Below are 144,179 nucleotides of genomic sequence, written 5' to 3' on the forward strand. Positions count from 1 at the left end.
GAGCGATAAAATCTGCACCGAAATGAGTCCACGTGATTTATCAGAGAACAGAGGAAGAATTTGTTCCTTCCCCACACCTGGTAGGACATGAAATTTGGATCTCGCAGGGGCAAGGTTCGAACCTGCAGTGTTCAGATCATGAGTATGACGAGTTTTCCAATTACTCCCAATTATACATAAAAGCAAAAGATATTCTTAACATGAGCGTTGGACTATTTCTTCCTCGCTTTGAAGAAACATAAATTGGTTCCCCGTTTCTTCTGCAAGTATAAGTTGTTGATGTTGTCTCTGTTCTGTATTTATATGGCTGCAAAAGGATTAGGTGTTTCACTGGAAGAGGATTCGGTTTGATGAACCTTCACTTGGAAGTTGGTTGGAAAAACTATTTGGTGAAGTTATCGGTTTATTGAAGAATGCAACCTGCAATTTACATTTGTCCCCAAGCTCAGAGAACCATGAATCTTCGATGGGCTCGACTCCTTTGAGTAAGTAGGGGCTCCTCATTCCCGCCTCAAGATCTGCATGGTGCTTTGCTTTGATGGCCCAGACACTGTAAAGGATCTCTAGGGCCTTGTCACTAATGATCTCCTGTCAGGCGCCAGGGTCTCTTTGCCAACGTTGAACCAGCATGTAATCTTCATTGGCCCAATCCATACGACGTTTCTCACTCCCCAAGACATTATTAGGCATTTGGTTTACCCAACTTGTATTCATGTGTAAGAGTCTACTGCGTGAGGATTTCCAGTTTCATGGGATGATCAAAACTTTTGTCCCGAAACCTTACTCCTAAAAACAAAACCATGATTTCAAAGAATCTCTTGGGGAATGGTATGTCCAGCTCGTGACCCATATGGTGACTTGTGCTTTGAAACCTTAGGAACGTGTTTATTGGTATCCAATTCACTCTCTGTGTTTTCATCATTCCTTTTTGCTGCAAATGATTTGTATGGAATTTAATCAGCACACAACGCTGAAGTAGGGTCATCAATAGGAATATGTGAGTCAGAGCAACATTGAAGTTATAATGTGTTGGGGTCGAACTCCTGGAGGTGCGTTAAAAATCTATTGATTACAGTGCTTGGTTCATCTCCTTCTTTGTGTTTTGATTAAAACCTTATCATATGTGTGTTGGTCCATTCATATGCCTCTATTGCTGGTTCAAATGTGAGTATATATGATATTTGCATTATTACTCTCTGCGTTGAAGCTTGTGCCTAATTTTAGCATCGAATATATTGTATGTTAATCGAGCTCACCATGTGTCTTGGTCTATATTTTTGCATTGAAGATGAGCTTAATTATATGGGTAAACTTTGAGCTATATCGTTGCACCAATGTTGTTGTCTTTATGGATAAAATAGACTTGAGAAATCAATAGTATTGTCTGCCTTAAAGGGATATTGCACACTGGTTGTTTACTACACATTTGTAGAGAATATTTTGCAGTGACATTGGTTCATAGTTGTAAACAAATTTTAAAGTGTAAATTTGACATTGGAGAAAATGACCCAAATTGGTGAAGTATTAGAGTTCTTGAAAACTCTGATACAATCTACTTCTAATGACACATTCCAAATCAGCAAAGGTTCTCTCTCAGAAATTCAGACTTGTCTACAATATGCACAAGAACAGATTGATTTTTTACAGCTTGAATCTCAGCTTCAGCAAGAAGAATTAAAATAGAGGAGTCATCATTCTGAACCTGTTTTTGTTCAGAACATTGAAACAGACTCCCATAAGCAGCACGTCAATATTGTTGAAATTGATTCAGATCTAGTGCCCAATAAAGCAGTAAGGTTACACGCGGATGCAGAAGTTTAGTTTGCACTTCCCAAGCTCATCATCAGACCTTGGGAAGAGCTTGTCCACAACAATCACAAAACTGGTCTTGGATATGACAAGGACGTGTCCTTTCACATTCCAGACTACTCAAAGCCCATTCAGTTTCAGAGCGCTGGATTTCTTCATGACAGTTCATCTCTAGCTGTTCCAAATTTTGCCCCTCTTCCACAGCAACAACAACAGATTGTGAAATGCCAACACTGTGACCGAGTTGGCCTTCTGAAAGATCATTGTTTTGATCTTCATCCATGTAAGCACTGCCATAAAACCAATCATTCTTCAAACAGATGCTTCAGAAACAAACCTCCTGCAAGAACAAAGATTCATCTTGGATGGATCGCTTCTTGGAAATGGGCATCAACAGCGAAGAAGATATTTCAGTCACATGTCAGAACTTGTTCAAGAGTATTGAACAATCTTGCAGTTGAGTTTTCTCTATCATCTCACCTTGTATCTGACAGGGGGGAAATGATGATCATCTACAAGCTTCAAAGTCACATCAAGCGAGCCTGAGCCACAACCTGCCACACCAGTTTTTAGTTGTAGCCAGAGAAAAAGATGCCCCTGAGCATGCCTTTAGTTGGTAATTTGGGACACTTCCTCTAGCATAAGACTTCAGCTTCTTGCCAGTTTCGGAAGAGTTCCAGGAATAGAATTGGGGACACTTCCTCTAGAAGAAGACTTCAGCTTCTTGCCGGTTTTGGAAGAGTTCTAGGAATTTCATTAAGCGTTCCAAAGTTGTTGGTCATCCTTAAACCATCACAGGTTGAGACTTCCCTTTTCAGGTTGAAGTTATCCCTTTTATGTGGGGTGAGACCTCCCTTTCATGGTTGAAGGTTTCCCTCTTCAAAACATCAGAAGCACTTCCTCTAGCAGAAGACTTGAGCTTCATGCCAAACTTGGAAGAGTTTTGGGAACTACACTAAGCGTTCCAGTGTTGGTGGTTATCCTTAAACCACCGCCCTTTATACCAACATTTCAGAGAGCACATTCAGCCTAGTGTTGCCATGCATTTTTGCACATTTTATATTACAGCTCTCTTCTTGGACTCATACATAACTCTTCGGATTAGGGGGGGAATGTTGGACACCTAATCCTCTAAGGGTTAGTGTGGAAACCGAATAGACTAAAGGAGTCCAAGAGACCACTTGGAATATGAATCCAAGGGTCACACCATGTACTATAAATGTATATCATTTGTTAATAATAAATGTACTCTCATGTTTATCTTTCCCATGTTGTTGCTACCATGTGTGTGTTTAACAAGTTCTTTCAGTAATTTATGCTCAGTCTTGTATTCTAGACCTGTAGGTTGTATTGACGTCAAATGTTTGACAAAATATCAGTCCTGGTTGGGGATGCTAAGGCCTAGTCTTGAGGTTGATTTTCTTATTTATTAGCATTGTTATCATGTCTTTAATGGATTCTAAAGGTTGTAGTAAGTTTTGGGCAAAGGTCAGGATTATGGGCTAGAAAAGTGGCTCAAATCTCAAGGTCGTTGGCATAGGTCTAGCGAGAAAGTCCACAGTCACTGGCATAGAGGCCTATGAGAGTGACTTTGAGTTGTTGGTCATTGTCTTGCCTATATCATGAGAGCGTCTTTGGGTTAAAAGGCTTAAAACATCAGTGGGACCTAAGAACAAGATGTCTGAGTGGCTAACATGTCTCTTGGGGATGCAATTACCAATGTGGATGGGTTTGTTTGATGATTTCTGTCAATTCCATTTCCTTAAGGTCACGAAGGAGATTGAATCCCTTATAGTAACCTATCTCATCACATTGTCTGGCTGGTTGGCTATTTGGGTGGACCTAGGAGGAGGGGGTGTTACAAATTGGTATCAAAGCGTGGTTATGCTCTCCTTGGGTGAAGGTGTTTGGTCAAACATGCATGCCAGTTGCATGTGTGTCTCTTACACTTGCATTCCATGTGCTTGTTGCATTGCATCATGTTGATCGTGATTGTAGTAAAGTTGTCATGAGAAGATTCATGTGATTTTTTGGGATGCATCATCGGAAGTATACGATTGGTTGCATATGGTTATATGTCGCTTACATGTTGATTATATGTCGCTTGACTACAACCTTGTGTGTCAGGTGCATTCTTGAATGTTTTGATTACATGTATCAGTGTTGTAGGTTGATTACAAGAATTGATCGCTTATGTTTGACTACATGCGTTCATACGTATGTGTAGTTGATTAGGCATTGCTTATGCATGTTGATAGTTGCATGTGGTAATGTGTACAATGGAGTATTGGCTGTTGTCATGCATGAGGTCACAACATACATTGTTGATATGGCCTTACATTGATGACTCAACCCTAGCTAGAATGGTGTTTATGCATTGATACACTTATTTGATAAATGTCTATATGTTGTTATGATTATGTTATACATGTGTCACATTGATTTGATGATCTTGGAGACAAGGTATCCTCCCCGGATTATGCTAAGTACGTTGGTTTATTGTGATTTGGTTTAGCTGACATAGTGTACCTTGCAGGAAAGAGATCAAATGGCTAACAAGGTGGTAGACTACATAGAATGTCCCTATGCATCAGGTGGGAAGCGTGGTGAGGGGCACTCTTCTAACTTGGCAGACACATTGAGAAACCTGAAGGTGGAAATAAGGAGTTGCAAAGCAGGCAATGATAAAATCATGCAGGAACAAGAGAAATAAACAGAGGTGAATACGATACTACTTCATAGTTTGTCAGATTTGCAGCGATAGGGACCACTTTGGTTCAGCCATGGACATGAAGACAAAACTAATGGGGCATATGGAAATAGGTCTCCTAGTAGACACAGGTCGAATAGATCTGACATGATCAAAGATGGCAGGTTTTTGGACACTTCAGATAGGAGAGGTGATCGACATAAGTACTATTCCAATTCTAGTTTTGATAGGCATCATGATCGTCATCATTATCATCCTTTCAGGAAGAGTGATAGGGGATACCTATCAGATGAGTTTAAGAAGGCAAAGCCACCTACCTTTGATGGAGAGATAAAGAAATCACAGGATGCAAAAGCATGGTTGCTTGGTATGAAGAAATTCTTTCGATTGCATGATTATTCAGAAAACATGAAAGCAAAGATAGCCACTTTCAGTCTCAAAGGTAAAGCGAATATTTGGTGGGAAGACATGAAGAATGTTAAAGGTATACATGAGGAGGATTTGACTTAGCATGCATTTGAAAGGCTCTTCAAGAAGAAGTACTTGTCAGAGAGGTACTATGATGATAGAGCTAAGGCATTTTATGAGTTGTGGATGGGTTCTATGACAGATGATGAGTATATTAGCATATTTTTGGAGTTGTTGAGATATGTGCCTTACCTCAGGGAGGAGAAGGCCAAGGTTCAAAGATTCATCAGTGGATTTCCAGTTGCATACAGAGACTGGATTGAGTTCGATGAGCCTAGATCATTGGAGGAGGTCATCCAAAAGTTGAAACATTGTTATGAGCAGTTGAAGCGCAAAGTTGAGCCTAAGCATGACTTGAAAAGAAATGAGAAAGCTAAAGGAAAATGGCCACCAAAGAGAGGAATACCTTAAGATGTAAGTTAGAAATGACATGGAGAGCAACAAGCTAGAGGCAGTATCAAAGTGGTGGTATACCCCAAATCTACAATTCTCAAGAGGCACATACAGTTGGTGATGTTGGTCATAGCATTCCTCGGATCTATGCAGCTGTAAACAACATGCAGGCAGATCATCAGGCATTGATGATTGAGATGGACGATAAGCTTTGTGATCAAGTTGTTTCTATTTTGATTGATCCTGGATCTAACTATAGTTATATTAATCATGACCTGGTGGATAAGTGTGGTTTGAGAAAAGAAGTGCATGCATAATCTTGGTTGGTACAGTTGGCTACAGGTACAAAGAAGCGAGTTCACCATTGGGTAAGAGCTTGTGCATTTGAGTTAAATGGTATGCCTACAACAACACATTTGAATGTATTGCCATTGGGTTCGTATAGTATGATTTTGGGTATGGATTAGCTATACCTTCACAGAACCAAAGTGGATTGCTTCGATAAGGCCATTGAGTGTGTGGATGATAGTGGGGAAAAGAGGACTTTGCAAGGGAAGAAGAAGCCTACATCAGTGAGGATGGTTACCGCTATGCAGGCTAAGCGTAGTTGCAGAAAAGGTTGTGTGATGTTTGTAGTACACATTTCTAGTGACAAGGGTAAGGAGGTTGAGGATGCAGATGTGTTAAGTAGATACCCAGTTTTGCAGCAGTTTCAAGATGTATTTTTTGAGGACATTACAAAGTTTCCACCTCACAACGAGGTAGACTTTTTTATTGAGTTGGTTCCAGGGGTAGCCCCAGCATCAAAGCACCTTACAGGATAAACAAACCTGAGTTGGTTGAGTTAAAGTTGCAGTTGAAAGAAATTTTGGACATGGGATACATTAGGCAGAGGGTATCACCTTTGGGTGCACCAGTGTTGTTCGTGAAGAAGACATATGGTACTCTTAGATTGTGCATTGACTACAAGGACCTAAACAAAGTAACAATCAAGAGCATGTACCCTTTGCCGAGGATTGATGATTTGTTTGATTAGTTGAAGGGAGCAGCAATGTTCTCTAAGATTGACTTGAGATCGTGATACCATCAGGTACGCATCAAGGAAGAGGATATCTTCAAGACTGCGTTCAGGTCCCAGGACCAGGTATGGGAATTATGAGTTTGTTGTTGTTCCATTTAGTTTGACTAATGCTCCAGCTACATTTATGTGTTTGATGAATTGTGTGTTGCGTCCTTGTTATACAAGTTTGTTATTGTCTTCATTGATGACATACTGGTATATTTTAAGAATGAGGAAGAACATGTCGAGAATTTAGCAGCAGTGTTGAGGTTGCTAAGAGAGCATCAGTTGCATGATAAACTTAGCAAGTGCAACTTCTTTCAGACAAAGGTACATTATTTAGGGCATGTTTTCGCCAAGGATGGCATAGTATTGGATCTAGAAAAGATAAGGGCTATTATGTAGTGAGAAGCTCCTAAGAATGTGGATGAGGTGAGATCATTTATGGGATTGGCAAGTTACTATAGGAGGTTCATCAAGAACTTCTCACGCATTGCATATCCTATCACATCATTGTAGTGGAAAGGTAAGAAGTTCGAATGGACAGAAGAATGTGAGGCTAGTTTTGAGCAGCTTAAGTAGTTGTTGACACATGCACCAGTGCTAAAGATTGTGGATCCAGAAAAGGAATTTGTAGTGTGTACAAATGCTTGCAAGAGAGGACTTGGTGGATTTCTCATGCAAAAAGGGAAGGTAGTGTGCTATGAGTCATGAAAATTGAATGAGCACGACCAGAACTATCCAACGCATGATCTTGAGATAGCAACAATTATACATGCATTGAAGATGTGGAGACACTATCTTTTGGGTAGGAGGTTTACATTGATGAGCGATCATAGTGGGTTGAGATATTTGTTTGATCAGTCGAATATGAATGCCAAGCAAGTTAGATGGTTGGCTACCCTTAGTGAGTTCGACTTCGAAATCATATACATCAAAGGGAAGGAGAACCGGGTTGCAGATTCTCTTAGCAGGAAGGTACAGGTAAATCATAGTGCAGTTATGAGCTCTTATGGGACAAAGTTACAGGATAGGATCTTGCAGGCAGGACATCAGGATGAAAAATACATGGAGATTATGCACATGTTATAGCAGAGCACAGGTACAGGTACAGGGGATCAGGATGCCGACTATCGTCTCATGGAAGATGGTTTGGTGAGATTTATAGACAGGATCTATGTGTCGAATTGCAGTGAGATCAAGAAGCTTACCTTGAGAAAATTTCATGCCAAGCCATACTTGAGTGATCGAGGATCTCAGAAGATGTTGACAGTGGTGAAGAAGTTCTACTATTCACCGAATCTGAAGAAGGAAGTGGCAGAGTTCATGGCTAAATGTTTAGACTGTCAGCAGGTCAACGCGAAACGTAAGCATCCAAGTAGTCTACTACAGGCTATAGCGATTCCAGAATGGAAATGGGAGGTCATTTCCATGGATTTCATCACAGGCATTCCGAGGACATTGAGGCAACATGATTCTATTATGGTCATGGTTGACAAGTTGAGCAAGGTTGCTCACTTCATTCCAGTGAAGACTACATACTCATCTAGTGAGGTAGCACAGGTGTTCATGAGAGAGATAGTGAAACTACATGGTGTTCCAACGAAGATTGTGTTAGACAAGGATGCAAAGTTCACTTCCAAGTTCTGGAAGGAGCTATTTGCAGGCTTGGGTACAAATTTAACCTTTAATATAGCTTATCATCCGCAGGCAGATGGACAGACAGAGAGGATCAACAAGATCTTGGAGGATATGTTGAGAATGTACGTGATGCACCAGAAGAAGAAATGGGAAGAGTATCTTCCTTTGGTTGATTTTGCATACAACAATGGTTATCATGATTCATTGAGGATGAGTCCCTTTGAGGCATTGTATGGACGGAATTATAACACTCCCATCAACTGGAGTGATCCAGTGAACGGGGTACTTATTGGACCAGACATGTTGGTAGACATGGAGCAAGAAATGCAGGTTATAAAGAAGAATCTAAAGGTAGCACATGATAGACAGAAGAGTTATGTGGATCAACACAGAGTGTTCAAGGAGTTTTAGGTTGCAAAGCATGTGTATTTGCACATCAAGCCCAAGAAAATCTCTTTGAGGATTGGTTCATGTGCCAAGTTGGCACCATGGTAATGCGGACCTTTAGAGATCCTTGAGAGGATTGGATCAGTGGCACATCAACTTGCACTGCATCCAATAGTGAAATCCCATGATGTTTTCCATATTTCATTGCTTAAGAAGTATATAAAATATGTTGATCATGTTACTGATTGGTCTATATTGTAGGTGGAGCAAGAAGGAGAGTTCTAGTCAGAGCCTTAGTGCATATTGTAGCGGAAACATCTCATGCTCAGGAATAGAGCCATAGAGCAAGTTAAAGTGCAGTGGAAGCACTTTGGGCTTGAAGAAGCTACATGGGAGATGGCGAATCAGATGCAGGCCCTGTATCCTTCATTGTTTGTTAGTTGAGGCAAAGCAATTATGGTTTGATGTTGGTATATGTTTGGCATATGTTTTGTTGATGTTTTGGTCTATGCATGTATATGTATATAGATGTAAATATTGCCATGAGTTAAGTTATAAAGCTCCAATAAGTAGTATGGGTGTCATATTATTATGGTTGTTATATTGTCATGTTGTCATGATGTTTTTCTTTTGAACAGGTCGTTCATTGTAAATACTACAACGAGCTAAGTTATAAAGCTCCATGGGCAGTATGTTTATTTTTCGATGGTCCTGTTGAGGTCATGGTGTGGTTTAACACCGAGTGCGGTGTTCCCTGAGGGGGAGGGTTCTGTAAAAGCCCTGGCGACAATTTCATGTAATAAAAGTTAATAAAGGAAAAATAAGACCATGGTTAAGGGACACTTATTCCAAGCCGAATGTTGGGCAAATATACCTAAGTGGGCATCACTAGATGTGTGTTTTGGCTAAGGAAAATTGGCAAAGTCTTCCAAGGATCAGTGGGCAAGCTTTTGCTAACCTTTTGTCAGTTCAAGTTTTGGAGCTTTCTCATTATTCTCTCTCTCTCTCTCATTCTTGGTCACTTAGAGTTTCTTTGGAGCACTCTAGCTTTGGATCAAGGAAGGAAAAGCAAGCAAAGGGAAAGGAAGGAAAGCAAGGATCAAGGAAGAAGAGCAGGATCAAGTAGTTTCAACAGGAATATTTGCAGGTAACCTTTTCATGTGTGATTTCCTAGATAGTTTGGACATGCACAGCTTTGCATGTTGGTGTATGGTTCTCTTATTGTCGGTGGCATGTTTTTGCCAGTTTATGACAGTGGTTTTTAGCCTAGCCTTCCATTTTTCCAGATGTCATGGTATGTTGGGATTTTTATCTCGATTTTGAGCTTTGTTTTTCCAGATGAATTTCGGAATCCGAGGCGGGGGTGGTCTCAAGGTTCATTCCCAAAGGCCTAGGAATCCCTTGACTGGTTTTGGTGGGATACATAGTAAATCCTGAGGGAGAAGTCTTGGTTTAGGACCTAGTGATCTGGGTTTGGATTGTGGTAAAGCCTGAGAGACTGGTCTCAGTTTAGGGCCTAGTGATCCGAGTTTGGATTGCAGTAAAGCCTGAGAGACAAGGAGACAAAAAATTCCTCAAGGATAGTGATGAATTCCAGATGGCATTCCAAGTTCGGTTTGGTTGTGATCAGAGCACTGATTTTTCTATGATCATGGTTTGGTCAGGGTGGAGGTGTTTTAACCTCCAGATTCCCTTGGTTGTTCTTGGATTGGTTGTTCTATGAGATCCCATATTCATGCTTAGAATATGGCAGGGGGGTGACTGGATGAAAGAGAGATTTGGTTCAGCCATGTCTATGGTCAGGTGGTATGTGGAAGTCCCAAACCTAGTCGAATTTGCTTATGATTAATAAAAGCTAAGTTCTCTTACTTTTGTACTTGTTTATATGTGGATTTAATGGCTGTCATATCTCTGATATTTATATGATTTAATGTTGGTTATAAGCATGGTTATGTGAGGGGTTCGTGTCATGGTTATTTCATGTATTTACTTGTAATTGTTAAATGGATGGATGCAAGACCTAATTAATGATATAATAGTCTAATGGAGAAGGAGGTGATCATTCTGGTTATATTTCATAAGTTCTTTCAGTCATTTATCCTCTGTCTTGTATCCTAGACTTGTAGGTTGCATTGACGCGAAGTGTTTGACATAATGTCAGTCCCGGTTGGGGATGCTCAAGGTTGTAAAAAGTTTTGGGAAGAGGCCAGGATTCTGGGCTAGAAAAGTGGCTCAAATCTCGAGGCTGATAGGACAGGTCTGCTGAGAGAAGTCCACAGTCACTGGGACAAAGGCCTGTGAGAGAGACTTTGAGTTGTTGGTCACTGTCTTACTTATAACATGAGAGAAAGTTTGGATTAAAAGGCTTAAAACATCAGTGGGACCTAGGGACAGGATGTCCAAGTGGCTGACATGTCTCCTGGTGGTGTAATTTCTAATGTGGATGGGTTTTTTTGATGAGTTCTGTCGATTCCATTTCCTTAAGGTCACCAAGGAGATTGAATCCCTTATAGTAACCTCTCTCATCACATGTTTACCTAACAGGTTGGTTGCTTGGGTGGACTTGGGAAGAGGGTGTGTTATATTATATATAGACTTCATGCTCCGCATGGCCTTGCCTCCTAAGAGTTGAGGGCTTCACTTCTTCATGGCTATGGCCCCGGTTCGCTGCATTTCTTAGAATAGTGGCTCGTAGCAGTTCACGAATTCTCAATGGCAAAGAGCAGAATGAGCCATTAATGATAAGAGCTGAGCCATCATATCCTATGGCACTCATTAGCAAACATAACCTGCTTGCCAATGACCCCCAAATTGCCCCTAAATATCTAACCAATTAGGCACAAGCCATTACACACTTTGAAGTTATGCAAAGGATACTTGGGGATACAGTCTGCAATTCATGTAATTACTTGGCATGGTGGTCTGTCAGCAACCCTTGCTTGGTTAGTGACTCATGGCCTCTCCCTGGACCGCAACAAATGCTCCTTCACTAATCGATGGCTTACAATTTATCGCAGGGTTGAGGCCCATGATCCCTCATTGGATGTTGGCTCATGGTCAATCCCAAATCATATTATGGTTTCATATAAGGTCTTTTCTTAATAATGGATAATGCCCACCATTTTTTTTATATTGTTGGCTCTACAGAACGGAGCCAACATTTTTGTCATCCTTGACACAATACCTTTGACACTAGTCAATCATTTATTTTTTATGGATATGCTTGTCAAGAAAAACATTTGTAATTTGAAGCATCTTAATTTTCGTTATTGTGTTGGTTTCCCAACAAGGTGACCCATAACACAAAGTCAAACTCTTTGTACTATTTTGCAATAGTAATATAAAGTAGAGCCTTAAACAAAACAAAAAATATATATGTTTTAAAATATCATGGTTATAAACATAAATTATTATTATTATTATTTAAATTCCTTGATATGTATTATTGTCTAGTCAATTTAACGTCTTAAATTGCTCTACATAAATTATCAATCCGGGTATCGTAAACTGATGAAGTGTGGTGCACCATATGTGCTTAGTTAACCTTTTTCTTACTTCGTTGTTTTATAGTTTTTGTTTTGTTTTGGGGTTTTGTTCTTGTTGATCTCCTAAATTGTCTAATGCAAATGGAAATCCTATTCTAAGGTCTTAAGAATACTTTTAAAGGTCAAGTATGGATGTAGATTTCAAGACAAGGTCTATGTCCCTAATGGTAACTTCCAAAACTTAGCACTTCAAAAGATCTTAAAACATGTTATTGATGGAATTAGTACTTAAACAAAAGTGTAAGTATGCAGCTACTTTAATCAAGCAAAAGATGAAATATTGATCATGAAATCACTGTCTCTGCTGCTTGTCTAAATACGGAAATAAAAGTTAAGCTATTGCACTCAAACAAATCAAAAACTGCAAACCAATAAAAAGTAAAATCAAATCACATCATTCATAGTCTGATTCCTCGCCAGGTAGTCTAAGCTATGGCTTTCGGAGATAATCATCAATAACATGAGCAATCTGATATCTAATTGCAGAAAAGTAAAACTAAAATCAGATCACATCAATTCATAGTCTGACCCCTCGCCAGTTAGTCTCGCTATGGCTTTCGGAGGTAATCATCAACAACTTGAGCAATCTGATATCTAATTGCAGAAAAGTAAACTTAAAATCAAATCACATCAATTCATAGTCTGACCCCTCGCTAGTTAGTCTCGCTATGGCTTTCGGAGGTAATCATCAACAACTTGAGCAATTTGATATCTAAACTAACTAACAAAGCAAATGAATAAGACTGAAATCAAAGCATAACTGAAATTGAAAAGCTAAAAAAAAACAAAGTCAACAGAGAGGTAAATCTCATGTCACTAGTTGATGCAAAAACATATAAAGAAAAATTAATCTACAATCAACCCGTTGAACACACTTACATGAATTAAAATTGCATGAATGGAAAATCTAAACTATCAAACTTGAAAGCAATTAAATGACATAATGAAATCAAAGCAAAATTACAAAATGAAATCTACTCTACCTTACATTCTAATATTCTCCATGACATCTACTTCACATCTCCTTCCATGTTGAGAACATCAAAGCTTTATTCAAATTCTTCAAAATTACAAAGTACAACAAAGATCTCCAAAGCTTTCCAAAGCCATCTCACAAGCTAACAAGCTTAAGAACTAACAAGCTAAAACTTTTGAACTCCCAAGCTAAAAGACTAACAAATAAAGGAGAGAGATCTCCTATTTATACAAAAAGATGAGAAGTCATCTCATTAATGAGAGTCCATGAATCTCTCCCTCTACCTCTAGAGTCCTAATCAAAATAGGAACTAATAAGACACATGTCTTCTTAGAGTTACAATATAATTAGGAGATGTGACACATATCCTCATGATCCCATGATTCTTTCCACTCAAACTCGAATTTGGCCTTAGAGTGCCACATGAGGGTCTTCTAGAAGCCTCCTTTCAACCTACACATGTCAACAATCTCAACTCATTTGTTAGGTATAAGCATATGCACATTATTTTGTAATTTTTAACCACAAATTCACTTAAAAGGCTTGGAATTAATAAAGATTGGAAAAACATAATGTGGCCCAATGATAATGAAAGTGGGATGAATGTGGTGACATAGTAGTGAAATGGAGGTGATATAATGGATATAAGAGTGAAAGTGTAATGGAAATGAATGACATTTTCAAGACTCAACAATTATCATAATCTTTTTCTTTTTTTTTAAAGAAAAACAAATTTACAATACATTAAATATAATTAAGTTATTATTATTACTTTTTATCTTTAATAATTTATTATTTAAGTCGACATTGAATTTTTATTTGTATTTTTAAATTTAATAATTTAACATTAATATTTGTTAGAATGTAAAACTCTTCTTAACATGAGCAAAAAAGTAATTATAAAGCTCTTATTAGTCCGTGCCAAGGCAAGACCCTAGAAATCATCTTTTGACTACTAATTAATTGAGCTTTGCTTTCACCAATATATTTTCTAATGTTTAAGCTTATAAAATATATATTTATTTTTTGACATGATTAAAAAAACCAATTTGTAATTGTCCCATTGGTTCATATTTTGAATGTCTTATTTCCGCCTTCATGACATGTGAAATGGAACATAATGAAATAATCGTTATTTTAGCCCAATTCTATGCCATAGCCGAGATTTGTTCCATTGCATTTTTCCAAGGGTATGGGAACTTCATTAATGTAATTTTTTTTCAGTTCTTGTAACCAAATCTTGGACGTTTCAATATTATTTAATAATCATTTTATTGAAAAATCTTTAACTAGTTACAGTTAGATTACATTTAACTAGTTACACGTCGGGCATCCATAGTAGTAATGTTGCATATAGTCATAGTCTTCGTGGTAAACAAATCAAAATTTAGCATTTGCAAGCATAGGAAAAGCAATTGAGGCTCAAGCTGCAAGCCTACTTTATTCCTTCTACCTTCCAGGACACTAGTTGTAAGACAACCTTGATTTTGTTCAAAATGGCACCGACGTTGAGTTCTGCATTATAGAGGATGGGGATGGGATCGAGGCATTTTTTCTTGAAGGGGCTTAGTCAAGGCTCCAAAAAGATTCTTGATGAGGAGGAAAAAGTGACCGCGAATGTCTATATCAAGAAAATGGAGCAAGAGAAGCTAGACAAACTTGCACGTAAGGGTGTGAAGCCTGAGGAACATAAGATAAGCCCGGGTAGTACACAAGCGGGACAATCTACACATGGAGGACAATCTACAAGCTCAGAAAAGGTATCAACATATTCAACAAAGAATGTTGCAATTCTGGCAGGAGTGGTTGTTGTAGTTGCCGGTGCCTGGTGGTATGTTAAAGCAAGTTCCAAAAAAGTAGAACAACATGACTAAATATTCATTACAAGAATCTTTTTCATCACAAAAAGTGAAGTAAGTTTTTGCAACATCAAAATTTCAATAAATAACCTACAGTATGATTCATAAGACCTTTATTCAATTTGCCATAATTTTGGTTAGTAGATTGTGAAAGATACAATTTAGCATGATCCCTACAGAGTGTTGTGAAATATATTGTGAGATAGGAACATTTTTCTTTTTGAAGTTGAAATACGCAAGCTATTCTTGTATTGGAAAACAAGTGAACATCATCTACCTTGATGTCTGTCACTAGAATTTTTTGTACTCTAGGACTTTTAAGCTTTTGAGAAGCATGGGAAAAGCAGTGGTGGGGGGAATCGAATGAGCAATATGTTGAATTCTTTTTCCATAATGGAATTGTTCAAGATAATGTCCAAGAGGTCGGTTGCCAATGCGGTTGGATAGGAGGAAGGTTGCCGATGCGGTTGGATAGGAGGAAGTTATGCACCGCCTACGTTTGTTGCATAATTATTGGTTGTAGTGACGCTTAATAATGCTCGAGCAGAGGTTATGCATAAACAACATATAACTTTTGCATAGGTTTGCATATTATAATTATGTTGTTTTCATTTTTCCATCTTCAAAACACTAGTTTTTTAGAATTGATTGTACAAATTACTTATTGATAAAGAATCAATATATTATTATCGATGTAAACTATAATTAATTTGTATGAAGTTTAATTTGCAATGTGTATGAAACTTTAATTTTTAATTTTAGATATCGACAATGTATTTTTTTATTTACAATATCTATTTTTGTAAGGATATGAGAATATGAAGTCCCTTTTACTATATTTATTAGTCGTATGAACCTTTTTTCGCTAGTATGAATGATCGTTGTATCAATTTATTTGCCAAGTATCAATTTATTAGTCGTATGAACCTTTTTTCGCTAGTATCAATTTATTAGTCGTATGAACCTTTTTTCTTGTCGTTAACTTTGTTAAATACCAAGATATTAATTATGCAGATTCCACATACTGTATGGTCGAAGAAGGTGGTCAATGTCAGAGTTTGCTAAACACCCTTCAAATTCAAAACTCGATGGCCCTGGAAATGGAGCCAAAGAAGCAGACACTAAGTAAAGGCTTAATTCTCTTGACTTTTTCCGGGGATTAACTGTCATGGTACGACTTCAATTCTCGTTATTCAACCATTTTCTTTCTTTGCAATTACAATGGCTTGCAGTACGGTCCTAATTTGGTCTTTACTAATTTATTTCATTTTGAACTAGGAAAAATTGAGGATGGATTATTGGATCAATAACGAGAAAGATTTAATACAAGTGACAATTGCAAATTGTAGAAGAAACCATATTTACACTATCCTATGATGTTAGATTCATTATATTTACCTTTATCTAGACTAATGGCAAATAAAATTTGTTGAAATTCAATTTTTTTCTCGAGTTTTACACAAGCAGTTTGCCAATACAGTATGTTCATTGAGGCTTGAAACCTCGCCAATCCATAACATAATTCACTTTTCACTACTTGAATTTTGGACTCTGTGAACACGCCACGATCTTCAAATAAATATTTTTGGAGCAAGTAAATTAGAATAGCATAGCCTAAACAGCCCACAAATTAACTTGGAAAATAATGGAAATTCCAGCTAGATTATGACAAAATCTGACTTTTTTTTTTTTTTTTTTTTTTTAATTTGGGTTACAACTATCAAACTTCAGGATTTTGGGTGCCCCAGGTGTTTTTGATGGTGCTAAATCCATTTCCACTATCAAAAGACCATTCAAACACTCCAACATTCTAATTTTTTGAATTTTTTTTTATCGGATTCCAGTAAGAATTCTGTCGTCTGGGTGAATTTGTGGCGTCGATAGATAATGCCAATTAGAATAAGGTGAAGTTGTCAATGTGGTCTAATGATAATTCAGGCAATTGTGATAATAATTACCCAATTCAAAACTAGATGAGAGCCTTTACAGTGATATTGTGGTTTACTAGGGTTACTAGGGCTTTCCCAATTGTATAGGGTTATTTGATATTATAACTAATTGAAAAATAAATAGCAATAATAATTGAAAAATGAAAAGAAATAAAGTTTGTTAAATAATTTGAATTAATTATAATAGGAGAGGGAGAAGGCATATAAGCATTAGAAAATTGAAAGTTAATGAACTTGAAAATTGAAAATGGAATGGAATAGAAAAGAGTTTTTCAAATAATGAAAGTCTGGAATGAAATGGATGTAGGAAGTGAAAATGGAAGCAATTAATGCTATGAAGTCAATTAAATTTCGTTAAAAATCTAATACATGGTAAGTAGATCTCCAAACTACAAGCCCTAGAAAACTGGAAATTTAATCAACTCTCACAATTGTTGCTTGTATGCTACTTCCAGAAACACACGACTAATTTTTTTTTGTCGGTCAAAAGAGCATAATTATATTATCAACAATGAAAACTGGAGTACAAAAATTGATTTCACACCCCCTGGATTAACTTGAGCCACAAATGAGATCACGAGGTGTCGGAGATAGAAAATGATATAACCATACAATCATTATTTTCAATAGGCCTTGTAGCGTTACATAGCAAAAAGACGACAAAAAAGATAGAGAAACTGAGATAATCATGTCATGGAGGGTGGTGAGGAGGAAGTCCAGGAGCAACAACTGGGAATCCGTCTCGCTCATGCATATGAAAGTAGTTGTGATCTACTCGGGCCTCCAAATCACGCAGGCGGTCATTGAGGCATCTCTAGTTCCAGCAAATGCTCTTGAGCAACTCCAAAGTCTCATTAAGGCGTAATTGAATGTTGTTCATGTAGACCACCAATTCATTTCTATAACATCCCCTCCTCAGAGGTCCACCCAAGCAACCAACTAGCCGAGAAACACATGTGATGAGAGAGGTTACTATAATGGAATCAATCTCCTTGGTGACATTAAGGAAATGGAATCGACAGAGCTCATCAAACAAACCCATCCACATCAACAGTTACATCCCCAGGAGACATGTTAGCCACTCAAATATCTTGTCCCTGGGTCCCACTGATGTTTTAAGCCTTTTAACCCAAATTCACTCTCGTGCTATAGGCAAGACAATGACTGACAACTCAAAGTCACTCTCATAAGCCTTTGTGCCAACAACTGTAGACTTTTCTCAACAAACTTGTGCCAACGACCCCGAGATTTGAGCCACTTTTCTAGCCCAGAATCCTGGCCTATGCCCAGAACTTGCTTCAACCTTCAAAATCCATCAAAGACATGATAACAATGTTGATAAATCAAAAATCAACCTCAGGGCTAGGCCTGAGAATCCCCAACTAGGACTGACATTCTGTCAAACACTTGGCATCAATGCAACCTACAGGTCTAGGATACAAGAAAGAGCATCAATGATTGAAAGAACTTATGAAACATAACCAGAAGGATCACCTCCTTATCCATTGGACTATTATATCATCAATTAGGTCTTGCATCCATCCATTTAACAATCACAAGTAAATACGTGAAATAACCGTGACATGAACCGATCCGTATAACCAACATTAAACCATATAAATATCAGAGATATGACAACCATTAAATCCACATATAGACAAGTACAAAAGTAAGAGAAGTTAGCTTTTATTAATCATAGGCAAATCCGACCAGGTTTGGGACTTCCACGTACCACTCGACCATAAACATGGCTAAACCAAATATATCTTTTAGTCAGTCACCCCCATGTCATATTCCAAGCATGAATGTGGGATATCATAAAACAACCAATTCAAGAACAACCAAGGGAATCTATAGGTTAAACCACCTCCACCCTCATCAAACCGTGATCACACCAAAACCGGTGCTTTGATTACAAGTGAAATGAACTTGGAATGCCATCCAGAATCCATCAATATCCTTGAGGAATTTTCCGTCTCCTTTTCTCTCAGGCTTTACTACAATCCAATCCCAGATCACTAGGCCTTAAACTGAGACCAATCTCTCAGGCTTTACCACAATCCAAACTCATATCACTAGGCCCTAAACCGAGACTTCTCCCTCAAGCTTTACCACGCATCCCACCAAAACTGGGCAAGGGATTCCTAGGCCTTTGGGAATGAACCTTGAGACCACCTCCGCCCTGGATTCCAAAATCCATACGGCATACCAAAGCTAAAAACTGAGATAAACGTCCCAACATACCATGGTGTCTAGAAAAATCCAAGGCTAGACTAAAAACCATTTTCATAACCCAGAAAAACCATGCCACCGATAGAAAGAGAACCATACACCAACATGAAAAGCCATGCATGTCCAAACCAGCTAGGAAATCACAAATGAAAAAGGTTAACTGCAAGTATTCCTACTGCAGCTGCTTGATCCCGCTCTTCATTCCTTGATCCTTGCTTTCCTTCATTTTCCTTTGCTTTCTTTTCCTTCCTTGATCCAAAGCTAGAGTGCACCAAGAAACTCTAAGTGGCCAAGAGTGAGAGAGAGAGAGAATAATGAGAGAGCTCCAAAACTTGAACTGATAAAAGGTTAGCAAATCTTTCCCACTGATGCTCATAAGAATTTTTATTAATGAGGCCTCTATTTTCCCCATTTTCCATTATTTTCCTTCAATTTCCTCTTCACATGGAACCTGTGACCTTTTACCTTCCTTTTCTCCTAGTTTCCTTTATTTTCATTAATAAATTTGCCAAAAATGTATTTTTCCCTTTGCCTTTGCTAATTTTCCTTAGCCAACACACACATCTAGTGATGCCCACTAGGATATATTTGCCCAACATTCAACTTGGAATAAGTGTCCCTTAGCCGTGGTCTTATTTTCATTAATAAATTTGCCAAAAATGTCTTTTTTCCTTTTCCTTTGCCAATTTTCCTTAGCCAAAACACACATCTAGTGATGCCCACTAGGATATCTTTGCCCAACATTCAGCTTGGAATAAGTGTCCCTTATTCGAGGTCTTATTTTTCCTTTATTAACTTTTATTACATGAAATTTTCACTAGGGATGCTATAAAACCCTCCCCCTTGGGGAACATGTCGTCGGTGTTAAACCACACCATGACCTCAGGAAAAATGCTAAAAAGAAAACATACTGCCCATGGAGCTTTAAAACTTAGCTCATTGCAGTATTTACAATGAAATACCTACTCAAAAGAAAAACATCATGACAACACAAAAATATAACAACCATAATAACATGACACCCATACTGCTTATTAGAGCTTTATAACTTAGCTCGTGGGGGTGTTTACATCCATATACACATGCATACATATTCCAAAACATCAGCAAAACATATGTGAATCATATACCAACATCAAACCAAAACTACTTTGCCTCAACCAACAAACAATGAAGGATACAGGGCCCACATCTGATCCGCCATCTCCCATGTAGCTTCTTCAGGCCCAAAGTGCTTCCACTGCACTTTAACTTGCTCTATGGATTTGTTCCTGAGCATGAGATTTTTCCGCTGCAATATGCACTGAGGCTTCAACTAGAACTCTCCTTCTTGCTCCACGTGCAATACAAACCAAGCAATAACATGATCAACATCCATTATATACTTATTAAGCAAGAAATATGAAAAACATCATGGACTTTCACTGTTGGAGGCAGTGCAAGTCGATATGCCATTGGTCCAATCCTCTCAAGGATCTCAAAAGGCTTGCAATACCGTGGTGCCAACTTGGCACATGAACCAATCCTCAAAGATATTTTCTTGGGCTTGATGCACAAATACACATGCTCCCCAACCTGAAACTCCTTGAACACCTTGTGCTGATCCGCATAACTCTTCTATCTATCCCATGTTGCCTTTATATTATTCTTTATAACCTGCATTTTCTGCTCCATGTCTGCTAACATGTCTAGTCCAATAAGTACCTTGTTCACCGAATCACTCCATCTAATGGGAATGTTACAACTCCGTCCATACAATGCCTCGAAAGGACTCATCCTCAATGACTCTTGATAACCATTATTGTATGCGAACTCAACCAATTGAAGATACTCCTCTCATTTCTTATATTGGTGCATCACATGCATCCTCAACATATCCTCTAATATCCTGTTGACCCTCTTTGTCTATCCATGTATCTATGAATGATAAGCTGTGCTGAAGGCCAACTCCGTGTTCAAGCCTGCAAATAGCTCCTTCCAAAACTTGGAGGTGAACTTTGCATCCATGTTCGACACAATCTTCTTTGGAATACCATGCAATATCACTATCTCTATGATGAACACTTGTGCTACCTCATTGGCTAAATATGTAGTCTTTATTGGAATGAAGTGAGCTACCTTGCTTAATCTGTCAACCACGACCATATTAGAATCATTCTCTTTTACTGTCCTCAGAAGATCGGTAATGAAATCCATGGAAATTATCTCCCATTTCCATTCTGGAATCACTATAGGTTGTAGTAAACCACCTGGATGCTTACATTCTGCCTTGACCTGTTGACAATTTAAACATCTAGCCACGAACGTTGCCACTTCCTTCTTCAAATTCGGCCAATAGTAGAATTTCTTCACCGCCGTCAACATCTTCTAATATCCTAGATGACCCGAGTATGGCTTGGCATGAAATTCCCTCAAGATAAGCTTCTTAAGCTCACTGTAATTCAACACATAGATCTTGTCTCTAAATCTCACCAAACCATTTGTCGTGAGACGATAGTCTGCATCCTCATCACCTGTACCTGCACCTGCACCTGTACCTGTACCTATGCGCTGCTATAACCTGTGCATAATCTCCATGTATTTTACATCCCACTGTCCTGCATACAAGATACTATCATGTAACTCTGTCCCATAAGAGCTCATAGATGCTATAAGATTTACCTATACCTTCCTGCTAAGAGCATCCGCAACCCGATTCTCCTTCCCTTTGATGTATCTGATCTCGAAGTCGAACTCACTAAGGGCAGTCAACCATCTAGCTTGCTTGGCACTCAGATTCGGTTGATCAAACAAATATCTCAACCCACTCTGATCACTCATCAATGTAAACTTCCTGCTAAGAAGATAGTGCTTCCACATATTTAATGCGTGTATAATCACTGCTAGCTCAAGATTGTGCATTGGATAATTCTGCTCGTGCTCATTCAATTTTTGTGACTCATAGCACACTACCTGCCCTTCTTGCATGATAACTCCACCAAGTCCTCTCTTGCAAGCATTTGTACACACTACAAACTCCTTGTCCTTATCCACAATCTTTATCACGAGTGCATGTGTCAGGAACTGCTTAAGCTGCTCAAAACTAGCCTCCCATTCTTTTGTCCATTCGAACTTTTTACCTTTCCGTTGTAATGATCTCACCTCATCCACGTTCTGAGAAGCTACCCACTACATAATAGCCCTTATCTTTTTTGGATCTACTGCTATGCCATCCTTGGAGACAACATGCCCCAAATAATGTACCTCCGTCTGAAAGAAGTTGTACTTGCTAAGTTTAGCATACAACTGATGCTCTCTTAGCAACCTCAACACCGCTGCTAAATGTTTGACATGTTCTTCCTCATTCTTAAAATATACCAATATGTCATCAATGAATACAATAACAAACTTGTCCAGATAAGGACGCAACACACTATGCATCAAACACATAAATGTAGATGGAGCATTAGTCAAACCAAATGGAACAACAAAAAACTCATAATGCCCATTCCTGGTCTTGAACGCAGTCTTGAAGATATCCTCTTCCTTGATGCGTACCTGATGGTAACCCAATATCAAGTCAATCTTAGAGAACATTGTTACTCCCTTCAATTGATCAAACAAATCATCAATTTTCAACAAAGGGTACTTGTTCTTGATCGTTACTTTGTTCAGGTGCCTGTAGTCAATGTACAATCTAAGAGTACCATCTTTCTTCTTCACGAACAACACTGGTGCACCCCAAGGTGATACACTCGACCTAATGTATCCCTTGTCCAACATTTCCTTCAACTGCAACTTTAACTCAACCAACTCAAGTGTGCTCATCCTGTAAGGTGCTTTTGATGCTGGGGCTGCCCTTGGCACCAAATCAATAGAAAATTCTACCTCCTTATGAGGTGGACACTCTGTAATGTCCTTAGGAAATAAATATTGAAACTGCTACAAAACAGGGTATCTTCTTAATACATATGCATCCTCAACCTCCTTACCCTTGTCACTAAAAATGTGTACTACAAACATCACACAACCTTTTCTGCAACTATACTTAGCCTGCATAGCGGTAACCATCCTCACTGATGTAGGCTTCTTATTCCCTTGCAAAGTCCTCTTATCTCCACTATCATCTAAACAATCAATGGCCTTGTCGAAGAATCCACTTTGGTTCTGTGAAGGTATATCCAATCCATACCCAAAATCATACTATACGAACCCAATGGCAATACATTCAAATGTGCTACTATAGGCATACCATTTAACTCAAATGCACAAGCTCTTACCCAATGGTGAACTCGCTTCTTTGTACTTGTAGCCAACTATACCAATCAATATTCCGCATGCACTTCTTTTCTCAAACCACACTTATCCACCTCGCCAGGATTAATATAACTATAGTTAGATTCATGATCAATCAAAATAGAAACAACTTGCTCACAAAGCTTACCATCCATCTCAATGATTGATGCTTGATGATTTGACTGCCTGTTGTCCACAACTGCATAGATCTGAAGAATGCTATGACCAACATCACCAACTATATGCACCTCCTGAGCACTGTAGATTCGGGGTCTACCACTACTTTGATACTACGTACAATCCCTCTTATGGTGATCCTTACCACATATCCAACACTGCAATGATTCCCTACCACCGCCTTTGATACCAATTTGTAACACCCCCTCCTCCCAGGTCCACCCAAGCAGCTAAGCAGCTGTGTAAACATGTGATGAGAGAGGTTACTATAAGGGATTCGATCCCCTTGGTGACCTTAAGGAAATGGAAATGACGGAACTCATCAAACAAACCCATCCACATCAGCAATTACAACCCCAAGGGACATGTCATCCACTCAGACATCCTGTCCCTGGGTCTCGCTGATGTTTTAAGCCTTTTAACCAAAAGTCACTCTCATGCTATAGGAAAGACAATGCCCAAACAATCAAAGTCGCTCTCATAGGCCTCTGTGCCAGCAATTGTGGACTTTTCTCAACATACCTGTGCCAATGACCTTGAGATTTGAGCCACTTTTCTAGCCCAGAATCCCGGCCTCTACCTAGAACTTGCTACAACATTCAGAATCCATCAAAGACATGATAACATTGATGATAAATCAAAATTCAACCTTAGGACTAGGCTTGAGCATCCCCCACCGAGACTGACATTTTGTCAAACACTTGGCATCAATGCAACCTACAAGTCTAGGATACAAGACAAAGCATAAATGACTAAAAGAACTTACGAAACATAACCAAAAGGATCACCTCCTTCTCTATTGGACTATTATATCATCTTTTAGGTCTTGTCTCCATCCATTTATCAATTGCAAGTAAATACGTGAAATAATTGTGACATGAACCAGTCACATAACCATGCTTATAACCAACATTAAACCATATAAATGTCAGAGATATGAAAACCATTAAATCCACATATAAACAAGTACAAAAGTAAGAGAACTTAGCTTTTATTAATCATAGGAAAATCCAACCAGGTTTGGGACTTCCACGTACCACCTGACCATAAACAAGGCTGAACCAAATCTTTCTTTTTAGCCAGTCACCCACGTGCCATATTCCAAGCATGAATGTGGGATCTCATGGAACAAACAATCCAAGAAAAACCAAGGGAATCCCGAGGTTAAACCACCTCCACCCTCATCAAACAGTGATCACACCAAAATCAGTGCTCCGATCACAACCAAATCGAACTTGGAATTCCATTCAGAATCCATCACTATGCTTGAGGAATTTTCCATCTCCCTGTCTCTCAGGCTTTACCACAATCCAATCCCAGATCACTAGGCCCTAAACCAAGACCAATCTCTCAGGCTTTACTACAATCCAAGCCCGGATCACTGGGCCATAAATTGAGACTTCTTCCTCAGGCTTTACCGCCAAAACCGGTCAAGGGATTCCTAGTCCTTTGGGAATGAAACTTGAGACCACCTCTGCCCTGGATTCCGAAATCCATCAGGAAAACCAAAACTCAAAACCAAGATAAACAACTCAACATACCATGGCATCCGTAAAAAGGCAAAGCTAGGCTGAAAACTACTGCCATAACCCGGCAAAACCATGCCATCGACAACAAGAGAACCATACACCAACATGTAAAGCAATGCATGTCCAAACTAGCTAGGAAATCACACATGCAAAAGATTACCTACAAGTATTCGTGCTAAAGTTGCTTGATCCTCCTCTTGCTTGCTTGATCCTTACTTTCCTTCCTTTCCCTTTGCTCACTTTTCCTTCCTTGATCCAAAGCTAGAGTGCTCCAAGAAAACTCTAAGTGACCAAGACTGAGAGAGAGAGAGAGAATAATGAAAGAGCTCCAAAACTTGAACTGACAAAAGGTTAGCAAAATCTTGCCCACTAATCCTCAGAAACCTTTTTATTAATGAGGCCTCTAATTTCTTTATTTTCCATTATTTTCTTTCAATTTTCTCTTCACATGCAACCTGTGACCTTTTACCTTACTTTTCTCCTATTTTTCTTTATTTTCATTAATAAATATGCCAGAAATGCCTTTTTCCCTTTTAATGCCTTTGTCAATTTTCCTTAGTCAAAACACACATGTAGTGATTCCCACTAAGATATATTTGCCCATCATTCAACTTGGAATAAGTGTCCCTTAACCATGGCCTTATTTTGCTTTTATTAACTTTTATTACATGAAATTTTCACCAAGGTTGTTACAATTTCGATATTCATAACGATGCTCCCTCATGATGTTCAGGTTGGCTTGGATGCCTCTCAATTGATCAACGATAGTTTCAATGTGGATGGAGCCTCCACTCTTCCTGGAGAACACTCACAAGCGTAAGTGACCTCACCCGCCTATTCACTGATGACTGCATCCTCTAAAGCCAAGCTCGAGTCATTAACTTGATGCCCAACATGGCCATGATGCCCACCTCGGTGTGGGGGTCACCCATGCTAGTGTGACGTATTTGGTAGCACCCAAAGACCACTTACTAGGATGACCAAATGTGGTGCTACCTCTCAGGAGGAATCAACCACCTGCACACGCCCAAGCAGACACGAGCACTGCCACAATTTCCACTCTATGGCTTCACAGTTATGTCCAATTCAAATCTCCCAATGAGTCTACATGACTGACACTAATCCAAATCCTCTAAACAACCTTATTCCTCCAACAGTTCACAACCATATCTGGGGAGGGCTAACAACAATGCTCAACACAAAAGCATACAACAACACACCCAACAACTTATCCAATATCACAACAAACAGAACTAGGAAACAACTAACAAGGGATTCGAAGGCTGCCTCACGACCAGTTACATCCTCACCCTATTGAATTTTCAAAGGGACACAATAGATTCAAGTGCCACCTCAAACCCTGAATACCCTAAAGATAATTTTCTTCAGTATGAGGGTGATTCCATAGACTAAGCCACACCCTCCACAAGACAAGCGACAAGGACTCCTTGCCAGCCACCACCAGAATCAACAACTCAGAGAAAGACCAGAGTCAAATACATTTTATTTCCTAGAGACCATTGAGTACCCACTAATCTAGAGCATCCCTCCTTCGGTGACACCTGGGGTTCCACCTCACATTATCAGCCTTATCGCATTAGAGAGGAGAGATACCCCTAAATGAACCAGGATCCCATTTAAAAGCACAAAAGCCCATCAAAGCAACCATAATGCCAATATCCGAGAAGTCTACAACAATCCAACTACCCCATGGCCCTGGCAAGCTCGAATGGCCTTCAATGCTCTCATCCACCAGCTTGTACTTTGAGTTCATCGCCCAAGATACTCTTGTCATTACACTATCACTGCTGCATAATATAACTACCAGAGGTGGGTTTGGAGAGTTTGACCACTCGCCAACTTGTCGCATCACATTATACGCCATCATTCCTTCACCTACTGCGTGCCTTAAGGGGCAAACTCCGAGATTGTCTGGCCAAGTGTTTGGTCACCTCCATTAGGCAACGACTAATAGAAAATATGAGCAACTAATTGATATTGTATTTTTTACTATTTACAATATCTATTTTGGTATGGATATGAACTCTCTTTCACTACATTTATTAGCCGTATAAACTCCCTTTCGTTGGTATGAACGACAATTGTATCAATTTATTAACTAGTTTTCTCTTTGTTAAATTTGTTATGAGGGATTATATTTTAATATTTGAAATAATTTTTAAAATATAAGTGTTTTTAAAATTAACTTGATATGTATCTCTAGATTATTGTTATTTATATTTTATCAATAAATTTGTTAGAAAAGTATATGATTTTTCTTTTTTTCACTTACAACATTTGTTGCATAAAATTATTAGCCATTTTTTTCTTTTCTTTTAACTAAATCTGTTTAATTTATATAGCAAAGATTGTATTCCAATAACTAATATCAATTCTAAAAATGATATTTGTTTTAGTCGCTAGTAAAAATTATAACATTAGTTGTATATATTTACTAGCCAAATTTATTTTCAATAAGTCTATTAAATTTATTAGCAAAGATTGTATTCAAATATCTAACATTAAATTTAAATATAATATTTGCCATTTAAAATTTATTCATATGTGTATTTAAATTGTAAATTATAATAAAAATTATATATGTAATATTGATAGTTTTATGTTATTGAGCAAGCTCAATTGGCAATCGTTGTATTATGAAGTATTATGTAAACCATAAAAGCCAAGATTCAAATTATATATATAACTATAAGATTATATATAACCATCAATATTTTTATAGAGTATAAAAACTATATATCATTTAACTATTCAAACTGAAATCAAGTAATAATATTTAAAAAATTACTTGTAATTAAATATTTATAATATTTTCTAGTATAAATATTTAACATATCTTTACATTTTAATTTTTTAATTAAAATGTAAATATTTTATATTATTTCTTTAGCTAAACAACATTTTTTCAACGAAACAACACGTACAATGCTTAAATATAACTCTTTTATTTCATATAAAATATTGTGTATACATATTGTGTATACTTTTAATACTGTGTAGTTAAGTTATATATATATATATATATTTCTTTTAACTTTTTATAAGATTGTTGAATCTAATTATTACAATTATATTTGAGTAAATAATAAAGCTCGACTTTTGAATTCATTTGTGAGGGAATGTCTACATTTTGCTAAGTGGGATTCAAACTTTTAATATTAATATAAAGTTTTTGAATAATGTATATTGTTAGATTATTGAATTAAATGTTTTTGTAATTATTTGGTTTAGACTAATAATTAAGTAATAATTTTTGCAAATTTGTGTACCAAGGACTATGCTCCCATGCAACACTTATTAACATAAGCAATAAACTTATTTTTAAAAAAGGATAAATTATTTACAAACTCATGCTTTAATTTATTTTCACCCATTATTAATCTGATTCCTTTGATAGATAATTTTTGTTTAAATTATGTATGCTAAATTGTAACTGTTCTTAACACAAGCAAATAAATCACTGTGAAGCTCTTCTTTCCACAAGCAATAAACTATATATATATATATATATATATATATATATATATATATATATATATATCATTATGAGTCTTTTATTACATAATTTTTTTAAAGATGGTTCATAAAGGCTGAGTGACCGTTACATCCACGGGAAAATCCAGGTAGATCACCCGAAGGGATCTACCCATTGGCCAAACTAGCAAGGCCTAACCACAAAGGTGTTGAGGAGATTTGACCCTGTGACCTCCTGATAAGCAAAGTACTTAGCAATAGGAAGTCGACCAACTAAATTATCCCTTGGGGCTTGAGTCTTTTATTACATAATGTTTGTTTAGATTATATATATAGATATGGCGTAGAATAGACAATTATGGGTTGTACTCTTAAGTCAGTTTGTGATGTGAAAGTCACTAGTTTGAAACTACGTGGGCAAAAATCTAACCATGTTAAGGGAAGGTGTGGCCCGGGCTAGGTGCGATCCCCAAGTAATTTTGATAGCTTAGATGCCCCTGGGTCACCATTTCTCAAGTCACAGGTCAAGTCTGAAGTAATCTCTAGAAAATTCAAACAACTTTATCAACAAACAAACAAAAAAAACTTATTGTTAAAAAAATAACACATAAGCCCTTTTACCATTTCAAAATGAAAAATACATCTTTGAAAAAACACACACACATTCTTTCATTAATATCATTAATATGAAAAACAATGCATTAACTTTAGGTTTTTTTCATCCCTTAACATCCCTTATCATCTTTCCCACAAAAATACAGGACTTTTGCCCTTCGTATAACCTCCATCTATACTATTTTTCTTCTCTTGGGATCTTAGTATATTGACTTCCAGATAGTTGGATGTACTCTTGGTGTTATAGTGGCAACTACAAGGATTGATCCTAAATCTCCCATAGATTAGGACTAGCAGTTACTTGAAAAATCTTCCTGATTTCCTTCCGTATAATCTGCAGAGTAACAAGATAAGCAATTGATATGGTCTCCTCAGAGTTGCTGTGCGGGAGGCTCCTTGATCATTCTTTACTATTCTGGCTTGAGTAAGCTTCATCTTAGCTATGAGAGATTCTGCTGGATTGTCTTTCTTTGCCTTGGTCATCCATTTATCATTCACTTCCAACTCTGGCTGTGGCAAGTGGTATCTCTTCTTGATCCCATCATATTGATATGAAGCCATGGGCCTTCTTTGATGGTTGAGGATGAGTCTTTTATCTGTATCTGCTGCCTTTATGAGCTGGGAGATTATCTCTTACCATGGTAGGACAGCTGGGTGAGCATATGGTTAAAAAAAAATTCACCATCCCTTAACATCTTGTATCATCTTTCCCACAAAAATACAAAGCTTTTTCCCTTTGTATAACCTCCATCTATACTATTGTTCTCCTTTTAATCACCATCCTATAACGTAGATATCTACTCTATAATCTCAAATGTCCAGCTCTTCAAATGTTTAACCACTAAAAAGTACCACAACCCTTCTGGAATTAGCAAAAGTTCTCAAAGAGAACCAAATCCTTCCTTAAACAAGAAAGTATTAGTTTCATCATATCCCTTTATAAAAACGTTTGCAAAACTAAGTTAAAATATTAAACGCAGGTAAAAAGTTACAAAGCATTTAATCTTTGCTCGGAAAACGTTGATAAAATTAGTATTCAAAGATGAATATTTTAAATTTAATAATACTTAAAACTAATTTAAAATTTTTATAATATTTTTCTTGTTTAAGTATTTGTAAATTAATTCGTACTTAAAAAAAAAAAATTTGTCAATTAATTATATATTTTGAGATAGTTAAAAGGCTATGGTTTTAACCAAACTTTTAATTTGGGTGTTAAAATGCAAATGGATGTTAAGTCTCCGTATAAATGTATCAAATTTTTGATACCACATTTTTGGTGATTTTTTTAACCCATAAAAAGTCTTTTTTAACCTGCATACCAGTTCTTTCTTACCCTTCACCGCAAAGTCTTCAGATTGCTTCATGTAGATCTCTTCTTCCAGATCCCCGTGGACAAATGTTTTCTTCACATCCATCTGTTCTACTTCAAAATCAAAAGCAACAACAACATATAAAAGCAATCTAATAGAAGCTACCTTGGCAGCAAGAGAAAAAATATCACCAAAATCAATTCCTGACACTTGGGAATAACTTTTTGCTACCAATTGAGCTTTGTATTTCTCCACCTTGCCTTATGCATTCATCTTCTTCTTAAACACCCATTTGCTTCCAATGAGTTTCCTTCCAGTCGACAACTCCATTAGATCCCAAGCTTCATTTTTGTCCAAAGATGTCATTTCATCAACCATGGCCTCTTTCCAGAGTTTTCCATCCTTTGAATCCACTGCCTCTTTAACAATTCTGGGATCATCATCAGTAATAAATAAAGAAAAATTTGAATAAAAAGCATATGGACTATACCTTTCTGGCTGCTTTCTTTCTCAAATTGATCTTCTCACAACTAGATTGTGTGGCTCTTCATCTTTTGATTCCTCTTCTGTTGTAGAGTCTTGTATATTTTTACTTTTAAATTCAACAACTTATGCGATATGCTAAAACATAAGCCAATAATCTACTCTACACTTCAGCGAAAACCAAAATTGGTTGATGAAAAAAAAAAGCAGAAAAAGAAGAATATCAATCGCACATAACACAATATTTCTCTAGCGAAAGCAACTTATAAAAACCACAACTATCTATAATGCATTAACCAAAAGATATGAGAATAAAATACAATGCTTGTTCAACCGGAACAAATCTTGCACTAGTACAATCTATCTCTCTGCTTCCTAGGCTGACTCTAGCCAACACTTAACCAATTTACTAGCCTTCCAAGCCCCTACTTCCTTGCGCAATTCCCAAGAGAATTCACCCGAAATTAATGTGGAAAATCCCTCACTGTAACTAACAATCGATACATAGGCCCTCAACTGATTTCATGCACCATCTGTACAACTCAGAAAATTATACAACTGATAGTACATTGTCCTTGAAATCTAATCTCAACTGGATCTTCCTATGAATTGACATGTATGAGTTATTTATGAGCGAATCTTCAGTTAATTGGTGTAATAGTGAAGATGCATTGATCCCTGTGCCCACTACTAAACCTCCTACCAGTTCCTCCAACTGTTTGAACTAGTTTAACTGACTTTAACTTAGTTAGACTAAGTTAATTAATTACAACTCAAAAGAACTCAATCTGGACCCTTAACATTTAGGGATCACTCTACATGAATCTAGATAGAATTCCAACTCGAATTTCCTATGTCAATTAAGTCAATTTAACTTAATTAACTATTACAAGTTGTTATGAGAATAGAATTTTGATTTAATTATCTTTTAATTCAAGGACAAATTAAATTAGAATTTCTAGATGTTATTTTCAACAAGTCTGATTCTTTCTCCTTTAGCTCAAACTCTATCTTCTCAGGTTCCTTTGGTAGGAATTCATGTTTAATAACATTTTTCGCCTCTCTAAACACCACATCTTGGTTATACAAAACCTTTCTTGTTTCCAGGTTCCAAAGCTTATAACCTTTTAAACCATCCTTATACCAAATAAATATGCACCTTTCAGATTTACTATCCAACTTGGTTCTTTTATCCTTTGGAACATGTACATATGCATCACAACCAAATACCCTCAGATGTGAAAGAGAAGGTTTCTTACTAGTCCATACCTCATGTGGAGACTTATACTCCAACGCTGATGAAGGTGATCTATTAACCAGGTAATAAGCAGTCTCCACCACCTCTACCCAGAATTCTTGTCCTAACCCGACACCAATAAACATGCTGTTTGCCTTTTCCATCAACGTCATTTTCATTCTTTCTGCAACTCCATTTTTATGAGGTGTGTATGGAGTATTCTTTTGTCGTGTTATACCACACTTCTTACAAAACTCTTCAAATTCCTTATTGCAGAACTCTCCACCATTGTCTATCTTCAACACCTTTATCTTCCTCTCTGTGCGGTTTTCCACCAGAGCCTTAAATTCTTTAAACCTGTCAAAGACTTAAAATTTCTTTCTAAGGAAATATATCCATGTATTCCTTGAGAATTCATCTATAAATGATCCATGATACGCAGACTTACCCAGTGATGGAACCGACACAGGTCGAAACACATCACTGTGCACAAGCTCTAATATCTCTGTCGCTTTCTTTGCACCAGAGGGGAAATTCACCTGATTTTACTTCCCATATACAAAGTGTTCATAGAAATCCAAATCCATAGAGAAATTAGACATACCTTCTACCATACCATTACCATGAAGTATTCGAAGGCCATTCTCTCCAATATGTCCAAGCCTTTGATGTCATAGCATGGTCTTTTCTCCATAGACCATTAGATTTTCTGCTTCACTTTCAGGAACCACAAAATTGTTTCACCCATCAATAAAAGTGCTACCCAGAAGCTTATACAGAGTTCTAATCCAAACTCCTCGCATCAATACCAGTGCTCCTAGAACCATCTTGCAAGTATCCTTCTTAAGCACTGTTTTTACACCTACAACATCCATCTTGCTTATAGAAATCAGATTTTTGGCCAATGCATAATATGCAAAACATCGAAAAATGTTCTAATCCTTCCACCTTGCAACTTCAACTTGACTTTTCTGCGTCTGATGATTCTAGCCTTCCTATCATCCCCTATGAAGACATCACCACCATCATATTTCTTATGCTCATAAAACCACTCTCTATGGGGAGTGAAGTGAAAGGATGCACCTGAGTCAATCAACCATGCCTCATGATTTGCATGTGTACTTGAAGAAGAAGCCAAGTACACATCCCCACCTTCATCTCAGGTGGTTTTCACCTCTGTAGAAGGAGTATCATCAAATCCCTTTCCTTTCTCAGGAGCTTTAGATCTAGAATCCTTTTTGAAGTGCCCTTCCTTTATGCATTTCCAACACACCCTTACAAGTTTTCTTGGAGATTTAGATATCCCTCTAGATTTAGATCTCCCACTCGAGGACTTATCTTTGTTTATATTCTGGGACTGTCATCATATGATCCAGGTGGATATTGGTGGCCACCTGCCAAGTCCACCTGGACCCCCACCATTGTCTTTCTCAGCATTGTTTCTTTGTTGAATATTGCTGCAAAATTTGAAACTGAAACATGCATCAAACCCTCGTTCCCATGGAATCATAACCTGCTCCGATACCAGCAGATCATTGATGCGGATCCCAGCGCCACTGTTGCTACCGTAAAGATCCAGAAAAATGAACCCGAAGATCCAGAGGAGGAGGAGCGTCTCTTCCACTCCCAGATGTGGGTAAAGGGCTCCTCGATACAGTTCATTGTTGATAGCGGGAGTCAAAAGAACCTCATTTCGGCAGAGGTCGTGAAGCGGTTGGGCTTACCGACCACAGCACATCCACAACCATACACCATTGGGTGGCTTCACCAAGGGCGAGATCTTCGCGTGAGCCAGCAGTGTCGCCTTCCATACAACATCAAGCCCTTCACGGATGAGGTATTGTGTGACATTGCTCCCCTTGAAGTTTGTGATGTATTACTAGGACAACCATACTTGTGGAAGCGACATGCTGTGTATGAATCAAGGCCTCGTGCTGTTATTATTACATTGGGAAATAAGTTGTTCAGGATACCAGAGGTAGCACCACCTACCGCCATCTCTTTGATTACTGCAAAACAATGCAGTAAGATCATTTCCAAAACCAGGAAATTTGTTTTCCTAATGATACGCCCTCAAGGGAAGAAGAAGACAGTGGCCGCGGCCTCCAAACGGGGTCCCTCTGCACGACAGCTACAGATGGACAAGATTGTGGAGGAGTACGAAGACATCTTCACCTCCCCGGCAGGGGTTCCTCTGCACTGTCAAGTCAAGCACTCCATCGATCTGACCCCAGGTGCGCCGCTACCCAATGGACCAATTTATCGGCGCTCCATTCTGGAGAACAATGAAATCAAGAGGCAGATTCAGGAGCTCCTGCAGAAAGGTCACATCCGTCCGAGTTCATCGCCTTGTGGGAGCCCGATCGTGTTGGTACAGAAGAAGGATGGGACGTGGAGACTCTGTATTGTCTATCGGGCGCTGAACAAGATCACTGTCCGTAATAGGTACCTGATCCCGCGGATTGATGACCTCCTAGACCAACTAAAGGGCTCGAAATATTTCAGCAAGATCGATCTGAAGTCAGGATATCACCAGGTACCAATCGAACCCTCAGATGTGTGGAAGATTGCCTTCAAATCCAAGGAGGGCCTCTTCGAATGGTTGGTCATGCCTTTCGGATTGATGAATGCTCCTGCAACCTTTATGAGGCTAATGGATGACATCTTGCGGCCATTCACCAACTCCTTTGTAGTAGTATACTTGGATGACATTCTGATCTTCAGCCAGAGTTGGGAAGAGCACCTCCACCACATCCGACAGGTTCTCCAAACACTGCGGCAACACAAGCTATGTGCCAATTTGGAGAAATGCACTTTTGGCATGACCGAGGTTCAGTATCTGGGATACATCATTGATGAACAGGGGGTGCATGTCGATCCAGCCAAGGTCCAAGTCATTCGGGATTGGCCCTCTCCAACCACTCTAACAGAGCTCCGCAACTTTCTAGGTCTTGCCATCTTCTACCGCAGGTTTGAGCTGGGGTTTTCTCATATTTCTTGGCCCTTGAGTCAAGTCACCAAGGGAGGGGCGAAAGCAAAATTCTTTTGGTCTGAATCTCAACAGAAGGCATTCAGGGAGTTGAAGGATCGCCTCTGCACGGCACCAGTGCTCGCGTTACCAGATTTACAACAACCATTTGAGGTCGAGACAGATGCCTCTGACTATGCTATTGGGGCAGTCCTTACTCAACATGGACATCCAGTGGCATATCACAACGAAACGCTTTCAGACACAGTCCAGAAGTACCCCACTTATGCTAAAGAGATGTATTCCATTGTACAGGCCTGCCGACAATGGAAGCATTACATTTTGGGGAAGGAAACGGTCATCCACACAGACCACCGACCCCTGCAGTTGATACAGACCCAAGGTAAATTGCAGAATGATCGCCATCAGAAATGGTCTACATACCTGCAACAGTTTCACTTGAATATCAAGTATAAAAAGGGCAGCACCAATAATGTTGCAGATTGCCTCAGTCGACCACCGATCATGGCGCTGACCACCGTGCTCAACTCTTGTGGGCACGAGACTTCTGATTGGACACTTCTCTACAAAAGCGACCCAGAATTCGGCCACACATACCAGACACTCTTGGAGGGTCGGCATGTTGCAGATTTTCACCTCCAGAATGCCCTATTATGCCACCTCGGTCACCTTTGTGTTCCTTCAAGCGAGCGTGCCAAGATGATATGGGAAGCACACTATAGTCGGGCTGCTGGGCATTTCGGGGTCGAGAAAATAGTGGCAGTACTGCAAAATTATTTCTATTGGCCGAATCTTCGACAGGATGTTGGGAAGTACATCCGATCATGTACTGCCTGTGCCATTGCCAAACCGACCATTAAGAAGCAAGGCCTCTATACCCCGTTGCCGACCCCTAGTCGACCTTGGGAATCCATCTCCATGGATTACATGTCAGGCCTTCCTTCCACTAAGCATGGAAATGACTGTGTTTTTGTGGTCGTCGACAGGTTCTCGAAGATGGCCATTATGGTGGCCTGCAAGAAGAATATCACAGCAGAAGCCACTGCTAAACACTTTTTTGAACGAGTGTGGGTGCACTTTGGGATCCCACAGTCTATCATCTCAGATCGGGACAATCGGTTTCTCAGCACATTTTGGTTCAGTCTCTGGTCAATGCTAGACACCAAACTCACGAAGTCCACAACCTTCCATCCTCAAACTGATGGCTAGACAGAGGTTGTCAATAGGATGATTGTGCACATTCTGCGCATGTATAACTCAAAGCATCCACGCACATGGGATGAGAGCCTCCCCTATGTTCAGCACAGCTACAACCGAGCTCTTCACAGCTCCACTGGCCATAGCCCTTTTCAGGTGGGTTTGGGATTCCAGCCACTATGCCCCATTGATGTGGCCATGCCACTTGCAGCTACTCACATTAATTCAGCTCATGTCCAGTCCGAAACCGATAAGGCCACCAGCTTCATTGAGCGCATCCAACATATTCGCCAGCAGGTCCATGACATTCTTGAGAAATCAAATGCCAAGTACAAGCAGCGACATGATCAACATCGGGTGCCACACAAGTTTCAGGTGGGCGACAAAGTCTGGTTGCATTTGCAAAAGGAACGCCTTACCGGAGCCTATCGGAAATTGAGACCACTCTGATATGGCCCTTACACCATTACTAAGGCTATGGGAGACAATGCATTTGAGCTCAGCATTCCCCCATTCCTTGGCCTGCACCCAGTGTTCAATGTGGACCGCCTTCGGCCATACTTTCCACCATTGCTAGACACATCCGACATTGCAGAACAGCTCAAACCCACAGAATTCAATCCAGATTGCATGGAACAAGCTGCAACTGATCGAATCATGGACACACAGATCAAGAACACTCGCCAACAGAATATCCAACTGTATCGAGTTGTCAAAGCAGGCCAACTCCTTCAGCAGGGCAAGTGGCTCACCAGGGAACAAGTTCAGCAGAAGTTTCCTCATCTCATGGAGGAGCTCAACGCAATGGGGACCATTGCTTCCTAAGGGGGCAGGAATGATCCAGGTGGATATTGGTGGCCACGTGCCAAGTCCACCTGGACCCCCACCATTGTCTTTCTCAGCATTTTCAGTTTCCTTAATTGTAGCACAACTTACTATTTTTAGCAGTTTTTCGGGTCCTGAACTTCCGGAGCCGTTTTGAGGCCCTAAACGACGTTTTTTGGGGAATCCGGGGGCAACATCATATGCCAAAGTTACGACCCCGGGAAGTTGATGTACCAATTTACCCCAAACGGGGCCCACAGTTTGGCGTTTCATCTCCTAGGGTTAGGTTTTGGAATGTTAAGGGTTTTTCCATTGTTTCTCAACAATAAATAGGCCTTCGAACCTCATTGTAACACAGTTCAGAGGCATGTAGCCATCACATCTCTTCTCAGAGATAAGCTACCATCGCCCTAGCTGGTTTATTTCCATTTCTAGTTGTAAGCATATTTCAGTATTTTCCATTAATGAAATGAAGTATTATTTCCGCTGCATCTTTGTGTATATGGTTATCTCTGTAATTTGTTGCGTTCCTGTTTAAATCCGGATCATCATACAAACAAGGCATCACCATTCTGGCTCTCCATATTTTTCTGTCTCATCTCCTCTGACAACAAGGATGGCACTATTTCATCAAACTGCAAGGTAGTTGTATTGCTACCTATTGCAACAACCAGACTATCCCATAAATATGGTAGAGAACACAACAAATTGATGCACTTATCTTCATCTAAAATTTTAATATCAATAGATAATAATTGGCTTACCACAATATTAAAGGCTTTCAGATGTTCTGTTACAGAGTCTCCATCCTTCATCCTCAGGTTATACAGCTTTTTCCATAAGAACAATTTATTCACCAAACTTAGATTGGTACAAAGTCCCTAACTTGTCCCACAAAGCCTTCGCCGAAGCTTCCCCTGATACATTCAACAATACTGAATCTGAGATGCACAACCATATTGTGCTCTTTGCTTTCTGATCCAATTTCTTCCAGTTTTCATCAGACATTGTCGTTGGTTTAGTACCCGGATCTACGACGATCCACCGATCTTTATCCACCAACAAATCCTCCATCTTAAGTTTCCACAACCCAAAACTTTGACCATTAAATTTCTTGATCTCTATCTTTCCACTGCTCACCATCTTCTTTCACCGTAAGAATCGATCCCGCATATCTCCCACTGAACAAGGTCTACCACAAGCTCGAGCAAAACCCCTCAGTAGCAAAGGCATCCCCTTGAAGCCGAAACAACTCTAATACCAAATGTAGGTTTTAACCCTGTACATAAATTACCTGGAAACGAATTCTTAAAAACTAAAAATATACAATGGTGAGGGCATAAAACATAAAATAGATAAACACAGAGATTTCCCCCTGGATCCCAAAACCGGGACTACCAAATTGATTTTTCATTATTTCCTTTCAATGTCACAATACATATATATACATGCCAAAGCATTCATAAACCCCAATCCATTAACCCTAAATTATAACATAACCGTAGCTCCCTTGACCGGATCTACAAAATACCATGGTTAGAAAACCATCATGCCCAAAACCATGTGTGAAATCCATGCACAAAACCATAGGTAGGTCCGCCCACCTAATATAGGGTCCAAAAAAATTTCTCGAGGCGTTGCCCCAGACTCCATGCAAGGGGCTATCACCCCCTTGTGAACCCCCCAATATGGGGGGCTACTGCGCCCGGCGCAACAAAGGGAACACTATCTACCCCCGCCTCACACCTAGAGCTAGTTTTGGAAATATTATAACACACACACAATAACCTGGATGTAGTAAGCGACAAGAAGGAAAACACTTCCAAATCAGGTAAGACATATCAATCTCTCTCTAAATAAAATGTTTTTTTTTTTTTTTTAGGAAGAAGATTTGAGATTCAAATCCTTTGGGTCCTACGAAGGATATTCTAAGACCCGGATGTTAGAGTACTCTCGATTTTCTAGGTAATGTGGTATAGGGTTTGGCTTCTTTGAAAAGAAAGGTCCAAAATCTACACGTGCATGTCCAAAAAGTAAGCTTTTAAAAAAATCTAATGTGGGAAATAGTTCCCCTCTTTGGGGCTCTTAGAGCAAATGCCCCTTTTGAGGGTACAAAATGAATTTTTTGATCCTAAATTATAAAGGTCTAGCCATCCCCTCAAAGAATATGTCCTTAAAGAGTTTAGTTAAAAATATGAAATCTTCAATTATCTTATTATAATATATCATGATGGAGGGGGAGAGAACTACTCGAATTATCAAGTTGTTTAGTAATTGGAGCCATTGGGAGATTGTGTAATGTCCCTTTCCGAATTATCACTTCTAGAGAATGACTTGATAGCCTATTTGATTCTGTGGGCTATAGTCGGTAAAAAGAGGATCAATTAATTTAATTATTTAAATTTCATTAGTGGATATCGGTGGCCGACCACCTATTCCACTGGCTCACAACACAATTTTCTATTTTAGTGATTTATTTCTACAGTTTTTAGGTCATGAACTTATTGAGACGTTTTGAGGCCCTAAACAACTTGTTTTGGGGAAACAATCACTTAACAATGTTATTGTTGAAAGTGTACTTCTCGGTTAGTCCTTTCGACCAAGCTATTATGTGTGCCAACCATAGATCATATGCCTAAGTTATGACCTTGGGAAGTTGATGTTCCAACTTACCCCATAGGGGCCCACAAGCCTTTGGCGCTTCATCTCCTAGGGTTAGGTTTTTGGATGTTTAGGATTTTTTTATTACTTCTTTATAATAAAAAGGCCTTCTAGCCTCATTATAAGATAGCTTGACGAAGGCGCGTAACCATCACATTTCTTTTCAGATATAAGCTACCACCATTCAAGCTAGTTTATTTTCATTTGACATTTAATATAATGTTTCAACATTTTTCATTTATTAATAGAAGTCAAGTTTTACTGTATATCTGGGATTTGGTTATAAATTTGTATATCGTTTCATTCCCTTCATAAATTTGGATCATTGAGTGAAAAAAATACATGTGAAGGTGACATTGATGTAAACAACGTAAACTTTGAAACAGGAACTGACACTATTACCCGTTTCGTAGAGATAGCAAAAAATTGACCCGATTTTGAGGGGCGACGCAGAACACATATATTTCTTTTAGAGTATAGTTTTTAGCACTTTAAATAACCGATATGATTACTCGTTTCATAGGGGTAGTAAAAACGTGAACTGATTTTCAAAAGTGGTTAAGCACAATACACTTCTTTTTGTTAGGAGCATATTTTTGACATTTTAAATTTTCTTATGTATCAAATATATATATTTGTTTTTAAATATTAGTGATTTTAATGCTGATTTTGAAATGTGTAGATGCAATGTGTTGATGCAGCTTACCTTTTTTTTTGAGGACTTATTTTTCACACTTTAAAATTTATTATGTCCATTTATTTTTTTAATTTTTTTAAATTATGATTACTTAACGAATTTTCAAATTGTTTTATTTTTCTTTTTTTTTTAAATGTTGATTAGTTAAAAAAAACAAATATAAAAATATATATTAAAAAAGACAAAAAAAAATGTTAAAAAAAAATATCTCATAAACCATAAAAGAATTTGGAATATATATATATATATATATCAAGTTAAGTAACTAAAAATAGAAAATTAAAAAAAAAAACATTAAAAAAAATTAAGCAATTTAAAAAAAAAAAAAACAAACTAGATTAAACAAAAATAGACAATTAACCCCCAAAAAATTTAAAAACTAGTAAAATTAATACTAAAAACATTTAAAAAAAACAAAAATAAACTGAAATTATTTAAAAAAAATATATGAAAATTTTAAAAATATGTCTTTAAAAAAAATAAAATTAAAAAAACACTTTAAACGTATAAAAAAATGTGTTTTTGATTAAAAAAATATTGTTTTTTATAAAATTTTCATTGTTAATTTAAAAATTAACACATAAAAACATTTAAAATTTATTTTTATTTTTTTATAAACAATTTTTTGTGTTTTTTATTTAACAAAAAAAAATTATTAAAATTTTTTCTTTCTTTTTCTTTTCTTTTGTTTTCTTCTTTTTCTTTTTTTTTTTGTTCTTAAAAAAAAAAAATAAAAAAAAAAAATTAACGTCTCCGCCAAGCAGTGGGCTGGAATCGGCCTGCCGCCCGCCCACCGCCTGTCGGGGGCGCGACGTGCAGTGCCTCCACTCACAGCCGCGCCCCGGCCACCCGATGTGGGCGTTAAATTTTATTTTATTTATTTTTTTATTTTTTAAATAAAAAATAAATAAATAAAAATTTTTAGTAATTTTTTGTGTTAAATAAAAAACACAAAAGTTTGTTAAAATAAACAAATAAATAAATTTTAAATGTTTTTATGTGTTTGCTTTTAAATTAAAAATGAAAATTTTATAAAAAACAATATTTAAAAAAATTAATCAAAAACACATTTTTTTTTATACGTTTAAAGTGTTTTATTATTATTATTTTTTGTTTTTAATTTAAAAAAACATATATTTTTAAAAATTTTGATATATATATATATTTTATATTTATTTAAATAATTTAAGTTTTTTTTTTTTTTAAATGTTTTTAGTATTAATTTTACTAGTTTTTAATTTTTTTTGGTTAATTCTATGTTTTTGTTTAATCTAGTTTGTTTTTAATTATTATTATTATTATTATTTTCAATGTTTTTTTTAATTTTTCTATTTTTAGTTACTTAACTTGATATATATATATATTTTTATTTATTTATTTTTTTCCAATTTTTTTATGGTTTTTTTTTAACTATTTATTTGTTTATAATTTGTATTTTTTTTAGTTTTTTAATTCTTATCTTTTATAGGTTAATTTTGTTTTGTTTGTTTTTTTTTTTTTCACATTTTTATGATTGATTTTTTTTTGTTTTTTATTTTTATTTTATGTTTTGTTTTTAGTATATATTTTAATTTATGTTTTGCTATTTTTTTTCATTGTTTTAATTTTAATTTTATTTTTTATTTTTATGTTATGTTTTCATTATTCTTTTGAAATTTTAATGTTTTTCGAGATCATGATAAAATATTTTACGCCATTATTTCAAAATGTTGAAATTTTACCCTTGAATTTTTTTTTGTTATCCCGGCGTCAACATTTTTCGTTTTGAGGGTGTTTTTTGCACCAAATTTACCATTGAAAAAAAAAATGTTATTCGAACGCTAACACTTCGTTTTGAGGGTGTTTTTTGGACAATTTTTGCACAAAAAATTGGTTTTCACCGCCATTTTTAAAACACGTTGAAAATTTACCCTAGGAAAAAAAGGTGTTATTCCAGTGCCAACACTTTTCGTTTTTAGCACTGTTTTTGATGTTTTTACGGGGTTTTTTTGCCAGAGTTCCCATTTTGAGTTTATAGTTCCCGTTTCAAAGTTTACATTGTTTGTAGTTAAAAAGGTAAAAAGAAATAAAAAAGAGACCCATGGTATTCTGATGATAAAAGAGATATTGGAGCTCACTCTTTCATTATGCATGATTATTTTCTCAAGTGAATTCAGAGAGCTCTTGTAGCTTTTGTGTGTAGGGGGCTAAAACCCTTTAGAGAATCAATTTCAGTGGTGAAACAAATTTACCCTACCTAAGCGTAAGGAAGAATCACTCAAATTCAACCAAAATTCAAAGGATTTGTCTGGGTCCATTTAGCCATTAGCATTTTGTTGAAATTAAGGGAGGTTGAATCTGTCAAACTATCAACAAAATTTTGGGGGTTTTGGTGGGTGGTACCGCCCTAAGTTTTATTGCTCAAGCCCAACAATATTTCTCCTAGAAAATTGAACTAATAATTGCTAAGTCGTGACATCAATAAGGGAGGTTGAATCAACTCAATAATTTTGTTTTCGCAAAGTCATCATCAACAATTTGTAAGGGATATTTAAATGTCATCATCTTCATCTTTTGTTCCCAGCAAACTTGTGTCAGGTTCCCAAAAATTGATTTGTATCTTAAAGGGGTGCTTAGTGTGAAAATTCTATTGCATTTATTAGTTATTAATATTGTATCTTTGCAAATTCTTTGTCTTCTGTAAACTTAATTCACAACATATACTGAAAATAACACAACTGCAATTTCACAAATAAATAATCGTAGGCACTGCGAAAATAACACGTGCACACAAAAATTAACATCAGTATTTTTGGACAAATTGTCCTTGGAAAAACCCCAAAGGGAAAACTATTCCTGCAGATGAGAGATTTTTATAATTCTTCAACAATTGAGAATTACATAGATTTTTTGTTGTTTATTGGCAAAGCTCTGAAAAATTTATTCTTTCACTTCTGCAAACTGACTCAAACCCCTGGAAAATTTGGCCTCTCTTTGTGACCCTAAATTGATCCAACTAATGTGTTATGACAAAATAACTCGACCTTTCTAGAAACCTGCACCCACTGCGAAAATAACTCACCCTCCATTGGAATTTCGGCCTTCTCTAGCAAACTCGATTTCTCCTGTGCAAATCGAACCTCCTAGAAAATTCACACTTGCCCCAACAACTCGACCCCCTTGAAACAATTCACACTGGTTGGAGGAAATTGACCTCTGCTGGTAAATTGATCTACCTCTGTCACCGAGAATTTGGAAATCATTGTGAAGGATCTCTCCGAACAATTTGATCTCAATCTTGGTTGATCCCTAATGCTGGTTTCTTGCACGTTGTCATTGCGCCCTTGCTATCACTGCAAATCTGTTCTCTTGAGCTCTTCAAATGTTCTCTAATGGTCCCATCGATCTCCGCTTATAATATCTCATTGACGAATCAACGACCGGAAACTAACTTCAATTGATGGCTAAGATCATATCGACTTCTAAAAATCACTTTTCTAGAAGTCTTTAGAGAAAAATCGATTTGTCTCAATTAATCTTGATTAATTAACCCATTTACCTAAATTAGACTTACGAAAATAATTTAAAGTGACTAATTAATTTAATAAGGCAATTTCAATAGGAAACTTTTTCTAGGTATTTGAGATAATTAATCCACTTGTGTTCCTTAATCCCATAGACACCATTTGAGACTAGAACATCTATCCGAGCTACAAATACTAACACTTAGCATATAGTTTCATGGCCCGATTAATAAATAGACATGTTTTATTTAGCCTAATTTGTTGTTGTAATATTTTATTGTGAAATATTTGTTGTGTTGTTATTGTGTCAAACGGTTTTTTACAGTTACTGTGGCATTTTTGCCTATGGAATATTTGTTGTGTTGTTGTTATGTTAGCAGTGCTTCATATTTATTACATGCAAAGTGTTTGATGAAATGTTTGCAAGATGAAAATCAAGGAATCACAAGTTTAATTAGTATACTTCCTTAAGGGATATTTCAAATTAGGAGGTAACATAACTAGGTGGAAGAAATGTTCCTATACCATCACTAATTCTTGGGATTTTCTTATAGAATTACGGACCTCCATTTTCTCTTTAAATTTGGAAAAATATACCACATTGCTAAATGTTTATTGTCTTTAAATGAACAAGGTGGAATGATGCATAAATTTTTCAATGTGGTTTGTCTTCAAAAATGGATTAGTGTTGGTAAGAGGGACCCTTGAATTTCACTCTAGAAGCAATTACAAAATTAGATTGTCTTTCTATAGTTCTTATTTAATATGAAAATGAATTGGATAATTTCATGGTTGAAGAATTGTATTAAAAATAACTAAATTTATCCATTTATTAACTCACTCCAAATAAATATTTATTTAGACAACAAAATGAATAGAAATGTGAAAAATAAATACAACAAATTATATTAAAACAATTCTTTCGATAAAAGAAATAATATTTGATCAATGGTATGAAATTATTTAATAATTTTTGACAAAAGAATCCATCTTTTAAAATAAGAATTAGGTATTTAGATTTATTAAATTTTAATATGAACTTAAACAATAAATAAACTAATAATTAAAAATATATAAATAAACTTTGCGCTTGGCTTTTTTTTAGGGTTTTGTCTTTGAGGGGGTCCAACGGTTTCCTTGCCGATGCAACCCCCTTTACCTCTCTGCAGCCTACGTTTTAGTTTGATGGCACATCTCTAGGGGCCATCATTTGCATGTGCTTATTATTATTGTCAGTGGGTCGTCACCCAACAAGTACTTTGTTGTTGCTATCAGGTGTGGCTATGACATGGGGGATTTATGGCTTGTCTGCGCTTGGATGCATGTGGAGTTGAGGGAGTGGGCTCTTTGTGGCGACCTCATGTCGCTTGCGTCCTTGTTTTGTGCCTCATACATGCTCTTCAGATATCATGCATGTTTGTCGTCGTCTCCTCTGGAGCTGTGACCTATCTAGTTTTTTTGCAGTGGAGTTCTTTGTTGGATGTCTGCTCGTTTTTCTTCTAACGACCTGCATTTTAGGCCTATTTTAGATGGGGTTTTCTGGACAACATGTGCCCAGGTATTTTACCTTTAGGTTTTTCTGTGCATAATGTTTTGTTCCCTGTTGTTGGGCTTTGTCTATGGCCCCTTTGGGGCTTTTTTGGAAGGGACGACTTTCCCTATTTTGCCACATGTAAGATATGGGCAGATCCTAGAGAATGCACAATAAATATATATGCAAAATGTATTTTTTTCTCATAATTTTGAATAAAAATATGAATTTTTTTTCCAAGAAAAATAAATATATATATATATACATATATATATATAAAACAAAGTACATCCATATATGTTCATATATATATATATAAAACAAAGTACATTCATATATGTTCAAATTTGGCATATAAGTATGGAAATTGTTTTATAACAATTTCTTTCATTTTTAATATGCAACAAATACACGATATTTCCAAATTCAATTTTAAAAAACTTCCATAATAAAAGTTAAAGTAAGTTACCATATTAATAAGAAATATAAAATCTATTCATAACTCTTAACTTACTAATCGACAATTTATCAATTATTAATTTAAAAACAACTATATGTTATTTTATTTATTTTAAAATAAAATTGGAAAAATTTATTATTATTAAATTTAAATTAATTTTATAAAATTTGAAAGAATTATAATTCAATGATATAACTTAAATCTATTTTTTAATTTAAATAAAAATTATAAAAAAAAATTAAAAAAATCATCTAATTAAACCACATATTAAATACGCAATAGTTATATATAAATATATTATATTACATTTACATCATTTATAGTCATTTCTCATACCTCTATGTGTAAATCATAAGTACAACAATACATATAAAGTATTTGCCTGCAGACTTATACATTTACACCTTTTTATTCTTATAATACATTTGCTATACTTCTGTATACCTCTTTAAGAAAATGAGAATCATAATTTTAATTTATCAATTTAAATTCATATTTGTTTTAAAACCTTAATTTAAGTAAGCATTCTAATTGGAGCAAAAATCTTATTATCAAATTCCAAAAAGGTCACCTTTAAACTACACCTATAAAAAACAATATATATTATAATATATTTATTTTTTAATAATTTTATATAAACAAAATATATGAGTATTAATGTTTTATAACCATTTCTTTTATAAATAATGAGAAAAAGTTCAGGGGATTCCAAATTCAATTTTAAGAAACTTGCACGGTAAGAGTTAAGGTAATTTTACAACCATTTCTTTTATAAATAATAAAAAAGTTCAGGGGATTCTAAATTCAATTTTAAAAAACTTGCACGGTAAGAGTTAAGGTAGGTTACCATGTTAATAAAAAATAAAAAATCTGTTTATAGTTCTTAACGGGTTAATCAACAACATATTAATTAAATAAAGGTTTTTTTAATAAAAACTGAGGAAAATTTATTATTATTATTATTTCTAATTAAAAAATTATAATTTCATTGTATAATTTAATTTTTTATTTATTTACAAATATAATTTAAATAAATATGATAATTAGATAAAAAATTATTAACAAATTTTAAAAAAATTATCTAATTAAATTACATATATTAAAAACATAATAATTGCGTATAAATATATTATAACATATTTATATCTTATTTATTTATTTCCCATACCTTTATATACATGAGAGGCACAATCATACATATAAAACAATATGTATAAAATATTTGCATGCAGATCATGTTTTAATACATTTACACTCAAAAAAAATAAGAAAAAATCACAATTTTAATTTATTAAAATGTACCATTTCAAATCATTTTTATTTTAAAAATAATTTAAATAAGCATTATAACTGGTGCAACAATCTTAATATCAAATTCCAAAAAAACTACTTTTAAAGTACACTTGAAAAACACAATATAGTCAAAAGAACAACAATACATATAACTGCATTTGCCTGTCTACATCAAAAGCACACCAATACATATAATTGTATTTGCCTGCAGATTTATTGCAATACATTTACACCCTTCTTATCCATTTCCTATACCAACCATGCATACAATTGGGTACTTGTATTGCAGTTATGGCGAGAAGAATTTTGGTGGGAAATTTACTGATTTGAAACGTGGTATTATATTTAAGATTTATTTATTCAGCTTTAGATGTGGGGAGAGATGGCAGATTTATTAGTTTTTGGATGTCTTAGCTCCTGAATCTGAGCTAAAGTTAAATGTTGATTTACTTCAAGCATTGTATTTTTTATAAGCGGCTGTTTAGTTCTCCCTTTATATATATATATAAGTGTACTGAAAAATCCCTTGATCATTAATTTTAAGAACTACATTCCAATATATATCCAAAAGAAATTAAATAAAATAACAATTCCCAGCAACTTTTTCACACAGAACTTGCAGATCTAGTTAACATCCCAGAACTCTTATTTTTCCAATTCTTTCAACCACAACTTACACTCTTCTTGCAACAGCTCCAAGCTTCGACAAAAGACTCTGAGCTCCTCCACCCGATGGTTGTGCCATTTCCGTTGCAATGTTGGGGTCTCTGCCTCGTCCAACTAGGGGAACACCTTCACAGAGCGCACACCCTCCCTCAACTCTTTCATTTTTACAAACAAGGTTGAGCACAGGCAGCTCCGCTGATGCACCGAAAAACGTTATTGATTAGGGTTTCTATCTTCGAATGAACTTCCTTCATCATGTTATCAACAACTGGGGCCCTGCTCTCGTTAGGTTTATGGTCCTCATCCCTAATAAAATAATCCCCATTATTCTGGTCTGTGTTATGGAGATCCTCTTCCTTATGGTTTCCTTCTTTCACATTAAATCCCCAAATCTGCCTCCGCAGCTTGAACTAAGCAGCCTTGTGCGGGCTCCTGTAGGAAAAATGGTCGTCTAGAACATTTCCCTCGCTGATCTTGGAGCATATGCTCCAGAATCTGGACCTCATGCGCCTCATTTTGTCCTAGTGTTGGGTGTTGCTAATACCGAATCCAAGGGCCTCCTTCACTTTTTCATAAAATGCAGGCATGTTCACTTGCCCTCCTCCTCCTGCACAGACGAGGAGCGCATTAGCCAAGTTCGTCTTGTCTCCGGCGGACCAAGTTTGGGGAAACTTCTTCTGCTCGCCAGATTTTTCTGCTTTCTTTTCTTCTTGTTCTTGGATTTTGATCTGCGGATGTCATCGTCGTGGTGCTTCTGGTGGAGAATTGAGATTTGCGCCAGGAGTTCCTACCGATCACTTTGAGATTTTTACCCGTTGCCCTCAGAAGGGTTCGTCCTTTTGGCGGCCAAAGGGGTCAGATGATCCTTATCCCAATCTCCCCTGTTTCGTTTGGCCTCCACTCCATTATTCTTATTGCTTGAAGAGGATAAATTGGGATTATCAGAGATTTTGTTCGGGTCCTCAGAAGGGTCATTCGAATGCCTGTACGCGCTTATGGCTTCTACAGGTGGGGATTAGGAAAGCGGGCAGTGGAGAGACACTATAGAGGAAATTTTGTGTGTGGAGATCTGAAAGGGAGGTGGGTAAGCAGAAGGGATCTTGTCGGGGCGTGAAACGTGGGAATTCAAGCAAGCGAATGGAATGAGTGAACGACTGACGGGTGTGATAACGGGTCAACAACGCCCGCCAGGCCACCAGAAGTGGGCGGAACGCAACCCGAGTGACCTGATAGTTAAAAATCCCCGATGGTTAAAAATTCATCTCCCATTGACGCGGAGGAATTGTTTGGACGGTCAAAAGTGATCGGAATTTGGGCAAAAAATTTCCAAAAATATTGTAGAGGCGGTGTTTGAATCATGTTTTTGATGGTGGAAATGCATTCAGCATCATCAAAAACGTATAAGACACTTAAATTTTGAAGTTTAACAAGTATTTACAAAAATTCTTGCCGAATTTTCTCTAAATATAACCCGAATTTCCATAACTTTTCAAACAACTGCTCCGCCTTCTTAAACAACATGACGTTGTTGAATTGTTTCCATTATTGATTTCATTTATTTCAAAAAATTGACTTTCTTTTTCCGATCCTCCCTCATCCATCACTATGGCACTTGGAATCTGAAGTCCGGGGGGCTTACGTCCTCTTGGAAGTGAGTTATGCACATTTTGACTTTTTTCTAGCCTTCTTTCCCTTAATTCATATGTTGTTCCACCAATGTTTTTGTTGTGGTTGGTTTTTACTCTTTTCAATCCAAACATTTTATTTTACATTTGTATCATAGACTTATTTTACATTTGTATCATAGACTTGTTTCGCTCAGCAATTTTTGAATCTATTTTTTAAGAGGATGGCTCCCTTATTATAGAGACATTTTGTACATTAGGGTGAACGCCATGGAAAATTATCTTTTGACAATTGTATTTTGTGCATTTTGGATCTGTGGTGGTTGTATCATTTCTAAAATTTTCAAATAAGACATTTCTCTCTTAACTTTCCCCAAAATTATTTCTGGATCAACATTACTCTCCAAAATGTCTTCTTCTATCTCTTAAGCGTTTCTCATAGCTTCTTGTAGAGTATCAATGCGTGCAGATTTTAATGCATAATCATGGTCTTCTGAGTAATACATGGCATGCATCCATCTCTACTACATCACATAAGACATTTTCATTGAAGCTTCCAATCTAAAAATTTAACAAGCACTAATATATCACGGTCACTTTCTATCCTAATTGTAACCATGAAACCTAATATGGATTGGGATGGGGAACATATTTTAACTTTTCCATAAATTTTATGGTTACCAATTTTATACTACATCCAACATCTATGACCATAATACAACATTTTCCCTAAACCTTATATCTAGTCTTAAAAACCTTCTTTCTCTATTCAAGTTTAAGCACCGTCCTTTAGAACATTAAATTCTCACCTTGTTCTTTTTGAAGGACCATTATGTTTACACCAATAATGGTTGCCTCACTTGCCTATATTTGGGCTTCATTTCTTCTTCCTACATTGTGTTTTTTCTAAACTATTGGATGCCTTATACCCCTCTATTCCACATCTGCAACAAGTGATAATGTACCTACCTTTTCCTCTTCAAAATCCTCTACCATTTATAATACAATTTCCTCCTTTATTTCCTTGGCCACTGATGGATTCATTTCACTTTTCATTGCCTCTAATAGTACTTGTTCTACTTCCCTCTGGGTCGTTTTCCTTAAGATTTCTATTGTGCTTTTCTACCAATATTCTCTTCTATCTTCAAGGCAACTTGATAAGTTTCATCCATAATTCAAAAGAAATGTATGCTCAACTCATCTATACAATTGATTTACTATCAGAGAGGCATTGTTTATTGATTTCAATGGGATTTTGATATATTCTTCTACAAAATTTGGTTCAATATATTTATGAACTAAGATTTGATTTTATACTCCATCCTTACATATTAATCTCTAGAAAATTATGCTAAGAAGAAACTTCTAAAAATGGAATATGTTTTTTAAGTCCCTATCTCACCAATTCCTTCATCTTTGTTATTGTTTTCCATTTTGTATAGAGAAATATCTTCTTTCTCCCTATTCCTTAACCATAGAAATCTAAATTTCTTCCTCTTCCTCTTTGATCGAAATACATTTTAGAATATATGTTAGAGTATGCTAATACAAAGAGATTGCCTACCCGGTAGAATTGATAGGAACTAGTCTTCCACCTTTGGATAGTCATTTATTACACTAATAATTTATCCTTTTCTCCACCTTTGTTACCAACCATTTATAAAAAAAATTTCCATTGTTATTTGGTTTATAAAATATCCTAAATATTTGAATCCTTCTTGGAGCTTAGAGAAATTATAAAAGAAAATCTAAAAAATGAATTTGATGTGTTTCCTCTAAACCATTAAATTGTATATAAGATTTTTTTTCAAATTGACTATCTTACTTGTAGAATTGCAAATAGAGATATAGTGTTTCCTTTAGCTTAATAACATCTATTCTTGCCCCATTCTTGCCCCATTCCCAAAAGTAGAACATCATTAGCAAAAATAGGTTGAGTTAGTTAAAGAGTTATGTTAATTTCAATGCATCTTAGGGTCCCTTTTTTCCCTAAAAATAACAACATTTTGATGAAATTCGTCTGGATTAATCATAATGAAGAGTTTATGTGCATAGTACATAATATATATATATATTTAATTTGCATAGTACATAATATATATATATATATATATATTTAATTTGTATACACAATATTATAAAATTATTATTATAATATTTTTATTATTTTTATATTTTGTCTAATTTTACTTTATGGCCCCTCTTTATTTAGCTTTTTATTATTGTGTTAAATTTTTTTCCTACAATCTTGTATTAAATATTATATATCGTATTATTTTTTTGTCAAGTTGTCTGTGATTCTCCTAGTTTGACCTGTAGCTTGAGGAGCTGCGACCTAGGGGCATCTAAGTTGTCAAAGTCACTCGGGGATCACACCCGACCTGGGCCACACCAACACTTAGCTGATTGGATTTTTTAGCATGTCTCCTCCCCCTAGCAGAGGGCAGAACCACCCCCATGAGGTTTGATCTTGGGCTGCCTTGCTGACCAGGCCCATCCTCAACTGGTTGTGCTAGTGGGACTTGACATTATATATATATATATATATATATATATAATTTATTAAATTTTAGCTATATGTGTGTGTATTTTAACAACTTTATAAATATTGAATTTATATTATAAATCTATAGAGACTTTTTTAGTTCTCATGTATTAATATTATAAATTATATTAATACCTATATAATCTATTTTTCATCAAATCTGTAATTATTGATCAATTCTATATATATTTATTATAATATTACTACATATTAAGTTTTAATAACTATTTACAAGTTATGGCCTAGTCTAATATTTTAGGGTTGATTTATTAATGTTGTTATATATTATGTTATTATATTGTTTGGTTATAATGTTTTTTGACCTTTGACTTTCTCTGACCTTCAGTTTAGGTTTTTGACCATTGTAGGTTTATCTTTGGTTTTTTGTGTGTCTTTCTCTTACACTTCTGCATTATTTATTCCCTTGGATAGATCGAATTTCTCATCAGTGTCTTGATGATGAACCGCGTTGGTTGGTCTGAAACGTCAACCCAAAAATTGTTCATTGTGATTAATCAAGAATAATTTCATCAAAACATTATGAATAACAGAAGCCTAAACTTAGAAATTATAACATTGTTGAGTCCTTGTACTAATGATTGGGATGTAATGGAGCTAAGGAAAGCCTTCACTCGAACCCCTACAAAGTATTGAAAAAGTCTAATCCTACTCAATGTAAATGAATACGTGAATCCTACTCAAATGTAAATAACTACATTATGCTAAGCAAACCATGTAATCAAGACTCTAATCCAACATAATCAATAAATTAATTTATGATAAACTAATAATAAATTTATATCAATAAAATCATCACACAAACAACTCAAACATTCAATAACATTTGTGACAAAGTGTTGTAGTGGTTGCAACACCCTCCAAAATTTTGGCTTACATCCAAATTTTAGAGCCTTCCTTGGTTTTTCCTTTGATGGTTGCAAACACTCGAGCTCACCCCATGAGCTCTTGTGAAGTCTTTTCACCCTTTTGCTTGTTTGACCAGCAGTCATCTTTTGGCATATTGATTGCTTTGTCATGCTTGCGATCTTGTTATGGTGAGTTTGAAGGTTTGTCTTTGTGTGTTTGGGTTGTCTTCGCTATGTAAACATCTGTCGTACTCACACACAAATTTGTAAGCATTTTTGCGCAAGTGTCATCATGATCGTATGAAGGTGTATCTCAAGTATCGCGCTTGTCGCTTTCAGCTCTAAGGAAGTCTCATCGAGGGCATGTTTTGTCTTGTTATACTGGTGGTCTGTGTTGTCTCGTTGTCGAATTATGCTATGTGTATGATCGCCATGTCAATTCTGCACAAGTTCACTTGCTTTCAACACTTAGCCATTTTCCTGAAAATCTGTTCGACTTGACAACCCTTTTCGACTGAATACCAACAGAGTTGCACTGCGCAGTCTCAGCCCTTAGTGACCTTGCTCTATTTCCCAAAACTGTGCAGTGTTTGAGGTTGTTCTCCAGGTCAGTTGCACTGCGCAATCCCAGAGGTGAGCAGCCTGTCTGCCTTCTAGAACTGCACAGAAATTGCCTTCATGTCCAAACTGAAGTGTGCATTTCTCAAGCACAGTCATCAAGCCTCACTCTAGTCTACCAGAACCTTGCACTACACCGAGACTTGGGTATGTACAGCTCTCCAAAACTGCGTAGACATGCCCAACTGACCCCTCTACTGCATGTCCTGCACTGTTCTCCAAAATTGTGTAGTCATGTGTAGCAGCCCCCTTGCTTTCTGTCCTGCACTATTCTCCAAAACTGCACAATCATGTCTAGCAGGGCCTCTGGTGCTTATCATGCATTGTTCTCCAAAATTGTGCAGTCATGCTCACTAAGTCCCATGCAACCCTGTCATGCCTTGCTCTTGAAAACTGTGCAGAACTACCCAACACATCCACTGCAACCCTGTCATGCCTTGCTCTTGAAAACTGTGCAGAACTACCCAACACATCCACTGCAACCCTGTCTTGCCTTCCCTCTAGGAACTGTGAAAAGAGCCCCTCATGGTCCCACCTTACAGCCGCCACTGATGTACTTCACTGCGCAATTTTGCCTCCCAGTGGTCACTGCATAGTTTTTCCCGACAGTGCAATCCTCCTGGAGTTCCTCATTCGAGCCTGAGTTGTGCATTGCGCTGTCTTAGTGAGTTGTCCTCCTTCCCTATCACTCGAAACACGAGAACAACACATCATGCTAGACTAGGAGGTTTTGGATTTGATGTCGTCATGTCATGAGTGAATTGCAGGAACCATACACTGATAGATCATGGCGAGATGACGAATGGGATGAAGAAGGAGCACACATGCTAGAAGACTTGCTTGCAGCTGGACGAACGTACCAAGCACATCAAGCAACAAGTGAAAGTAACATATGCAATGAACCATCATGCAAGACCAAGACCATCGAAGACCCCACAACACTATGTCATGTGAAGGAGAAGACAAAGCACACCGAGAGTACATCCATCACTCAACAGTGCAACAACTTGACATGGACACCGCAGTCAACCAATACATGTCAGTAGTGTCATGTCGAGTTGTGCCATGAGTTGTCTTGGCCACGTCACCACTATGGGTCATATCTGTTAAAAATCAATGTAATGTAAAGCGAAGTCCATTGGACGCACACAAGAATTTGAAGAGTCATGTCAGTTGAAAAGTCATTGGAACTTGAATGGTCATGAGGGTAGTCTAAGAGTCACAAGAGTCAAGCATCACCCTTGGCTATATATACTCCTCCCATTGTATGAGAAAGGACTTTTGACCTTGGATCCTCCCACATATCCTTGAGAGTTTGTAGTATGTTCTTTGAGGAGCGAGGAGTGGCTCCAATGTCCCACTATTGGGACTAGTGATGTATGGTGTACAGATGTGTCTTGGGACTTTTTCTTAATTCAGAATCCTGTTAAGGCTAACACATTTTCACGCATGTTTTGTAGGTGTTTGTAAGACTACTCTCTAAACATTTGTAATGCATGGTTTCTTAACCTGTACTAAGATAGTTGAACTACTTTGGTTATTTTAGTACTTATATTGTTGAAGATGTGTTGTATTTATTATCACCGTTGTCTCATCCCTATGGACTACTCCGTGGGATACTAGACAAACCACCTTTGTGTATTGGCTGTCACCGCTGTCACATCCTTATGGACTACTCTGCAGGATGCTCAACAGACCATACTTTTTTTCTAGTTATAACGACTGTCACATCCATGTGGACTACTCCGTTGGCTGGTGTATGTATTGTCCCCTTCAACTCAGTTTTAACGATTGTCGCATCCGCTGTGGACTATTCCTCTAGGTGTTCGACAAAACTTTCTGGTTCGCGTGTGTCTCTTCCTTGGTGGTACTACTACCTCTCACTTAGAGGCTCACTTTACTCTCCCCCTTTCTAGTAAGAGAACCTCGACACAATTACATTACGCACTCACTAAGCACACATACCTTGTTGTTTGAAGATACCAACGTAACACTCTCATGTGCTGACAACTAGAGCCAAGGCAGAGCTCTAAGTATATGGAAACTGGGCCTTCATACCAAATGGGACTCCTACTCCAAACGGTGTGAGGTGTAGTTGGGACTTCACATCAAGGAGATCACCTTGGTTGACGAATTTCCAGCACCGTCAACAAAATGGCGCTAGAAGGAGGGCTAGATGATAGGTTGTGCCCACAGAGTTTGGTTGAATATCTATTTAAAATAGCTCCTCCTAAAATCATAATCCCGAGATGTTTTTCCAAAGATCTTAATTGTACCATCCCCGTAGAACTCATTCATGACCTGTCCGAACTTAAGTTCGATGGTGAGGGTGAATCAACTTTTCGTAAACATCTCTTTCAAGTTATCCGTCCCTGTTTGTGTAACAGATTAGAGTCCGAAGATGTCATGGCTAGATTACTCACCCTCACATTTGAAGGTCGTGTTAAGAAATTGTGTCATACATTACCTGTTGCTTCTATCCATTCGATCGCTCAGCTTGCCAAGATGTTGTGTAAAGCTTTCGATAAGTACAACCACCAAGATGTCTGTAAAAAAAATCTGTCATTTAAGAATGAAGCTTGATGAACCAGTTTAGGACTTTACTAATCGGTTCCTTCACCTTTGTTGTGAAATTCCTGAAAAAAATTGAACTCAGATTTCTTGGGACAAGAGTTTAAACACCTGGTTCATGTTTCCCAATGAGAAAGCAGGTAGGTGTGCATGATTGGGTAATGCGAGGCGAGCTGCCCATATTTAGCGGTGAACCTCTTGATTTCCCTTCTTCCCCAACTCTTGCAGATCATGAGGCACCTCAGATTGCAGAGGAGGAGCCCAACACCCCATTTGTTCCTTGTCCTCCTCCTTTTCCATTCCCAATGTGGGTGTCCCCTTGTTGTGATTGAAAAGCCGAGAAATCTGCGCAACATGTCCCTAGCCCATCTTCTCATTCGTCTCCCGCTTCTATGGAGGAAGTTCATGAATGGCTTAGGAAGCCTATAACGAAGACTCAATCCTCCATTCCGCAAGAGGACGTCACCATTCATAACTCAGGTCTCGAATCTAATTTGCATCTCTTCCATCCTCCATCATCTACAATCCATGACGCCTTCTACCATGACTCGCTTAATCAATCCACTTCACCAGCCAGTTGTTCGCATTCTCTTAATTCTCAAGCTGCTGGGTCAAATTGCAATCAGGCGCAAGACAATCACATTACACAGGCAGAGGAGCAAAAAGGTGAGGACACTAACAATATTCCCTCTCTGATTCAAAATTGTGCACATAAAAACAATGAGCTTCCATTCTTGAAAGATTCTCAATCTGCTAATCTCGGTGGAACATGTTGTATAATTAATTCTTTTGATCAAACCCTAGTCTTGGGAAGTCATCACTCTCATGCTTCTATATGATATGACGAACACCCAAGCACATCATGTGATCTTCCATTTTCTCATGAAGACTCTAACTCAAATCCAGAATGTGCTCTGGTCAAAGAAGACATTCATATCAAAACTTTCTCTTCACCTCACTTGCCAGTTTGTCCTACCATTCAAAGCATCCACATGCGTCAGAGATACTCTACGTCCTCTTTTTTCTTTATCTGATGAGTTATCTCCTCAATTGACACAAGGCAGTGAGGTTGCCCATGATGAAGTTGAAAACAATCTAATCACAATGCGTACTTCCCATTCCTTGTCATCTCTTCTCTGGCATGAAGACAACTCTTCAAGTCAACTTGCTGAAGCTGAAAAATCTAGTACAACATGTGACAGAGATGGCTTCCATCTTGAAATCAACAACAACAACCACCTTCAAGCCATGCATGGTCCGGTTCATCCTTCAAAATGTGATTCTGTAAGTCTGGAAAGTTCTAGGACGTGCCAGGGAGTCAAGGAATTTCAACGTATGTTGATGATTATGTAAGGGCTTCGCAACTCTAGTAAGCTCCTAGAACTAAATCAAATATGGTTTCTCACACACAATCTATTTATCTGCATGGTTGCACTCGATGTGAATTCACGTGTAAATAATGTTTGGTATTCCAGATGTGATCTCTCAAATTTTCAAAATCTCACTTATGACCAAATTCATGAATCTGTCACAACGCATCTGTATTCATGCAAATATCTCATGTCAAAATCGGGTTGGGAATGTTCATCTATCATGAAATCATGGGATTGTGAAGTTAATCATCTCAAAGAAAAAGCACACCAAGAGTACATCCATCACTCATCAATGCAACAACTTGACATAGACACCACAGTTAGTCAATACATGTCAGTAGTGTCCTGTTGAGTTGTGTCATGAGTTGTCTTGGCCACATCACCACTATGGGCCATATCCATTGTAACTCAATGTAATGTAAAGTGAAGTCTAATGGACACACACAAGAAGTTTAAGAGTCACGTTAGTTGAAAAGTAATTGGAAGTTGAACGATCATGAGGGTAGTCCAAGAGTCATAAGGGTCAAGCATCACCCTTGGCTATATATACCCCTCCCATTGTATGAGCAAGGACATTTCACCTTGGCTCCTCCCACATAGCCTTGAGAGTCTGTAGTCTGTTCTTTGAGGAGCAAGGAGTGGCTCCAATGTCCCATTACTGGGACTAGTGATGTATGGTGTACATATGTGTCTTGGGACTTTTGCTTAATTCAGAAGCTTATTAAGGCCAACACGTTTTCACACATGTTTTGTAGATGTTTGTAAGATTACTCTTTAAACATTTGTAATGCATGTTTTCTTAACCTGTACTAAGATAGTTGAACTACTTTGGTTATTTTAGTACTTACATTGTTGAAGATGTGTTTTATTTCTTATCATCGTTGTCTCATCCCTGTGGACTACTCCGCGGGATACTAGACATACCACCTTTGTGTATTGGCTATCACCACTATCACATCCTTGTGGACTACTCCACGGGATACTCAATAGACCATCTTTGTTTTCTAGTTATAACGACTGTCACATCCATGTGGACTACTCCGCTAGGTGGTGTACGTGTTGTCCCCTTCACCTCAGTTTTAATGACCACTACATCCGGTGTGGACTATTTCGTTGGGTGCTAGACAAACCTTTCTGGTTCGCGACTTGGTGGTACTACTACATCTCACTTAGAGGTTCACTTTACTCTACCCATTTGTAGTAAGAGAACCTTGACACAATTACATTACGCACTCACCAGGCACACGTACCTTGTTGTTTGAAGAGACCAACATAATACTCTTATGTGCTCACAACTAGAGCCAAGGGAGATCTCTAAGTATATGGCGATCGTGCCTTCCTACCGAATGGAACTCCGACACCAAACGGTGTGAGGTCTAGTTGGGACTTCAATTCGGGGAGATCCCCTTGGTTGACAGATTTCCAGCACCGTAAACACAAAGATAACCATGCAAACTTAAAACTATAAATACATCTTTGTTTTAATTCAATACATAGATCATATAGATCATCCTTCAATTGATTATCATCTCCAACTACACATTTCCACAACTCACTGAACTGATAAATTAAATCTACGAAAACATAAATATATACTCGAATGTATTTGGCTTTATATTCATTACTCGATAAAATGACTAAACAACAAAAAAAATCTTAAGAACAACCCACACCATATCATAATAATATTCTGTAACTACCCCATCCCACATTTACTCGCTTTTACAAGCTCTCCAGGGTAAACATGACCTAAGTGCTACTATGACATTATCTCGATCTCCAAGTTCCAAGTATGGAAATGGGGCCTACAAACTGGAACACATACTACCAATCATTAAGGACACTAGATCACTTAGCAGCCTAACAAATACCCTTGATGGTCAATCCCTGAGGTGGAACTCAATTGTTTACAAGCTTTACACCCTAAACACACCCATAACACATTGTGCATGTAGTTATGAGGCTTCAACCACACCCATAAGTTTGTCTACATGTGGTTATGACCCAAATATTCTAGTTCTCTGCATGTGATGGTGAGATGTATGCCACTTTCTTAGGGTTAGCCTTCATACCACTGCCCATAAGTGCTTATAACTTTTCATAATGCAATCAATGATGATAATAATTCTAAACCATCAATACGCAAGAAAGATCTTGACCAAGACATGCCTAATACATGATACACATTTCGTCAAACATATAATAAACATAGAAGCTACGTGCCATAAATGCATATCTGATCATAAACTTCTGAACCACATTAGAGAATGTTGGGTCCCTATAATACTAGTGATTACCCCATTACTATTGTAGTTATACCCCTTATTTATATTGTTGTGCCCCTATTACCCCCATATTGTTATTTCTGTGCCCCATAGAATCCCTCTATTGTTATTTTTGTGGCTTTATATTATTATTGTTAGGTTGGCTGGATTATATTGTGACTCCTTAGACTCCTATATATAGAAAGGAGGTTTTGTCATTTGTATCATCCAAGAATTGTTAATTTATGTAATGTAAAGGAGGTTGCCCCCTCGAAGAGGCTGAATTCTAAGGCGTGGATCTCTCTTTTCTATCTTTTTGTGAGCTGGTTTCATAACATTTGGTATCAGAGCTTTGGATTCTAGGGTTTCGCTGCTCCAAACAGGTCATCGTGGAATTTTCGCTATAACATTTTTTCTGTGACGTTTCAGAAGTCGCAAAAAAAACCCATTTGAGAAGAAATCGCGCTAAACCTTGGGTCCGAATTTCAGAGCTTTTTGCGCGATATTTGCGGAGATATGATCTGAGGAAGTTGGTCTTTTTGCAGACTCTTGAATTACATTCAAAACAGATTCAAAGGTTGAAACAGTGACTCGTGGCACGTCGTACAAGTTCGCTCTACTGAACCAGTCTAAAAGCAAGTCGCTGTGGGAGATTTCACATAACTCTTCCTTGGAAAATCCAATTTGGCTCAGACTTGTGGCATTGTAAAGAGGACGTAGAAGGCTACTACAGGTAGCAATTTCAGAACTGGATGATCCAAAATTACAGAGATACATCAGATTCAATATGAGGCTTCTATAAAGTGAAAAAAGGTGTGTAGTTTCTTTTTTTTAAAATTTTTGTGTAAGCTTGGTTTAACGGAATTCAAAGGGCATAGTAAAGCATTATTATCGGTAACTGATGCCCCGAGGAAAGAAAATGCAAACACCTAGTAAGGAACCTGAAAGCTCTAGCATGACTCATGAAGAAGAGGAAGAAATGCTACATGATATATCAAAATTACAAGAACAAGTGCAACAAATGTCACGCTTACAAAAGCTAACAGAAGCTAAGATAAGTGGCGTGGAATCTAAGATAAATGGCGTGGAATCTAAGATAAAGGGCATGGAAGCTAAGATGGAGGATTCGATGGCAGATTTGAAGATAGATTTGAAGACAGACATGGAAGAATTGAAGAAGTTGCTACAAGAAAGGGTCACTAATGGTGAAAAGGTAGTAAAGGAAACTCATGATGAGAACAAAAGAAATGTTAATCATGATTCCATAGACGCTAATGTTGGATCAAAGAATCACCATATTCCAAAAATCGATATGAGGAAGTTTGATGGCAAGGATCCCGCCACATGGATATTACAGATGGAGCAATTCTTCGATCTCAATAATGTGCAAAACGCACAAAAGGTACGTATGGCAACTGTATATTTGGAACCAAATCAGTTTGTATGGTATCAATGGCTTTGCTCTCGTAAACAATTTATCACTTGGGCAATTTTTACGGAAGAATTGATAGCACATTATGAAGATACAAAAAGCAACACTTTTTTTAGCCAATTGATAAGTCTCAAACAAAAGGGTTCAGTAATGGAGCACATTGAGGAGTTCCAAAAATTGAACATAAGGGTAAAAGATATTCCAGAGGAGCATAGGATTGATGTGTTCATAGGGTCTTTAAAGGATAATATCCAACATGATGTTCGCCTTTGGGAACCTGATTCATTAGAGAAGGCATTCAGGTTAGCAAGAAAAATGGAAAGCAAAATTATGGCAACCAGGAAGCATACCACTCACAACTATAAAGACAGAAGTGTTGTTGCCCCTAGTCTTCCACAACCTATAAGGTTGACACCACAACAATTGGAAGAAAAAAGAGCAAAAGGGCTTTGTTACAGTTGTGATAGCAAATACACTAAAGGTCATAAGTGTGCTGAGAAGAAATTATTCTACATAGATTGTGAAGAGGAAGAAGAAAAGGAGCAAGAAAGGTCAAAAGAAGAAGATATACTCCAGGAACAAAGCCTAGATGAAGAACAAATAAATTCGACCATATCTTGTAATGCATTGGCGGGAATTACCACTCCTCAAACCATCAAGATAGAAGGACAAATCAAGAAGAAAAAGGTAATAGTGTTGATTGATTCAGGAAGCACCCACAATTTTATTCATTGTAGGGTAGCAAAAGAATTGAATTGCTTCCTATATCCAGCACCAGAGTGTCAAGTGATGATTGCAAATGGAGGAACAATAAATTGCTCTGGAAAGTGCCATAATATCAAGCTATCCATGGGAGAATATGTATTGACTAGCCCAATGCTTTCCATTCCAATGGGAGGTGCTGATGTTGTACTAGGAGTCCAATGGCTACAATCCTTGGGTACAATAGCTTTTAATTTTCAAGAACTTTTCATCAAATTTTCTACAGAAGGAAAGGAAGTTGAATTAAGGGGTATTGCAGGGAAACCAGGAAAGATAATCAGCTCTAATGGCATGACAAAGCTTCTAAAAAGGAGCAAAGAGGTGTAATTGCACAATTATGTTCGCTAGATGTTTCCACATTGGAATCATCTATTTCTCCAGATCTCCAAAAAGTCCTGGACAATCATTCCAAGGTATTTGAGACTCCCAAAGGTCTCCCACCTATGCGTGATCATGATCATGCTATTCATCTGATTCCAGGAAGTGTTCCTCCAAACATCAGGCCGTACAGATATCCCTATGCCCAAAAAAGTGAAATTGAACGTATGGTTGCAGAAATGCTAGAGGCTGGTATAATTCAACCAAGTCAAAGTTCTTTCTCAGCTCCAGTAGTATTGGTGCACAAGAAGGATGGATCATGGCGCATGTGTCCGGATTATAGGGAGCTCAACAAGCTCACTATTAAAGATAAGTTCCCCATTCCTGTTATTGATGAATTACTGGATGAATTGCATGGATCAATTTACTTCACCAAGTTGGATCTTCGTTCGGGATATCATCAAATCAGAATGAAGATTGAAGACATTCCGAAAACGGCATTTAGAACTCATGAGGGTCATTATGAATTTTTGGTCATGCCTTTTGGCCTTACCAATGCACCTTCAACATTTCAAGGTTTGATGAATTCAATTTTCAAACCATTCCTTAGAAAATTTGTGTTAGTATTTTTTGATGATATACTAATCTACAACAAGTCTTGGAAGGATCATGTTGAACATGTTGACAGGGTGCTACAACTATTGGAGGAGAAACAATTATATGCAAAAAGATCCAAATGTTTCTTTGGAGTCCAGGAGGTGGAATATTTGGGTCATATTGTATCTCATGAAGGAGTTAAGGTAGACCCTAGCAAAATTAAAGCCATTAAGGAATGGAAAATCCCCACATCCATAAAGCATCTGCGAGGATTTCTTGGGTTGACAGGGTATTATCGCAAGTTTGTTAAGAATTATGGGAGAATAGCAGCACCTCTAACAACATTATTGAAGAAAGATTCATTTTCATGGACTCTGGAAGCAACAAAGGCCTTTGAACATCTTAAAGAGGCAATGTGCCAAGCACCGGTCTTAGCTACACCGGACTTCACAAAAACCTTTATTGTGGAATGTGATGCTTCAGGAAATGGAATTGGTGTTGTTCTAATGCAAGATGAAAGACCCATTGCTTTTGAAAGTCGTCCAATCAAGGGAAAGTTTTTAAGCAAAGCTATTTATGAGAAGGAAATGTTGGCAATACTCCATGCACTTAAGAAATGGCGACCCTACCTAATGGGAAGACACTTCAAGGTAAAAACGGATCATGATAGCCTTAAATACTTTTTAGAACAAAGATTATCCTCTGAAGAGCAACAAAAGTGGGTCACAAAGATGTTGGGTTATGACTTTGAAATCATCTACAAAAAAGGGAAGCAAAATGTGGTGGCAGATGCACTCTCAAGAAAGGATGAGGATGTGGAAGCATTGTTGTGTGCCATTTCTATTATCCAACCAGATTGGATAAACGAAGCAAGGGAGGAATGGAAGAATGATGAAGAAGTGTGGGCACTTATTCGAAAGCTACAACAAGATTCCAGTACTTCTGATACATTTAGCTGGAAAAATGATTCGTTATGGTACAAAGATCGCTTATACCTCTGTAAGAATTCCCAGCTAAAACAAAAGATTCTTATGGAATTGCACACTTCTCCCTTAGGAGGGCACTCAGGATTTTTAAAAACTTACCACAGGGTTAAGAAGGAATTTTTTTGGGATGGCCTTAAATCAGATATTCAAAAGTTTGTGGCGGAATGTTTGGTTTGCCAGCAAAATAAAGTTGAAACAATTAAGACACCGGGTCTATTACAACCTTTATCCATTCCAAGCCAACGTTGGGAGGAGGTTTCAATGGATTTTATCACAGGTTTACCCAAGTCTGAGGGAAAGAGTGTCATCATGGTGGTAGTTGACAGACTTACCAAGTATGCACACTTTTGTGCATTATCACATCCATTTAAAGCCAGTACAGTTTCTACTGCATTTATGGAAACAGTTCAAAAGCTACATGGAAACCCAAAGATTATTGTAAGTGACAGAGATCCCATTTTCACTGGAAATTTTTGGACAGAATTATTTTCTTGTCTTGGTACTCAGTTAGCTCATAGCTCATCTTATCATCCTCAATCTGATGGGCAAACTGAGATAGTAAACAAATGTTTGGAAGGATATCTTCGTTGCTTTGTATCTGATAAACAGACACAATGGGTCAAATGGTTGCCTCTGGCTGAATGGTGGTATAACACTTCCTTCCATACAGCAACAAAAATGACCCCATTTATGGCACTTTATGGGTATCAACCACCATCCATCACATCATATTTAAGAGAAAATTCTAAGGTTCAGGCAGTGGAACATCACATCGAACATCAACAACAAGTCCTCCAACTCTTAAAGGATAACCTCGTGTTGGCACAAAATAGAATGAAACAACAGGCAGATCAACATCGCAGTGAAAGAAGTTTTGATGTAGGTGATTGGGTATTCCTACGGCTACAACCATATAAGCAAATGTCCCTAAAGCAAGCTAAGAAGGATAATAAATTATCACCAAAGTATTATGGTCCGTACAAGGTGTTGCAAAAGATTGGTACTATGGCATACAAATTGGAGCTTCCTGCAGCTTCTCGATTGCACCCAGTTTTCCATGTTTCATGTTTAAAGAAGGTTATAGGTGACAAGCTCCCAATTCAAACAATATTTCCAGAACTTGACGAGGAAGGAAAAATTATATTGGAACCGGAAGCAGTCACAGAAACAAGAACTCGACAGCTACGAAATCGATCAATTTCAGAGTATCTTATCAAGTGGAAGAACTTATCCGCTGAAGATTCCACATGGGAGGATGAGAATTTTATGCAGAAGTATCCAGAACTACTCAAGCGTTGAGGACAACACTTTTTTGAAGGAGAGGGGCATGTTGGGTCCCTATAATACTAGTGATTACCCCATTACTATTGTAGTTATACCCCTTATTTATATTGTTGTGCCCCTATTACCCCCATATTGTTATTTCTGGGCCCCATAGAATCCCTCTATTGTTATTTTTGTGGCTTTATATTATTATTGTTAGGTCGGCTGGATTATATTGTGACTCCTTAGACTCCTATATATAGAAAGGAGGTTTTGTCAATTGTATCATCCAAGAATTGTTCACTTATGTAATGTAAAGGAGGTTGCCCCCTCGAAGAGGCTGAATTCTAAGGCGTGGATCTCTCTTTTCTATCTTTTTGTGAGCTGGTTTCATAACAGAGAATTATCAAGAAAGTCCAATGCCCACTCAAGGTAGCTGCAACAACACTTGTTAGTCTATGAATTCTTCAACCATTCAATCACTTATCAAATCATGAATAAGATCCATAACAAGAGCACATCATATAATCATGCATATAACCAACATAGAATCCATAAGAAATTAGTCACAATATAAACATAATAACTAGTACAATTTCTCATCAATCACAATAAGAAAATAACTTATATTAACATATTGAAAATCCAACCAAGTCAGGGACTTCCACATACCACCCGACCATAGAATGGGCTAAACCAAATCCCTCTTTCAATCAATCACCCCCATGCCATATTCTAAGCATGAATGTGGGATCATATGGGTTCAAAACAAAGAACCAACAAGGGCTTCTAGAGGCCAAACCACCTCAACTCTCAACCATAGTGATTTCGCCTAACCAATCCATAAATCACTAACACCAAAACAAGCATGGATGCCTCCGATTTCCTTCCTAGCTCCAAAGGAATTTTTCCTGTCTCCGCTCATCCATCAAGAGTTCCAAAAGAAATCCCATCTCTATCCTTGACCCTTGGGAATTTTCCCAAGATCACCTCAACAAGATCTAAGTCTACCAACCATCCAAAGCTAAATCAAATAAAGGACCCATTACATCATGGCTATCTAGGAAATGGAAAGGCAATGTTAAAACCACTATAAAACGAGGAAAATCCCATGCCAATGACAACAAAATAACCAAAGAACCACATGCATGTACCATGCATCTAAATCTCAACAAGGAAATTACACATGCAACCTATTACCTACAATGAACTCTAGTTGTAGTTGTTGATCCAACCTTCTTTTCCGCTGTCCTCCAATTCCTTGATTGTTCTTTGATTGCATCTCTACAAGTCCAACTAATGCTAGGATGCTCCAATAATATTTTAGTTATGAAAGAGTGTGAGAGTATGGAAGAAGAGAACCAAAAGATAAATTGACAAAAGTTGTAATGACCAAAAGATGTGAACTATTTCTTTGATGCCTTCATATCATTGATGTCTAGTCTCTTCCTTTACTTTTTCCGTTTTCTTCATTTTCCTCTAATTTCTCTCTAATTTCCTTTGCATGCATATTTGTCTCCCATCTCACTTTTCTCCTATTTTCCTTTATTTCTTTAATTAAATGTTATTTATTGCCTTTTTTCCTTTGCCAATTTCCATAGCCGTTATTAAACCACAAGTGATGCCCACTATAATGTTTTCCCACCATTCAACTTGGAATACATGTCCCATGACATCGGTCTTATTTTTATTTACAAAGAAAATCAACCAAGGGTTGTTACAGACCCCTCCCCCTTGGGGGAACACCATCCTTGGTATTCAGTGACACTTATGACCAAAAAAACATACTACCCATGGAGCTTTATAACATAGCTCATTGGTATTTACAATAAACAAATGATGAGAAACATGACCAACATGACAAACATACGGCTTATTGGAGCTTTATAACACAACTTGATGTGGTATTTACAATGACATACATATATTTATACCAAAAACCCATATGCTCAACTAGTAAACAAGGAAGGATACAAAGCCCACATCTGATCATCCATCTCCCATGTAGCTTGATTGGGCCCACAATGCTTCCATTGCACTTTAACCTGCTTTATTGCTCGGTTCTGGAGCATGAGTTGTTTCCATTGTAATATGCATTATGGATATGGATGGAACTATACCTCTGGTTCCACCTACAATACAAACCGATCAATCACATGATCAACATCCTGTATATATGTCTTAAGCAATGTGTTGGACACCTAATCCTCTAAGGGTTGGTGTGGAAGTTGAACAGTCAAAGGGAGTCCAAGAGACCACTTGGAATATGAAACCAAGGGTCACTCCAATGTATTGTAAATATGTGCCATTGTGAATAATATATGCAATTCAAGATTTATCATTCAGATTCTTGTCTTCACCATGGCTATGTTTAACATGGTATCAGAGCGGGTAACTTCCTAACCTGCTCAATCTTGTGAAATGCACTAATTTTGTGGCATTTGTGTGCATTGCAGCTCTTCCATCTATTATTTTGCTGCCATTCACAACTTGGCGTGTAAAACACTTTGAAATGTACTTTAAAACCTTAGCACCCCTCAGAACTATATTTTTAGTATATTATTCCTTTGCATGCACTACTGCTTCCTGTCAAAGCTCTAAGGTTTGTTTCCCTTTTGTATTATTTTGAGCCAAGCTAATAATACCTCTACCATAGTGAGGTTGTTAGAGCTAAATTTAGATGCCTTTGACAATGTAACACCTCTCCTAAATAAAAGCATTCCCTGTCCTTCACCTATCAGTTCTGACTTTGTCTTCTCATCAACAGTTTCGACAAGGTTACTTATGAACAAAAAAAATCCTAGAAGTTATACGTTGGGTGGCATAATTTTGCAGAGATTCTAAGAAACTGATACTAAATTCCCCTTCTCACTAGAGGTCATGGCCGTCCACTACAACTGTTGTAATGAATTTATAGATAATAATTCCCACCTTTGACATCTATATATACAAATGAAGGGAAGCATCAAAATCGTTCCTTTTGCCTAAAATATGTTGCAGGAATTTGGTAAATTCAAGAATGCTTTTCTGACTAGCCTGTCAACTATGACATAACATATCTTTATCACCTCTCTTTGCAATTTTATTGTGGCATTTCATTTTCCTCCTTTGTCAATTCAAAAGGAAATAGTAAAAATATTACCTATCCTCGAATCAATGAGGATCAAAATTGATTGGTGATGGTGCTGCTATCAAAAAACTCAATGTATTGAATGAAGGGAGTCACCACACAACATGAATTGATGGCTAAGTTTAGATCTTCGTGGGCATTTCCCAGGAATGCATTTTATAAATGTCAAGAGCAATAAAAATGTTGCCAACATCATCCACATTTGGCTACATATTGGTATATGGATTTTGATTATTACTGTGCCCAGGATTCCGCTACCTAAGCAGTTAATTACTTGCCCTGAATTTCTGAGCTCTTGCAAGTTGTTTTAAATGTATAAATCCATTACATCATGTGATTCATTATATTTCATGATCCTTGTATAGATCTTCTAGGTGGCATGTAAGAAGGAATACAAAGAGTTGTCCATGGGCGCTCATGGGAAATAAGAGCACAATTATATGTTTATTCTTCCATCTGCATCTATTGTCAAGACACTGAAGTTGAAACGTTCTTGGGCAAATAATTCAAGCTATGAAACACTTGGATCCATAGAACATGAGCAGCCTTGACTATTCAATGTAGTGTTGACACTGCCTTGATTCTTGACATAGGCATTGTGTATCATTCTCAAGGATTTGAAGAGTCGACACCAATGAGTTTTAGTCAAAAAAATCTTTTTAGCTTGCTCTGTTGACTAGAGCAGAATCATATCGACACCCTTGCTCTCATTTTTGAATGAGGAGGAGGACAAGGTCCGAGAGAATTTTCTCTAACAAGTGAGAGAATGTGTCAAGCTCTTCCTGCACGTTGAGGGCCTGGTGCACTCCAGGATTAGCAGACATAAAAGACTGGTATTGTGGTATTCAACGCCATTTTTAACATGTAGGTCTCAACGTTGAATAGTGTGAATGGTGCGTGGGCTTTGATGAAGTGGTTGGAATGGTGTTTGTAGTGAACTAGTACATTACAAAGTCCATTGTTGAATGTTGCTCGTACCTTGGTCTAGGATTCATGAGAACTGTGTGTTGATTAAACTCGTGTATGCATATGGTGTTAATTCTACCTGCATATAAGGCGTTCTTGTGGATGATTCTTTGCAACAGAAAATGTATCCATTCAAGTATTGATAATATTCATTCAAGTTAATGCGTTGAAACATTGATCGCCGAAATAAATTATATGTCAAGTTGAAAATGATAGGCGGCCTGTCTTGGAATAAAGGATACCAATGGGTTTTTTATTATTCTCCACTCTGCTCTAATCATCCATATAAAAGCTTGAAATTTAGATAAATAGTCAGCGATTGGCTTCTCATCTGTGCGCTTATAAGACAAGGAATGCTAGCTGTAAGTGCATTCATAGTCGATTTCAGTCTTGCATTAAATCATGATAAATCAATGCTAAGAGAGAAGTATATGTATGCAAAAAGTAAAGTTGTATTGAATTGGAAATTTAAAGTATTCTTTAGATATTTTTATAGCCTGCCTTAAGAACTACTGCACATTGATTATTGATTCGATGCACTTGTTATGGCTCAAATTGACAAATTATTAACTTTATTGAGAAATCTAATTGTGTCTACTACTGAAAGAACGATGATAGTTAGCAAGAACACTCTCTGTGATATTAAAACATGTCTGCAGAATACAATGGATAAAATAGAATTTTTGGAGCTTGAATCTCAACTTCAGTGAGATGAGTTACAACAGAAAAAGCATCCTTCTGAACCTATTGTTGTTCAGAACATTAAGACAATCTCCCATCAACAACAAGAATTTGCAGATGTAGTACCCATTTCATGAGTAGATGTGCAAAAACATGCATAGGTTCAGTCTGCACTTCCCAAGCCAATTATTAGACCTTGGGAAGAGCTTGTCCATAACAATCAAAAAACTGGTCTTGGATATGAAAAGGATATGTCCTTTCATATTCTGGACCATTCCAATCCCATTAAATTTTAAAGTGCTAGGTTTCTTCATGGTTGTTCACCTTCACCTGTTTTAGATTCTGCTCTTCCACATTCGCAGCCAAAAGTTGTTAAATGTCAACATTGTGACTGAGTTGGCCGTATGAAAGATCATTGTTTTGATCTTCGTCCATGCAAGCATTGTGGTTAGCGTACTCATTATTCACACAGATGCTTCAAAAACAAGCCTCCTACAAGAACAAATATTCATCTTGGATGGATCGCTTCTTGGCAATGGGCTTCAACATCCAAGAAGATATTTCACTCATACAATAGGGTTTGTTCTCGAATATTGAAAAGTCTTGCAGTTGAGATATCTTCATCTTCTCACCTTGTATCTGACAGGGGGATAAGTGATGGTAATCTACAAGTTTCAGAGCCACATCAAGCGAGCCTGAGCCACAACCTGCCATACCAGGTTCAGAGTTGTAGGCAGAGACAGAGATGCCCCTGAACATGCCTTTGGTTGGTGGTCAGCCTTAAACCATCTATGCTAGGTTCAGACCTCCCTTTTCAGGTTGAGCTTCTCCCTCTTCAAAGAATTGGGGACACTTCCTTTAGCATAAGACTTCATTTCCTTGCTAGTTTTGGAAGAGTTCCAAGAATTGCATTAGGCATTCCAGAGTTGGTGGTCATCCTTAATCCACAACAGCTTATAGACCTCCCTTTTTGAGGTTGAAGGTCTCCCTCTCCAAATCATTAGGGACACTTCCTCTAGCAGAAGATTTCAACTTCTTGCAATATTTGCAAGAGTTCCGAAAAGTACACTAAGCATTCCAGTGTTGGTGGTAATCTTTAAACCACCCCCTCATACCAACATTTCAGAGAGCACATTCAGCCTAGTGTTGCAATGCATTTTTGCACATTTTGTATTACAACTCTCTTCTTGGACTCACACATACCCCTTTGGATTATGGGAGGGAGTGTTGGACATCTAATCCTCTAAGGGTTGGTGTGGAAGTTGAACATTCAAAGGGATTCCAAGAGACCACTTGGAATATGAAACCAAGGGTCACTCCAATGTATTATAAATATGTATAATTGTGAATAATATATGCAATTAAAGATTTATCATTCAAATTCTTGTCTTCACCATGGCTATGTTTAAAACAATGAAACATGGAAAACATCATGGAATTTCACTATTGGAGGTAGTGCAAGTTAGTAGACCAGTGGTCTAATCCTCTCAAGGATCTCAAAAGGCCCACAATATTGAGGTGCCAACTTGGCACATGACCCAATCCTCAAGGAGATCCTCTTGGGCTTGATGCGCACATACACATGCTCCCCAACCTAAAGCTCCTTGAATTATCTAAGTTGATCTGCATAACTTTTCTTCCTATCTCGTGCTACCTTCAAATTCCTTCTAATAACTTTTATATCCTACTCCATCTCAACTAACATATGCATTCCAATCAACACCTTGTTCACTAGATCACTCTAGCTGATAGGAGTATTACAACTCCACCCATAAAGAGCCTCAAATGGACTCATCTTCAAGGACTCCTAATAGCCATTGTTATATGCAAACTCTACCAGTGGAAGATACTCTTCCCAATTCCTCTATTGATGCATGACATACATCCTCAACATATCCTCAAAAATCCTATTAACCCTTTTTTTCTGTCCATCTATTTGCAGATGATAAGTTTTATTGAAAGCTATCCTTTTCCGCAAGCCTACAAACAAATCCTTCAAAAATTTGGAAGTGAACTTGGCATCTCTGCCTGATACAATCTTCTTGGGAACCCCATGCAATCTAACTATATCCCTGATGAAGATCTGAGCTACCTCACTAGCTGAATTAGTAGACTTCACTATAATGAAGTGAGCTACCTTGCTTAACATGTCCACCACAACCATGATGGAATCATGTTGCTTCAATGTCCTTGAAAATCCTATAATGAAGTCCATGGAGATGACCTCCCATTTCCATTTTGGAATCAATGATCCAGGTCCGGGTGTGAAGAAGGACCTTCCCAAGACCTTTTATTTCGTGATGTGTTAAAATTGCTTTTAAAGGAACATTAAGGAATCCATCTGGATACTGTAAAGAAGAGGAACATAACAATCATCAACACATGAAAACAAAAGCCATTGATAACAGAGTTCGTCCAGGAGGGACTACGTCTCCGGGCCCCGGTGTCAAGATGGTGTAGGTCGCTGCATTATGTGTTGTCAATAAAGATGATGTACACATAGATGATGTCTCGATCATACAAGGAAGAATGCCCTCACGTAGGAGTGGCCCTAAGAGATGTTCCACATCTAAAACTCTCATTCAAAGACTCCTATCAATATGACACAAAACAAGCATGGTGCGCATCCCGCCAACATGGCACAAAAGGGATGTCAAAACAAAACACATGCATGATGACAACCAGAGTATCCCAACAACATGCAACAAGGGATCTCAAAGCATAACACAAATAGTTATGACAGAAAATACATCATATGAAAGATTCCGCATAACATGAAGCGAGGAATCGTAACAACATGAAATAACAAGATCCTGCATCAATCATCAATCATGGATCTATACAACATAATGCAGAAAGAAGAAGTACATGAACATATCATATACCTCACCACCAAGGGCCACTTGAAGCAAAGGTTGTCAAAGTGTTGAAGCTTGCTGAAACATCGATCTCACATCATCAATCTCAAGAAGAAGACTGTTCGCACATGAAGATGGACATCTGCACTGGCACTGAAAAAAGTGACTGAAAGAAGAAATGAGAGAAAGACAAATTTGAATACACCATCAGATTTTTGGTGTTGAGTAGCACTGAAATGACTGTCCAAAATCTGAATTCTGAGAATTTGAAAATTCGAAGCTCAAGGAATCTTTTAGATTCCATTGGGATTCTTCAAAGATTCTGTTTCAGGGATGAACCAAAAAATCCGTTGCTCAGATGTCAAATCTGATTTAACCATTAAGATCCCTGCGGAAAACCATGAAAAACAAGTATAAACTTGACCATATTCTGACAAAGTGAAATTTTACCTCTGTGGGAAAATTTCATGGCTCATGGTTCCGCTCCCTGTTTTTGCTGAAATCATGGTTCCGCGTGCATTCTGGAAATGACTAGAAGATGCAGACCTCTGATGAAGAAACGAATAGCACCATTGTGTTCGTGGCGACAAGAAGTGTGAAAACCATATAAAATTTGTCAATTTTTGAAAAGTTGAAAATTTTGGAGTTGTCTATAATGCGACTTTTTGGAGATTCCGGTGACGGAATCCGGCGGAAGAAATTGAGGTTAAATCTTGATTTGTTGCAGTTAAAATGGCTTTTTAACTGCATATTTGGATTCAGCACCCTCGAAAACCCCTGGGACGCTTTCATTGTGCAGAAACTAGCTATCAAACTTGCGATTCCAATAAATTCCTGCCGGATTTCGACAGGAAAAACCCGCCAAAAAGGCTTTCAAAAACTCGCGTTATAAACTATTTCGAAAATTTTACCCTCTGCAAAATTCATGATTTTTACATTAAAAAAATTAATTTACAGTCTCGAAAAACGTGCCAGCAGTGTTCTGCCTCGAAATCCGTGCAGTCCTTCCCCTCTCTTGGCCCTGGTAAAAAAGTGAGTTTATATAAAATTTAGGCGGATCAAATCATAATATGGTTATGGGTTATTTTTACCAAAACCCACTTTTAAAATAACCATATTCCAAACTTTACCAAACCGTATTCCATACATGTATATAAAAAATTATATTTGGTTTTAATTGGCTGTACTTGAGGCTGTACGTGGAGGATTTTCGGCTGTCACCATATCTCCTTGTATCCCGTGTGACCATATCCGTGAACCATGGCATACGAGGGTTTTGAAGTTGACTTATATGGTGGTTGGGTCAGTGCCCCAAGGGCCGGCTCACCATCCACGACTCACACTCACCATTATTTCGTTGATTTCTTTTAACGGCCATCCCACCCTGTGTTTTGGTTATAATATAGTTTTGTTATATCCACGTGAATGGGGTGGATTAATATATATGTTATGGATTTGGTTATAACCATATTTCCATTAATGACCTTGCCACGTATTTGTGTGCAACCATATTGTTATATGGTTTTTATGTATCTTTGGGTTTGAATTTTTTTGATCATATAGTTATTTAATAACCCAAAAATGATTTTTGTTCTCTTGTGCAGGTCTAGAAGGCCACTTGAGAGATGCCAAGTGTCAAGCTGCCATTTGGATCCCACGTGTTGATTGGTATATCATGTGGCGCACCGTGGGCCCCGTTTTTCCCCTTGTCATACCAATATTTGAGGGGCTCTATCTTTTGCATACGAGCTCGGTTTGACGAATCGTTCACAACTCCGCGATCAGGATGACAAGATCTATTTTCTGGTCTTGGGTCAAAGTCATTCTGATGACTTCGATTTTTGAGCATTCATAAGCCCTCTTTGTCCTGTGTGTGTTCCCAAAGATCCACATGGATCAATCAAAATAGGTTGCAATATACCAACTGGGTGCTTACACTCAAATTTCAGTCGCTGACAGTCCAAGTATCTTGCAACAAACTTAGCCACCTTTTTCTTCAAGTTCAACCAATGACAAAACTTTTTAACATTTGTCAAAGTCTTATGGTATCCTGGGTGGCCTGAATATGGCTTAACATGAAACTCCCTTAAGATAAGCTTCTTGAGCTCACTGCTATCTAGCACATAAATCATGTTCCTGAATTTGACTAAGCCATTTGTTGTGTGGTGATACTCCTCATCTCTATCATTTTCACCTTGTTGTTGCAATCTCTACTTCAGCTGCTGGTACTTCTCATCCTGCGCTGCATGCAAGATCCGCTCCTACAAATATATCCCATAAGATCAAAACTGAGATATGGTTCACTTGCACTCTCCTACTGAGAGCATATGCAAACTTGTTCTCCTTGCCCTTAATGTACCCGATCTCAAAGTTAAACTCATTGAGGGTAGCCAACCATCTCGCTTTCTTGGAATTTAGATTGGGTTGGCCAAACAAGTACCTCAGTGCACTATGATCACTCGTTACAAAAAACCTCTTTCCAAGGAGATAATGTCTCCACACCTTCAATGCATGAATGATAGTTTCCAAATAAAGATCATGAGTCACATAGTTCTTCTCATGCTCATTCAACTTCCTTGACTCACAAAATACCATTTTTCCTTCCTGCATTGAGACCCCACCTAGTCCTTCCTTGTAAGCATCTGTACAAACAACAAACTCCTTATCAGGATATGAAATCTTCAAAATTGGAGCATTAGTAAGCAAATGATTCAGCTGCTCAAAACTAGCTACACACTCCTCAGTCCATTCAAACTTCTTCTGTTTCCTCTGCAAGGATGTAATAAGATAACCAATCTTTGAGAAGTTTCTGATGAACCTTTTGTAATAACCTGGTAGTCCCATGAATGATTTGACCTTGTCCGCATTCCTAAGAGTTGGTCACTCCATGATAGATTTATTCTTTTCCAATTCCACTTCTATCCCTTCTTTGAAAACAACATATTCCAAGTAATGAATCTGAGTGTGAAAGAAACTAAACTTGCTAAGATTGGCATACAACAAATGATCTCTCAACAATCTCAACACTACTGCCAAGTGCTCTACAATCTCTTCCTCATTCTTGGAGTATACCAATATGTTAAAAGACTATCACAAACTTATTTAGATAAGGGTGCAACACATTGTTAATCAAACACATGAAGGTGGCTAGAGCATTGGTAAGACCAAAAGGAACCACCAAAAACTCATAGTCCATACCTCATAAAAAATGTAGTCTTATATATGTCTTCTTCTTGGATGTGCACCTGATGATATCCTGATCCCAAATCAACTTCGAAAACACTACATCTCCCTTCAACTGATCAAACAAGTCATCAATCCACGACAATGGATACCTGTTCTTAATGGTCACTTTGTTCAACTTCCTGTAGTCAATGCACAATCTAAGAGTACCATCCTTATTCCATACAAACAACATTGGTGTAACCTAAGGAGATACGCTTGGCCTAATGTATCCCTTATCAAGCATTTCCTTAAGTTGCAACTTTAGTTCCACTAATTTTGAAGGACTCATCCTATGCCTTGCCTTATATACTACTGATGCTTCTGGCATCAACTCAATAGAAAAGTCCACCTCTCTATGAGGAGTAAACTATGGAATCTCTACAGGAAACACATCCCGAAACTGCTGCAAAATAGGATACCTCTTCAGGACTTCATCATCCTCATCCTCTTCCCCCTTCTCACTAGAAATATGAATTACAAACAATACACATCCCTTCCTGCGACTACGCTTTGCCTGCATAGTTGTAACCATTCTCACTAATATAGGCTTCTTATTTCCTTGCAAGATTCTCCTTTCCTTATCAGCATCTAGGCACTCAATAGCCTTGTCATAATAATATACCTTGTTCCTATGAATGAACATCCAATCCATGCTCAAAAGCATGTTATATGATCCCAAAGCACATTTAGATGTGCTAATGTAGGCATACCATTAAGCTCAAAAGCACAAGATCTTACCCAATGATGAACTCTTATCTTGGACCCTATAGCCAACCGTACCAACCAAGATTATGCATTCACTTCTTTATTCAAGGAACACTTATCCACCAGCTCGACACTAATATAACTATAATTTTATACGAGATCAATCAATATAGAAACAACTTGATCACAAATCTTACCTTCCATCTCAATAATGGATGCGTGAAGATATGTCTATCTATTATCTAATGCTACGTAAATCCAAGGAATACTTTGACCAACATCTTCAACAGTTTGTGCCTCTTAAGCATTATCAATCTAAGGCATATCGCCCTGATGTTTAGACAATCTCTCCTGTGATACTCTCCACCAAAAGTCCAACACCTCAAAGTTTTTTTGCCATTGCCTTTATTTTGTTGCTCCTCAGGTTGAGACGCATGTCCTCTCTCAATTGAATTGAACTTCTTATGAGGTCCCACATTCTCCTTGTCACATGCATCTTGATATATTCCTCGCTTCTTAGGCCATTTTCCTTTCGTATTTTCATTACCTTTCTAGTCATGCTTAAAATTAGGTTTCTCATAACAATTGTTCAACTTCCTAATGAATTCCTCCAATGATCGTGTAACCACCCCTCACACATTTACCCAATTTTACCTGTCTTCAAGGGTAAACATGAGAGGAAGAGCTACTATTACATGAATTGACTTCCTATGTCCCATTAAGGAAGTGGGGCCAACTACTGGTGACAAACTGACATCTCAAAACATCCTACAGGGAATACAAGACACTCTGAGGTTGAGAAACCATACCAGATGGCCAAACTCTAAGCTGGACTCCTCCTTCTCTACCCTAGGTCCTCAACCGCACCCACAACAAGGCATCAGTCAGTTAATGCATGCATGCATGCAACTAGTGTTCTCCAAATAACTGAATATTCTCTCATAAATAACTCATGCATGTCAGTTCAGATAGAGACCCAGTTGAGATTAAAGGAAGGGACAGTGTACTATCAGTTGGAGGAATTTTCTTATAAAGGAAACTCATCCATGCAGATCGAATTAACTCCTTCAGGATTCTGCAGTTAATTCATAGGTTAGTGTTGTGTGTGAGGTGAGAAGCACACAGGTTGCAGCTGGAGAACCCAGGAGAAACTGCGCAAGGAAATAGGAGGCTTGGAGGACTGAAGGAATGCACAGGTGTTGTCTATTCTGTCTATGAGCAGCAGTGAGGGATTGTACTAAGAGTTGGATAGCTTGTGAGCTAAAGCTTTGTGTAATCCTGAGATATTTCCACTTGTATGATAATACAGATATCAGGATTTTTAGCTGAGGCTTTCCCCAGAGTATTCTTCTGTGTTTCATGTGTGATTGAATCTTCTTCTCTTTTATATGTGTTCTGGTTGATCTTGCTCAAAATTGATTAAGCTTCTGCAAGTTTGATTGTAGAAGTAGATTAAGTATTTTTCTTTAGTACGTTGCATAATCAATTTAATCTACAGTTTCTCTACAAGATGTGTAGAGAGAAGAATTTCTACACACCAAACACATGAAAGTAGTTGGAGCATTCGTCAAACCAAAGGAACCACAACAAACTCATAATGCCCATACCTGGTCCAAAAAGAAATCTTGTAGATGTCCTCTTCTTTGATGTGTACCCGATGATATCTTGATCTCAAATAAATATTCGAGAACATTGTTTCTCCCTTCAACTAATTAAACAAGCCATCGATCCTTGATAATGGGTACCTATTCTTGATCATCACCTTGATCAACTGTTTGTAGTTAATACACAACCTGAGAGTACCATCCTTCTTCTTTAGAAAGAACACCAGTGCATCCCAAAGTGACATACTTGGCCTAATGTATCCATTGTCAAGCATTTCCTTCAACTGCAACTTCGATTCCACTAGCTCTGGAGTGCTCATCTTGTAAGGTTCCTTTGATGCTGATGCTGCTCTTGGTACAAACTCACTAGAAAATTCCACTTCCCTGTGAGGCAAAAAAATCTGAAATCTCTGCTGGAAATACATCCTAAAACTACTGTAAAACTGAATACCTCTTCAAGACTTCCACATCCTTAACATCCTTATCTTTATCACTGGAAACATGCACTATGAACAATACACACCCTTTCTTGCAACTACGCTTAACCCGCATAGCTGTAACCATTCTCACTGATGTAGGATTCTTCTTACTCGACAAGATTCTCTTCTCTCCATCATCATCCAAACACTCAATAGCCTTCTCATAGCAATCCACCTTATCCTGTGAAGGTACAAAAAATCCATATCCAGAAGCATACTGTATGATCCCAATGGAAGCACATTCAGATGCATTGATGTAGGCATACTATTCGACTCAAATGCACAATCTCTTACCCAATGATGAACTCTTTTCTTAGTACTTGTAGGCAACTGCACCAACCAATACTTTACAAGCACTTCTTTTCTCAAACCAGACTTATCCACTAGGCCAGGATTAACAAAAATATAATTAGTTCCAGGGTCAATCAAAATGGAAACAACTCGATCACAGAGCTTACCTTCCATACCAATAATAGATACTTGGTGATCCACCTTCTTGTTATCAAATGTTGCATAGATATGAGGAATGCTTTGTCTAGCATCCCTAGTTGTCTACACCTCCTGAGCACTGTAGATCTAAGGCATGCCACCCTGCTACAACGAACAATACTTCTTGATATGATCCTTGCAACATGTCCAACACTGCAACTATCTCCTACCATCCCCTCTATTCTGCTATTGTCCAGGCTGAGGTCCATGCCCCTTCTCTACTGCATTAAACTTCTTGTAAGGAGAAATTTTTTATTTCTTGCCTGTATCTTGAGGTATTTCCTACTTCGGTGGACATTTACCTTTAGTCTATTCCCTTTCAAACCCTGCTTAGATTCAATCTTATGATTCGATTGCTCATAATAGTGTTTCAACTTCCCAATGACTTCTTCCATCGATCTAGGCTCATCATACTCAATCTGATCCTTAAATCCTAATACCAGTCCACTAATGAATATCTAAACTTTTGTCTTCTCATCCTTAAGATACAACACATACCTCAACAACTTCAAGAACTTAGTCGTGTACACCTCATATATCATAGATCCCATCTTCAGCTCTTAGAACTCCTTGGCCTTTTTGTTATAGTGCCTCTCTGACAAGTACTTCTTCTGAAAGAGTCTCTTGAATTCATGGCAACTCAACTCCTTTATCTTGATTTATCTGACACGCTTCACATCTTCCAACCAGATGTCTACTTCCCTTTGAGGTTGAAAATTGCTATCTTGGCCTTCATGTTCTCTGTATAGTCATGCAGCTCAAATAACTTGTCCATTCCAAGTAACCATGCCTTTGCATATTTCAACTTCTTCAACTCTCCATCGAATGTAGGTGGATTGGCTTTATTGAACTGATTCGAAAAATATCCCCCATCGCTCCTCCTATAAGGATGATAGCGATGATGACCATGATACATGTCTAAAGCAGAACTAGAGTAGAACCCATATTCATTGCCTATCCTATTAGGTGTATCCAAGAACTTGCCATCTCTGTCTAACCTATGCCCACCATGATACCTGCTACCATATGCCCCATTAAGCATGTCCTCCTATCCATAACTAACTCGTGCTTGTCCCTGTCTCTGCAAGTCTGAAAAACTATGAAGGATAATTGCATTGACCTCTACTTATTTCTCCTATGCCTTGGAGAGTATTTATTGTGACTAAATGATCACGTCATTATCTACTTTGCAACTTTTGATCTATGCCTTTAAGTTTCTCAAAGTGTCTTCTATGTCAGGAGAGTACCCCTCCGTCTCATTTTTCTAAGCATAGTTGATCTTCTTCTTCCTACAAACATACCATGTTAGATAACCAAATATAAACATAACCAACATACCTCAGTGAAGTTTAGGGGAGGTTATCTCATCTGCAAAATCAGTCCAGATTAGCACGATACCTGTATATACATAATGATATCAATATACCAACATCCTGCATGGTAATACCAATTGCGTACCATGACCTCATGCATGAAAACCATCACCATGACAATGCATGCATAACAACCATATAGACACTGAAAAGCATGTATGACAAGCACATTCTGCCCATCCATTCCAAGTATTGAAACATGCTATGATACCAACTTGGTATCAGATAACAACCAAAGAGAACAGAAACCCACTCTAATACAAACCTATAACCACCCCTCCCACATTTTCCCAATTTCAACAGTCTACCAGGGTGAACATGAGAGGAAGAGCAACTATGACATGACCCGACCTCCTAGGTTCCATTAAGGAAGTGGGGCCAACTACTAGCGAGAAACTGACATCTCACAACATCCTATAGGGGCTACAAGACACTCTGAGGATGAGAAACCATCCCAAGTGGCCAAACCCCAAACTAGACCCATCCTTCTCTTCCCAAGGCTCTCAATCGCACCCACAACAATCCCTCCATGTGGTTGGGAGCCTCCAACCACATGCACAAGCTTACATCCATGTAGTTGCAACCCAATTTTTCCAGTTAGGAGCATGCAGTCTCGAGATTTGAGCCTCAATTCCAGGTCAGCCTCCTGACCATTGCCCAAAACTTCCTGTAACTTCTCAGGATCAATAATGACATGACAATTATGCTAGACATACAAATTTGAATGCAGAACTTGACCTAGACTGCTTAGAACATAACATGAATTTCACCAAACATATTGAGAACATCTAATCTATAGGTCATGAATGCATATATGGACATACGGGTCTGATACTTATCTGAGAATCATCAAGAAGATCTAATGTCATCTTATAATAACTACAATAACATATGTTAGCTCATGCATTCATTAATCATTCATCAACTAATGAAAACATATCAAGATCCATAGCTAGAACCTATTACGAAACCATGATTATAACCAACATATAACTAGAATAATAACCATGATAGAACAACCATCAAAGCCACATAATAACAAGTACAAGTACTCATGAAATTCAAGAGTAAAAGAGCTCTTATTAACATATGCAAAAGCCAACCAAGTCAGGGACTTTCATGTACCACCCGACCATAGATTGGGTTGAACCAAATCTTTCTTTCAACCAATCACCCCTGTGCCATATTCCAAGCATGAATGTGGGACTCAAGACAAAAACAACTAGGGCTTCCCAGAGATTAAACCACCTCCACCCTCATGCTCTCGCGATCTCTACAAAACTAGTCAAGGGATCACATAAGCAAACCAATACATAAACGACTAGGGCTTCTTGGAGAGTAAACCATCTCCACCCTCAGGATTTACCGCAACCTTGCCAAAACTAGTCAAGGGATTATTAGGCTCAAAACAAGCTTGGATGCCTAAAAAATTCTTCACCAATACCTTGAGGAATTTTCCTGTCTCCACCCTTAGGGTTTACCGCAATCCTGCAAAAATCGGTAAAGGGATTTTTAGGCGCTATGGGAATTTTCCTGAGACCACCTCACATGGTTCCAAAACCATCTGATAATTCAAATCTTAGCCAGATAAAAAATTCCATCACACCATGGCTATCTAGAAATGGCAAGGCAAGGTTGAATCCACTGTCACACCTGGAAAAACCCATGCTAATGACAACAAGAGAACCAAATACACACATGCATGTACCATGCATTCACAAACCACCTAGGAAATCACACATGCAACCTGTTACCTGCAAGTATTCCTGCTAAAGTTGCTTAATCTAACTTTTCCTTGCTTGTCCCTTGCTTTCCTTTGGTTTATTGCCCTTCCTTTGCTTGCTTGTTTCCTCCTCTTGGTGCTCTTGTCTCTCTGAAACCAATTCCAAAGCCAAATTAACAAAAATCTAAACCAGAAAAAGCTCAACTGACAAAAGATGTGAACTGATCGTCAAAATACTTTTCTATTATTGAGGCCTCTATTTTCTTCAATTTCGTCTAATTTTCCTTTAATTTCTCTCTCATGCAAACCTATGACCTTTCATCTCCCTTTTCTCCTATTTTCCTTTATTTTCTTAAGTAAAATACCAATTAATGTCTCTTTACCTCTCCAAAGTCTTTGCCAATGCCTTTGCCAATTTATTTAACCATAATAAACCAAAATGAACACCTACTAAGATGTTTTTCCCAACATTCAGCTTGGAATACATGTCCCATGACCTTGGTCTTATTTTTCCTTCATTAACTTTATTACATGAACTTTTAATCCGAGGTTGTTATATACTGAGGCTCATCATACTTGATCTAATCTTTAAATGCTAAAGGCAATCCATATATGAACCTTTGGATCCTTTTTTTCTCATCCTTGAGGTAGGGCACATACCTCAACAACTCTAGAAACGTGGTCGTGTACTCTTCATCTGTCATGGAACCTATCTTAAGCTCATAAAATTCTTGGCCTTCCCATCATAATACCTCTCAAACAAGTATTTATTCCTGAATATCTGTTAAACTCATGCCAACTCAACTCCTCTTCCTTGATGCCTCTAACATGCCTAACATCTTCCCACCAAATATTTTCTTTTCCTTTGAGACTGAATATAACGATATTGGTTTTCATGTTTTCTGAATAATCACACGATTTGAAGAACTTCCTCATCCCAAGAAGCCATGCTTTTGCATCTTCTGACTTTGTCACTTCCCCATAAAAATTAGGAGGCTTGGATTTCCTAAACCCATCTGGAAAGTACCCCCTCCCACTCCTCCTGTAAGGATGATGGCAGTAATGACGACGATGTCTCTCAGAATCGGAGTTGGAACTAAATCCATGAGTGTTAGATCGCTTGTTAGGTGTCTGCAAAGATCTTCCACCCTAGACTATATCATATATGTCCATCATGTATCTCCTTTGAGACATGCTACCATATGCCCCACTGGTCTTCTCCCCCTGCCTATCTCCATGATTGTTCCCTAGTTATCCCTGCTTATGCAAACCTGTAAGGCTGTGAAGAATTACTGCATTGACTTCAACTTGCTTTTCTTAAGCTCTAGCAAGTATTCCTTATGCATCAATCAACTTGTTATTATCTACCTTGCAACTTTGAATCTATACCCTTAGACTCCTCGGTGTATCTACCAGATCAGGATAATACTCTTCTCCTTGTTGCTAAACCACCCTTTCCCATTCCACTAATTTCACATCAGGCCTGTAAGGGGAGTCATGTGAATTGTAGTCCACCACTTTGCTCTTCATCTCTGATCTTCTATTTCCTGCAAACATACCATGTTGGATAAACCAAATAGAAGACATAATCAAAATCATACCTCAGTGTATCTTAGGGGAGGCTATTGCATCTGCAAAAGCCAATACATATTAGCACGATACAATATCACAATCATATTAATTCTTACATAAATATCATAACCATAACCATAACAATGCATGAATAAAAAACACATATACAACTGACATGCATGCATAACAATCACATTTACCCCGATGTTCGGTGCGAAAACCTCGCTTTGATACTAACCTATAACATTGGTATCAAAGGAAAGGTTGCAAAGAACCAAACTGCTTTAATACGAATCTGTAACCACTCCATCCCACATTTACCCACTTTTAAAAGATATATAGGGTAAACATGAGTTGAGTGCTACTATGACGTGACCCGACCTCCAAATTCCAGTTATGGAAGTGGGACCTACAAACTGGAACACATACTACCAACCCTCAGGGACACTAGATCACTCAACAACCCGAGAAACACCCCTGGTGATCAATCCTTGAGATGGAACTCATTTTTACAATCTTGACACCCCAACCACGCACATAACACACCGTGCATGTGGTTATGAGGCTCCAACCGCACCCATAAGCTTGCCTGCATGTGGTTATGACCCAAATCTTTCAGTTTTGTGCATGTAGTGGCGAGATCTATACCACTTTTTCAGGGCTAGCCTTCATACTACTGCCCAGAAGTGATAAGAAATTTCGAGAATGAAATTAATGATGATAACAAGTCTAAACCATCAATACTCAAGCAAGATCTTGACCAAGACATGCCTAATACATGATTCACATTTCATCAAATAGATATTAAACATAGAAGCTACTAGTCATGAATGCATATTTGATCATAAAATTCTGAACTACATCAAAGAATGATCAAGAGGGTCCAATGCCCTCTTAAGGTAGTTGCAACAACACTTGTTAGCCCATGAATTCATCAATCATTCAATCACTTGTAAAATCATGAACAAGATCCATAGAAAGAGCACATCATATAATCATGCATATAACCATCATATAATCCATAACAAATCAGCCACAAGATCAACATAATAACTAGTACAAGTTCTCATCAATCATAATAAGAAAATAACTTATATTAACATATGCAAAAGCCAACCAAGTCAAGGACTTCCATGTACCACCCAACCATAGATTGGGCTGAACCAAATATCTCTTTCAACCAATCACCCCCATGCCATATTCCAAGCATGACTGTGGGATCATACGAGTTAAACCAAATTGAACCAACTAGGGCTTCCAAAGGCAAAACCACCTCAACCCTCAACCACAGTTATTTCACCTAACCAATCTAGAAACCACTAACACCAAAGCAAGAATGGATGCCTCCGACTTCCTTCCCAACTCTAGATGATTTTTTCCTGTCTCCACCCATTCATCAAGAGTTCTAGGAGAAAGCCCATCTCCACCCTTAACCCTTGGGAATTTTTCTGAGACCACTTCAACCAAGATCCAAATCTGTCGGTCATCCAAAGCTAAATCAAATAAATAACCCACTACATCTTGGATATCCAGGAAATGGCAAGGAAAGGTCGAAACCACTGTCAATCCAGGCAAATCCCACGCCAATGACAACAAAATAATTAAGGAACCACATGCATGTACCACACATCCAAATCTTAGCAATGATATTACACATGCAACCTGTTACCTGCAATGAACTCCAACTGTAGTGTTTGATCCAACCTTATTTTCTGTTGTCCTCCAATTCCTTGCTTATTCTTTACTTACTTCTCTCCAAGTCCAAGTAATGCTAGGATGTTCCAAGAATGCTCTAAGTGTGCAAGAGTGTGAGAGTATGGAAGAAGAGAGCCAAAAGCTAAAATGACAAATGACCAAAAGTTGTGAACTATTTCTATGATGCCTTTTTGTCATTTATGTCTAGTCTTTTCCTTTCCTTTTTCTTTTTTCTTCATTTTCGTCTAATTTCTCTCTAATTTTCGTTGCATGCATATTTGTGTCTCTATATTTTTCTTTTCTCCTATATTCCTTTAATTCCTTAATTAAATTTTATTTATTGCCTCTTTGCCTTTGTCAATTTCCATAGCCATTATTAAACCACAAGTGATGCCCACTATAATATTTGTCCACCATTCAACTTAGAATACATGTCCTATGCATAACCTTGGTCTTATTTTCATTTACATGGAAAATCAACAAAAAATTATTACATATTTAAATGATAATGTAAGCATCTAATTTATGGGTTCAAATAATACCTTATGAAAAAATAAACCAATTAATATTATTAAAAAAATGCCTTTAAAATTTAATATTACACTCTATAAATCTTGATTTGTTTGTTATAAATCTCTAAACAAAATACAACTGCTTTTCACACAAAATATAAATATGATATCAACTCTCATAAAGAAATGAAAATCTAGATAAAAGAAATAAATAATCATTTAATATAATATAACATTTAATTAATTAATTTTATAAATATATTTTTCTAAATTCAAAATAATAATTATATAGCAATTATATACATTTAATCTTTCCACATACATACAATCATTTCCTTTGGATGATGTATTGGAATTACATACACCTTACTAATAATTTATTATTGGCATATCAAAACTCTTACTAAATCCTTTTCGGAATATATGGCATCCATCTCATATATTACTGAGGGAGCCACAACAACCACTTATTCATCTAAAAACAACGTGAAACTTATTTTCATCTTGCACCCCACATGAACACATAGAGGCACATCAACGTTTCTTTTCCCAAGTAACTTTTTATGTTTGTATGGTGGATACCTTGCATCTATTCATGGTTTTATAAAATGTAATGTTGTTAGCCATGAATCAAGGTTGGCTTCATCTCAAGACTCATGATTTTCAATCACATCTTAACAACCATTTATTATTATTATAATAATTTATACATGGGTCCTTCCCACATTAAATCATTTATCATCCTTCAAATGAAAGCATCATCATTGTTATTAACACTTCTTTCCTTCAAATGCCTAGCATGGTAAATTTCCATATCACCATAGGTTAGTGCCTATACCATCATGATCTATGTGCTTAGCATATCTTTGTACTCATTATTTAATAATTTCTAATACCATGTCATCATTTTCCAATGGTAACATGATCGTTATTATTGACCCCCCTTTCCTCTTCAAATATAGTTGCTACCTAGGATGGTAAACTTGCAAGAGTAAAGGGCATCATACCATAGGTAAGTGCCCACACCATCATCACCTATAGGTTTTAATTCTTTATTATTTATTATATTCTACAACCCTTCTCAATCAAAGAGGTTTTAGTTTTAGTTCTCTTGCACTTTTTTCCTATCACACTATAATTGCATTGTCGTGCAAGGTTGTCAGTGTCTTAGTTTATAAGTATTGTCATACAAGGTTGTCAGTGTCTTAGTTTATAAGTATTGTCATGCAGGTTGTAGTGTCTCTTTTTGGCATTGTTATTATTTATATAAATAATATGCCCCTATGGAATATTTAATTCTGAAACATTAAATACATTTAATTCCACGTTAGAGTTGGTCTGAAATGCACGTCTCCTCTCAATCACATTAGAGTCCCTCCACGTTTTGGCAGTATCAACAGCAGCATCATGCACGTTGCAGCGGTGTAATTTAATTATTTTAGATTTTTATTTTATTTTTTATCAATTTTTTTTAAATGGGTTAAAACTAGCATTTGCACCAGATGCTGCAAAGGAAACGCCGTAAGTATTTCCAATGACATTTGCATATTTGTTAGGATTTTACACAAGTTTGTGCCAAAGCAGTTTCCAAGGCTTATGACAACCGTTTTGTATCTTACTAATACACTTGGATTTCAATTCATAAAAATCTAACTTCTTGATTTGAGATAATCATCAGAACTTAGTTGGTTTGCATGAAATCTAGTCTTCTACCAAATACAGATATTGGTAGATAAGAGGGCATATGACCTATCCTTGTTAATGGGAGGATACTCAAATATACAGCCATGTCCGTTGTGACCCTTATGGATCTTTCTTTTGTTTTCCTCTGTGTATATTGTCTTCAGCAAATACAGATATTGGTAGATAAGAGGGCATATGACCTATCCTTGTTAATGGTAGGATACTCAAATATACAACCATGTCCGTTGTGACCCTTATGAATCTTTCTTTTGTTTTATTCTGTGTATATAGTCTTCAGAAAACACAGATATTGGTAGATAAGAGGGCATATGACCTATCCTTGTTAATGGGAGGATACTCAAATATTCAGCGATGTCCATTGTGACCCTTATGGATCTTTCTTTTGTTTTCTTCTGTGTATATAATCGACACTCTCATGGAGCATGAGCATTTTGAATTGTATTGAGTAAACATTTTAAGGTGCACTTATTTCAAGACCTGGGAGATGATGGGGAGTTTTGAACTCGATATGGTCATCATTAGGCCCTCTCTACATGTTCTCCTCTGTGACAACTTTTTCAATCAATTGAAACCAAGCAAAATAGATTGCAAGCCAGAAGCATCTTTAATCCTATCTTGTAGTCTGAAATACGTTATAGAATGTGTTCCCCTTTGCCATTCATTTATCTCAATATTTAAATTACACATCATGATTTATCAAATTGAAAATCATGCTGAACAATGCAAGCTGTAAAATTCATCCCATTCATATGTAGTACATAACAAAATCACCTCTGGAAGCAAGATAATTACAACTTGATGCCACATCATATTCTTCAAGACCTATTTTTCGTGTACAGGAAGTGGATCATTAATCCAGATAATTAAACCCTGCCTGAGGCACCTTACTAAACATATATCATATCTATAGTGGGCACACTGCGCCAACGTCCAACTTCTGACTATGGGACATCTTATTGTATCACATTCAAACATTACTTCTTTGTCTGGATTACAATAATATATACCCATGATATGTATCTCTATACTGCAGAATCCAGATAAAGGTGTCGATCAAGATATACCGTGGTGTTTGGAGCTTTGTGAGACTCTAGAACACTTGGGCCCTTGCTCTGTTTTGGTTGTTATCTCAGAAGTCATGTTTCCCACATATCGACAAATAGAAATTAGACAAAAGTTGATAACAAGCATTGAGGACCAGAGCATGCTCTTCATCTGAATTTATGGATAACTAGTACCTGTATTCTTTCAGATGTTGCCTTAGACCAATTTTTCGCTGGGTGCCCTCCTCTGCATCCTGGCGAGTTACTTGTGATTCAACTATCGCAGTGTCCAGTGAAGGCTACCTGATTAACCAAAGGTAAGACGAATATCAAAGTCATCCATATGAGAAGCAAATTTTAGGAAACAAAAAGGCCCTTCCGTAATCATTGAAGGACTACAAAATATCTACCATCAATGAAAGACAGGGCAAGTTTTTGCAATTCAACCAAATGCCCACAAATCTCAGTTTCAGGACCGTTATTCTCAAACGGAAGGTCCGTTTAGGGACCATGTAAAGAGAAGGCAGTTTAAAAGTTTACGAGAAAGCTATATTGGTATCTTTCATCTCCCTTGATGATCTTCGGGTCTTCTATGAATGAGTCTGATCTGTGAGATCCTCTGCCAGAAAGTGTGCTTGAGCCTTTACTGGAACTAATGCCATGATCTGATGTTTCTCTGCTAGTAGAGATGCCATTGTATAACCTTCTGAGTTTGTTGGTCTCTTTTAACCCTTTGGATGGAGGTTTCATGGAATTACTTTTGGGTTGCTGATTCTTTAAAGACTTGATCTTTCTGGGGTTGCATTTGGTTCGAGTTCCACCACTTTCCTCTTGATTTGATCTCTCACATAAATATGACTTTGAGCTTCTGTAGACAGCAACAAAATCTTCAAAACTCCATAACTATTAATAATAGTTTAGAGAGGCCTTTGTAGCCTTCTCATTGCTTCGTTTAAGCCATTTGATAGTAGCTTCATTTGTGATTCTGCAAATCACCTAAATTTAATGAGTCGCTCAATGTTTATTAATTTTCCTGGAAAGGCATTTGGAACCTAAACAAAGTAATATATGTGATTTTGGAAGCTTTATGGTTGGCAAACCAAATTGGCCAATTGGACTTCCTACTTCTACTAATTTTTTCAGCTAGAATACATGCCCGATAATCCACGCTTTGTTTATCCCTCAGCATCTGCAACTACTGTTGGTTATAGAACGATGGTCTGAGTATTATGAAATATATGAGAAAATAAATTGCACTGAATAATGAATTTGGTTTTACAGGGCAATTAAATACTCATTCTATCCATAATAAAATGGGCCTCAGTTAAAATCTTAGCAAATGACTCATACAGAGGACTCTGAGTCCTCATCACAGCCCACCTCTCCATGAAATCCATGGACTATTCACAGTTTCGCATAAGAAAAACCCCTGCATTGATTCCCAACTAACTCCTTTTCTTATAAACATTTTGCTCCCATCCATGGACTATTAAATTGTAGTCCTTGTACTTGTCCAATGGGAGCTCAAATTCCATGTCCGTGATCACAGCATTTGAGTCCATCCACCATATCCACTCAGCTTCAGGGTGAGCCACCATGGCTGCCCTAATCAAAGGAATTTTGGCCCAGAACGTGAACATTTTCTGATTAAGGAGGATTTGGTTTTACAGGGCGATTAAATACTCATTCTATCCATGATAAACTGGGCCTCTCTCTAGTATCTTTATGGAGTTATTTATGCTAAATAGTAGCTAAAATCTAATCTAAAATGAATAGATGCCATCGTTTACTACTACAAAGAGAAATTTTATGAATCAAAATGAATTGGACTATAAATCTATTAATCGAATTGAATTGGACTAACAGCTACAGATTGATGCTGAGGCCTCCGAAATCCGTAAATCCTGACCACCTGATCATCAGCAAAATCCAGAGATCTCTCCATACCATTCCAACAATCTTATGCCTTGTATATGGGGTTATGGTTCCCACTGCAGGGTTGACACCCAGTGAAGTGAGTCACAAATGGCCTCCTCTCTAAAAGCCCAGCCCAAATTTCCTTCAAATAATTCTCTTGCTTCTTTGCATACAGTCTGGCACTTTTCTCAGCATATCTGCGCCTCAGCTCTGTATGTTTGGCATCCATGGCATCATATATCTTACATTCTCAAAATTCCCAACAATGTCCAACCAATAAAACTGAAAAAAATAGTCATTCTCAATATAAATCATGCTAGTCTATTTCTTCTTCTCTTTGATCATAAGATAAATGCTGGTCATCTCTTCTTCTCTTTGATCATAAGATAAATACGTGCAAACTAGTTATCAGATTTATTTAGAGCTCTTTCAGGTAGCACATTAGTTAAAATCTTAGCAAAGGACTCATACAGAGGACTCTGAGGTCCCATCACAGCCCACCTCTCCATGAAATCCATGGACCATTCACAGTTTCGCATAATAAAAACCCCTGCATTGATATCCAACCAACTCCTTTTCTTATAAACATTTTGCTCCCATCCATGGACTATTAAATTGTAGTCCTTGTACTTGTCCAATGGGTGCTCAAATTCCATGTCTGTGATCACAGCATGCTAAAAAGTAGCTAAAATCTAATCTAAAATGAATAGATGCCATAGTTTACTACTACAGAGAGGAATTTTATGAATCGAAATGAATTGGACTATAAATCTATTAATCGAATTGAATCGGACTAACAGCTACAAATTGATGTTGAGGCCTCCGAAATCCATAAATCCTGAGCACCTTATCAACTGCAAAATCTAGAGACCTCTCCATACCATTCCAACAATCTTCTGCCTTGTATATGGGGTTATGGTTCCCACTATAGGGCTGACACCTAGTGAAGTGAGTCACAAATGGCCTCCTCTCTAAAAGCCCAGCCCAAATTTCCTTCAAATAACGCACTCGCTTCTCTGCATACAGTCTGGCACTTTTCTCAGCATATCTATGCCTCAGCTCTAGATGTTTGGCATCCATGGCATCATATATCTTACATTCTCGAAATTCCCAACAATGTCCAACCAATAAAACTGAAAAAAATAGTCATTCTCAATATAAATCATGCTGGTCCATTTCTTCTTCTCTTTGATCATAAGATAAATGCTGGTCCATTTTTCTTCTCTTTGATCATAAGATAAATAAGTGCAGACCTGTCATCAGATTTAGTTAGAGCTCTGTCAGGCAGCACATCAGTTAAAATCTTAGCAAAGGACTCATACAGAGGACTCTGAGGCCCCATCACAGCCCACCTCTCCATGAAATCCATGGACCATTCACAGTTTCACATAAGAAAAACCCCTGCATTGATATCCAACCAGCTCCTTTTCTTATAAACATTTTGCTCCCATCCATGGACTATTAAATTGTAGTCCTTGTACTTGTCCAATGGGTGCTCAAATTCCATGTCTGTGATCACAGCATCGGAGTCCATCCACCATATCCACTCATCTTCAAGGTGAGCCACCATGGCTGCCCTAATCAAAGGAATTTTGCCCCAGAACGTGAACATTTTCTGTTTAACGAGGATTTGGTTTTACAGGGCGATTAAATACTCATTCTATCCATAATAAAATGGGCCTCTCTCTAGTATCTTTATGGAGTTCTTTATGCTAAAAAGTAGCTAAAATCTAATCTAAAATGCACCCTGGAGAGTTACTTGTGATTCAACTGTCGCAGTGTCTAGTGAAGGCTACCTGATTAACCAAAGGTAAAACGATTATCAAAGTCATCCATATGAGAAGAAAATTTTAGGAAACAAAAAGGCCCTTCCGTAATCATTGAAGGACCACAAAATATCTACCATCAATGAAAAACAGGGCAAGTTTTTGCAATTCAACCAAATGCCCACAAATCTCAGTTTCAAGACCGTTATTCTCAAACGGAAGGTCCTTTTAGGGACCATGTAAAGAGAAGGCAGTGTAAAAGTTTACGAGAAAGCTATATTGGTATCTTTCATCTCCCTTGATGATCTTCAGGTCTTCTCTGAATGAGTCTGATCTGTGAGATCCTCTGCCAGAAAGTGTGCTTGAGCCTTTACTGGAACTAATGCCATGATCTGATGTTTCTCTGCTAGTAGAGATGCCATTGTATAACCTTCTGAGTTTGCTGGTCTCTTTTAACCCTTTGGATGGAGGTTTCATGGAATTATTTTTGGGTTGTTGCTTCTTTAAAGACTTGATCTTTCTGGGGTTGCATTTGGTTCGAGTTCCACCACTTTCCTCTTGATTTGATCTCTCACATAAATATGACTTTGAGCTTCTGTAGACAGCAACAAAATCTTCAAAACTCCATAACTATTAATAATAGTTTAGAGAGGCCTTTGTAGCCTTCTCATTGCTTCGTTTAAGCCATTTGATAGTAGCTTCATTTGTGCTTCTGCAAATCACCTAAATTTAATGACTCGCTCAATGTTTATTAATTTTCCTGGAAAGGTATTTGGAACCTAAACAAAGTAATACATGTGGAAGCCCCAAGGGTTAGCTCAATCGATCAAGTCGGGGCCTCGCCAATGGGAGGTCACAGGGTCGAAACCTGAAAGCTCTTGGGGTTAGGTCTGTGGTGACCGAGGGGTGGACCCCCTTCGGGTGGGGTCCACCCAGATTTCTCGAACCTGGAGTAGCGGATCAACTGACCAGGGTCCGTGAACCAGCTGGGAAAAAAAAAAAAAAGTAATACATGTGATTTTGGAAGCTTTATGGTTGGCAAACCAAATTGGCCAATTGGACTTCCTACTTCTATTAATTTTTTCAGCTAGAATACATGCCCGATAATCCACGCTTTGTTTATCCCTCAGCATCTGCAACTACTATTGGTTACAGAACGACGGTCTGAGTATTATGAAATATATGAGAAAATAAATTGCACTGAATAATGAATTTGGTTTTACAGGGCGATTAAATACTCATTCTATCCATAACAAAATGGGCCTCAGTTAAAATCTTAGCAAATGACTCATACAGAGGACTCTGAGTCCCCATCACAGCCCACCTCTCCATGAAATCCATGGACCATTCACAGTTTCGCACAAGAAAAACCCCTGCATTGATTCCCAACTAACTCCTTTTCTTATAAACATTTTGCTCCCATCCATGGACTATTAAATTGTAATCCTTGTACTTGTCCAATGGGTGCTCAAATTCCATGTCCATGATCACAGCATCTGAGTCCATCCGCCATATCCACTCAGCTTCAGGGTGAGCCACCATGGCTTCCCTAATCAAAGGAATTTTGGCCCAGAACGTGAACACTTTCTGATTAAGGAGGATTTGGGTTTACAGGGCGATTAAATACTCATTCTATCCATGATAAACTGGGCCTCTCTCTAGTATCTTTATGGAGTTATTTATGCTAAATAGTAGCTAAAATCTAATCTAAAATGAATAGATGCCATCATTTACTACTACAGAGAGAAATTTTATGAATCGAAATGGATTGGACTATAAATCTATTAATCAAATTGAATTGGACTAACAGCTACAGATTGATGCTGAGGCCTCCGAAATACATAAATCCTGACCACCTGATCATCTGCAAAATCCAGAGATCTCTCCACACCATTCCAACAATCTTATGCCTTGTATATGGGGTTATGGTTCCCACTGCAGGGTTGACACCCAGTGAAGTGAGTCACAAATGGCCTCCTCTCTAAAAGCCCAACCCAAATTTCCTTCAAATAATGCTCTCGCTTCTCTGCATACAGTCTGGCACTTTTCTCAGCATATTTGCGCCTCAGCTCTGTATGTTTGGCATCCATGGCATCATATATCTTACATTCTCAAAATTCCCAACAATGTCCAACCAATAAAACTGAAAAAAATAGTCATTCTCAATATAAATCATGCTGGTCCATTTCTTCTTCTCTTTGATCATAAGATAAATGCTGGTCATTTCTTCTTCTCTTTGATCATAAGATAAATAAGTGCAGACTAGTCATCAGATTTAGTTAGAGCTCCGTCAGGCAGCACATCAATTAAAATCTTAGCAAAGGACTCATACAAAGGACTCTGAGGTCCCATCACAGCCCACCTCTCCATGAAATCCATGGACCATTCACAGTTTCGCATAATAAAAACCCCTGCATTGATATCCAACCAGCTCCTTTTCTTATAAACATTTTGCTCCCATCCATGGACTATTAAATTGTAGTCCTTGTACTTGTCCAATGGGTGCTCAAATTCCATGTCTGTGATCACAGCATGCTAAAAAGTAGCTAAAATCTAATCTAAAATGAATAGATGCCATACTTTACTACTACAGAGAGAAATTTTATGAATCGAAATGAATTGGACTATAAATCTATTAATCGAATTGAATCAGACTAACAGCTACAGATTGATGTTGAGGCCTCCGAAATCCATAAATCCTGAGCGCCTTATCAACTGCAAAATCTAGAGACCTCTCCATACCATTCCAACAATCTTCTGCCTTGTATATGTGGTTATGGTTCCCACTGTAGGGCTGACACCCAGTGAAGTAAGTCATAAATGGCCTCCTCTCTAAAAGCCCAGCCCAAATTTCCTTCAAATAACGCACTCACTTCTCTGCATACAGTCTGGCATTTTTCTCAGCATATCTACACCTCAGCTCTAGATGTTTGGCATCCATGGCATCATATATCTTACATTCTCGAAATTCCCAACAATGTCCAACCAATAAAACTAAAAAAAATAGTCATTATCAATATAAATCATGCTGGTCCATTTCTTCTTCTCTTAGATCATAAGATAAATGCTGGTCCATTTCTTCTTCTCTTTGATCATAAGATAAATAAGTGCAGACCTGTCATCAGATTTAGTTAGAGCTCTGTCAGGCAACACATCAGTTAAAATCTTAGCAAAGGACTCATACAGAGCACTCTGAGGCCCCATCACAGCCCACCTCTCCATGAAATCCATGGACCATTCACAGTTTCGCATAAGAAAAACCCCTGCATTGATATCCAACCAGCTCCTTTTCTTATAAACATTTTGTTCCCATCCATGGACTATTAAATTGTAGTCCTTGTACTTGTCCAATGGGTGCTCAATTTCCATGTCTGTGATCACAGCATCGGAGTCCATCCACCATATCCACTCAGCTTCAGGGTGAGCCACCATGGCTGCCCTAATCAAAGGAATTTTGGCCCAGAACATGAACATTTTCTGATTAATGAGGATTTGGTTTTGCAGGGCGATTAAATACTCATTCTATCCATAATAAAATGGGCCTCTCTCTAGTAACTTTATGGAGTTATTTATGCTAAAAAGTAGCTAAAATCTAATCTAAAATGAATAGATGCCATAGTTTACTACTACAGAGAGGAATTTTATGAATCGAAATGAATTGGACTATAAATCTATTAATCGAATTGAATCGGACTAACAGCTACAGATTGATGTTGAGGCCTCCGAAATCCATAAATCCTGAGCACCTTATCAACTGCAAAATCTAGAGATCTCTCCATACCATTCCAACAATCTTCTGCCTTGTATATGGGGTTATGGTTCCCACTGTAGGGCCGACACCCAGTGAAGTGAGTCACAAATGGCCTCCTCTCTAAAAGCCCAGCCCAAATTTCCTTCAAATAACGCACTCGCTTCTCTGCATACAGTCTGGCACTTTTCTCAGCATATCTACGCCTCAGCTCTAGATGTTTGGCATCCATGGCATCATATATCTTACATTCTCAAAATTCCCAACAATGTCCAACCAATAAAACTGAAAAAAATAGTCATTCTCAATATAAATCATGCTGGTCCATTTCTTCTTCTCTTTGATCATAAGATAAATGCTGTTCCATTTCTTCTTCTCTTTGATCATTAGATAAATGCTGGTCCATTTCTTCTTCTCTTTGATCATAAGATACATAAGTGCAGACCTGTCATCAGATTTAGTTAGAGCTCTGTCAGGCAGCACATCAGTTAAAATCTTAGCAAAGGACTCATACAGAGGACTCTGAGGCCCCATCACAGCCCACCTCTCCATGAAATCCATGGACCATTCACAGTTTCGCATAAGAAAAACCCCTGCATTGATATCCAACCAGCTCATTTTCTTATAAACATTTTGCTCCCATCCATGGACTATTAAATTGTAGTCCTTGTACTTGTCCAATGGGTGCTCAAATTCCATGTCTGTGATCACAACATTGGAGTCCATCCACCATATCCACTCAGCTTCAGGGTGAGCCACCATGGCTGCCCTAATCAAAGGAATTTTGGCCCAGAACGTGAACATTTTCTGATTAATGAGGATTTGGTTTTGCAGGGCGATTAAATACTCATTCTATCCATAATAAAATGGGCCTCTCTCTAGTATCTTTATGGAGTTATTTATGCTAAAAAGTAGCTAAAATCTAATCTAAAATGAATAGATGCCATAGTTTACTACTACAGAGAGGAATTTTATGAATCGAAATGAATTGGACTATAAATCTATTAATCGAATTGAATCGGACTAACAGCTACAGATTGATGTTAAGGCCTCCGAAATCCATAAATGCTGAGCACCTTATCAACTGCAAACCCTTACCATTCCAACAATATTCTGCCTTGCATATGGGGTTATGGTTCCCACTGTAGGGCTGACACCCAGTGAAGTGAGTCAGAAATGGCCTCCTCTCTAAAAGCCCAGCCCAAATTTCCTTCAAATAATGCTCTCGCTTCTCTGCATACATATTACAGTCTGGCACTTTTCTCAGCATATCTGCGCCTCAGCTCTGGATGTTTGGCATGCATGGCATCATATATCTTACTTACATTCTCAAAATTCCCAACAATGTCCAACCAATAATACTGAAAAAAATAGCCAGTCTCAATATAAATCATGCTGGTCCATTTCTTTTTCTCTTTGATCATAAGATAAATAAGTGCAGACTAGCCATCAGATTCAGTTAGAGCTCTGTCAGGCAGCACATTAGTTAAAATCTTAGCAGAGGACTCTGATCACAGCCCACCTCTCCATGAAATCCATGGACCATTCACAGTTTCGCTTAAGAAAAACCCCTGCATTGATTCCCAACTAGCTCCTCTTCTTATAAACATTTTTCTCCCATCCATGGACTATTAAATTGTAGTCCTTGTACTTGTCCAATGGGTGCACAAATTCCATGTCTGTGCTCACAGCATCTGAGTCCATCCACCATATCCACTCAGCTTCAGGGTGAGCCACCATGGCTGCCCTAATCAAAGGAATTTTGGCCCAGAAAGTGAACATTTTCTGATTAAGGAGGATTGTGTTGTAAAACATGTCCAAGCCATGGATTCTGCAGTAATCCTGCTTTTTCTTGAATCACCTCAGAAGCAGATGATCCCCAATTGGGTTCTTGCAGGGATAAGGCTGTGAGCCTGTCAATACCAAGATACGAGGCCTCCCTCCTTCTGTATAGTTCTTTATATGAGGACGGGCCTGCAACCATTTTTGTCTCTTGAGGTCCCAGTTTTTTACTGTGCTCCCCACAGTGTAACTAAAGTCAAAATCAGCATAGAAATTATCAGAACTTTCCTCCCACTCATCCATTGACGAATACAAGGATTCCTGTTCATTCTCATTTATTTCATGTTCATTGCTCTGAAACACCGCGCAAAAACTACTCTGGTGGCTCAGCAAAATAAGAGAACCTAGGTTGCACTGTTGAAGGGAGGAGCGAAACAGAGGGAACTTGACCGATACAAGGATTCCTGTTCATTCTCGTTTATTTCATGTTCATTGCTCTGAAACACCGCGCAAAAACTACTCCGGTGGCTCAGCAATTTGCCTTTGTTTGAGGTTGTGCACAAAGTGTTTGACGAAATACCTATACTATAATTTGGGCTAAGGCACTGCAATGCATCAAATATCGCTTTTCCCGTTTTAAATCACCACTGTACACAACAGAATTTTGTGTTGCATCTGCCGCGCATACATTTCTATAATACCCAATCCCAGATGGGTAAACAATTACCTATTTTCACAAAAGAAAAAACAGGCTATCTTTCATTATAATAAGAAAAAATAGTTACAATATTCACCCTTCTGAAATCCAAAATGACACAGTACTACAACTGCTGCTCTATGGATAGAGCTCTAATCTGCTTAAGGCTGGGCTTACATGATAAATTTGGGTTTACATTAGCAAAATCTCAATTTTGATAAAAGAAAGACAGAATTACAAAACCTCTCAACTCAATAAAAAACCCGATGAACATCTTTCCTTGTTTATTTCAGCGATGATGATACTCTGTCTCTGCTTTAGAAGGGCAGACAGACAATGCAGTGTATACCATTATATTTGAAACATCCAGAGCTACAAATGGATCCATTAACAAAATAATTGTAGCTTATTTCGCTAGCATGATAGATCTGCCACGTTTCGATAGTAGATCAGCCACCATATTCTGCTCTAAAAAACCTGATGAACATCTTTCCAAGTTTATTTCAGCGATGATGATACTCTGTCTTTGCTTTAGAAGGGCAGACAGACAATGCAGTGTATACCATTATATTTGAAACATCCAGAGCTACAAATGGATCCATTAACAAAATAATTGTAGCTTATTTCGCCAGCATGATAGATCTGCCACGTTTCGATAGTAGATCAGCCACCATATTCTGCTCTCTGTAAATGTGGGAGAATGTGATGTGCTTGAAGGACTTCGCCAGATCTCTAATATAGCACATCCAATGGGTAAAAAATCACTTACTCTTTCCCAATGGAAGTATATCGTTTTAGAAATGAGTTAGACTTATCAGAACTTTCCTCCTACTCATCCATTGACGAATACAAGGATTCCTGTTCATTCTCATTTATTTCATGTTCATTGCTCTGAAACACCGCGCAAAAACTACTCCGGTGGCTCAGCAAAATAAGAGAACCTAGGTCGCACTGTTGAAGAGAGGAGCGAAACAGAGGGAACTTGACCGATACAAGGATTCCTGTTCATTCTCATTTATTTCATGTTCATTGCTCTGAAACACCGCGCAAAAACTACTCCGGTGGCTCAGCAAAATAAGAGAACCTAGGTCGCACTGTTGAAGGGAGGAGCGAAACAGAGGGCAACTACGGTTCAACCCCCAGCCCCTCCGCTTCGCTAACCCTTGGAATAGCCAGCGACATATATTAAGTTTCGAGGGTTTGCTGCAACTGTTATTTTTTAAGTTATAACTTCATTTTTGATCGACGGTCTCAAATAGTTTAATCGTCTAACATCAGATTGGATGGATGATAGCAAGACAGGTCCCAATGGAAGTATATCGTTTTAGAAATGAGTTAGACTTATCAGAACTTTCCTCCCACTCATCCATTGACGAATACAAGGATTCCTGTTCATTCTCATTTATTTCATGTTCATTGCTCTGAAACACCGCGCAAAAACTACTCCGGTGGCTCAGCAAAATAAGAGAACCTAGGTCGCACTGTTGAAGAGAGGAGCGAAACAGAGGGAACTTGACCGATACAAGGATTCCTGTTCATTCTCATTTATTTCATGTTCATTGCTCTGAAACACCGCGCAAAAACTACTCCGGTGGCTCAGCAAAATAAGAGAACCTAGGTCGCACTGTTGAAGGGAGGAGCGAAACAGAGGGCAACTACGGTTCAACCCCCAGCCCCTCCGCTTCGCTAACCCTTGGAATAGCCAGCGACATATATTAAGTTTCGAGGGTTCGCTGCAACTGTTATTTTTTAAGTTATAACTTCATTTTTGATCGACGGCAATTGATTTCAGAGGGAACGCCTTACGGCGTAATTACAAAATTGTGTAGTTTACGCATTTAAAAAAAATATAGGATGTTAATTTTATTTATATATTAAAAATATATTTTAAATAATAAAAATTATAATTTTATAAAAAAATATATATTATCAAATTTAGATGAAAATATAAAATAAAAAAGATATGGTTTTAGAATAGAATTTCTAGAATTTTAATTAATTTACTGATAATCATTAAGTGGATGATAAAGATTTAAATTCCATGAAATATTTTAAAATATTGCATACACATATCAAAAGTTGAGATTATTTCCAAAGTGAATATGTCTTTATTTCCTTTTTAATTAAATTAATTAATTAAAAAATATCATATGAACAAGTGCCATATAAAGTGAGTTATGGTTTGTTGGACATGTAGTATTGATAAGCCATGGTATTGTAACAAAGCCTATTTATAGATTAAGAGTCTTGATAGTAAAATGATGGTAAATCTCTCTCCCGGATTAAGAATCTTGTTTATCAGTAGCCAAGGGAAGACTCTCACAATGGATTTGCATGTTGACCACTGTTAATTAAGCACTGAACAATGCATCTTATAATGTTTAACTTCGATAAATAAATAAATTATTTTTCAAACATTTGATTGGACCATAACTTGAAGGTTTTATTGCACTCTTATTGCAACATTTACACAATATAATGTTATGTGGATAATTGCCTCACATATTTTATGTCATAATTTATTGATATGGTTGCTATATTCATGCATGATATTTAGATATTTGTGTAGAGATTTTTTTATTCCTAAGCTTTGCAGGAAAACCATCCAAAAATAAAACCAGTGGTCTTTAAGTGTGACTTTTAAAAAAGTTTTCTGGTTTACTTTTTGGTCTAATTTGTTTAGAATCTGATAGGTCATTGAAATAACAAATTTGATGGGTAACCATTTCACAATTGAAGTGCCCCACGGGTTTTTGAGGGTGTTGAATCCATATATGCAGGGAAATTATTAAGGAATTTAGACTTCTGTGATCCATAACATTGTTTAGTAATCTTCGGCAAAATCACATAATCAATATTAAGTCGACGCGTTTCGAACCAACCAGTGTGGTTCATCGTCAGGACAAGATGAAGAACTAATCTGGTTTAGCTTGATTAAATAGAGCGTGCAGAGACTCCAACGACTATATTGCAATGGCTAATTTGACCTGAGGACCAAAGTCAAACTAATAATTTTATTGTTAATAGAGACATATTATTATTAGTTAATTGAATAATACACTAAATTTATTGTTTTAAATATAATGGTCATTATATTTAATAAAAACCTATATTTATTATTATTCGTAAATAATTTATTTACAGATAAATAATATTAAATTAATATCTGTGTATTTATTTAATCATAATTGTTTATATCTAGGGATCCAAAGGTAAACTAGAGGTAATGGTCAGCCTCCCCCTTCCCCTGTGTTAAGTCTTAGGGTTTCTGTCTTCCCTCTCCTCTAGTTCCGGTTTTGGCGGGTTTATCGTATTATTATGAGGTATTAATATAATTTCCATTAGATTTAATTTACCATTATTAATGTACCATAATTTATTAATGACCATTACCTCTAGTTTACCTTTGGATCCCTAGATATAAACAATTATGATTAAATAAATACACAGATATTAATTTAATACTATTTATCTGTAAATAAATTATTTACGAATAATAATAAATATAGGTTTTTAATAAATATAATGACCATTATATTTAAAACAATAAATTTAGTGTATTATTCAATTAACTAATAATAATATGTCTCTATTAACAATAAAATTATTAGTTTGACTTTGGTCCTCAGGTCAAATTAGCCGTTGCAATATAGCCGTTGGAGTCTCTGCACGCTCTATTTAATCAAGCTAAACCAGATTAGTTCTTCATCTTGTCCTGACGATGAACCACACTGGTTGGTTCGAAACGCGTCGACTTAATATTGATTATGTGATTTTGCCGAAGATTACTAAACAATCCATATATGCAGTCAAAAACTCCAAAAAGTCACACTTAAAGACTACAACAAATAAAATCCTTGAAAATAAGGCATACTCAGGTAAATAACACATTTACCATATGTTACTTCCCCCATAATTTAAGCAAGTCTTTGCATTAAAAATTAATAGGAACCATTATTTATGTTTTCCTCAAATCTTATGTAGGAGTAAACTTATTACTACCCACCAAAATTAATGCAAGTGAGTAAATAATTGATTTATCCATGTTACATATCAATTATTAGTTTGTGCCAAAGCAAGTCTATAGGATTTGATTTTCCTATCAACCATTATTAATTTAACATTGATCAATAAAAATTATATTTTTTTATGCAATTTTTCCATGAGCATAATTTCTAACTTGACTACCCTAAAATACTTGTTTTAAAAGTATATATATATATAATTAATTTAAAATAAAATTATAATTTTATTAATTTTTATAATATATAATGAAATAAATGTTGTGATATTTGTTATACCTTGATATTTATGTAATTAAACTAATTTAATGTATATTAAGAATATAAATGATAATGAGCTTTTATATCACTATAAATAATCCTCTCAAAGTTTTCAAATATCTCTATCTTATAATGGAATCATTTTACAATATATCCACACTAATTTGCAATTTGAGCTTGATATAATTTTATGAAATTTGTTTCAGGTAAAAGTCAAATTTTTATATAATAGCATTTTTTGGTGAAGACAATTTTTATTATACACTTTTATATAGTGTGTTAAATTTGTTAATTAATGGTTTATAATATATGTTTTGTTAGCTAAATAATATTTAATAAGACTCAACCACCATGTGGTAGGGAGGGACGAACAACCCAATTTAGTAGTTAGCAGTGATTGGAGGTTGGAAGAGGATGGAGCGCGCGCGTACGGGTTTAGGCTGAAGAACTATTCGCTGTCAACTGCAGAGCATCGCGGCTAGGGTTATTCGAACGGTTCTATCGCCGCGGTCACAGCGCTGGGACAATACAACAACAGCTCCATCGGATACTCCACCAGTCTTTTTCGGTCGCCGTTACTAGGGACAGTTATGGCTGACATGGAGCTTGAGGCGGTGGATTATTCGGAAGATCCTTCGCCGGAAAAGTCCATTTTCAGAAACCCTAGCATAGCCTCCCGATCTCGATTTGCGCCGTCTTCGTCTTCTACTGCTCCGGAATTGCAGCAGCTCCCGCTCCCCATCTCGACTGCTGCGCATCGAACCTCTCAGATCTCTGCCGGTTCTTACCCTATTGAATCTCCGCCATTTGAGGTCCCCCCTCTCTCGCCGGGCTCTCTGCAATTCTTGGCTACTCATACGCCTCCTTCGCCCTCCTTCGATCCGCTGGCCCCTCCACTCCTTACGGTGCCCTCCCCCCCCCGTCGGTTCCCCCTGCATCACTCCCCCCTGTTTCGGGAGCTCGCCCCTCCGGATGCTTTGAAACACCTGCTGTCATCATTCGGCCCGCAAAACCCCCATCCCTGGATGGTATCACTAATCCCCTGGTCGACCATCCGTCGGCTCCCCGCACCTCCAAAAAGAAGATTAAGTGTGTTAGGGCTACAGCCAAGGATATCTCTATCAAATTCGACGAATCGAAGCCTCTCGGTGAATATATGGACATTGAAAATACTGTGTTGGTTGGGCACGTCAGGGGAAGAACCTACTCGGTGAAGAGGCTCAAACAGTGGGTACAGGAGATCTGGGGTGGAGTTCTCTCTGATCTTCCGGCGGTACATGTCCTCCCCAGAGGATGGTTTTCCCTTCATTTCTCCAAGGAAGGCCACACAAATTTGGTCTTGGGCAGGTACTGGCATATTGAAATGGCTCCAGTCCTCCTAAAGCGATGGAATCCCCTCTTCGACCCAGAAAAGGAACAGCTCGGAGCCGGACCAATTTGGGTGCGCCTACCAGGACTACCATTGCCGTTTTGGGCTGAAGAAGTTTTCATTAGGGTTGGAAATGCCCTGGGGACGTATCTGGATTATGATCGCACATATGTTGAATCGGGGAGCCGGACCCTAGCACGGGTTCTGGTCCATCTAGACACCCGGGAAGGACTTGAGGAACAAATCACCCTACAATGGGGAAGGTGTATCAGAGTGCAGCTATTGGACTATGAAGGAGTCCCCTTCCGTTGCAGACGATGCCACAAAGTAGGACACCTTGCGAAGGACTGCCCACTCAACAAGAAAACTGAAGACTCTCCGAAAGGGACCCCAGCTCCAACCAGGACGGCATCTCCCATTACCTCTCGTCCTTCCTCTTCGGGACCGCCTCCTCCGTCAGCATCTCCTGTGGTCGATCCGGGACTTCGGCAGCCCTCGCCTCCAAAGACCAGGGCACGCACAGCAGCAGAAGCGGGTACGGTCTCGGTTTCTCCTTACCATCCCTTGCTTTCTTCTTTTGATGTTATGCATAATTATGGATCCTCCCCTCAGACTTCCATGATACACTGTGCTCTATCATCTTCTCCACATATCTGCACCACTGATCCTATCATATCCACCTCTTCCCCCGTGGCTAGCTCCCACCTGCCCCCCTCGGAGCCCTCCCCACCTCACTCATATTTTCTCAGGTCTCGAACTCTAGCAAAAGAGCCTTCTGTCAGCCATTCGGGATTGGGCATAGTGATACCTGAGGGGGGTTCCTTGAGCTCCAGAGGGAGAAAATCCCACCTCTCAAAGGCTATTAAACAAGCCGGGGCAGAGGTTGTATCTGGTCGACAATCGACCATTGACGGGGTCCTTAGAGCAGGACACACCCCGAGAGGTGTTCCCCCATGAAGTGCCTATCTTTTAACTGCAGAGGACTGGCTAGTTCCTCCAAGAAACTAGCCATGAAGAGGCTCATTGAATCTGAACCAATCGACATCATCATGCTCCAAGAGACTCTCTGTACTGCTGATCAGTTAACTCGGTCCATGCAAGCCTTGACCCCTGGCTGGAACTTCTCTGCCATTGATGCCGTGGGCCGATCTGGAGGTCTGGCCATAGGCATCAACCCTCGCTCCATCAAGGTGGACTCGACTTGGGGAGGAGCGGGGTTTTTAGGGATGGACATTTTCTCCGCTGATCTTGGTATGAACCTCAGAATGGTCAATGTTTATGCCCCCTGCTCCCAGAGAGAATCATTCTGGCAGCATCTACTACATCTCTCTATGATGAATGAAGACCGGGTTGTTATTGGAGGAGATCTAAATTTCTCTCTGGGATACAGGGAGTCATGGGGTTCGGCAGCACAAATTGACCCCATTACTGACTATATGACCAATCTGCTTGAGCAAACAAATTTTATGGATATTCCCATGCAGCGACTTCTCCCCACATGGAGGAATCGGAGGGTTGGGGATGCTGCACTTGCTCGCAGACTTGACAGATTTCTTATGAAGGGGACCCTCCAACAACGCTTGCATCTCTACAGACAATGGGTTGGCTCGGGGGGATTGTCGGATCACAATCCAATATTTTTGGAGATACAGGGTCCTTTTAAGAAACCCAAGGCACCCTTCAAATTCAACCATACCTGGCTGAAGGATCCATCATATGTCAAGATGGTATCGGATTACTGGTCCTCACACCCTATCAATGACACAGATTCTCTCGCCAAAGGGTTTTGCAGGAATCTCTCTGAAATTAAACATTTATCAATTCTGTGGGCAAAGGAGAAACAGGACCGAGACTCGGCTCAACTTACCCATATTGAAGCTGAATTAAGCACGCTCACAGACGAAAGAGGGCTGGGATTCATATCTGCTGCTGATAAATGCAGGCTTATTGACTTGGAGAATCAAAAAGCAAAGATCCTCAAAGAGAGAGAAGAATCCATCAGACTGAGAAGTAGGGCATTATGGATTCAAGCAGGGGATGAAAACTCAAAGTTCTTTCATAGCTATGCAAAGAGCAGGAAAATAGCAAATACTATCTGGAAGCTCCCTACCCCGGACGGTGACATCGCTGATACTTTTAACAAGCTTGCCCATCTGGGCACTACACACTTCAGGAATCTTTATAAGTGCCCTCGGGAAGTTAATTTACCTGATATCATCAATGTGGCAAACCACTTCCCGAGATTTGTGGAGGACGAAGATGTGGAGGCACTTACTGACCCGGTCTCGGCTGAGGAACTGGAAGGAGTGCTGAAATGGTTCAAAAAGGACAAGAGTCCTGGTCCGGATGGGTGGACCATCGAATTCTACTTGGCTTTCTTTGACGTTCTGGGACAGGATCTGCTGGGGGTGGTTGAGGAGAGCAGGACTACGGGTTCTATCTATCATGCAATCAATTCTACTTTCATAGCACTTATCCCAAAATCTGACTCCCCGGAATCTTTCGACGATTACAGGCCTATCTCCTTATGCAACTGCCTCTATAAAATCATTTCTAAGACCATTGCAAATCGCATTAGACCTATCCTCTCCCGATCCATTGCCCCGCAACAATTTGCTTTCCTTGAATCAAGGCAGATACACGAGGCCATTGGTCTTGCCCAAGAAGCCATTCACTCCATCTGGACCAGGCATCTAAAAGCCATTCTCCTCAAAATTGACCTCTCAAAAGCTTTCGACCGGGTCAGCTGGCTATACTTAAAAATGATCCTCATCCATCTGGGGTTCCCTCATGCCTTCATCTCTTGGATTATGGCCTGTATATCCTCCCCAACCTTCAGTATCCTCATTAATGGCTCGGCCTCCCCTTTTTTCCACTCGGAAAGGGGATTGAGACAGGGCTGCCCCCTATCACCCCTTCTCTTCCTCTTGGTCATGGAAGGTCTCAGTCGCCTCATGGACTCAGCAAAAAGGACTGGAGATGTTGGGGGCCTCCGCATATCCGACCTTTGCACCCTTACTCATCTGCTCTTTGTGGACGATGTTCTAATCCTACTTGATGGCAGCATACGAGACTCCAGGACCTTCTCAAAGATCCTGCAACTTTTCTCTGCCGCTACAGGTATGCTGCCAAATCAGTTGAAATCCACCATCACTTGCACCCGTACTTCTGTACAGGAATCCCGGCTTGCCCTTCAGGTATTTCCCTACATCATACACCCTCTGGATAGAGGCCTTAAATACCTGGGATTCAAACTGAAGCCTACTTGCCAAAGGATTGCAGATTGGGTCTGGTTAGTTGCCAAACTGGAGAAAAGACTCACTGGCTGGAGCTACAAATATCTCTTTAGGGCAGACCGATTGGTTCTCATTAAATCTGTGTTAGAGGCCACCCCGGTATTCTGGATGGCTCTCGCATGGATTCTGAGGAACATTCTAGGGCGTCTACAGCAGCTGTGCAATCGATACCTCTGGAATGGGAGTCAGGATAAAAGAATCTTTGCCTGGATTAGCTGGAAGAAAATATCTCTACCCAAAAAATGGGGGGGATGGGGCCTCAAAGATCTAACTGATTTCGCTATGGCACTTGCTGCCAAGATGGGTTGGACCTTATTAACCAACCAAAGCCTATGGGCACATGTATCCTATCATAAATACATATGGCCCTAGAATATCATGGACTGGGCTAGATTACCATCTTGGTCGGCAAAGGGTTGCTCATCAACCTGGAAGGCATTGATCCATTCCCTCCCCCTCATTCGTGACCACCTAGTTTGGAGAATTAATGATGGATTGTCAGGCAGGATTGGTCTTGATCCGTGGATCAACAGTGGGGGCAGACACATCCTCAATAATGAGCTCATCACTCATCTACACAACCGCGACATTCGAAATTTCGCTCATATCGCCGACCAGCTTCGCACAGACATTTTTTCCCAAGCATGGAAATCGGCCCAGCAACTGGACCTCCCCCTGCAGTGGCATCAGGAATGGAATAATTATATCTCTGCATTATCTGAATCACATATTCGCATCAAGCAAGGTCCAGACGAGCTCATATGGAGTATAGTGGATCATGGTCTATACACTCCAAAATTTGGTTACAGAGCCCTCATATCTCACAAAATTCCTGATCCAATTCTTTCTTGGTGGCATCTCATTTGGAAGCTTAAGGCTCCACCTCGCACCAGATTATTTTTCTTGTGTGCCCTCAAAGGCATCGTCCCCACGGGCGAATATCTTTCCCGCAGATCCATTTATGGACCCTCCTGGTGTATCTTTTGCAAGGCTGCTTCAGAATCCTCGGATCACATTTTCCTAAATTGTCCTGCTATACAATCCCTTTGGACCAACATTTGCACACAATTGGGCATTGCAGGAATTTGGAGTGGGGATGAATTGTTGGGTGCATGGACTGCTTGGACGAACAGTCACCCGGGCTCCAAACTATTATATCTCCCCCCCGTGGCAACATGGTATACCTGGCTTGCGCGAAACCGTGCTGTCTTCGAAGATCAACCCATATCATGGACCCGAGTTGAAGCCACCATTATCGCTGCATACCAAGAATTTCCAGACCCTCCTCCGCCTCAAGCCAGGACGATATAAGACATGCCATATATTGACAAATCGACCCCGTGGGCTTTATTCGACGGGGCTGCAAGCCAAACGGGATGTGGAGGTGGTTTCGTGCTGCACATAAATGAACATCACAGATACTTTGTCAAAATGGGATTTGGAAGAGGATCTAATAACTATGCTGAGCTTTCTGCCATCCGGAACCTATTGCACTTTGCACTAACACATCAACTCTCTAAACTCAACATATTTGGTGACTCAATGATGGTCGTTAACTGGATCAATAATGTCACTATATGTCATACACACACACTCAACAATCTATTACATGATGCACTCACTCTCAAAGCAGCATTTAATCATTTCTCTTGTTTACATATTTACAGAGAGCATAACGGCGAGGCTGACAAATTATCCAAAGAGGCCTCGATACTTCCCAGAGGCGATTGGAAAATTGTGGAGCAGAATGGAGCTGAAGAACATAGATTCTACCACAGGCCATACATAGACCTGAGAGAATAGAGGGACAATAGTCCCGATCACTGACAGTTTTGGAAATATATTTTGACTGAATGGAACTGTAATTAACTATGTTTATGTTGTTTATAAATGGATATTTGTGAACTCGAATAGGCAGAACAGCCATACATATGCATATTACGAGCACAATTTTGTAATACTCGCTGATACAACACCCTGTGAGGTGATTTTGTACGAACAATACAGCAATGCCAATGGCATCTACCATATGTAATTTTCAAATTATTAATGGAAATTACTGATTTTTCCAGTGGAAAAAAAATATTTAATAAAAAATATTTATTTTTAAGTAGTTTAGATTTATTTTAATTTTTGATATATTAAGTTTTGAGAGAAATTAAATCTCTAATTTTTTTTTAAATATTTACATTTCTAGAGATTTGATATTTTTCACCTTTTTTCACTCTTGATATATTTTAAGCTAACATGAATCTAGACTAGCTTAATTATTATGTAATTTGATTAAGCTAACATAATATAACATAGCATAAAATTACATTACATTAGCTCTTTCATCTTATATTAAAGAGTGACAGTGTAAATTTTTAAGAAATTATATATTATTGATAATAATTTAATTAAAAATATATGTATTATTTTTTTAATATATATTATTTAAAAAAATAAAAATAAATAATTTTTAACCTAAAAAATATTTTAGATAATTTAATAACCTATTTTTTTAATTAATATATAATATATTATTAATTTTTAATGGCCCACCGAGTGTAGAATAAAAAGTGATGGGGTGTACTGTTAAGTCACTCTATGATTGAAGTCATGGGTTTGAAACTCCACGGGAAAAAATCTAGTCATGTTAAGGGTTGGTGTGGCCTAGGCCGAGTGCGATCCCTAAGTGATTTTGACGACTTAGATGCCCTTGGGTCACAGTGTCTCAAGCCACAGGGCAAGCCTAATGGAATCTTTGATAAATTGAGACCACTTGACAAAAATAATAACTTATTTTTAATAATAAATTAAACGAAAGGTACACATACTCTAAATGATAAATCTAATCAAATTTTCACAAACCCACGTATATACAAAATTTGAAAAACTATCATGGACATTTTAAATTTTATTTTATCAAAGAAACTATTACCCATGTTATTTAGAGTTCATATGTTAGGAAGTTGTCATATAAACATAACTTACCTATGAAATTTATAAATTTTATAACTTGGTATGAAATTAAAATTGAAGGTTTCATGTAAAGTTTTTGATACTAGTTTATGTCTTATGGGCAATGGTGGATAATGAAAAACACACAAATTAAGTAAAATTTTGCAGATTTTAACTATGAAAAATAGACAAGCAGCATCACAGAACAACAATTTGATGACGAAGTTCATCCCTTCTAGGCTACATCTCATGGTCGAAATTCCAATGTGGCCCTTTAAATTATATTCTCAAATGTGAAATTACATCAACATACAATGCTCAAATTGCAAAAATAACACCGTCATTGTGTTTAGAACACCCAAAAACACTAGTGTAGGCTCTTCTTGGGTGCAAAAAGGCTGAAAATTGGCCAAGTTATGCCTCCTTCATTTCTCTACTAATTGTTTTACAAATTTGTCCCTCTGTTAAAACCGGCAACGAAATTCGGTTTTGGTGCATTCCAAAGTGATAATTTAGTAAATCTAGCTGGCACGTTCAACCACAAAACTCTCTGATTTTGGTGCAATCCGTCGAACCGTTAGGTGGACACCGCACCCCTATTTCTTCGCCCCTGGGTTGGTCGTATGGAAGTCATATGATCGTGGGGCGCGTGGCCCATCACCGGCCTCATACCTAGTCACGTTGCAGTTATGGAACCGTGGGTTGGGTCCAGGCAAGGTGCCACATGCCCGCTCCTTCGATTCATCAGTGATCAGTTGTGTGATATCAAATATAATAAGAAACAAAGTGATGCGTTGGTAGAACTATTGGTTGATAATTCAGAGCTCATGGGGTGGAACCCACAAGGTGTTAATCGATAGACTTAACAAATTTTGGTCCAATCCGGGGTGCCACGCAGCGTCCTGTGATTGGGCCATATGTCAACCACTCATTGGCCCAAGTTTCCAACCCTCATTTGTTGCCTCTATCCAATCTCTGAATGCCATGTGTTAGCTCGAGATAAAATCGTCTGACCACTATACTTCCCAGTCATCCTGCTGATGCCAGCATGAAATCATCATAGAGACTACCGTTGGCAGTTGTACACTATGCAATCAACCCTGCAAGTTAGCTTTTTGGTTGTTTGCCAAAAACTTTAGAACACGATAACTTCTTCATACGATGTCAGATTGAGGTGATTTAAGCTTCATTGGAATCAAAATGACAAGATTTATGATTTGAAACTAGTTTCAAGAGAATTTGAGCACTTTTATTTTTGAGCATATTTTTGATCCCCTAGATCATTCCTCCCCACTAGAAGATTTTGGACCACCAAATTTTTGCTTTTACTTAGAAGGTAAGTGAGGAGACAACTCCCTCACTTTACCGATCTCAATCAACCTTGATGTACTTGGATTGGTTCCTTTGATCCCCACTCAAAGATACTCCATATTGCCTCTGCATGAAGTCCTTATCCTCCTATCAAGAATTGAGTCTTCTTGCAACTCATTCAAATATTCAGGAGAAAAATCTTCAATAGATGGAATTTGAACATTCTCTTCTTGATCATAAATCATCGAGGCTCACAAAATTTCAAGTTTTCCACATTTAAAACATAATAAATTTGCATGTAAGGTGGAAAATCTAATTAGAAAGTGTTATTACCAATCTTCTCCAAGATTTTGAAAGAACCATATCTAATTAGCTTGAGATTTTTACCTTCACCTTGTAGTCTTTCCTTGCTGATGTAAAACCAAACTTGACCTCCCACTTAGCAATCATGATCAACCCAATGCTTGTTTTGTCTTGCTTTGTACATGGTTTTGCTTTTCTCTAGCTGTTCTTGTACCCTTTGATGCACTAATTGTTCAATGAAATACTTGGCTTTGTCCACATCACTATGTCCATCTACTGCAATATCTTTACCAAAGATGAAATCCAAAGGAGACTTTGGCAAATAACCCAAACAAGATTCAAATGGATATACTTGTGTAGATGAATGCTTCGCACTATTATAGACATGCTATATGCAATGCAAATGCTCATCCCAAAGTTTAGGATGCTTACCACAATATCCTCAAGGAGATGCATTACTATTTTGTTCACTACTTTTGTCTAGTTGTCAGTTTGTGGATGAAACATGATGCTCTTCTTTAACTTTGTGTCCATGAGCTCCCATAAAGTTGACCAAAACTTACTGACAAATCGAGAATCTCGATCAGAAATAATAGAAGTGGGTAACCCAAAATGAACCCATACATTTTGGAAGAACATCTTTGCGGTCTATTCAACTGCAACATGTTTCTTACATGAAAACAACGCACACATTCTGCTGAACAATCCACAACAACATATAGATAATCATGACCTCTCCTAGACATCGGTATTTCTCCAAAAAAATCCATTGAAATACTTTCCCAAAGACGAGAAGGAATATGAAGTGAAGTGTACAAACCTAATTTCCTATTTCTTTCCTTGCTAGTAGCACACATGGAACATCCTTTCACATATCTTGAAACACTTTCATTCGTGCGAGGGCAATAACAATACCTCTGATGAGCAATTATTTTTCCTACACCAAAGTGGCCAACAATAAAAGAAGCGTGGGCCTCCCTTATGACATTGACTCTTTCACTTGGAACACACAACTTGCCAAGATGATACACCAACTTATCATGAATATGATAATCCAACTCTTCAACGTGATTTCCTTAACTCAAAGTTGCATAAACAACTTTAAAATCTTCATCTTGAGCATATTGTTCAATATAATTTTCATGCATGATTGAGTTATGCTTAAGAAAGACAAACACATTAACAAAGGCCTTGATAACATATCTGCAACTTTGTTGTATATACCTTTCTTATACCTGATTACCAAATGAAATTGTTGTAGGAATCCCATTCGCCTAAAATGTCTAGCTTGTTGTAGCTTGGTTTGTGATTGTAAATATTACAAAGGTTGATGGTTAGTATGAATAATCGTTTCTTTACCCGTCAAATAATGCTTCCATTTCGTCACGTTTTGTACCAAAGCATACAAGTCTTTATCATAAGTTGGATATTTAATTATTGCATTGGTAAAGGTTTCATAATGATAACATATTGGCTTACCATGCTGCATCAAAACTACTCCCATTACATAATCACTTGCCTCGGTTTGAATTTCAAATGTCTACTTAAGATCTAGAAGTGCTAGAACTGGTGTTGTACTGATTTTCTCTTTCAAAGTATCGAATGCTTGCTGCTGCTTTCCTCCCAAAAATCTCCTAACTTTTGTTACATTGTTGGGTTTAGGCCAATTCACAATAACATCAACTTTTGAGGGATCAATATTCAATTCACCCCGTCCTACAATATGACCCAAATAAACCAAAGAAGTTTTCCCAAATTCACATTTAGACATCTTCAAATACAACTTCTCTTTTTTCAAGACATCTAAGACTTGTTTCACATGCTCTTCACTAGTCTTATTGAAAGTCAAAATATCATCTAAGTCGACTATGACAAAATCATCAAGGAATGATCACAACACATCATTCATAACCATCATGAATGTTGTAGGTGCATTGCAAAGCCCAAACGACATAATTAACCATTCAAACAAACCTTGTTTGGTCTTGAAAGAAGTTTTCCAAATATCATCTTCTGCACTCCTTATATGATGATAACCACTTCTCAAATATAACTTAGAAAAGTAAACAAATTCATTTAACTGGTCTAGCAAATCATCAATGCGATGAAGATGATAACGATTATTTACCGCGATCTTGTTCGAAGCTCGGAAATCCACACACATGCGCCATGTACCATCTTTCTTTGGAACCAAAACAATAGGAGACCCACAAGGAGATGTGCTAGGCCTGATGACCCCTTTTTCAAGCAACTCTTGAATTTGCTTCTTGATTTATGCATTCTCCAAAACTGACATTCTATACATGTCAATATTTAGAAGTGGCACATCCTACTATAGGTGAATCTCATGTTGGATTCCTATCCTAGGATGCAACCATACAGGTTCCTGAAACATCTTGTCATAAGTGTTAACAACTTCAACCAATTCATGCTTGAGTTTAGAATCACATCTTGTGAAAGCTTCAGATTCAATAGTATCTTTAGCTTTAATTATCAACAACACAAAATTCGTACTAGCATTTACAAGCCTTTTCATCTGACCTACACTAATAAGAGATAAGTTCATCTTCTTGTGATGTGCTCTAACAATATATTAAACTCCATCTTTAAAAACATAACATTTTTTCTCATGATGATAGAATATTGATTTCCAGTCATACAAGTATGGAATCCCTAAAACAATTCCGAAAATATCAAGTGGTACAACATCGAGCTCTACCTCATCTACAATGTTGATATAAAGATGATCTGAGGTTGTCATTGATGTCAACCCAAGCAGCACCAAGGATGACCATGAACTTCCATGGCACATTTGGCATCATCATTCATGGTTTCTCATCTCATAACCATTATAGGAATACTCTACTCAAAAATATCTTTCTATCGGTATATAGCTCTCCTCGTAATTCCTCACGGTTTGTAAGTTATTCAAGATTGAAGTTAGTAACCCAAATTAATGAGCTAAAACCCCATGGGGTTGTGGCATGGAATTTATCATTGATTTTGGTCATTGAATAGTCAATAATTAATAATTTTTTAAGCTCCTAAAATCCCTCCAACATTCGAAGGGTTTTTCGATGCTTGACCTCCCGTGCGACCGCTGACTGGTCTCTGCGCCCTCCCGGCCCCTGCCTGGCAGCCCCGCTGCTAGGTCTTCTCTGCGCCCCCCCTGGGCTTCCCTCCGCCTGCCGCTTTCCCTCGGGCCTCCTGCCCGGCCCCAGCTCTGGGGTCCATCCCTGCAGCTCTCGTTCTCTTCCCGGATCGACTGCGCTCTGGCTCTTCTCCGCTCCAATGGCTGGGACTGATCCATCGTCCCCAGAACTGGAAGACTATGAGAAACTGTTCGCATCTCTTATCCCTGAGAATGCATCAACAAGAATCCGTCCATCTGCGACAAAGTTCGTCAAGAAACTTGATGAAATCCCTGAAGTATCTCTTCCCCCCACCCTCCCGAGGAAGGCAACAATCGCTTTAGCTGAAAGAGGCCTCGTAGGCCAGTTCACCGGCCTCTGGCCTTCACCCAGAGCAGTCCAAAAATGGGTGGAATGCAACTGGAATGTGATAATACAAGGAAAAATAGCCATCAGATTCTGTGGAAGGGGCTTCTACACCTTTCTGTTTGAATCAAAAGAGGACAGGAACCTTATCTTTAGAAACGGGCCCTATTTCATGGACTCTCGAGGCCTCTACCTGAACAGTTGATCTCCCAACTTTGATTCAGAAATGGACATTCCAAATGATGTCCCGGTTTGGGTCTGCCTACCCCATCTACCGCTCCACTGCTGGGGAGACAAATCAGTAAAGGCTATTGGGAATGCAGCTGGTAAATACATTGATAGATCTGAGCCAAAGGAGAACATGCACGCCGGCGCAAGGATTTGCGTTGAAGTCGACCTTGGGAAAGGCCTGCCGGAAGCCATCAAGATCAAAGTAGATCAATGGACACACATCCAACAGCTAGACTACGAGCAGCTGCCCTTCAAATGCAAGGTATGTCACGAATATGGACATTTCGCAAATAGGTGTAGCAAGTTAAAATTAAATGAGTCTAATGGAAATGCTGAAACCTCTGAAGGCTCTTGGGAGCAAGTAAAAAAGAAAAAATCTACCCCCTCTCAAGGTCCTAGCACCAAGCCTCCTCCGGAATCCCCTATTGCTCCTCCTCCCCCCCCCTCCAGTTCAGCCCCTCCCTTCCCCTCATCCTCCAACCCTTTCGAATCCCTGTCAGTGGAAGATCCCATATCTCCCCCCTCATCTCCCCGAGACACTTCCCTTGCAGTCATCCCCTCCCCCTCGCTGCCCCCGTCCTCTCCCCCCCCAACCACTGAGCGAATCCTCACCAGAAACAAACTGAAAGAAGCTAGCCTCTCCTCTGACCCTCCGAGAAAAGCAGGCAGGAAGTCAAACAAGGAAATCATAGATGAAACAACAGCGAAAGAAATGCCCACTGGAACTCAGCAACCAATGGACACATACCTAGACAAACAAAAAGGAAATGGGGAAAAGACAAAGGAGAGGAGCGGGACTCACTCAAAAATTGGTAAATGATGATATTGGTCTCTTGGAATTTCAGGGGGATGGGCTCCTCCCTAAAAGCAAATGCAGTCCGGGATATAATCAACCAAGAGAAACCAGACCTCCTCCTTATCCAGGAGACCAAAATATCTGAACAAGACTTCCAAAAACATATCAAAAGATACAAAAGCGTTAAAGGTACAGCAATAGGCGCAACAGGTGCCTCAGGAGGTATATGAACTTTATGGAACAAGAACAAATGGGACCTCACCAATCAACATTCTTGCAATTGATGGGTAAGAACAGACCTTAAAAAAAAAGTCTCAAAAGAAGAATACATTGTCTATAGCATCTATGCCCCGAACCACTACAGGGACAAAGCTCTTTGCTGGGATTCAATAACTTCAGATTTGCAGGCCGCTCAAGATAGGAACATTTTCTTGGGTGGAGATCTGAATCTAATAAGGAATGTTGAGGAAAAACTAGGTGGGAACTTCCTCGCGGACCCTTCAAGAGACTCGTTGGAAGCAATAATCCAAACTCACAACCTTATCGACATCCCTCCTCATAATGGGAAATTTACTTGGAGCAACAAACGAATTGGCATCCACAACATTAAAGAGAGACTTGATAGAATCCTTGTACATGAAAGAATTGTAGCAGGCTTTTCCTCAATCAAAAAAAAAATCATCCACGCCTCTGCCTCAGACCATAAGCCCGTGGTCATGACTTTGGACAAGGGAAGAAATCTGGGGCCCCTCCCCTTCAAATACAACAAAGTCTGGGACTCCAAAGATGACTTCCGCACACTTATAAAAGATCAGTGGGCTAAGGAAGTCACTGGCTCGCCCCACTACATTTGGGAAACAAAATTAAAGTCTCTAAGAACAACTATAAAACAGTGGGCAAGAACAAACGCAGCAATGGAAAACAAAAATAGAGCAGATCTTCATAAGCAGTTGGACCAGTGGAACCAGGACAAAGAGAACATCCAATACACAAAGGAAGACCAAATCCAAGAAAACGAAATGTACAAGGAACTTTACAGGCAAAATAGAATAGAGGAAGAAGAACAACGACAGAAATCAAGGTGTCTCTGGCTTAGAGCTGGAGATAAAAACACTTCCTTCTTCCACAACAGCATAAAGCTCAGACGGGCCGGAAACCAAATCGACAAAATTTTGGCAGAGGGGAATGAGATCAGCGACCAAGAAGGAATCAAAGAGGCAGCGCACAGACATTTTAAAGCTCTATTATCAGCAGTTCCTCAGTCCTCGGACAACACGGATTTCCTTAGACCTGTCGAGAGTAAAATCTCTGATTTGCAAAATAGAGAACTGGACCTCGATGTCTCAGAGGAGGAGATCAGGTTGGTGGTCTTCAGCATGCAGCTGGACAAGGCCCCGGGACCCGATGGTTTCACTGTCGCCTTCTTCAGAAATCACTGGGACACAATAAAAAAAGACTTCGTAAGGATGGTAAAAAATGTTTTCAAAAAATTCAAAATGGGGGAAAATACTAAATCCTCACACCTTGCCCTCATCCCCAAGGACCTTAATCCCCTTTCCTTCGACCGTTTTAGGCCTATTTCTCTATGCAATGTCTCTTACAAGATAGTCACTAAAATCCTAGCCAACAGGCTTAAAAAGCTTCTTCCCTATCTCATTTCAGAGAATCAAGGCGGATTTGTCCCTCACAGACAAATCACGGACAACGTCATTTTGATACAAGAAGCAATTCACAGTAGCATCAACAGAAAAGAAAGAGGCATGATCATCAAATTAGACATGGCAAATGCCTTTGACAGGGTTGACCATCACTTCCTGACAGAAGTCCTCAAAAAATTCGGGATCTCCAACAAATTCATAAGCATCATCATGGAGTGCATCTCTAACCCCTGGACTGCCCCCCTGATCAATGGTCGACCAAGCAGCTACTTTAGAAGCTCTAGGGGTCTGAGGCAAGGCTGCCCCCTCTCACCATTTTTGTTCATCATAATGGCGGAAACCTTGAGCATCCACTTGGAAAAACTTTGCAAGCAAAAGGAGATCACAGGGATCAGTATAGAAAGAGGGACCAAAGAAATCAATCATTCGCTCTTTGTAGATGACACCCTTCTAATCGGGGGAGCCTCAAGTCTGATGGCAAAAAGATTCAAGAAAATTCTGGACTCATTCCTGGCAGCCTCAGGGGGAAAGCTAAACAATAAAAAATGCAAGATATACACCTGGAATGTCTCTTCTCAAATCATGCAAAGAATCTCCTCGATCCTGGACATTCCAGTGCAAAGAAATTGGAGCTATTTCTCATATTTGGGTCTGCCCTTAGCAAAAGAAACAATCAAGTCCGAAATTTGGGTAAAGCACATAGAAAAAACGAGAGGACTTCTCCAAAGCTGGGGGTTGTCTTGGCTAATTTTGGCTGGCAGAACTACCCTCATCAAGGCTATCCTTTCCGCCCTCCCCATCTATCAATATGCAGTAACCTCGGCTCCCGCCAGCACCTACAAGCATATGGAACTAATTATGAGAAGCTTCCTCTGGCAGGGAGGGAAGCAAGATTCAAAAAAATTCAGCCTTGTCAGACGGGACCAAGTTATTATTCCATTCGAAAAAGGGGGCCTAGCCATCAAAATCCTAAGTCTCTCCAATAGAGCTATGGGATTCAAACTGATCTGGAGAATGCTTATAGGAAAAGGCTCCTGGTGGGTGGAGGTTTTGAAAAGAAAGTATCTCAACGGTCCAAATTCTAATGTCCTCTCTGAATCAATTGCTGAAAGACCGTGCACTCCTGTATGGAAGCTCATCAAAAAAGTCCTCCCTCAATTCAGAAACCACATATCAAAAGTGCCTGGCAATGGTAAGGAAACAAATATCTGGTCAGACAGAATCATGGGAGCAAAACCAAGAAACCTACTCCAGAACTTCAGACCCCTGCAAACTTGGATGGAAGCAAAAAATTTGATATCTCTATATGACATCTCCCTTTGGGATCATAATAGTTGGCTTGATTGGAAGGGCCTCCCTCTCCCAAATGATCTCAGGGATCTTTGGACCGACCTTAAGACCTCTCTCTCAGGATCTGCCCCCACAAACAAAGTGGCTGATGACAGGTACATATGGGACCCCAGCGGAGGAAACTTCACAGTTAAAGAGGGGTACAAACTTCTACAGGCAACCACAGCAACAGGTAAATGGAACCTCTGTACAGCAGTGTGGAAATCAGAGTGCTTGCCAAAGATCAAGTTCTTTAACTGGACCCTTCTCAAAGGCAAGATTCTCAGAGCTGAGAACCTTAAAAAAAGAGGTATACTTGGCCCTTCAATCTGCTGCCTTTGCTGTGCAGAGGAGGAAAGTAGCCAACACCTCTTTTTCGACTGTACCTATGCCCAAAGCTGCTGGAATCAGCTAATCAGTCCTCTGTAAATAGGAGAGACCTTTGACCAGCTTCCCTCTCTATACAAAAATTGGGAGAAATGCTACCCCTATCCTAAGAAAAACAAGGCCCCTATCCTTCGCCTGTGGAAATGCATCCCCTCAACGATCAGTTGGCAAATATGGCTCACCCGGAACCATTGTATCTTCAACAACCAGAAGCCAAACCCAGCCCGAACCTTGGAAAAAACTATGGCTCTTGTCTCTGATACAATAAGCGCCAACTCTGTCTCTCAACCAGATCGATCCAGTTGGCACAAAGATGAGAACAACTGGTTCAACAAATTCTATCTCAGCTACGACAAGAACAAGCAATCCCACTCCAAAGCAGACAAGAGAAGGAACAACTGGAAACTTAGAGGTACCAAGGAGGACATAAGTCAATGGATTCTAACTCAAAATCGAATCACTCTCCAGTTTGATGGAGCCTCCAAAAATAATCTGGGGAAAGCTGGCATAGGGGGAGTTATAAAGGATCAGTATGGCAAAGCTCTTTTAACATATGAATGGGGTCTGGGTCAAATGTCAAACAACATGGCCGAGGCTTACAGCCTCCTCTTAGGCACAACCATTCTGAAACAGATGAGAATCCAGAACCCAATCATCCTGGGAGACTCGGCAATAGTAATCGCAGCTATGGCTACAGGGGGAGAATTCAAAAAAGCGGCTCTCAGCAATCTAAAACTAAGGATCATGGACAACATCAGTCAATTGGGGGACACCACCTTCAAGCACGTCTTGAGGGACAATAATACAGAAGCTGATACATTCGCCACCAGGGCAACCAACAGACCCATCGGTCAAGTCAGAGAAAATGACACCATCTATGACAAGCCAATCCCGTAGCCCGATCCTCCATTCTCCAAACTCTCTGAATATTGGTCACCTCGGTAATCATTCTACTCCTCCTGCTCTCTACCCGAAGCTTGTCAAGCCGCCCGCAGCCTTCATCCTCCCTGACACCGACCCCCTCCTCACCTTGAATGATGCAAATGAAATCTCTGTTGCCAATATGAACAGGTACGGGCTCAAGATATCTCAGAACCCCCGTGACATTCCCAAGCAGGAGTTAGGCGCTTGTCGCATCAAAATATTCATTGACTGCAACAAAAATCCAAGGCTTGTTCCCAAGACCAGCCAAATCCCTGCGTATCAATCAACAGACCCGGTCGATCAGCCTCTCCTTCCGCTTTATATGCACCAGAGAACCTCTCTCTTCGCACAGCTTAGAGCTTCAGCTCCTCTAGTGCAAAAGCGCAAAGGCTCGACTTATCTCAGAAAGTTTCCGGAGCTCTTCAATTTCAGAGGTTGCATCACGATCAGCGTCGACAGGAGGCTGCCTTCATCCGTTTACAGTGGTAAATATTGTGTTCTTAAGTTCTTGTTATATTTTCATTCTAACCAGAGCTCCGTTTGCTTGAACCAGCGCCCTCTCCCTTCAGTGTTCTCCTGCCTTCTGGTCTCATCCGCCCCGCTGCTCTTCATTCCTCCTTCCTTCCCCCTCATCGCTGCTCTCGATCCTCCTCAGACCTGCATCCTCTGCCTGTTCTCTCCTTCATCTTTTCCCCTTCCCCCATCTTCCTTCTGCTCCCCCTGTTTCTTCCCTCTGTATCATCTTGTCCAAATTTCCGGGCCTCAACAGAGGCTCTGAAATGGCCGAGAATCCAGCAGATTGTGAGCCAGCTGAGAACCCCCTGGAGCGTCTAATCACCAACAGTAGCTGCACTTTATGCAAAGCTCACTGTTTCATGATAGCAGGATTTGTAAAGCACTTCAACGATCTCAAGGAGGAATTCCAAGCGGATAGAAAATCAAAAAGAAAAAAGCTGGAGAAGCAGAAAGCGGAAATCAAAAGTCTCAAGGAAAAATGCAACCATATGGAAGAAGCCATCGCTCACATCAAAGCAATAACCCAAAGCATGCAACTAGAGGCCTCGACAAGGGCCAGCGCAAAAAAGGAGCCACAACCCGATGAATCTGTCAACCAGTAGCTGTAAATTGATATATGTCTTGTAAATTTTGTTTTCTAGCAGGCTTGTTTGTACGGCAATATAGCCGTTATCTTTTTCAAACTACATTCCACAAGTCCACCAACAAGGATCAAGGGCCCGCGTGCCCATTTTGGATCCTCCCCTCTCTGCTCCCGCTACCATATGTAACAGGACTTATTCCTTGAAGTTTTTATAATACATAAGTAACCGATCGTGTTAAAAAAAAAATCCCTCCAACATTCTCTATAGAAGCCCCTCTCAACTCTATAAAAAGAAATCTCATATATCCTCCAAAAGTAGTGATCGTGGAATTTTTGCTATAACTTTATTTATGTGAAGTCTTAGATTTCGATGAATTTCATGACCAAATTTCAGATCTTGGTTCGCTATACTTTCGTAGATATGATTTGTGGAAGTTAGGGTTTTTGTAGGATCCTAAATTTTACCTCAAAGAGATGACCGTCGGAAAATCGTCATAACTCTCTCTCTGAGAAGCGGATTGGAATTCTATAAAAAGTGGCAGATAGTGCATGGATTGTAGTTCTTTATATCAATTTCAGAGCTGAAGGAGGAAATAGTGACATATGGCACGAAGTACAAGTTCGCTCTACTGAACTAGTCCATAATTAGGTCATTGTGAGAGATTGGGCATAACTTTGCCTTGAAGAATCCAAATCGGGTCAGACCTATGGCATTGGAAAGAAGACTCAGAGGGATACTACAGGACCAAAGATCACATATTGGGGATCTGAAATCACAGAGATACATTAGATTCAATATCGTGCTCTTAGAAGGCAAGAAAAAAAACTAGATCAAGTGTTGTCAAGGGGTGCAAAGGACCAGACTTTCTACGACAGCAAAGAGCAAGGGGCATCAAAATGATGCAGCAGAAGTAAGATCCAGGTAAGTATCTTCTGTATATGCATGTTCATCTCTTAATTGCATTAGGTTCTTTGTATTCTAATCTTTTGTTTTTGTTTAGCATTGACATATGCTCTGCAGGATGAGGTATGTTTTTCTATTATCATGTCATGGGTATTTCCTTGAAGACTTTTTGCATGTATTATATATTCATCAAGAGAAGACTCAATGAATAATCTAATGTTCTAAAGAGTGAGAAAGGGTAGCATGACAAGAGAAGCAATCAAGGTACAGAAAAACAACAAGAAGTTCACCACATGAAGTCTTCAAGTGGGCAGCACTGCATATAGTCATTGTAAAAGTATCATTGTACAGAGTCATTGTAAAAGTTGTACAAGTGTCTATCTACCAAGAGTTGAAGAGGCAGTGTTGGGAGGTCTAGGATCATCATTAGGTGGTTGTGTCATAGTTTGGGTTATGGTCTAGTGTGTCTTCTTCTTCTACATCATTCTATATCATTGTAAAGTGGACCATTTTCCCTGGTATGAGAGTCCATTCTTCTTTTATTCTTTTATAGGGTGGTAGGGTGGTGCTAGGCTGGTGCATGAAGTCACCAATAGGTTCAAGCCTGTGAAAACTTTAGGGTGGTAGGGTGGTGCTAGGGTGAGTTGTAGGTCATTGGGCGTTGGGGCATTCGTTCATTTGACTACTGAAGAATCTCAAGCATTGGAGTGTCCATCCAGTGGGAGATGGAGAAGAATGCTTTTCTAGATTCTAGGAAGTTGGAGCTTTCTTTTCAATTGGAGTTGAAGATTAAATAATTATTAGAAAAGTGTTCAGGTGGTTTTTGTCTCGAAGGGGGTTTCCACCTTAAAAACTGTGTGCATTTGTGTTCCTTTTGTTTACTGCTATCATTGTACAAACACTGATAATAATTGAAGATTAACTAATGCTCTGAAAGATTAATAATAATACTAATTGAAAGGAATACTGATTCACCCCCCTCTCAGTATTTCCAACAATTGGTATCAGAGCTTGGTTCCTTCAATAGTAGTTTAACAACTGGAAGGAGATCATGGAGCATACCAAGAATGGTGTACCTCTGTTCAATGAAAATAATTATGCACTCTGGAAAGGAAGAATGGAGGTCTATCTCTTGGCGCAAGGTTATGAAGTATGGGACATTGTTCAAAATGGCTTTACACTAACCGTGGATGCACAAGGTAAGAAGAATTTGGTAAATGATGCAAAAGAAAAGAATATTATTATCATTGGACTTATTGAATCTTCTTATCATAAGGTGTTGGGTTGTAAAACCACCAAAAATGTATGGGACAAGCTTGAGAATATATATGCAGGTGACTCAAATTTCAAAGAAGCAAAGCTTCAAATCTACAAGAGCAAAATTTAAGCAACTCAGAATGAAAGAAGATGACAACATTGCTGCATAATTCCAACACGTTGATGAAATAACCAACACTCTGGAAGGATTGAGAGAACCTGTTGACAAGAAGACTATTACAGGAAAGATTCTTATAACGTTACCAGAAAGATTCAACCCAAAGGTATCGGTCTTAGAATACAGTGAAAATATGGCCAAACTCAGCAAAGAGGAATTACACAGAGTTCTCATAGCATATGAAATGAGACTTGATGAAGAAGAGGGTACTTTGCATCTAGAAACTGTGTTCGCTGCATCTGAGAAAACCAATAAGGAGAAACAACCTTCAAAGGCGAAGACCTGCACCTGCAAGTGTAAAAAAAGGAAGATGATGAAGAAGGTTTTTCAGATGGACAATATGCTTTCTTTACGAGAAAACTAAAAATTGGCAAGAAGAAAGGATTCAAAAGGAAATTTCTCTCTAAAGAAGATAGTTCATCATCCGATGAAGACAGTGATAGTGAAGAAGAAGCCAATGAGAGAGTATTGTTTATAGCCAAGCACAGTAAACAAGAGGTATGAAACAAGGAAGAAGAAGCGTTGACCATAGAAGATTTTTCTAAGGAGGCAATGAAGCTTATAAAAGAGCTCAAGACTGAGAAGATCCATTCCAATACTCTTGAAGAACAAGTTCAAGGTCTCAAAATTGAAGTTGAAGAACACAAATGTATTGAAGAGTCACTTCAAAAGAAGTTGGAAGAAAGCAACCGAGAAAGGGAAGCATTAGAAGCTGAAGTAGTCTCGCTACGTAAGGAAGTGAAGAAGGGAAACACTGTCCAAAACTATGCCAACAACTCAAGGGCGTTGGAAGAAATCAATAATACAACGACATGAGACCTCAAGAGAGAAGTCCAGTAAAAGCAACAAGAATTCGACACATCATTTGCAGAGATTAGCAGGATCATGCAACAGATGTAGGAAGCAAAAATTGAAAGGAAGGAATCTGATCAAAGATACATATTCGTTGTTGACCAAAAGCAAAAGGAACTAGAAACATCTTCAATAGAAATAAGTAGGCTCAGGATTGAAAATGAGAAGTAGAAGGAACAGATACATTTTCTCAACAGAGAAGTAGAGAAGACCACTCTTCTCAAGCTATAGGTTGAGGAGGTAGAAAAAGGAAGGAAGATCTTGAAAGGATGGTTTCAAGAAGATCTTGATCAAAAGCAAGAAGAACTTTATGCAACCCGTGATGAGATCAACAAACTCAAGGGATCGCAAAAAGAACACATACAAGATAAGACAAATGAAGGCAATTAAAGATGGTAAAGCTCCAGTTGATGAAGGTACAAGCTCCACAGCTTCGCAGGATGATTCTAAGAAGAAAGTTGATCAAAGTGAAAATCCAAAGAAGAATGTTGCAACTCCAAAGAACAATACCAAATAAATCAAGAACAAAGGACCGCAACAAACTACAAACATCGCCTCCAAAGAAGAATAAAAAATCCCCCAGGTATGTTCGTTTATTTAATGGTTATTTCTTTTTATGTGCTAACTATGGACATATGGCTAGGGATTGTCAAGTTTTTGAGAGGTACAATCATTATTTGCAAAACCCTAGAAGCAAGTTGCAGGATCACGAGACAGGTTCCACGATGATTTTGTCATAAGAGAATACATGCTAGATGGGCCAAATATTGAATGTTTCAAATGCCATAACCATGGCCATAGTGCTCATGGTTGCAGATATCAGATGGAATCGCCTATGGAAAACATTAAATGCTTCAAGTGTCATAATTATGGGCACATGGCTTGAGATTGTAGGAATAAGAAGGTCTGGAAAAGGAAACAGGTACAGGAATACAAAGTAGATAACAAGGTTTCAACAGTTATGCTTTCAGGATTTGTAAAAGAAAAAGGTCATGAGAATTAGCAATTGCTTCAAATAATGACTCAAGTCAAGATGGCCCATTAGGTGACTCGCTATTTTGAACAATCTAACTTGTTGACTCCTTAATGCTTGTGCAGGAGGAGTCTATGAAGTAGTATATGGCACAAGTCTACGATTGACGGGAAGGTAGTTTGAACAAGATGATAGTTTCATTAAAGTTTCAGGGGGAGAAAAACAGTTGAAGGATTATAGGTTACTAGGAACAAGGCAAGATTAGTCTACTAAGGATATGCACAGGTTGAAGGAATCAACTTTGAAGAAACATTTTCTCCCATTGCCAAAATGGAATATTGCAAACCCATCCTTACTTTGATGGTAATAGGTTGACCCTTGAGCATAGGCGACTCATCTAAGGATGTGGATTAGAGGTTGTACATATCTATGATTGGTAGTATTCTATATGTAACATCCTCTCGACTAGATGTTATGCAAGCAGTTGGAAAAGTAGTAAGATTTCAAGCAACACCAAAAGAATCACATATTATTACCGTCAAAAAGAATTCTTCGATATCTAAAGGACACAACAAAGTATGGTTTATGGTATCCCAAGGGCAACAATCTCATTATTCAAGCCTTTACAGATGTAGTTTGGGTAGGAAGCGTTGATGATCGTAAGAGTACTAGTGGAGCAACATTCTATCTAGGTGGTTGTCACGTATCATGATTGAGCAAAAAGAAAACTTCAATCTCGTTATCTACAACGGAAGAAAAATACATTGCAATGACAACTTGTTGTACTCAAGTCCTTTGGATGAAACAAACTTCGCAAGATCTTCAAGTACAATTCAGTGAGCCTATTCCCATCTTCTGTGATAACATTGGTGCCATCAACATCTCCAAGAATCCTTTCATGCATGCAAAAACAAAACACATTCCGATCAAATATCATTTTGTTAGAGAACAAGTCGCTGAAAAGAATATAAAACTTGAATATGTTGGTACAAAAGAACAAATCACTGAGATCTTCGCTAAACCTTTACCTCGTGAAGCATTTGAATATATTCGTCAAAATCTTGGGATTCTCCCAACTTCTCATTATATTTTCCTTATTCAGAAAATAAAGGGGGAGTGGAAGCGTGTACAGGTCTGCAGGATGGTTGTGTGTCAGGGGGAGTTACCCTTTGCCATTGATGTCAAAGGGGGAGAGAAGGTAGTAGGAAGAGGTGCCCTAATTGCAAGGGGAGTACTTGTGTTGCCATCCATACCAAAGGGGGAGATTGTTGATCTAAAGATGATCTGAGGTTGTCATTGATGTCAACCCAAGCAACACCAAGGGTGGAAATTAACTTCCATGGCACATTGGGAATCATCATTCATGGTTTCTCATCTCATGACCATTATAGGAACACTCTACTGAAAAATATATTTCTATCGGTATATAGCTCTCCTCGTAATTCCTCACGGTTTGTAAGTTATTCAAGATTGAAGTTAGTAACCCCAATTAGTGGGCTAAAATCCCATGGGGTTGTGGCATGGAATTTATCATTGATTTTGGTCATTGAATAGTAAATAATTAATAATTTTTTAAGCTCCTAAAATCCCTCCAACATTCTCTATAGAAACCCCTCTCAACTCTATAAAACGAAATCTCATATATCCTCCAAAAGTAGTGATCGTGGAATTTTCACTATAACTTTATTTCTGCGAAGTCTTAGATCCTGATGAATGTTGTGACCAAATTTCAGATCTTGGTTCACTATATTTTCAGAGATATGATATATGGAAGTTAGGGTTTTTGCAGGCTCTCGAATTTCATCTCAAAGAGGTGACCTTGGGAAAATCGTCATAACTCTCTCTCTGAGAAGCGGATTGGAATTCTGTAAAAAGTGGCAGATAGTGCACAAACTGTAGTTATGTGTATCAATTTTAGAGCAGAAGGAGGAAATGGTGACACATGGCACGCCGTAAAAGTTCGCTCTACTGAACTAGTCCATAATTAGGTCATTGTGAGAGATTGGGCATAACTTTGCCTTGAATAATCCAAATCAGGTCAGACCTATGGCATTGGAAAGAAGACTCAGAGGGCTACTACAGGACCAAAGATCACATATTAGGGATCTGAAATCACAGAGATACATCAGATTCAATATCATGCTCCTAGAAGGCAAGAAAAAAAACTAGATCAAGTGTTATCAAGGGGTGCAAAGGACCAGACTTTCTAGGGCAGCAAAGAGCAAGGTGCAGCAAAATGATGTAGCAGAGGTAAGCTCCAAGTAAGTATCTTCTATATATGCATGTTCATCTCTTAATTGCATTAATTTCTTTGTATTCTAATTTGTTGTTTTTGTTTAGCACTGACATATGCTCTGCAGGATGAGGTAAGTTTTGCTATTATCATGTCATGGGTATTTCCTTGAAGACTTTTTGCAGGTATTATATATTCATCAAGAGAAGAATCAATGCATAATCTAATGTTCTAAAGAGTGAGAAAGGGTAGCACGACAAGAGAAGAAATCAAGGTGTAGAGCAACAACAAGAAGTTCACCACATGAAGTCTTCAAGTGGGCAACACTCCATACAATAATTGTAAAAGTATCATTGTACATAGTCATTGTAAAAGTTGTACAAGTGTCTATCTACCAAGAGTTGAAGAGGCAGTGTTGGGAGGTCTAGGATCATCATTAGGTGGTTATGTCATAGTTGGGGTTATGGTCTAGTGTGTCTTCTTCTTCTACATCATTCTATATCATTGTAAAGTGGACCATTTTCCCTAGTACGGGAGTCCATTCTTCTTTTATTCTTCTATACGATGGTAGGGTGGTGCTAGGTTGGTGCACGAAGTCACCAACAGGTTCAATCCTATGAAAACTTCAGGGTGGTAGGGTGGTGCTAGGGTGAGTTGTAGCTCATTGGGTGTTGGGGCATCCGTTCAGTTGACTACTGGAGAATATTGGGCGTTGGAGCATCCATCTAGTGGGAGCTAGAGAAGAATGCTTTTCTAGATTCTAGGAAGTTGGAGCTTTCTTTTCAGTTGGAGTTGAAGATTAAAGAATTATTAAAAAATCATTCAGGTGGTTTTCGTCTCGGAGGTGGTTTCCACCTTAAAATATGTGTGCATTTGTGTTCCTTTTGTTTACTGCTATTATTGTACAAACACTGATAATAATTGAAGATTAACTAATGCTCTGAAATATTAATAATAATACTAATTGAAATGAATATTGATTCACCCTGCCCCCCTCTCAGTATTTCCAACATATCAAATTAGTAGTGATGGAGAATTTGAGTTTACATTTTATTGTCACTTGTAATTTGGCATCATCACATACCCAACCCAAAGGGTAAGTTTTAGTATGAGGTGTATTTTATAGATTAAGTTTCTTGACAATTGCTTTAGAGATAAGATTGACTTAGGATCCACTATCAAATAATGTATCAACTTTTGTATGTTTTGTAATGACCCTGATATGAAAAATCTCACTTCTTTCTTTATCATTTTGAGATTCAATAGGCTTACTAGAAGAACTAGTACTTGCATTAGAAGCTATACCTTTCATTCCCATGGTTGTGATTTTGGTTTCATCACTTGAATAAGATCCTAGATCTTGTTGATTTGTAGAAATAGTCTTTTGTTTCCCCTTGTTATTGAACTTCTTTGGTCTCATTTCAGGGTGTAATTTCTAATAGTGGTCATCATCATGGCCTTCTTTTGAACAATGTTTACAGGTAATTTTTTCTCCCTCTTTCTTGACAGTAGCATTCTTTTTGCCTTTGCCTTTAAACTTCCCCTTCCTTTGTCTCCATATTTGGAAGGTTTCTTGCTAGTCTCTTGAGGAACATTCTTGTCTCTTGATTCTAAATGAGTTTCCTGAACACATACTTCATCTATATTGGTGGGATTAAATATATGTATAGCATGTCTCAAATAACTATGCAATCCACCTTTATATTTAAGGAGAGTATCTTGTGAAGACAAATCAACACCTAAGATTAAAGCTCTTCTTCTAAATTCTTGTGTGTAACTTTGGACACTATAACCTTTAGCTTGTCTAAAATTTTGCCAATCCATAATTGGTTTTTGCATGTAAGCTAATGGATAAAATTACCTTCTTAATGCAGCTATAAAATCATTCCATGAAGAGATATTTTTACCACTTTTCTTCAAATCTTCTTGAGTTTTGACCTCCCACTAAATGAGAGTTGCACTTTCCAATCGAAGAAAATCAAGTTGGATCTTTGTGAATCGTCATTAATCTTTTGAATCCTACAAAAGACTTCAATTTGACGAACCAAATTATCCAACTTTTCAACATTTACTTCCCCATTATACATAGGAAAATTCAAACTTGACATGAAGCTTAATCAAAAGAGACTTAGCATGTCCTTTTGGAGATGGAGGAGGAGTAGGTCTTTGAGATGAAGGAAGTGAAGGAGGAGGTAAGGATGGAGGTGTAGATGGACGTGAAGGAGGAGGTGGAGGTGGAGGCTTGCTCCCATCACCACCATTACCTTTTGGTTGATTTTAACTTTCTCCTTGCAACCTTGTTTTCCTCTCATTGTACAACACTTTCATCATCTCAGACATATCATAGAAAGCCTTTCTAAAATCTCTCTCATCCTCAGACATCAACTCTTGTCCTTCTTCATGTGCCATGAATAGTGGAGTTTGTAGAGTTTGTGACCTCCTTGAACCAATTTGAGGGTTTGGTTATTCAAGCACTCCTTCTCCTCTTCTCAATTTAGACCTTGTAATCATTCAAGAAAACACTTGCAAAAACTATCAAACCTTCACAACAACCATGCTCTAATACCAAACTAGTCTTAAATTAAAATTGAAGGTTTCATGTAAAGTTTTTCATACTAGTTTATGTCTTATTGGCAATGGATAGATATTGCAAAAGCACACAAAATAAGTAAAATTTTGTAAATTTTAACAATGAAAAATAAACAACAAGAAACATCACAAAACAACAATTTGATGATAGAGGTCACCCCTCCGGGCTACATCTCTAAGTCCATCTTCCAATGTTGGCCCTTTAAATCATATTCTCAAATGTGAAATTACATCAACATATAATGCTCAAATTGCAAAATTAACACTTCCATTGTGTCCAGAACACCCAAAAACCCCTATATAGGCTCTTGTTGGGTTCAAAAAGGGTGAAAACGGCCAAGTTAGGTTTCCTTGTTCATTTCTCTGCTAACTGTTCTAATAATTCATCCATCTGTCAAAACTGACAACAAAATTCGGTTATGGCAACATTGCAAAGCGATGATTTCTCAAATCCAGGAGCCATGTTCGACCACAAAACCTGTCGGTTTTGGTGCAATTTGTTGAATTTTTAGGCGGACACCGCACCCATATTTCTCTACCCCTAGGTCAGTTGTATGGTAGTCATATAGCCATGGGGCGTGGGCTATGGGCCATGCGCCCTGCCGACCCACTCCTAATCATGTTGCATTTATGGAACAATGAGCTAGGTGCGGGCAGGGTGCCACGCGCTTGCCCCTCCGATTAATTTGCCGCCAATTGTGTGATATCAATATAACTTGGGGATGGGCGCGGGAAAGGTGCCATGCGCGCAGCTTTCTTCCTTACGCACTCAGTCACGATAATCATATAATTTGGGGCTGGGCCAATCGGGCATGCTCATTGGCCTAGACCCCCCCCCTCTAATGGCGAAATTGCAACACCATAAATATAACCATTCCACATAGTTATAATAAGAAACAAAGAATTGTGTTGGTAGAATTGTCAATTGTTAACTCAGAGGTTATGGGGTCGAACCCCGCGAAGTGTTAATCGGTCAACTTAGCAAATTTTGGACCAATCCGGGGTGCCATGTAGTGCCTCGTGATTGGGCCACATGTCAACCGTTCATTGGCCCAAGTGTCCAAGACTCATTCACTGCTCTTATCTAATTTATGAATGCCACTTTTCAGCTCGAGATTGGCCCGTCTGACCAATGTACCACCCAATCATCCTATTGATGCCAGCATGACATCATCGTATAGATTGCCACATGACAGTCATACATTGTCAAGTCAACACTGCGAATTGAATTTTTGGTTGTTTGCCAAAAACCTCAAAACACGACATCATATGAGGAAGTTATACATTGTCAAGTCAACCCTACGAGTTGACTTTTTAGGTGTTTGTTAAAAATTTCAGAAGATGATAACTTCCTCATATGATGTCGAATTGAGGCGATTCAAGCATCATTGGAATCAAAACAACGAGATACAATTTGACACCAATTTCGGGAGAATTTGAGCACTTTTATTTTTGAGCATATTTTAGATCCCTTGGATCATACTTATCTATTAAATTTATAAATATTTATATAATAAAATGAAGTTATTTGATTATAAAATTTATAAATATTTATATAAATAACTGGAGTTGTTTAATTATTTTATATTGGTTAATACAAGAAGTTAAGGAAATTTGTTTAATTAGTTTAGCTCTTCTATGAGAGAGGTGATATGTTAATTTTTTTCATATTAAAGTGAGTATTTTTACCTTGCCTCATGTTAAATGTTGCTATGGTGATAGTGAGAAGTATATTGAGAGTAAATTTGAGTTCCCTGGTGGGGTGTTTTCATGACAATAGAGTCCTAGTGTGTGGTATAAGGTTCCCCCATGGCAGTGGTTTTATGATGGGAGTAATTATGTGCATGCGGGTATTTTGTATGGTGATACAGGGGGTAATGCTTGGTGAGGGAGCCTAGCTCTACACTAGGTTCTGCATGGGATGCGCATGGTGTTTTCACGGTTCACATAACAGAAGCCATTTGCCAAGGTCTATTCATATTAATTTCCAGGATGTGGGTGATTGGGGTTTTGTTTACGTCAAGGGTTTCAAAAACTTAATTCCTTTTTTCTTCTCTGCAATGTATCGTCCCTCCCATGGCATATTGGATGTGGAAGGGAATGATTCTGCCAGTAGGAGAAAGCTCATTTATGAGCTTACTCTGAGGCAACGTCTTGAGATTGATGAGATATAGTTTTGATATTACCTTTTTCTTTTGTTATGAAGGTTTCATGGGGAATTTTTCATTCCTTGTATTAGATTCATCACGTCCATCACTATTTATATATCTTCAACCATGGCCTCAGGGTGGAGGAAAGGTGGTGGTTTCATGGCTAATGACCTTCAGGTGAAACTATCAAGCTCTTCTTGGTTGACAGTAACTTACAGTGTTATAGTCACAGGATGTCTATTTACATTGTTATTATCATGATTAGTCATAGTATGGTTGCGGCGTTGCTTGTTAAAGAGTTGGGCAATACTTAGTCTAATGGTATTTTGTTGTTTGGTTACCAACTCTACAATGGGGTGTCTTTTGTTTCACATTATGTGTCAACATTCTTCGTGTTATTCTTACATAACTCGGGGATTGGTTCGTCCTTCGAATTGGTGGCAGTCTTACCCTCGACGACTACTCAAACCCTTGAACCTGTCAGGATTTCGTTTAGTTGTCCAGTGTTGATGTAGAGAGTGTGGTACCTCGGTACCTTCTCCATCTCGTTCTAAAAAAAGTTTTTGGTTCCACTAGTTTCTTGTTAAATCAAATGTTTCAATTTTTTTCACATTCTCATCCTCATAATATTTTGGTTTTTGGAAAATCGAGGTTGATTTTGGTTTTGGATGGTCAAGGGATAAAAGTACTTTGCTTGCGCCCACACTTAATCCTCTATAGAGTTTTCGTTGAGCCTACAATTAGAGTTCAAGTGGGGTTTCACCTTCTAGTCATCATTCATAACTTGTTAGTTTGTGTTGGTGTGGGGTCCTACCATCTTGTTATTAGTCATAACTTGTTTCTTTAGTTTGCTAGTGCAGTCGTCAGGTGTTTTGTTTGCAGGTCTCATGCTGTCTCGATGGCTCCTCGCCAACAACTCCCTAGTCGCAGGGGTGGTGCTCTTGGGGCATCCTATTCCAGACATCGCTATCTATTCGTGTGGGAATTAGTGGAAAACTTCTTTGATTTGGCTTCCCTTGAGGTTAGAAAGGAGATTCTTCATTTGGAAGCCAAGGAGTTTGGGGATTTTAAATATCACCTCTAATTTGGCGATTGGCAGCAACATCCTTAAATGGGTTCTCAGTCCACGGAAGTTTAGAAAGAGAATATTGCACTTCCTTCACTCAATAACGTGACACTGTCAGTTGGAAGCACTTAGTATGGTAATTCATGATAAACATGTTGACAACTATAAGCTCTTTGCAGGTTAGGAGAAGATCAAGAGAATATTGAGAGACATCAGGTACAATTTGGATGATATTATGGTCAGGTTAAATCAAGTGGAACACGTCATGGTCTCAGAGTCAGAGACTGATTCCAATGACAATTAGGACGAGGGTGCGGTCATAAATGTGCCACCTCTGAACACTGCCAATACAAACTCTTCTCCTCATTCGCCAGTCATCATTTTGGACTAACAAGTCCACCATGCACTTGATTATAGTCTTTTTTGTTGAAAGATACTCATTGTTTTTGTAATCAATATAATGTGGTTTTATTAACAATGAAAGTGATCTTCGGTTGTTTAATAAGCTATTTTAGTTCTGGCATTATGTTTTTCCTCAATCAAAGATGAAATAATTCCTTTTGTGCAATACAAGGTAATCCCATATTGTAATCTTTTGGATATGTTTAGTCTCAATTGTGTTTTGGCCATGTTTTAGTCTCAATGGTGTTTTGTTGATCCTAGAAGGAAACCATAATCCTCCAGATTAGTTATGAGTATTAACGTTTACCAATATAATATCTTTTGACATCAATAAAAATCAATTTAAAAATATAATAAAAAAATGGAAAATTGAGTTAGTTATAATAACCTCCAATAGTAAATCTTCTCAAAGTAATATTATATTATAAAATATGTAAATTATAAATAGCTATACTTGTAGTTTGAGACGAGGCAAAAGTCAGACCTCCATGAAAGTTAAGATAACACTATGAAAACTGAATTTAAATTAGTTATGCTAGCTAGTGTTATATAAAGTCTATATGTGTATTTTGAGTGTAGGCTAAAATAAACTTTTAGTAGAGCCGAGATCATAATGTATGGAAACAATATATATATATATATATATATATATATTTTTTTTTTTAAATTAAAATTTTCAAACTTGAGGAATTTTAAATAAAGTTTTATAAATTTGCTAACAAATTTCGAAGATATATGAAAAGTCAAATTTCAAATAATTGTAATAAACCAAAATAGCAAATACTTCAATTTGTTACCCTAACGTAAAATACACAAACAATAGAAAAACCACCCATTTGCTTTGAGTTAAAGGCAGGAGGCCGTGTGAAGGATGCTAGAGTGTGAAAGTCCAGAGGTTCGTGTATGGGTTTGTGTATTGATCACAAAGAAGAGACTCAACGAGAGCAAGCTTCGTGTTTGAAGCCCCTATAGCAAAGCAAATTGGTATCAGAGCCAGTAACGTCTGGTTCATTACGGTTAGTACTCAAAATCTATAAGTCTCTAAAATGGATAATTCTAGAAGATCAGTCTCTTTCAGAGAGCTTGAAGTTGAAGAAAACCCATTAAGAGATATGTTTGCTTCATCATCTAAAAGGGTTAAAAATTCTGCAGAACTTGAATATTTTGAAAGTTAGCGTGCACCTAAGTGGCGTCTACCCAATATCTCCTTGTCACAAGTATATGCTGACTTTCCTATGTTCCATCTTAAAACTGTAACTAGAATATCTATCAAAGAAATTATTAGTCAAATACAAAAGAACTTAGATTCTGTACAAACACTTTCTCTTCTTGACACTAAGAAACTTCAGGCTGAAGCCAAAAGACTGGGAACCAAATATTTGCATCTGGGGTGTGTTGAGGTATAAAAGGTGTCTTTTGAACTCCTATTTATCCTACATTAATTATCAATCCAGGTACGATTTTTTATTTCAAGAGTGTACTTAGTCTAAGGCGAGAAATTTATTTCAAGAGTAATGTTTTCTAATTTGTAGTACAGTGCTAAATACAAGAGTAAACAGATGCTTGAAATAAAATCTAATTGCAATCAAAAGAAACTTAATGCTCTGGAACTTAAATCATTCACTCAGAAAACTACAACAATTTATCAGTCAAGGATGCAGTAGTGATAACTCTTTCCTCTGTCAACTGATATAAATGAAATCAAATATAAACAAGATCCACAATCTGAGAACTTAGACAACGATAGCCAATGTCCTTTACAGTTGTTGATCTTACACTCCACTAAAGCAATTAACTGGAAATGATAGATCACTAATGCTGCTAATAGAAATGTAGTAAACACGCTTACTGCAAAATACTTAAAAGCAAAACCAAATACTTGCAGGAAAGAAATAACACCTATCTGGTATGAATGAACAACAATGCTAACTTAATAGAAATGAACAGCAACGCTAAATGGAAATGAACAACAATGCTAACTTAATGGAAATGAACAACAATGCTAACTTAATAGAAATGAACAACAAAGCTAAATAAACAACAATCTGTAATGAACTGCAAGACTTTATAACGGAAATGAATAACGATATAAGTGGTAAAGGATAATAATATCGTGTTGTGGCCACCAACAACCCCCCTCCTTCTTTAGTATTAGAAATAATACTAAACAAGTGGGGACCCTTAGTAAAAAATTCAAAAAATTTTATAATTTTTTTTGTATTATACTCCTTAAAAATACATCGCACGGAGAAGAGTAAAACATTTCTTTATGAGCACAATAAAAAACTGCGAAAAAGCGACGCGAAATTCATCGCATCGCATACATTAAGAAGTGCCCATAAATGAAGATCTTAAGAAATCTCCGATGGCCGATATGCGACATCGCATATCGCAACATCGCATAAACAACACACAATAACTTAACAAATTGCAACGATCTGCGATCTTGCGATAAACGCGATGCTACGATCTTGCGACAACGCGATAACGCGATTCTGTGATAAACTGATCAAGAAACTCTGCGATGACACATCTTGATAATGCGATCCGCGATGCTGCGATGCGAGTCGCAGAAATCACCCATCGCAAATTTTCCTCAGCTCAACATTCAAGAAAAGCTGTCCCTAACCCAAAAATTGGGCGCGCGCCTTAAAGGAAATTAATGAATGTACACCAAAGTATTCATGAAGGACAATTTTGTGTTTTTCGAAGAGTCAGTTCACTATGGGTGTCATGATTTTATACATTTGTAGAGCTTAGAGCTTTCGTGTCAAAATCTATTATCATTACTCTTTTCCTTTGCATGAACTGCAGGAATGAAAAATAGGAAACAACATGAAGCAATGTGCAGGAAACATCTAAGGAAAAAGGGAAAGCGTCAATGCTCGGAGAACAGAGAAGAGATGTCCTCATAAACGGATACCACATGCAACAGAAACGCAAATTTCAGAGTATTACTGAACAGATGCTGATATCAATAGGCGATTCGACACTCAAGGTCAAAAGCTCACAAAAGCAGCATGTTTACAAAATTCTGAAGCTTATGCCCGGTAAAGGAAAAAGCGCTAAAGGCAGAAAACGCACCAGAAAGGCCCGGATCAAAGAACGGAGGCAGTTTTCAATGCGCGATTAGCACCTAGTGCTAATCGCGCATCACTAAGAAAATTGTTCAGAAAGAAAAGTCCCTAACTTGCTTAGTCATCCACGAGTCCAGAAACCGAGATAGCAAAAGCAGAAGCAATTTGAGAGAAATTTGGGTTGTTACCAAGTATATACGCAGTAAATTCACCCAGCCAGAAGATGATTCCCAAAAATATCTTCTAGTTTACTAAAAAAGTGGTGCCAGCGCTTGCCATTTCTATTTGCGTAGCTCAAGCAAAAGCAGAAAACAACCAGCCAACTCTTCCCAGGCAAATGTTGAATGCTCGCAACATTAAGGAGCAAATGCAGAAATAGTTAGGAATTAGATTCAATTTTTAGAAATAAGTTTGCTTAGATAAAGGGCGGTCATTTAAACCGTATCCTAAGTTTATGTAATTAAGTTATTTAGTTAGCAGTATTTAAACCCTTCTCATGCATTTAGAGAAGGGTCCAGAAATTTGTCAAAAACTTGTCCTCAGAACATGCACTTTTGCACCCTCAGAGGAGGATTTGGTGAATGAATGGATCAAGGTTTATTGATGTTTGCATTTGATATCTGCTATTGATGTTGCACTTCTGTACTCTTGGTAGATATTAGAACAAGGAGAGATAAATCATTGTTGCTTGAAGCTTATGAGTAGTACCAGTGATAAATGGTACTTTTATCTCTTGACCATTTCTGCTTATATTCTTAAAGTGATATACAATTTTTAGTTGTTTATATGTTATTGCATGAATGTTTGAGTTACCATTTGGCACTTTTGTACGGTGGAGCCATTTATTTATGTTTGATATATGAATAACTTATTATGCGATATGCTATTCACAACTGTTTTGCCTAACTTTTTATGCAAAGTGGTTCATCTTAATTGATTTCCATTCTTATGATAGCTGAATGATCTTTATTACCAGTTATTATTTGAAATCTCTTTAGATCGCATAATAGAAGAAATACATCCCAGGTTAGCATAGATTAGATGTGCTGTTTTCATTATATTACAATAGCATAGAACTAGATTAAAGTAGCTTAGATTAGAACTCTTAGATCAGCATCATCCAACTCTGCACACACACACACCCTTAGATGGGGAAACTGGTCCCATTATCCCCAGTCGGACCCGCTATACCGAACGGATAAGGAGCTGCCAACCAAGGTCCGAACTGGGCGGGTATCCCCCTTGTTGTCGACCCGATTTTCGAGGCTTCAACATATTTGGCGCTAGAAGGAGGGCCTGAACTATGAATGGCACCTAAATAAAAATCTAAATACCATTCTGAGAGTAAATCACCCTCACCATCTCCCCCGACTTCTCCAGTATATTTAAATCCAGAGTCAGAAGTCACTTGAGTATCAATCGCTGCTACACACCCTGATATTTCAGACCAATCTACCATTAAACCTCCTGGAGTTGAATCTCTGATTCACAAACTTCAGGGATTTTCCATTTCTCCTCAGAGGTCTGATAAATCTCAAAGCAGTGTGACTTTGCAGTACAATCCTGCTCATCCCCTAACCAGGTTAAAGAGTGAAAAATTTGGCATCCAGCCAACTGAGTTGCCTCTTCCCACTAGGAAAAGAGCGAGGAAATCACCACAAGAGTCTGACAGTGAGACTCTTTCATCCACATCGCCCATTTCAACTACCTCACCGCAAAGTCAACCACCCACACCTCTATTCCAAACCATCATCCATCCGTCTACCGGAACTCCCACAACCCCTCTTAAATCATCTACGATCATAGTATCCTCATCTTCCCAGCCACAGAGATCATCTTCTGCACTTTTCTCTACTAGCAGCTCAACGATGGCCCAGTCTCCATGGAACAACCCTGAGGCAGTTTTAATGCCTGCGCCCTTGAGTCAAATACCGACCCATCCTGAGAAATGGCTGCCCAAATTCAATCCAGAAGCAGGCATGCTAGCAGAAGAACACATAAACAATTTCATGCTTTCTATCAATCTCAACGGAGTTACTAATGAAGATGTTGTTGTTCGGCTTTTTCCTTATACACTGCAAGGGACAGCTGGGTTATGGTATTTTTCATTACCCTCCGGGTCTATCACAAGTTGGGATATCTTCCAGAATCAATTCCTTATCAAGTTTGGTGATGACAGATCAACGACAACATTAATCACTGACCTATTGAATCTTAAGGTCCAAGCTAAAGAACCTATCAAAGATTTCGATTTACGGTTCAATAAAATTCTCAACAAAATTCCCACTGCTTCCCAACCCAGCAAAGAAGTACGATGTGAATGGTATATTACTGCTTTACCATCAAACATAGAAATCTTCGTGGATAGAGCATATAAAACAACCTTAGTTGAAAACATGACAGAGGCGATAGCAGTAGAGAAACGCGTAATAGCCCTCGAAAAGAGATCCGCGATAGAGGAACGCAAGTTTAAAAAAGTCACCTTCAAGGAAGACTCCAAGAAGAAACAAACAAAAGACCCTTTCGATTTGGAAGGATTGCAGAAAGTATTAAAGACCATGTCTAATGAGATGGTTGACATAAAAAAACAAGTAGCAGAAACTTCTTTAAAAAAGCCCTACAGAGCTTTTAAAAGAGGTCCTTCAACGGATGCAAAACCACCCAATGCCATCTCCAATGCTGAAACTGAGGAAGAGGAAGAAGAAGAAAGTGCCACTGAAGGGCAGACCGATGACGAAGAAGTTGTGGAATTACAAGGAATGTGGGATTTCATCCTCCCACAAGAAGAAGATCAAGAAGTATTTCCGGTTAGCACATGAAGCAAAAATCAGCTTGATCCTCCCCAAACTACCCCTAAGCAGAAGAGCGCAAGCCCTACAACAAAAGATAAAGTCGCAACAAAGAAAACAACCACCAAAGTGACTGAATCTAGCCCAGTCCAAGCAGATCAAACAACTCCATCAAAAACACTGATAGTGTCGGATGAAATGGAGTACAATATTATTAATGACATGAAAAAGACTAGGGCTAATATTACCCTTTATGAATTGAGAAAATTGAAGCATCAACAGAAGATAATGATGAAAGAATTACATGCCGTGCCTATTGTACCTTTTCCTACCGCTGTACTCTCTCAAGCTTCCCACAACATGGGAAGACCTCCAACTAACGCGATCAATAAGATTGATCCAAATGATATCACCTTGATTGGAGGAAGATCAAGATCTCACACTCCCCCGTTTCTTCTCACTTATGAAATTTTCAATAAAAATGTGCACAATTGTTTGGTAGATTCCGGTGCTTCATCGAGTATTTTACCTAGATCAATATGTGCTAAGTTAAATGTTCAACCACAAAAATCCGTAGTGCGCATAGTTCAGCTTGGTTGATCTCAAGTCGAAGTGATTGGTGAAATTAATCAAGTAACCATAAGATTTTCATCTAACCCGAAGGTATGTCAGGTTATTGACATTCTAGTGGCTGATATCCCAGAATTCTATGGCTTAATTCTTAGCAGGGATTGGTCCGAGAAACTCCATGGATACTTTGCAACCGACTGGTTGCACATGTGGTTACCCTACAACGGTAAACCAAATCAAATAAAGGTTGAACGAGAGTTACACCAGAAGTACATAGTAACGAAATTAGAGGGAGAAAATGAAGCAGTATCGTATAACAGCAATATCATAGGCAATTACTCGGTAGATTCTTTTCTCGGTAATTTCAATGCTCACACATCACCTTACTTAGAAAATTCAGTTTTGTCCCAAGTCGAAATTTTTTCCCAAACTGATAGTTCAAAGTGCGTTAATTTTGTAGATAAACCTGTAAATACATCTTTGTTTTGGAAATTATATTTCGATGGCTCTAAATCTAACGAAGGAGCAGGAGCAGGATGCGTTCTGATTAGTCCAGAAGGAAACAAGACCATGCTTACGTGCAGACTCGAATTCAATTGCACAAACAATACAACAGAATATGAGACCTTGGTGCAAGGCCTATACAAAGCAATCGGGTTAAACGTCAAGTATCTTCAAGTCTTCGGAGACTCTGAGATTATCATCAAACAGATACGTAACACTATACATTTCCTATCAGGTCATTTAAAACACTATCAATCTTTAGTACAAGATCTGACTGAGCATTTCATAGCATTTAGTATTTCTTCAATCTCGAGACTCCAAAACGCAAGCACAGACCTTTTGGCTAACGTAGCCTCTAGGCTTATTCCCTCCGAAGATTTTAGTCCAGATAGATTCTCAATAGAATTAATCTTTAGACTGTCCATCCTTGACAACATTACAAATTGGAGAGTATTCAATGACGATCCTGATATTGTAAATTTCCTCACTTCTGAAGGATCCTACTCCAATCAGATAATTGACGAAGACCATCACGATCGACAAATACAACAAAATAGCACTGATAATGCTATACCTAAATCGATGGTTAAGTTAGAAGACTTATACGATTTGAAAAATCGGTTTAAAAGGTCTACCAATTCAAAGCTCTACAGTCCAACTCTGACCTACGAATTAGTAAACCTAGGAACCGATGATAAACCACAAAATGTTAATCTAGGCATCGGCCTAGTCCCTGAAGAAAAACTAGCGTATATTCGTCTTTCGAGACAATATAAAAATGTTTTTGCCTGGAATTACGATGAGCTGAAGACGTACGACACTTCTATCATTCAGCATACTATTCCTATGATTGACAACGAAAAACCTATCCAACAGAAACTGAGAAAGATCCACCCCAATTTAGAAAATCAGATAAAAACTGAGCTAAATAAGTTATTAAAAGCCAGAATAATTTTCCCCGTCAGACATTCCAAATGGGTCTCCAATATGGTACCGTTAGAAAGAAAAACAGAGATATTAGAATCTGTATCGATTTTCGGAATCTTAACAAAGCCTGTCAAAAAGACAATTTTCCTCTTCCACCTATGGAACATATATTACAGGCAGTAGCAGGCTTAGAACTGATGTCTTTCTTGGACGGATTTTCAAGATATAATCAAGTGCTGGTGCATCCCGATGATCAGTTGAAAACCACATTCAGAACTAAATGGGGCACATATGCATATCGGAAGATGCCATTTGGTTTGATTAATGCCAGCGCTACATTTCAAAGAGCCATGGACATCGCATTTAAGGGTTTAGTCAATAAATCTGTAGTAATTTATTTGGATGATATAACAGTGTACTCCAAGAAGCGAAGCGACCATCTCAAAGATTTAAAACAAATCTTTCAACGATGTTTAAGGTATGGGATTTCACTTAACCCAAAGAAATATTTTTTCGCATTAAGTGAAGGAAAACTTCTAGGATTCATAGTGTCAAAATCCGGTATTCACATTGTTCCTGACAGAATCAAAGAAATCTCTGAAATATCTCTACCTCATAATAAAAAAGCCATGCAATCTTTCCTTGGTCAAATCAATTTTGTAAAGGGATTTGTCCCAGATTTTTCACGAATTGTGTCTCCTTTGCAAACCATGATTAAAAAGAATTCAAATTTTAAATGGGGTCAAGATGAACATGAAGCATTCAACCTGATCAAACAAGCTATTATTAATGCTCCATCTTTAGCAACCCCGAATTTTTCAGAATCTTTTGTTTTATACACATTCGCCTCAGAGAAATCATATGCTGCGATTCTAACTCAATCAAATCAAGAAAAAGCGGAAGCTCCAATTGCATTTTTTTGCTCAAATTTACAAGGTGTTGAACTCAATTATTCAGACGTGGAAAAACAGGCCTATGTTGTTTTCAAAGCGGTCAAATATTTCAGACCTTTCTTACTTAAAACCCATATTAAGATCATAGTACCGTTTCTAGCGGTAAGAAATCTTCTAGTACAGAAGGATATGGGCGAGAAAAGAGCAAATTGGATCACTGCTTTACAGGAATACGACCTTGAGATCAAACCAGCAAACATTGTAAGAGGTCAAGGCTTCTGCAAAATGTTGGCTGGAGCATTGCAAATCTCTGAAATTTCATCTGAAGAGATACAAATGTATGAGGAACTCCACGATGGACCAGCAGGCGGACACTATGCTGGAGATGCTACTGCACATAAAATTTTACGTGCAAGATATTACTGGCCTACGCTGTTCAAAGATTCACACAGTTACGTGAGGAAATGTCAAGTCTGCCAAACTATTGCTGGAAGACAAAAGAAGCCGTCCCTGCCACTACAACCG

At 38.2% G+C, this 144,179-nt stretch overlaps 3 pseudogenes; 1 reads left to right on the forward strand and 2 right to left on the reverse strand.

Moving 5' to 3' along the window:
* The first annotated feature begins 14,485 nt into the window (after positions 1-14,485).
* Positions 14,486-14,863, forward strand: LOC149224576 (uncharacterized protein At2g27730, mitochondrial pseudogene; annotated as a pseudogene).
* Positions 14,864-47,843: 32,980 nt separating this feature from the next.
* Positions 47,844-49,220, reverse strand: LOC149224577 (uncharacterized; annotated as a pseudogene).
* Positions 49,221-89,560: 40,340 nt separating this feature from the next.
* On the reverse strand, positions 89,561-99,113 carry LOC149224578 (galactomannan galactosyltransferase 1 pseudogene; annotated as a pseudogene).
* Positions 99,114-144,179: the final 45,066 nt, after the last annotated feature.

This window comes from Pinus tabuliformis, chromosome Q, assembly GCF_031772625.1.
Source record: "Pinus tabuliformis cultivar Carrire ecotype Pingquan chromosome Q, CPIR1, whole genome shotgun sequence".
NCBI lineage: Eukaryota > Viridiplantae > Streptophyta > Pinopsida > Pinales > Pinaceae > Pinus > Pinus tabuliformis.